Source organism: Cyprinus carpio, chromosome A19, assembly GCF_018340385.1.
Source record: "Cyprinus carpio isolate SPL01 chromosome A19, ASM1834038v1, whole genome shotgun sequence".
Taxonomy (NCBI): domain Eukaryota; kingdom Metazoa; phylum Chordata; class Actinopteri; order Cypriniformes; family Cyprinidae; genus Cyprinus; species Cyprinus carpio.
This window is the reverse complement of record NC_056590.1, coordinates 9,704,148-9,848,099: the sequence shown is the minus strand read 5'-3', so window position 1 is coordinate 9,848,099 and position 143,952 is coordinate 9,704,148. Positions and strand designations below refer to the sequence as shown.

The following is a 143,952-nucleotide window of genomic DNA, read 5'->3' as shown; positions in this document are numbered from 1 at the left end:
GTCATGAGTAGACTGTAAATGAGATGTGGTTTGTCTGGGATCAGTGGAGTAGACAGCTGATCCATTTGAACTTGTATCGGCCTGTTTGGAAATACACTTAACATGCACAGAACATCACAATCACAGTCTGTTCTTTCCCTTATTACAGGAAAAACTCTCCTCAACAACATATCCCAAAAATACACCCCAGATGAAGCCAGCAGAGCTGACACAAGCATCAAAGATGGAGTGAGTTGCTTTCCTGGGCAAATGTAGATCACACAAATAGCCAAGAACAGAAAGGCAAACATAGGTGTCAGGCGGGGGCATTGTTATTCTGTCGAAGGAGAACACGGTGTTAGTTTGGTCCAACCCTTTGGTTTTCCCGCATTTAGGCATTAATTCTGCAAGACCACTAATCTGAAGGGTGATTTCCTGTTATTTGCCATGCTGTGCTCCAGCAAATTTGGAACAGTTTCATGGTTTGGTGCTACAGGCATGACACTTAATATGTACCACAGATTTCATGTGTTGACCACAGAGTTCTTGATAGATAGATAGATAGATAGATACAGATAGATAGACAGACAGCCAGACAGACAGACAGACAGATAGATAAACAGATAGATAGATAGCCTATCCTGCCCTGCACCACCCCTACAGGCACTGGCTCTTCATTGACCCTATATACCAGGCTTCTGTATTGGTACGTGCCCAATGCCTGAAGACAGGATGATTTCTTGTGTGTCTGAATTTGTAGGGATTAATCTATAGTTGTGATGAGGGCAAGGCTGTGCACTCGGAGATGCAGGTCTTGGCAATAATGCTGTTGTGATTACACCAGGCACATTACAGAACCAAAAAAAAAAAAAAAAAAAAAACACTGTTCGCTGCACTTATGTAAGGTGTAGTTCCAAAGACTTGACCCTTTGCTCTCTCTTCCCATTCAGATCATAAGAACTGATAAAAAAATTTTTGGCTTTCCAATATAACACTTAATTTGGGCTCACTAGCATATCAAATCACAAGCAATGTATGTTTCTATGAAAACAAGAAAAAATATTTGATTTAACCTGATTTTGGAAAATACTGTTCATTGTTATGTATAGGGCCCTGAAAATTGGCACACCTACTTAAAGGGAAAGTTCACCCAAAATTAAATTTTTAGGTGAATTATCTCTTTAAATTTTCTTTCTGTTGCTGATTGTAAATTTATCATTAAAAATAAATTTTCCTATTGAGAAAATAAATACAGATTTTACTTCCGGAGCATGACTGTTGCATTCTATATAAGTGATGTGGTTTGTGTTGCATGATGACATAATCAAGTAGCGACTTCACAGTGTTTTAAAATCAATTAAAATTCCATAACACAATTAGTTCAACGAGCTAGGCTATTAATCAACATGCCAGGCTATATTGATGATGGTCATGCTATCTGACACATCTTGTGTTGTTTTTTTAAAAATGATGAGTTTTCACATGGTTGAACAGACATAACATACTCTGAGTAAACTATGAAGTGTTTCTCAAATGAGTTTTCCATTACACTGGAAACTACCAGCACTCGCCCGGGCTTTTGTGTGGTTTCTCAGCTTGTCAAAAGAAACACTTTTCATCTGACACATCCTTATAGTTAATGGCATTCCAGAGTCAGTTAAAGGTGTGCTGGGATGGCTGTTATGGGCTTGTTTGGATCACATTCCATCAGTTCTCCACCTTTTATTTGAAGTCAGACTGTGTTTGTTTTATTACTTGCATCTTTGGCATTCCAGTAACTATTTTGTTGTTATCATTACAGTAACGGTGTTCTGGGCTTCATTCAGCATGGCTCTTATCTGCACCACTGCAGAGCCCGGTTAGTGGTTCCTGTTATTGCGGTTTCATGTCACGGAGGCCGATCCGTGCACCCACCTTGGCTGTGCAATGATCCACCGGCTTTTTCACCATCAAACAATTCAGATTGTGTGCAGTGCCGCAGTGAAGAATTTCGATTGTTTGTTATTACAATGCCAGGCCATGCTAGGCCCAGCGTGCGTTGTTTTGACGTTCAAGAACAATTGGCGTTTGCAATAGAAGGAGACCCTGTCCTCCCCGTGCACACTGCGCTGGTCTTCCTGAATTGCTGGAAAGCTAGAACCGGGTCCAATGTGTTTTTCCTGTAAGTGGAGAGTTTATATTGTGTTGAGAGGCAAGACAATATGGCCCATATGCTGTTGATATTAATAGTGGAGGGTTTGATTAAAAACGAATCTGTTTGGTTTAGAAGAATATGTGACATAACAAGTTAATTGTTTTTAAATGGGTGGTTTCCGATGCGGTTTTGTTTGAGGAATTTTGTTTTTAACCTAGAAATTCACAACAATGCACAAAACATTTTGTGGAGTGGATTGGGTGAATTGAACAAAACATGTCCTGGTTATGTTTCATCCTAAAAGAAATATAATCTTGTGTATAAAAAATTAGACCATTTTGGGACCATTAAGATGATAATTAAGCAGTTATTTCCTAAATTCACCTTCTCATGTAATGTAATGAATTAGTTAAATAATTTAACATCTCATCACAATAATGTAAACAAAATTGTTGATATTATGTTAATGCCAGTTGATGACGTTATAAATTGCTATCTACTTATACATCATGGTTGTATTACAGATTTTTTAAACGAAAAAAAAAAGACATTAAGACAATAATTAAGCAGGTATTTAACACATTTTTAATACTACTGTAATGCAATAAATTAATTAATTAAATGAATGAAAAAAATAAAATAAATACAACTCAGTACAATACAAATTATGTAAATTTATGCAATGAATTTTATACATCATGATTTTATTTGTTGTGATACCTTTAATTAATGCTAGTTTAAATGGATTTGTTTTTTATTGTAACAGTGAAAAATCAGCTAGAATAAAATTGAAGATAATTAAAATAAACAAGAATAAAAAAAGCTAACTTAAATAGACACGATTACAAACTAGATTTTAGAGAGAAAATTTGCTTAATTGTTATGAAAATGTGAATAATTGCAATGTCACAAACCAAATAATAATGCTAATAATGCCAGTAACATTTAAAGGTCATTTAAAGAGTCAAAAGAACAAAACAGGAAGTTGCCCCCTTGTTTTAGTCGGAGGGTCACAAGTGTTGGGAATTTTTCTTTTGTGAATCCTGTGACTGCTCTCAGGTCAGGAATTTGGCATACCTTCATCGGTCGAGACATGATGAACACTATCCTGCTGATGTTGTTTCTCTCAGAGGGCTGAACAGACTAAATAAGGGTCCCTCGGTCGAGCCTGCAGCCTTTGCTAATGTCACCCACATTACTGGGTCAGGTTTCAGGTCAGCGCAGTAAAGCAGGTTTCTTTCCCTTATTTCAAATGAAGGTAATCTGAACAAATGATTATCAGAGTGGTTCTGGATCAGGACATTTGCTTGTTGATTTAAAAACGGTGTGCATTCTTGAGACAAGGATGCGTCTTATCTTCTGCAACACGCACAAACTAATGATAAGCTCACATTTGTTTAAACTTGTGAAATATTTTGCTTTACTTGGTATGGAAAACTTTATAGCTTACTGAGTTTGGTCTTCCTGGTCCCCTTCTTGAAGATTTTTCTTATTAATATCTATCTATCTATCTATCTATCTATCTATCTATCTATCTATCTATCTATCTATCTATCTATCTATCTATCTATCTATCCAGTCTATCTATCTATTATCTATTTGACAAACCAGAGAGTGACTGAAATGAAATAACAGTACCTGGTACCTCAGCAGGCAGTGAACAGGAGTGATGTTAACAACACACACACACAAAAAAAAAAAACACACACACATATATATATAATATTTATATTTAGTATTTAACATTTCCCTTTTTTAAAATATTTTCCTTTTTAATTAATTGTATTATTTTATTTTAAATACATTTCATTGATTGATTATAGAAACATTTTTGGTTTCCTGTTTAGTGATTTATTAATATAGTGAACTATTGACTTTTATTTAATATTATATTATAGAATTATTTTTAGTTCACTTTTGTACAATAATCAAAGGAAACAGAACTAGTTTACAGGCACTGATTTAAATAACACTTCTCGTCTGGATTGTTCATGTGAACACAGCCCCTATAATTAAACCTTGGCCACTGACATTTAACAAGCCCTTTCTTATTTCTGGCTCCTTATCAAGTCTCATTGTTGCAGGAGATGCACTGTACGATATTAATGCATTTGAATGTTTCCTATCATTGTGTGAGGGACTCCATTTGTTGAAGCAACTGCAGTAGTTTCAAGGACACCAGAAGGAAATATGGCTCATTTGAGTTTGTCAGTAATGAGTGATTGTGAATTCATTGCACTCACTCACACTCTGCAGTGTTTTTTTTTTTTTTTTTTTTTTTTTTTTTTTTTGTAATAATTAAGAATCATTTGAATGGTTAATTTACCCAAAATGGACATTTTGTCATCATTTACTACTGTAGAATTATATTATTTTTTATTGTTATATTTATTATTTTTTGTTTATTTTTTTTGTTAAATTAAAAACAACTTCATGGTTACTGCGCTTGCAACTGTAAAATAATATTAATAATAATAAAATAAAATAAAAAAATTTATATATAAAAATTGTTAATAAAAAAGTGTGTTCGTACATGTTAAATTTCATGAAAAATGTCAAAATAAAATGTTGAGAATTAAATCATTAAATTCCAAGTATAAGCTGCTGAAAACACCAGATCATGAGCTGCTGTTGTATTAAAGAAGACAGAGCTGAGCTTCACACTAAACATACAACACAAATATTTATTAAATTAAATCTCTTTCTTTACAATATGACAATCACAATTTTTGTCATATTTGAAGCTTGACTGCATCTTTCTTCATTTGCTTTTGTTATATGGAAAAAGCAGAGTGTTCCACAGAAGAAATAAGGTCATACAGGTCTGGAATGACAAGAGGGCAGGTAAATGATGACAGAACTTTCATTTTTGCATGAATGATACCTTTAATGAACGACTTTGAGTTCGTTTTGGAAGGCTATCTAAACAACAGGCTTGAGGCTAAATCTCAGTGTCTCTCTCTAGTCCACGGACTGATGTCAGTATGTTTATGTGTAGATGTTGTCACTCATGTTCAATAGATTTGACCTCCGACCTCTGAGAAGTACTTCCAGGTGGTGGCTTTCCAGCGTGGTTCTTCCTGTCAGGGCATTGAGACCCCCTGCGGTCAGCCAACACATCTCAATCTATAAATATCACATTACGCTCCTCGCCCAAATATCCTCTGTGATCCTTCATACGTCCCAGATTCCTCAAAGAAGTATACACAAACACCAGACATGAGCGCTTTGAGTGATGCACGCAATCGGTTACTCCAGAACAGAACAAGATGTGTAATGAGAGGATCTACTTGTGCTGTCGTTATGTGTTTAAAAAACTTTAATAAACTAGCAATTTGAGTGTTGCATAGTCTGTAATGCAGTATTTTTCTAAAATACATTATAAAATTGTATATTTTACCGTAAAAAATACAATTATATATATATATATATATATATATATATATGTGTATATATATACAGGTCCTTCTCAAAAAATTAGCATATTGTGAAAAAGTTCATTATTTTCCATAATGTAATGATAAAAATTAAACTTTCATATTAAACTATTTTAGATTCATTGCACACCAACTGAAATATTTCAGGTCTTTTATTGTTTTAATACTGATGATTTTGGCATACAGCTCATGAAAACCAAAAATTCCTATCTCAAAAATTATCATATTTCATCCGACCAATAAAAGAAAAGTGTTTTTAATACAAAAAAAGTCAACCTTTCAAATAATTATGTTCAGTTATGCACTCAATACTTGGTCGGGAATCCTTTTGCAGAAATGACTGCTTCAATGCGGCGTGGCATGGAGGCAATCAGCCTGTGGCACTGCTGAGGTGTTATGGAGGCCCAGGATGCTTCAATAGCAGCCTTAAGCTCATCCAGAGTGTTGGGTTCTTGCGTCTCTCAACTTTCTCTTCACAATATCCCACAGATTCTCTATGGGGTTCAGGTCAGGAGAGTTGGCAGGCCAATTGAGCACAGTAATACCATGGTCAGTAAAACCATTTAACCAGTGGTTTTGGCACTGTGAGCAGGTGCCAGGTCGTGCTGAAAAACAAAATCTTCATCTCCATAAAGCTTTTCAGCAGATGGAAGCATGAAGTGCTCCAAAATCTCCTGATAGCTAGCTGCATTGACCCTGCCCTTGATACTAAACACAGTGGACCAACACCAGCAGCTGACATGGCACCCCAGACCATCACTGACTGTGGGGTACTTGACACTGGACTTCAGGCATTTTGGCATTTCCTTCTCCCCAGTCTTCCTCCAGACTCTGGCACCTTTGATTTCGAGAATGACATACAAAATTTGCTTTCATCCGAAAAAAGTACTTTGGACCACTGAGTAAACAGTCCAGTGCTGCTTCTCTGTAGCCCAGGTCAGGCGCTTCTCCCGCTGTTTCTGGTTCAAAAGCACACGCCTGTGCACGGTGGCTCTGGATGTTTCTACTCCAGACTCAGTCCCACTGCTTCCGCAGGTCCCCCAAGGTCTGGAATCGGTCCTTCTCCACAATCTTCCTCAGGGGTGTCCGGTCACCTCTTCTTCTCGTTGTGCAGCGTTTTTTTGCCACACTTTTTTCCTTCCCACAGACTTCCCACTGAGGTGCCTTGATACAGCACTCTGGGAACAGCCTATTCGTTTCAGAAATTTCTTTCTGTGTCTTACCCTCTCGCTTGAGGGTGTCAATGATGGCCTTCTGGACAGCAGTCAGGTCGGCAGTCTTACCCATGATGCAGTTTTGAGGTAATGAACCAGTGCTGGGAGTTTTTAAAAGCCTCAGGAATCTTTTGCAGGTGTTTTAGAGTTAATAAGTTGATTCAGATGATTAGGTTAATAGCTCGTTTAGAGAACCTTTTTTCATGATATGCTAATTTTTTTAGATAGGAATTTTTGGGTTTTCATGAGCTGTATGCCAAAATCATCAGTATTAAAACAATAAAAGACCTGAAATATTTCAGTTGGTGTGCAATGAATCTAAAATATATGAAATTAATTTTTATCATTACATTATGGAAAATAATAGCGGAACTTTTTTCACAATATGCCTAATTTTTTGAGAAGGACCTGTGTATATATATATATATATATATATATATACATACATATATATAACATATACATACATGTATATACATGTATATACATATATTATCTATATATATATATATATATATATATATATATATATATATATATATGTGTGTTGTGTGTGTGTGTTTATATATAATATATATATATATATATATATATATATATATATATATCTATATATATATATATATATAATATATATGTTACATATGTATGTATATATATATATATATATATATATATATATATATTCTATATATATATATATATAATTGATTAATTCATAATATTTTTAAATCAGCAACAATTACAGTGATGCACTATTTTTATATTAATAAAAAATATAGAATAAAATATATGTAATATTTATTATTATACTTCTGTAAAAACAATAAAATGCATAATTTGTTTTATTTAAATCAGCATCAATTTAAATGAGTACAACAATTACAAGCATAAAATAATACTTAAAATAATAATAATAAAATAAAATAATAAAATAATGCATGATTTCTTTTCATTAAATCAGCATTAGTTTAACAAATATTAGCATGACAAAAAAATAATTTTCACAAACATTGATTTATTTATTTTTTATTTTAATTAATATAGTGATATTCGACCATACATCAGTGTTCTGGGAGAATTCTTGCAATTCTTGGATTTCATGTCTGAATTGATTGACTCTCTCTGTAGTTTGTTGCAAACCTTATGCTAATAATTTCCAAACTACAAACCATTTACTGTTTCGCATTAGATATTTGCACATTGCACTCATTTAAGATTGCATTGTAGCAGTATGATATCAGAAGCTTCACATGTGGCTCTGGAATGTGCTCTGATTCTCCTCCTCAGTGCCCCTGGAATGTTCCTGTGTGAACTGTGAGGTCACTGTGCATGAATGGAATGTTTCTCGCCTGAAAATTCTTTGCAGGTGCCCTTCGGCACCCAGACTGTACTTGTAACACTCCCCCCTCGCTCTCCACACTCTCACATTCCACACAAAATTTAAAAATAGAGCCTTTTGAGAAGCATGCTTTATTTTGTACACACATAGACCATTCCTTTCTTTTTCTTTCTTTCTTCCACTTCTAACAGCACAGTTTCTAATTACAGTCTGGTGTCACTGGAGAACATGAAGTTCCAAAAAGCATTATTCTCTAGGTCTAGATACTGAGTCTATAATGAAACATAAACAGCTTTATTAATCTCCAAAGAACTTCATAAACTGTAATTCGCACTATAACATTTCCAGGCCACATTTGCATCAAACTCAAACAAAAAGAACATATATTTTGCTTAAAATTAAGTTTTTATGCAAAATCTCATTCTTTGTTTGGATTTTGAAGTAATAGAACTTATCCTGTGTCATACGAGTTTTGTGTCAACAGCTTCTTAATGAGAAGAAGGTTCTTTTCTGAAACTAAAATGTTGCAAAGAACCACTGAGAAACCTTTATATTTGAGTGTTGTGTTCTCTCATCACCTCTCATTACTCGTTGATCTCTATTACTCCATCTCACCTCAGTGGTTTCCACACGTGTACTCTGCAGATTGTTTTTGATGGCTTCCATTCCATCTCTGTACATAGATTCCAAACTCAGAAATTTATGTTCCGACTCTGAACTTTACATTCCTAATTTAAGGAGAGTCATTTGTCATCCTGTCTTGATGTCATACCACACACTTACCAGACTAAAAATGTGTTAAAAATGTATTGGCATTGGTGTCAATCACCAAGAGCTTTTTCACGCACTTAAACTAGATGTGTGAAATACCTGTGAGGTCTTGATTATTAATTACTGACAGCACAGATTCATCTTGGGTGTTCCTGTTGGTCATGTGCAGTGCATGTCCTTATTAAAACCTTTATAATGACTGTATCTTTAGAAATCACAGCTGCACTCCTGATACAGAGGCTGTTCCAAACAGTAAAATGATTGGAGTGAGTGTGATTTTAAAAAGTAAGATGAATGCTGGTTCAGGAACAATATTCCAATAAACCAGGTTTGCACTACTGTGCAAAAGTACTTAGAAAGAAAACATTAAACCAATAAAAAATGACATTAAAGACATTTGTAAAGTTACAAAAGATTATAAAAATAATAAATGTTTCTTGAGCAGCAAATTATCATATTAGAGTGATTTCTGAAAGATCATGTGACACTAAAGACTGGAATAATGATGCTTAGAATCAAAGGAATAAATTAATTTTTAAAATATATTCAATGAAAAAAACAGTTATTTTAAATTGTAATAAAACTTCACAATATTACTGTTTTACTATGTTTTTTTTTCTCAAATAAATGCAGCCTTGATGAGCATAAAAAAATAAATACTCATTCTTTCTCTAGAACATGTAAAAGTTAACTTTAATTTGAACTTCTTTCTCACACATCAATTATGTTCACAGGAAACTCTTTTAAAAACTCTTTTTTTTTTAATTTACATGCTTTAAAAGAGTTGGTACAGTGAGAAGTTTTCCTAGCTGGCACTCTGGTGCTGTACAGGCCCAGCATGTCCCGTCCCTGTGGTGCTGATGGATGTATTTATTAGAGGTTAGTGGCGGTCAGTCAAACAGAGTGACATCAGCTCACACCCTCTGAGTCCGGAGGTCCCAGACGCCTGCCGTGTCGCTCTCTCATCCTCCCATCAGTCTGCGGATTAGCCGGCTAAAAGAGCCGCCTGTCAGCGTGTGTGTGTCTGTGTGTGAGCAGTTAAGTGTGTTTGGGGTTTCTCCCTGATATGTGTTAGCGTGCTCTCCGTGTATCAGGGGAGGCTACTTGGCATGAGATGAAGCTTGAGGCCCTCACTCAGAACTAACGCTGTTTCATATCAGCAAAAAGAGCAGTTTATTGGCATTAACAGCACATGACTCCTCTGGGGTTCGGAGTGTGACATAAAATGTCGTGCACTGCAGCCCAATACTCTCACGCCATCTGATACACACTAAATCCTTGGCTCATTTAGGATGGATGCTAACAGTGGCATGCCAACACTCAAGTGTCCTTTCGGTCGGTCCGATTTAAGTGCCCCCGTACCACAGTGGCTCTCGTACCGCAACTTCTCCCCTGCCCCTCTGGGGGTATGTGCACGCCACTGGATAAATAGACTACCATTCACAATTTCATAAGTATCTCTTGCTTATAAGGCTGCATAAATATTTTACTTCAAAAGATGTTAATTGATGGACTGTTTGGACTCTCATTCTAACGGCACCCATTCACTGTAGAGGAACCATTTGTGGGAAAGTAATGTAATGATAAATTTATTCAAAGCTGTTCTGATGCAGAAATCAACTCATCTAAATCTTGGATGACCTGAGGGTGAGTACATTTTCAGCAAATATTCATTTTTGGCTCAACTATTCTTTTAAACTGAAAAATAACTAATAACGAAACTAGTCAAAATATTACTCCACCCAAGAAATGAGGAAAATTATTTCATATTTTCTAAAGCATGCATTTGTTCCTTGGAAAGGAGCACTGTGTGTGCGGTTGGTTGTGCGTAGGTGGGTTAAGAAAAAAGCACACTGCATATAGTCTAGTATCGTATTAGAAAGAGATAAACCAGCATATGATTCAGTTGGAAAATGCAGATAAGGCTGTTTTTGACCATGATGACATTCACCCTTATTATCCAGTCAAATGGCTCAAGATTACAATGTTATGTGCAGATTTTCTGCATGATTCCACAGAATAAACAATCACTATACTTGGTGCTAAAGAATGTATGAAGGTTTCGTAATAAACACTTCTGAATAAAATTATAATCTGGGTCGTTTACAGTAAGCACTCCTCTGATAATACACATGATTTATCAGGTATGCGATTATTGCAGCCGGCAGCGAAAGTTTTCTATGGTTTCTACAAACAAAGGGTGTCAACACAGTGGTTGGCAACGCATGCCCACAGATGCTGTTCTGTGAAATGGCAGGTGAATTCAATAAAGCCACACCTTTGTGAAAAGAAAGAAACTGAATATGTGAGACTGATATATTCATTGTACAGTACATACACGCCTGAAAATATTTGCTTTTTGGAGGCAGCTAAGAATACCGCAGTGCTTATACAAGCTGAATTAATGTCTGGGAGGAATCTTTGTGCAGAAATTTAAATTGCAAAAGCCTTTAGTGGCAAAACAAGTGAGTCAGTGTTTTGGAAATGTTTAATGTGAGCTACTATGGTTTCATTTTGTATGTTATGACTGTCTATCTCAATAAATTAATAAAATAATAAATAGTTTTTTTTCATCTTGTGCCACACAGAGTTCACAGAGTTTCAGAGTACAAATTTGAGAAAAAAGTAATTATTAATAATAATAGAATATAATAAAATATCTAAGAAATTCATCTTAAAAACTAGGGTTTTTACTAAGGGTTTTAATATTAAGTAAATTGGCATATTAGAATGAATTCTGAAGGATCATGTGGCACTGAAGATTGAAGTACTGATGCTTAAAATTCAGCTTTGACATCACAGAATAAATTACATTTTAAAATATTTTCAATTAACAACAACTCTTTAAAATTTAAATAATATTTCACAATATTACCATTTTTATTTTTGATTGAATAAATGCAGCCTTGATGCTTTTTAGAGACTTATTTCAAAAACATAAAGAAATCTTACTGACCCCAAACTTTGTAAAAATTAAAAACAACAACTTGCTGTCAACTCTCCTTGTCCTGTCATTCCAAATTTATTTCAACTTCACACTCATTATTTGAAAGCGAGCCAAAAAAGTTGCACAAAAGCTTTGGACTTGCAATCATTTCTAACGGAAACATGCTGCTACTGCTTAATGAAAGGGAAAGAAAGAGACAAGAGAGGTAGGAAGTGAAGAACACGGGGCAGGTGAAGTGGAACAGCAGGTATGGAGCTGAACACCTTTGAAGCACAGCCGTAACTCAATCCTGAGGTTTTGACTGGAACATAAAGGCTGTCTATAGTCCATTCAGCACATGGAGTGAGTCCAGGCCCACCAGCAGATCCTCTTTAAACCACGGCGCCTCCTGAGAGTAACTTATCGCCTTTGCTCTACCACTGAAAGGATCCTCTCTTTGTTGTCTAGTCTTTCTTTTCCTCTCAGAGTAACACACATTTTTCTGGTTCATTGCTTTTCAAGGAAGCCGGGGTGAAAACGGCGCTTGGGCACAGACATGGTCGAGGGACGATGGAAGGCTTTGTTCAGTTAGGTTATTTTTCTTTTTTCTTTAGGCTCATCACCCTGATGACCTTTGGCATCATCATAAACTCAATCAAAGCTGGTGAAGGATTTTTAACCGGCTTCTGTTGAACTTCAAATCCCAGCTGATGACAGTAATTATGTTGAAATATATTATTGAAGGTGGTGAATGTGGCTTTGATGGCTGACAGACTGACTAAAGCCCTCTCTTGTGTCTTTGAATTCAACCCCTTTAAAGCAAAGCTGCTAAAAATATTGAAACTAACAACAAACTAAGAAAATTCTATATACATTTATTCATTTAGCAGATATTGAATTAACAGACAACTAATGAATTTAAAGGTTAAAATTTTTTTTCTGTCACTTATTTTTCTTTCTGAACATTCAATAAAGATATATATATATATATATATATATATATATATATATATATATATATATATATATATATATATATATATATATATATATGTATAGATGTAATATATTATTTTTAACATTTTTATTAAATTTTTTGCTCCAAGTAGAGTTTCTGTCTCTTATTTCTCTTCCTAAACCTCCAGTAAATTGAGGGATAAATATTTTTAGCATTTTATTTTTGCATTTTATTTAATATTTTATTAAAAGTATTTTATTAAAAATTATTTGTAAAAATAAAAAAAAAAAAAGTTAAAAACAGCTCTAAGTAATTTTTTCATGACCTTTTTTTTTTGCCCTGTGTACAGTAGATTATTCTTACATAAGCAAGTGGTTGGAAGAGTAGTAAAATGAGAGGGCTTGATGGCATAATTCATAAAATAAAGTCAGTTGTAGGGCAAGTTATAGTTATTTCAATTAAAGATGATAAAGAATTGTTCTTCGGAATGGCATGCACTAATAAATTGTGCATAATAAGACAATTTCATTTTGACATATTAAATATAGTGAATATAGTGTATAAAGTGTGATATTATATACACTATATACATTTCTGCTTTTGCAGTGTTTTTTGATTAAATGTGTGTATGTGTGTTTTAGTGGATCGTCATGTATAGAGATCGCACAACATTTTTTATTAAGAAGATTCTTTTAACAACAGATCAGACCACCAACAAACAACACCAGCAACCACCCTCCCCACTACTAACCAAATAATAACACCCCCCTCTCGCTCAGCCCTTCCGAAGCCCAGCATCCATCGCTCATGTGCGCCCATCCCTGCTCCTCAAAAGAGCCTCTGAAAGCTGTTTGTTTTGATACTTGCAGAATCTCTGCTCCTGACAAAAGGACACAAGAATTCTGACATGAAACATTCAGGCTAAAATAACAAACAAAGCACCTAGATAAACAGAAAGAATGAGGGCAGCATGTGTCATGCATCTATCTTTTCATCCCTCATTCATTGCAACCCATCGTTATCTCAACAATGTGCAAGATAATGAGGAAAAAAGGAATAGTTTACCTGAAAATGAAAATTCTGTCACCTCACCTTCATGTTGTTCCAAAACAATATGACTTTTTGCTGTGAAATGCAAAAGCTAAATTTTAAGAATGAGATTTTTCTGAGAAAAACTGGTGAGGGTGAGTAAATACTTCATTTTTTTGGTGAACTATCCCTTTATGTGCATAAACAGTCTGCTCGAGAATGCAAAAGTTATCTCCAATATACCTTGCCGTATCCAATGCACTCTTCCCCTGAAAGGGAAATTCTGCCCTGTCCTGTAGCGTGCAGATGGCTGAATTTCAGCCAGGTTTGTTGTGTTTTTGGCGGGTGATAAGCATGTGATACGGGCCAAACTGCAGTCTGCTTCAGATGCAGAGGTCTGAAAATGAGAGCGACACTTTTCAGACAGGATGCAGTTGTCACTTGAGCAAACAGAAGTGGACGGCACGATAAAACATGTTCATGCTGCCATGTCCCCTGCGTCCAGACTGGACCTTTTGGCCCTGTTAGTTTAGCACTGCATTCTAGTTTAATCTGAAAAGTGCTTCTGAGAGGAAAATATATGGAACAGAGATGATGTGTCATTAGTTTAGTTAGTAAGGTGCTAAAATGTGGTTTTTGGTCCAGGTTATTATTTTATTTATTTTATTTTTATGATTTTTATTATTTTAGTATTTTATTTAAGTCCTACTTCTTTTATAGTAAGCTGTATTTATGGCTAATCTAAACCACAATGTCTATGCAAGATTGTAATGCACTAGAAAAGAGTCTTTTGGATGTCACTACAGTTCTGCTCCTCTAAAGAAGCTGGAAGTATCTAGTCCTCTACATATGCATAGTATGAATGCTTATAAGATAAAACAAAGAATTTTATTTCATTTTGAGGAATTATACCGTAATTTGAATTGCAGACTATACATTCATTATACTGTTAATGTTTAAAAATATGTATTTGCACAGTTTCGTTTATATGTGCTATATGTGTTTTTTAAAAATGTTTTTGTGCTAATGTGTTGTTGTTGTTTATTAGGTAAGGACTATGAGTGTCTGTGGCTTTAAATGACCTCATAGATTCCTGGTACTTGACAAAATGCAAATACGTCAAGGTTATTAATTTGTGGCCTGGAATTCCAGTAGTGTAAGATGCCATGTACAGTCACCCCTCCTGTAAACTACTGTACTGCATTGTACAAATTCCTTTGACGAACATGATGATGGTGATTGAATTGAAAAAGGCCCTCAAACAATTGTGGCACAGATGCAAACAATTGTGGATGGCAGACGACAGGATGTTAGTGTAGACACTGCCAACATGCTTCCTCAAACAACACATGCATGCAGACACACGGACACTGACTGCCAAAAATGAGATGAAGAAAATTATTTTATTATTTAAGTTGTATTTTTTTAAACCACCTGTCTAATAAAAGGTTCGAATAAAAACTGTTTATTATTTTTATAATTAAGTTTATTTTGTTTAATTCTATTCTATTTTATTTTTAAACTGTTGGCATTTTACTCATACATTAGATTATTTCATTTAAATATTTATTTAATTCTATTCAAGTTTATTTGTATAGGGCTTTTTACGATACAAAGCATTGCAAAGAAACTTTACAGAAAATTAAGTTTCCACAATATTTAGTAGTAGCTTATCAGTGGTGACTGTCAGTTTATGTGCATATGGCAGAAATGTTCGGAAAAATCAATTTAAGACATACAGTAAACAAACAGACGATTAACACTATTAACAGCAATTATGCAATCAAACTTATAGCAAAATGTGGTAGTTCTATATGTTGTCTCTGGGTTAGCATCATCTGAGGTCCTCTGAGGGGCTGGCATCATCTCTTCTCAGGTGTTCTGGATCCAGACTGTAAATCCTAGAGAAACAAATAGAGACATAATTAGCGTAACTGCTGTTCCAGCTAAGTAATAATAATTCTTTAGCTTGGGTTTTATTTGATAATAATATCAAATAAAATATTTAACTAAACCATAATTTTAAACAATATTTTTATATTATTTTATGTTATTTATTTTGGTGCTGTTAGCATTTTACTTTTAAATAAGATTAAATTATTTAACTGAAATGTACATTTGATTTAACTAATTTAGAATTTGACCCTATCTAGCTGATAAAAATTATAATAAAACTGTATTTTTATTGTACTTTATTTATTTATTTATTTATTTATAATGGCGTTTTACCGTTTAATTAAATTATTTAATTTGAATATAAATTAAGTTTAATATTTAACTAAATGTTAATATAAATCCAACTGGATGATAAAAGATTCTAAAAATAAAATAAAATAAACACACCCATTGTACACTTAAATTATTTATTGTAATTGAAAAGTCAATTTATTCATTTAATTTTAATTTGGGCATTTTACCCTTAAAATAGATTAAAATATGTTATATTATTATTTAATATTAAATTAAAAATAAAATAAACTATTCAATTAATTATTTAATTTTATATTAAATATTTAACAAAATTATTATTTTAAACCACCTGACTGATAAAACATCATAGTGAATAAACATCTGAATGGCTGCAGGCATGTTATACAGTACCACAAAGAAAATCCCTCACACTGCCATAGCTTGCTAGAAATCTAATATTTATTGGCACAGCCATAAATATTTGGTCATTCAGCCTTCTTGAGGTATTTCACATTGTTAGTCGTGTAACAAAACTTTTGTTTTTTTCAATATTGGATTTCTTGCAAGTTGCAACAGGGTGCTCACATTTTCTACAACTATATTTTCTTTAAACCTTGTTTGTCTTATTCAAAACTTGAATGCACAGTGTGGTCAAGTTCTGTGGAGTGAATCATTGCTGTGTGGTGACCTCCGTGGCTCCAGCCACCCAGATTTCCATGGCAGAGCATGGGCACAGGCCACGGAGGTCTGCTTTGTATCCGGACGCAGGGAATTCCCACTGCTGACTGTCTGTATGGAGAGACAAAGACACCCACAGCTACAGCAACCACAAAAACACTCTGGGCATCCCCTTCTTAGGCCTGAAATCTGAAAGACAGAGACTGTATGGACAGATGGAATAGGTACGCTTGAAAACAACCACATCAAATCTGTGCATGTAATGTAAAGATAATGTTTCTTTTCAACATTATTAAGAGCAGATGTGCCTTTCTTGCAATACTAACAATAGTAAGTATTTGAATAGTGAATCACTATGTTTGTATTTGCTGCAAGCTTTACTGCAACAATTACCGTTGACATTCATTTTATTATATGGTACTCTGGACCTTGAATAATAACTACTTAACAAAATGTTAATTACGAAGCAAATATCCAACCATAAATGTTTGGGTTTTTTTATTTAGCAAAGACACATTACATGGATTAAAAGTAGCATTAAATTTAAAATGTTACAAAAAGATTTCTATTTCAAATAAATGATGTTCTTTTGTGCTTTCTATTTATCAAAGAATCCTAAGAAATAATAAATTATATATATATATATATATATATATATATATATATATATATATATATATATATATATATATATATATATATATATATATATAGATATATATTCTTATTATTTATTATTTTATTTTTATTTTATTTTTTTAATGAGAAGAAATATTAAGCTTTGCATCACTTGAATACATTACATTTTAAATTATATTTAGTTAGAAAACAGTCATTTTAAATTTTACAAATATTTCACAATTTTCCTGTTTTTGGTCAAATAAATGCAGCCTTGGTGAGCATTAAAGACTTTTTAAAAAACATACTAACCCCAAAATTTTGAACAGTAGTGAAATTCATAGACAGCTAAATTTCAAAAGCAGTTGGTTAGCTGATCATTTGAACTCATGAGGTTTAACATTGTGCTAATGAATGCCTTTGATTCAATAACAGGTGGGAACGGGAGTTATTTCTCCCTAAAAAAAAAGGGGGGGCATAACTGACAGACAGGTATTTTGTATGCTTTCCATCCTCTTGGCCCCTGCTTTGACCCGTTTCATGCCGTGAGGTGCATGTCTGACGGAGAGACGGATTCAGGGCAGTGACATCAGTATCTGTATGAAAACATCCCGGTGTGAGTCCAGACAGCCTGCTTTCCTTCACCACACAATATCAGACACACTTCACAGACCCGTTTGTTGTTAACTTTAGCTACAGTCTAACTAAAGTTAAAACAACGTCTTTATTCTAAAAAAAAAATAGTCAAATGGAATTTAAATGTCAAATTTGCATTGTCTTTATTTCTGTATTTCACAGGTTATTCTAATGGTTTAGTCAAATTCAAACATACAAATTAACTTATGATTCATTTTGCCTCTTTTTTTTGCTATTTTTGTGACCCATATCTTTTATAGTCTTGCAAAAAGTCTCAGTTTGATTTTTGTGTCAAGTTGCCAGACAAAATACCATTTCTTATAGTCTTCGAGTCATGTGGCAGTCACACTGACATTTTAAAACTATATTTAAGCACATCTTTTTTCTAGGATTGATGTTATGTCACTCTCCCCCTCATCGTTTGGGCAAAAGTCATTGTTGCATTTTAAATATTATGGAACAAGCTGCTGTGTTTGTTTTACGATCACATATAACTTTATTTTAGAGCCTGAGGTCATTCAAGGAGCCGATGGTTACCATAGTAATGAGTGATGTCATGTGTTCTTAACATTTCATTACATCTCTTTTCCAGTCAAGTGTTTAGTCTCCCAAACAAATTACCACAGTTTTAAAAAAAACAATATCTCTAAAAAAAAAAGATTAATAATATCATACTATGTTTTTAACATAAAAAAAAAAAAAAAAAAAAAAAACAAATAATAAAATAAAATATGCATTTTTCCAATGGATGCATGTCATTCAAAACAAATCAAATAAATCTCCTAATTATGATTTCCGAAGTCCTCAGTGCACTGGAACTACTTAGGAAATACTGAAGGCAGAATACAACAAAGCTGAAATTAGATATTAATAAATAAACATTAAAAACTTATTTAAAAAAAAAGGTTCAGTTTCAAAATGTAACATCCACTACTGAAGTCAGGGATCTTGTGTAAACATACTTGATTTTTATAAAGCAATCTATTGATCTCTATGGATGGAGGTCTATCAGAATTTTTTTTATTTTATTTTATTTTATTTTATTTTATTTTATTTTATTTTATTTTATTTTATTTTATTTTTATTTATTGTTTTTCTTTTTTATTTTATTTTATTTTATTTTATTTTATTTTATTTTATTGTGCATCTTACCCTTAAATTAGATCCAATTATTTATTTTAAATATTAATTAAATTAATTTAACTAAATTAGTATTATTTATTTAACCACCATTTTATTTATTTATTTATTTGGTGCTGTTAGCGTTTTACTAGATTAAATTATTTTATTTAAATATTAGTTTAATTGTTTAACTAAATTATAATTTTAAACCACCTGACTGATAAAAGATTCTAATAACGTATAAATGAACACTCTTTGCACCCCAGAATCGTTGCAGGTGAGTTGGACATATTACAAAGAAAATCCATCACACTAGCTTGCTAGAAATTTAATCTTTATTGGCACAGCAATATTTATTTTGCTCATGCAGCCTTCTTGAGGCATTTCATATTGTGTCAGTGTCTGAAGAAGTCACGTTTCTTTTTCAGTACTGGATTTCTTGCAAGCTGAAATATTCTACAACTATATTTTCATTTTACTTTGTTTTATTTTAACCTGAATTATGAATTATTTTTATTTTATTTTATTTTATTTTATTATTTATTTTTACAGAGACACCTGGTTATTTCATTTAATGGAGTTCTATCTGAATGGCATTCAGGCAGTTCACACATTAACTACTTATTGTATTTCTCAATAGCTCTTGCGGGGTTTCATATAAAAGCAGCTTTAAATGTTTTTTATTTTCACAAGGGTGCTCAGAATAGCTTGAAAACCCTCTAAATTGCCCCAATAAAAGCTGGTGTTTAGTGTTTTGACAAAAATCAGGTTGAGTGCATGAGAAGCCGAATGGGAAGAGGTTAAGTCATTAGGCCTTAATGTCACAAAAAGAGCAGGTGGCTTTCCCAGTGAACCTCTTCTAAAATACTGTGGAGAGATGAAATGATTGATGACCAGTACATTTCTGACTAAATCATTTCTGGTAACAGTGTGCATTTATTTGTGTTTTTATTCTGTCATTTCTGCCAGAACATTCTGTGGTGTGATGCTGATGTTTTGGTGTCATAAGATAATAGTGGTAAGATAATAGCTCTGTTCTTTCTGTCTGTCCTCTTATGTAGGATAGTTGAGCGCAACGGAAGTGAAGCCAGAGCAGCAGCTGCCTATATTGTGTCTGAAATGACATGTTTATGGGTTATGCTGACACTGAAACCCCATTCACAAAAACTGGCACCTCAGGATCTGAGATTGGCTCAGTGGTATGAATTTAAACCCACAGGCTCAAAAGTTTGGGGTCATGTTTTTTAAAGTCTGATATGCTCACCAAGGCCTCATTTTTAAACTATAAATACAGTAAAAACAGTAATATTGTATCTGCAAATATTAGTGCAGTTCAAAATAACTGTTTTATAATTTAATATATTTATATTTAAATATATATACATATTTTTTTTTTTTTTTTGTGGAAAAAGGTGACTTTTTTAGGATTCTTTGATGAATAGAAAGTTTAAAAGAACAGCATTTATTTAAAACAAAAATACAGCTTGACACTTCTCTCCGAAAACAGCCGAGCTCCTGGAGGCGTGCCGTGGGCGTGCCGTGGGCGGAGCTGAAGAGTCATGAGTATGCAAAGCTTTTGCAAGCTGTGACATTGATATACATAAACTTTGACTTTTGACTTTTTTTTTTTTTTTTAATAAAATATATTTCATATTACAGCAGATTTGAACTCAATAGCACAGCTCTTGCATTTTGGTTGGCATAAAATTACTTTTCCTGTCTACATTTCAACAGGAATTCACCAGAACAGTATCCTTCTAATGGAAGATAAGGTTTGGTGTAGGCATTACTTTTCATGACCAGACATTAACTACAGTACCTAAACAGAGATGGTTCAGCCAAAGGAGACATGTCCACTCACCTGGAAAAAAGGTAAAAGGTGTTGTCTGGCATGTGGCAGCAGGGGACCCTAGAGTACCCAGAGGCCTTTGTGTTACATGCCAGGATGCTTTGATGATACTTTGATGATGCAGCATGCTGGAATGCACTCGGAGCACTTTTCTATTTTCAGTATGTAGTTAACATGTGGGTTTTGCCTTCAGCTCCTATATATGGTTTTTTATCTTTTGGGTGGTTAAATGTCAAGTGCAAGGGAATACAGTATTGTCTAAAAGACTAGATGAGTTCATGACCGCAGTCCATTCGCACGCACCCGTTTTTTTGTATTGCAGAATATTACTCAAAACACTTGTGTGATGAATTCTGTTACAAGATGTTTTTAGTAATGAACTTGAGATACTTTTGTGAAATAAAGTCTTCAGGTTTATGCCAGTTTTTGTGAATTGAAAGGTATAGGTTTGTACCGGTTTTTCTTCAGAAATAATTTTGATATGATGATTTGGTGCTAAAGAAATGTGGTTTCACTTTATTTTACAATATGTGTAATCACCGTGTACTTACCTAGAAAAGTATGGGTAGTGTAAGGTAACTACATGGGTTAAGGCTAGTTTTAGGGGGAAGGTTCAGGGTTAGTACCTAGTCATTACCTAGTTATTGTAATTGCTATAATCAGTACATGGTACGTTTACGTGGAACATGACTGTAAAATAAAGTGAAACATTTATGAATGCTGAAAACAGTTCATATTTTAGTGGAAACTGCTTTTTCATGATTCTTCAATGAATAGTTAAAAAAGAGCAGCATATAGGCTTTGTGTGTGTGTGTGTATATATATATATATATATATATATATATATATATATATATATATATATATACACACACATGTCTTTACTGTCTTTACTCATCAGTTGTATGCCAGTTTTTGTCAACTGAAAGTTGTAGGTTTATGCTTGTTTTTCACGATATGCAAGTGAAATATGAAATGTTTTTTTCTGGTAAACTAGGCAGTGTAACTTTCATTTTCTGCTTTTGGGTAAAATTGCATGATGTTCTCATTATCTGGCACTGTCAACAGGCTCTGTAAGATGGGATCTGATCTGAAAATCAGTGCTGTTATGCATGTTATATCAAGTCTCCTTTGCACTATATGATTTTTATTTCTGTTCGGGATATAATGCTACTTACTAGTTAAGTGAATTAGTCATGTTGAATTATGCAAGAAGCTTGTAATGGAAATATGTAAGTCAAAATGACAACTTTACTATTTAGTTATTTGCTTAAAACACCCAATTTGTTCAATATCATGATTATTCCTTGATATGTATGATGTGATATTGTGTGGAAAGAGCCAGTCTCTTCATCTCTCAGTATCTTTTAGAGTTTTGCGAGAACCGCACATAGACAGTATTGTGTCAAAGTCTGCAAACTGCTCAGGCAAAAATGTTGTCAGTGCTTTTCTAAAATCTCGATAGAGAAAAATACATTATGTACTGTAAATAGTCAAAAGTCTAGCTTCTGAGACTACATCTAATTTATAGAAGCCCTCATGGCTTGAAATGTTCAAAACGTCTATTGTGCTAAATGTTGATATTAGAGAAGCATGGTAAGCAAAGTGCATATATCAGAGCTCATTAGACATTTGCAAATTGCGGTCTGTCAAAAAATAATTCTGAGTATGTTTTTGGGATCTTCCGTAATAGTTTCAGATGTTGTTTTGTTGCTGAAGGAGATGACCGGAGGCATAGAGGGTGTGTGTGTGTGTGTGTGTGTGTCTGAGTTGTGTTAACACAGAGAAAGTTGGATTAGTGTGAAACGACAGTGCACTGAACGAATCCTGGGGTGATTCTTGTAAATGGCCCTGTGAAATAAAAGCCCCGTTTCAAAATCTAAAGGCCAAAATAAATAAATATTAATACTGTTAAAAATGAATGCTGTTATTTTGAACTTTGTATTTATGGATGAATCCTAAAACAAAATTTTAAATATTTGTTTTCAACATTGATAAAAAAAAAAAAAAAAAAAGCAAATCAGCATATTATAATCATTACTGAAGGATCATGTGACACTAAAGACATGAGTAATTATGCTGAAAATTCAGCTTTGCATCGAAGAAATAAATTACATTTTTAAATATATTCAAATAGAAAACAATTATTTTAAATTGTAATGTTTCACAATATCACTGTTCTGATCAAACAAATGCAGCCTTGGTGAGCATAAAAACAGTTTTTATAATATCGGCTTGCAATAGTTTGACGTTAACATAGTTAAGCTAATGATGTGGCTTCTAATAGCTTAAAAGTACATATCAAATATAAATAAAATAATTATATTTTAATTATATATTTATTACTTTTCACTGCTGAATGAAGCTGTCATTTCTCTCACCTTCTCTGCCATCTCAAAATTATTTGCTCACTGAGTTTGTTTGCACTGCATTCTGGAAATGTCAAATTCATGAAGAATACATGGAGAGCTGCTTTAACATTTGACCCAAGCAGTGCATCAAGGCACAGTTTTCTTTTATTCCAAGTTAGCGTGCATATGCTGCATACAAAGGTTTTGCAACAGAGCCAATGTGTCATCACTCTCCACCAGGTGGATGGTCGACCGCAGATATATTAGTGAGACAACTCACCTGAATAAGTGGAATTCTGTAACTCATTTATTTATCAGGGAGGATCTCTGGCCCATCTAAAGAATAATTCAAATTTTTATGAGTGTAAAAGATAGCCTAAATCATTAAAAACACTGATCAGCACCCATTCAACAAGCCCTGATCCCATCAGTCAACTCTCATAACGAGCGCCTCATTTGCAGATGATGAGTGAAGGGTTTAAGCTGCATCAGCCTGCACTGTCTAACTCAAAATCACAGTCCCGGGATGCCCTTGGAATTAAGTCTGCATTTGCGTCAATGTTTTGTGTTATTATATGGCATAGTGTATGTGTATAAGGTGAATGCATTGTTTGCATCTGTGTGAAGGTAACTGAGGGCGGTGACCCTGGCAGCACGCAGAGACGTCAGAAGCCCGAGGCGTGTCCGCCCCTCCCTGAGTATCTTCCATTGTTTGCTCAATGCCTGTCAGTTCAAGGAGATTCCTTGTGCCATATTGGGCTATTATTTGTGCTCAAGCTCTATTCAAGCCCTAATGACTTAGGCCAGTCTTCCCGGCCCCTGGAGACCCGCATGCAAAAAGTGCACAGCTCAGGAGGACTTTTACAGGCAGATCCAAGAAAAGTGAAAAAAGTGAAAGTGACGTGACATTCAGCCAAGTATGGTGACCCATACTCAGAATTCGTGCTCTGCATTTAACCCATCCGAAGTGCACACACACAGAGCAGTGAACACACACACACACTGTGAACACACACCCGGAGCAGTGGGCAGCCATTTTATGCTGCGGCGCCCGGGGAGCAGTTGGGGGTTCGATGCCTTGCTCAAGGGCACCTAAGTCATGGTATTGAAGGTGGAGAGAGAACTGTACATGCACTCCCCCCACCCACAATTCCTGCCGGCCCGAGACTCGAACTCACAACCCTTCGATTGGGAGTCCGACTCTCTAACCATTAGGCCACGACTAATGGTATGTCTTTCTCTCACTTTCTTCCCTCATGTACACATATGGACAAAGACAGGCTAAAATTCACCAATCAAAAGGATCTATCAGAAATTCCCTGCCGGGTGTATTTTCTTAAGTGTCTTTTCTAAAGCTCCTGAAATACAAGAATGCAGTGTGAGTGGAGTCTTATCAATTCTTTAATAAAAAGTAAGGGATCTAATAAATGAATGGGTTTGTAAGTGTAATTTAAAAAGTTTAATTAATTGCATATTAGTGCATTTAACACTCCATAGAGGTTGTATATTATTTATATATACATTTTATAATACATTTTTAAATTATATACTAGTTTTTAATATAAGTATATAATAAATTATTTTTCGTTTTTTATTTATTAAATTTTTTTTTTTTTATTGAATTTTATGCATTTATTTGACAGGCTAGTAGTCAGAGCTGGAGTTCAGACCAAAACATCCAAGACGCAAATCTGCCAAGACCTCACAGCTAGATCCAGACAAAGACCTTTTGGTCCAAGGATGAAGTCAATGTCAATTATGTTTCACCTTATTTTTAATGCTTCCAGTTTTCCAGACATTTTTTTTTTTTTTCAAAGTTTGAAGAATTTAAAAAAGGCCAAATATTACAAAAACCATCATCTGCAGACTAAATAAATAAATAAATTCTAAGCAATATATATTATATATATAAAATTTTGCAAATTTTACAAACTATTTCAGCTTGTCTGTTTAATTGAAATTGAAAATTATTTCAAAGTAAATTAAAATTTGAATAGTTTAGGTCTAATCTTTTGCTTTACATACTTAGGGGTCATTTTCTGTTTTGGAGTTTAAGCATGGTTTACTGTCCCCTTAATATTACACTCACTGGTTTGGTTCATAACTGTCTACTGGATGAAGACTAGTTTGCCATATCCAGTTTGCGTCACCTTTCATCTCTCGTGCCCATTTCAGCACACACATAAACCATCTGATCTGTGTTCATTGAACACTTGCTTTCTGCACCTGGTTAAACTCTATTGTTGTTTGTAAGGCTTTCAGTGGAGTACATCTTTCCAGGTCTTTAAGTCCACATTTAAACTAATGCGCACATTTTTTCAGCTGTCTGATCCCTGTAATGTCTCTGAATGTTACCTGTTTTATTTGTTCCGCTCATGCATGATTGTTTATGTGTTTGAAAATGCTTGATTATGCTTTGTGAAGCATCCTTGGGCCCTTCAAAAAAAAAAAAAAAAAAAAAAAAAATATATATATATATATATATATATATATATATATATATATATATATATATATTAATAAAATGAAAAAAAAAACTACTGTTATTGAAAGTGTTTACTGTGTGTCTTTTATCACATTTACATCATTTTAAAATCAGCACAGAGACTGCTTACAAAAATATGGTGACATGGTTTGACCATGGTACTTTTATAGTATAAGTATCTCTCTCTCTCTCTATATATATATATATCTATATACACATTGCAGTTGGGGCACATGATTCTGTTCTATGAAATGTTAATATTGTTAGAGCAAACAAAATTATGCATTTCAGTGGGACATAAAATAAGCAGAAAAATTCACAAGCAACTGAAGTTGTTTAAATAATGCAAAATATTTATTATTACCTAACAAAGTTTACCACATTAATGGCAATAAAATGCTATCATTTCATAGAAATAACATTGAGAAAAATCTTATTAGCCAATATGGCTAAAGATAAATATTTAACATAAATGTGAAAAACAGCAATTCCATTGAAGCATTGACGCAGCTGCAGAGCTTCATTGTTTTACACTGAATAAAGTTAATGAGTCCAGTAAAAAGATCCAAGAAAGAGTCTTTGGCTTGTAGTGGCTTGATGTTCAGTGTCCTCTGATGAGCGACACATCTCTTTGGGTTTCTGGAGTCCATGATTCCACAGTTTCATTTAGTTACAGCAAATTCCGCATGTGCAACAAATATCTTCAATGCTAGTCTTTATTTGCAATCAGTTTAATTTAAACATCCCAATTGGCTTCTCCATCTAGTTATCCCATGCACCAAAAGGTCTAGATCAGAAACATTTAGTGTTGGTAGAGGTTAGTCTTTATAATTTGAGGTTTGGTTTGTTTCAGTCAACATCTTCCTTGGTTTTTCATCCCGTTGAGCTCCACAATGGCACACTGATACTGACTCACCTCTAAGGTGGAGCCCACATGACAAACAGCACAATCCAAGACGCTTGCATCTGTAGGTATTCCAACACACCTGATGACACCCCATAGCATGAAAACACAAGACGTGTGCGATAAATGAGCAGAGAGGAGCTCTAAGAGGCAGCGTTTTCAGACGTCCACGCTCTTGCCCTGTGGTGCTGCCTCACTCGCCATTTCTCCAGGAGAAGATGGATCCTCTTGATGGCCCTCACCTTGGAGAGGATGTCACCAATCTGTTTTGTGTTTTTCATCCTTTAGAAAAACAAAGCAATGAGGTCAATATCACAGCAAACACGGTAGAAACCTTGACCAAAATTACCTGACAAGTACTAGTTGTACAACTTAAATCAGATTCTCAGAGATATTGAGAATTAAGAGTTCAATATAGATGCAACAGCCAGAAATGTAAGATTTTATGGTACATCTTTAGTGGAGATTATTTATATGTTTATATGAATAAATATATATCTTGTGTATTTTTTGCATTCATGGTTTTAAAAACATTAAAAAAGTGCCCCCAAATTTGAGTTTAAGACTGATTTTCATTGTATCCATAAGCTGAACATTGAAAGTAAAACCCACTTTATACTCCAGTCTTCAAAAAACTGTTTTCTTTCAAAGTTAATGTACTTACAGTATATCTGTCATGAACATTAATGGCAGGTTTTTTCACAGCCACAAGAGATATCAATCTTACAGAGGCTTGTAATTAAAGCACCCAATTATTTCTTAAATGCATGTGAGAATGCGAATGTGCTGCTTTATTTTTTTAATCTATGTGGTTACACATCTTACCGTCTAATCTTTGTCTGTTTGTCTGCCAGCTTGTTTTTGCATTGCTTCTTGGCACAATCTTGGCCCTGGGCGGCATGGATTGCCTTGTCTGATGCTGCTTTATGCCTAAAAAAGAAAGTTCACATGAGACATGAGGAGTCAATTCCTGAACAAGTTTGATAAAAGTCCACAAATAGAACTGAAACCTGTTTCTGCAAGTTCATCAAGTCATGCAGTGACAGCAATTATGCCTGTGAATTATTACTGAGGTTCCCACACACAGCTAGTGCTCAGGAAACAAGTGTGTCCCAAATATTTCTTTTTTAACCAGTAAGTCCTGTGACCTTGAAATTGGTTTTAAGATTAAAACTATCTGGGTTTGAACTATGACGTTGTTCACATTATTAGCATTCAGTGTGTACTTACTGTAAGGAATTGTCCAGCTGACAAAATGAAGAGCATGTTTTGTCTTGACTATCTGCACATTTGCAGCGTGACTTGGACACAACAGGTTCTGTTACTGAGCGCTTCTTACGTGGAGCGTTTCCAAGTCCATATGACACTGTTCGCCTGGGGGGAAGAAAAAATAATTAGAAAACAATGTTAGTCATTCCATTATTTAATAATGATTTATATATATATATAGTGTACATATAAAGTCATTAAATATAATGTTTGTTATTACTTACTCTGGTGTGTTGACCCATATTATGTCCAGGTGGCAAAAATAGACACACTCTTTATCCATAAAACTTGCGCAGGAACATCTCTTAGTCCTGGTGTCGCACGAGATTGATGTGTCTTGTGCTGTGTCATGACCCAAAGATGCTGGAGCAACTAAAATCATAAAATTATGTTGAATTCATAAGGTTTTGCTACATAAAGAATTCTACCTACAAACACGCACTGTGATTTTTACACTCTTAAGTTGCAAAACTGTGTTTGATGGACTGGAAAAACTGGAATTTGTCACACTCAATTAAAAATGACAGTGATGCTCATCTTATAGATAAAAGAATATTAAAACTATATCTTGCATGTTTTTATAGGATCAGCAACTTTATAAAGCATTACACCTGCACTTTTAAGTTTGTATTTTGAAACGTTGTAGATTGTTTAATACTTATGTAAACTTTAAAAACTTTTAACAGTAATTTAGGAAACTAATTAAAAGGCACTGAAATAATCTTTAATACATTATATTGGATATAAATATACTTAAAATATGTACATACCCAAATCAAAAATTCCAGATGACAGCATGGACAACAATGGAAAAATAATCCTCAAATCCATTTTATTTAATCTTATGCAAGTCCTTGATGTGGCACAAATGGTGATAATCCAATAAACTCGCAAACAGCTAAAAGGGTTGAGTGTTGCACTATAAAGCTGCAGTCTTAATGCACTTGTGCATCTTTCTGTATTCTCGAGCACACCCCTGTACAGAAGCGCTTATATACGCGCGCTCTCCGCCTCCCGCGCGCTCGCTCACGCAAACACAATGCTCTTTGACAATAGTCACCGACAAGCAACGTGTGGAGCGAGATAAGAACTTTGTATTCCTGAGATTCCAACGGGATGAAGAAGCCGGGCGGCCGTTTGGTGCCAAGTTTTTTTTTTTTTTTTTTTTTTAAGGTGTCTTAAATGAAGACAGTATTCATACAGGGCAGTAGAGGGAGCGCGAGTACAGACCGCGCAGACTTGAAACTCCAAACGAGAATATTCCACAATTTCTGTCTATTATATGTTTATATAGTGTAGACCGGAGATAGTTATGTTTAACAGTCTTAGGCAAATAGAAAAGTTTTTTTTATATATATATATATATATATATATATATATATATATATATATATATATATATATATATATATAGAAGCGAAGAACTTTAAAGTTTTGTACGAAAAAACTATTTAACATATTCGTCCATATTGCCCAGAAAAGCTAATTGAAACAAAATCCTGCAACTGGAGCACTCAATGTGGGGTAAGTTGTCACAGATGAACCTGCTATTAAACAGAATAGGGTTTTCAGCACAGTTTAATGAAACAATTAATGAAACAGCACTTAAATTAAGAATAATTAATGAAACAGCACAGTTACACACACACACACACACACACACACACACACACACACACACACACAGTTTGTAATTGTAATTGTAATTGAAACTTATATCTTAACAGCTTCAGAGTTACAAGAGTAGCGTTAATTTAGAATCTCTGTGGTGTCTGTGAATTGCATACTGAAGTATATTGAGTGAAACTAACAGCAGTTTTGAAACTTTAGCCTTTCGCTCTTTCCCTAATGAATGGAAAATCCTGTTAATGGAAACTTGGGCCAGTTGACGCTCACAATTGGTTACCCTCCACCCGCTCCGAAAATGTATTAAATATTACAGTGCATAGATTCCGTACATAGGCCTACAACCTGTTCTTGCTTGTTCATTCTAGAGAATTAGGACAACAATAAACGCAATCTATTAAGATCAGGTGAATATGGATGCTGCATTAAGGACAATTATGGAAATATGCAGTTCTGTTCAGGCAAGGATGGTATGACTGCAGTAATATTTTTCAAATATTCTGACATCGCACTCATAAACAAGGCTAAGTCTCGCCTGTATATACAGGTCCTAACGAGACCTGAAAAGGGATTTATTTAGAATGAGGTGGAAAGTTTGAAAGTCATACACATCTACATTATGGACAAATCTAGGAATGTCGTTTCCATCGGATGCAGAATAGTTTCGTGTTCACTAATGATATTTAAGGTTCTCTCACTTTGATTAAATTCACCAGGTTTGGATGGACGGAATGTTCGGAGCTGTTTCCAGAGAGTCTCAACCACTCTCATGCTCTTCTGTGGGCTGGGTAACTAAGCAACATCCTCCCCCACCCCACCTTCTTACACGATGTGCCCTGTACTCCTCCACTCTGCGTGCAATAACACGGCCCGTCCAGTAGGTAGCGTTATTGAGTCATAGTCTTGGTGGACTGCAGAGGCAGGCAGCAAATACTCTCAATTGAATGAGTCATTCTGGAGATGTAATGAGAGCTTTTGCACCAAGCCTGTTGAGACAAGGACAGTGTAGCAGTCAATAAAACCTCTAAAGGAGCTGACTGGTGACGTCATTTGCTGGCCTCTCCAGGCTCCTCATTAGTGATTTGAACTGCTGAATAATTCTGGTGTCTTGGAGCGCCCTGGGAATAACCCTTTCTACAGGGTTGATTAAAGGAGAAAAAAAAAGAAGAAAAATCCCATAGCTAATTATACCACTTAAAAAAGGAGACTTCAGAGGCATTTCTGCACTTGTAAACAAGGTTTTACTGATACTGTTGATAGTATAGATACAGCAAACGTAAAGCCACCATTTTACTCATACCTATGGTCTTATGGAGTTCAAAATGGGCACCAGGTGGAATATAATAAATACTTGACCACAACATCTGTGCACAAGAACACTGCCCCCCAAAAGCCATAGAAATGTTTATATATCAGAACAACATTAATTTCCTCATCAATTTACGATAGACATAAAACTTTTCAAAAAGAAAATATTTAAAAATAAAACAAATTTCCTCCATTCTTCTTTTACTTCCATATGAACTTAACTTCCAAACAGGTGACTACTAGATTTATAAGATATTATATACAGGTTTCTAAACGAGAAACTCCAAAAGGCACAATTGTCTATACAACATGTACAAAAAGAAAAGAAAAACTGTCCGGTGCTGACAAAAAAAAAGTATAAAATAAAATAATTGGTCATCATTTATGATTGCACATACAATATGACTGTCAGAAAATGTGCTTTTAGAGAAGGCTTGCAGAGCTGCAAACCTCCTGAAGTGTTTTAGTTTTACAAAGTGACAAAGTTTTACAAAAAAAGGAGGAGAAAGAGGTGGAAAGAGAAAGAGAAATTCATAGGCAGAAAAGACAGAGCTTTTATTGGGATTCTCAGGTAGCTATGATAAGTCTACCCTCATCATCACTGGAGGCTTCATTGTAGTCATCAGTCACTGGTTGTCTAGAGACAGGTTGCTTTTTCACTTCACTAGCCGCACCTGCGGTTGCCTTGTGTGCAACATCGCAGCCTCTCTCATTACAGGATGAGGGGGAGGAGGGCGAAGGAGGTTGTGGTGTTGTGTTTGGTTTGTCCACCATGGCTGTAGTCTTCTTTACACCTCCTGTGTCTGTAGATATAGTGCTAGGGCTGTTTTGAGAGACCTGCTTTGGCTCTGTGGATGGCTTTGCATCACCTGGATTGGCTGTTGGAGGACTGTCTGAAGAAATAGGTGCTGGTGGTGATTCTGCAACCTGTGCTGGTGGAGGTACAGATGCTACACCCTCAGGGCTACGTGACTTATCCTGGGCTGCAGGACGTGGGCTGAGAGCTGAGAGGGGGCTAAGGGATGGTATAAGGGCTGGGAGGGCAATATTGAGGATCTGCAGGCCAGAGATTTGTGCTGGTGAAGCAGTGCTGCACTGAGGGGCAGGGCTAGCTGCCAACACTTGTACGCCTAGGGTGGCATTTAATGGCAGGCTCTGTTGAGGCACCAGCTGGGTGGAGTTGGCTAAACCCACCATGCTCAAGGTCTCCAAACCCACAGGCTGCAGGGCAGGCTGGGGAGCACCAAGTGTCTGAAGCCCTGCCACTTGGCCCAGAGGGAAACAAGGCAGTACACTACTGATTGGTTCCTGAACTACCAGCGGCTGAGTTGGAGAACCCTCTGGCCGGGGCGGGGTTTTGGATGCTGGGAGGGGGCTTCCGGTCTGCCTGTGGATCACGCTGAGTGCTGGGATGGTTAGCTGGACTGGCCCGGCCTGAATGGGTACAAATGTGGAGTAAGCAGCCAAACCGGCAGGAACAAGCTGGATGCCACCCACAGGTACCATGCTGTAAGGGGAACGAGGGGGCTGTTGGGAGTGCAATGGCAGGTGGCTGAAGAGATGAGTAGTGGCTTCCACTCTGGGCTCATGGATCAGATCTGCATTTGGAAAGTGCAAAGGTCCCTGAAGAGGGTCGGAAGAGGTCTGAGTACCACGGTCGACGTTGGCATTGCACTCACTTGCAGGCTGGGATATGGTGCTTGACGCTCCTTCCTGTTAAAGAAAAATGTTATGAATACTTTTATCAACACTGCCAAACAACACAAAAATAGCAGTCATTGACAACATTAAAATTCTATTCACCTTTTCATGCATTCAAAGCAGTTTTGCTGATGTGCCAGGCATGCGAGACTCAAGACATTGGAATGCATATGGGGTCGGGTACTGGTATGGTGTGAGGTGTACATGTAGAGAGGGAGAGATGCATGACGGGAAAGACAATGACTGCGAGGACACGGGTCTCACCTGGCTAAGTTTGCCACCCTTGCCTGGCACTGGGGGACTAGGGGTAACATCAAAGTCGGGGTAGTCGATGGACATCAGCCTGCAAGGTGACACTGGGCTCATCATGTGTACCGAGTCAGTATCAGAGGTGTGGGATTCTGAGGCAGGGGCAGGGTAGGATGTGAAAGAGGTGGGACTAGGGCCAGGGCTTGGGCAGGATGCAGAAATTGACATCTGTCTGACCAACGAAACTGGACTTGTCATAGCCACAGGCTCTGTGTCTGAGGTCTGGGAGTCTGAAGCTTGAGGAGGCTGAGTTTGGGGAGCTGGGGTTTGATTCAGGCTGATGGACATCTTAGCCAGCAGAGAGCTAGGAGCCATGTCAGCCTGGTTAGCAGGAAGATGCTGTGGGCTTGCAGAAACAGATGGTGTTGCAGAGAGGCCAGACTCCGCCTGGCTGTCCTCCTCATCTTCCTCTTCTCCATCGTTATCTTCGTCATCTGGGCCATCAGAGTCATCACCATCTGAGTCCTGTCTGTCAGAACTTTCTGCTCTTCCGTGATCACCTGGGGGAAAAACAACTTAATGAACAAAAAGAGCAGGAAGAATCGTATATTATAGCATAGCTAATTGTAGCTACTTTGAAGATCTACAAAGTTCTACTATTAAAATTTTCCTAAGAACTTTTCACAAACCCAGTGTGACCTAAATAATGTAACCCAAAGATGACAGATTTAAATTGAATCTTTAAATAGTGTTTGGTTTTTCAACAGCTTACACTTTACTAAGCTATAGCTTTTACATCTACTGAAAAGCAAAAAATAGATGGTCTAGAAACACCCATCACATTATATAGGGAAGACATTAACACCTCAGACCACAAATGCAGCCTGTGCTTGACAGCTTGTGTGGAACTGTGTGAGAGGAAAACAAATATGCTCTCAGTAACTGAGACCAGAGAAAGCTCACAGCTTCTCTCTCTTTTCTGCTAAAATTAGATGCAGCAATTTCCTCACATTAAACACTTGTATGCCGCCCACATGCACCAAGAGTTAACAAGGAAAAAGACTGCATTTAGAATCTCTAATTAGACTATGGTATTGCCATTGATCACCACTGCAACAGAAATATCCAGGGACAATCCACATTCAACATATGGTGCTATTATTAGTAAGCCTATTAATTGCAAGGTTGATTCTGTTGTTAAAAAATTTAATATGTAATGGTGTAAACAAAACTATAGTTTTTATGCTTTCTGAATTTGGTTGGTTATGCATTGGTCCTCATCAAATAAACTCCCCTATCCAGTGTCTGGTTAAGGTTGATATTTCCGAAAACACCTAAGAGACTTCTACCTGAGTCTTCTGGGTCCTGGTCCTCAATAAAACCCACAGCAACTCCCATTTCCATGCACTTCTTGCTGTGGGCTTTGGACTTCATGTGCTTGGTTAGGTTCCCTGTGTGGATAAAGGGAACAAAGAGGTCACTCAGGTGGGAGGCGGATGCAGGGCATGGGAGTTTACATAAGCATGACATATTCCTAAGCATTAGCTCTATGTATGGGTGAGTAACTGATAAAGAAGTTCTTAAAGGAACGTGGGCTGGTCTGACACTGTGTGCTGTTCTGCAGTGCAGCGTGGGAAGTTCAACTGTGATGAATCATACAGGCTTTTTTAAGAGGACAGGCACAGTCTTCAAAAAAAGCAGGTAAGAAAAAAACACTTTGTACAGAAATAATTTCCAACCTTCCCTAAGAATTATCTAAATTACCTAACTGTTCTCAAATCCTGACACATTTCATTTAGAAAATGAAACTGCATTTCATTTAAAAAAATGAAACAAATTAACATGTTTAAATTTGTCCTTATGCAAGTGTATGAGTTAGCCATTTATGATGGAAGACAAAAACCAGAGGTGCTTTTTAGATTCTTTTTTTTTTCTGGATTAAAATGTAATTTTTTTACCATCTTTTTTCCTCCTGTTTAAAATTTGTAACAATTCGTATAAATTCTGCTCATTATTTGTAACAGTCAAAAATAACTTTTCAATAATTATCAATTGAGTAAGAACATTTTTTTTTAGCATCACAGCTTTCAAATCACTGTTTGGGACTGAACCCACCTTTGGTCTTGAAAGAGAAGTTGCAGTGTGTACAATGAAATGGACGGATGTCCGAATGAGTACGGATGTGTTTCCGCAGCATGCTAGGTTTCTTGCAGCGGATTCCACATTCCTCACAGATGTATTTCCCTCTTCCACGCCCCCTAACGTACACATACTCCTCATTTGACTTGTAACTGAAAATATACCACAAATAGCACATCAAAACAAAATTCCCTGTTAAATAATTGGGAAGTGGGATAAGATAAATGTTAAGATTTACAAACCCTCCATCAAAGATCTTCACTCGTTGGGGTTCAGATTTGGAAGAGTCTCTGTCTGACTCTGTTTGATTAATTGGTTGAGTCTCTGGTTTTGTTTTTCCACTATTCTCAGTTGGCACAGATCTTTGCTGAATCAAAACCTGAAACAATACAAAATACAAGAAGAATTTGTCAATCATGCATGTACAATAACAAATGCATTAAAATGTAAAATAGCAAACAGTATGTTCAAGCTAACTGTTAAAGCAGCATCAGTCAAGTGAAAATGCTCATACTTTTGGCAAGATGTCCTTCAGCTTCCCAGAGTAGGTCAAGATGTCAGATTTCAAAGTTGTTGTTTTTGCTTGGGTGTAGTGTATTTTCTTGGATGTCTGTTTGGAGTCAAACAAGGACATGACCACTTTTGTGGGAAGCCCCAATGGATTGGGATTGTTGGGGTTTACTACCCATGCAGAGTAGGCAGAGATCCTCTGGTCTGCCTGTTGAATGTGGAGGGGTTTCCTTTTCATGAGAAAACACCAGGTGAAGGTTGTAGCTGTTTTCAGACTAGGGAAAGACAGGCGATGACTGTCTCTGGTGTTGACAACAGACACAGAAGAAGCTAACTTCACTTGTCCCTGAAATGTTGGAGGCCTCAGAGGAAATTTGGATTGAGGCCAACGCTGCTCCTCAGGTTTCTCTTGTGGCTTCAGAGTGGAATTCTCTGGCATGGCATAGCTTTGAACTCTGGGTGAATAACATGTAGCAGGTGTTGTGGTAGGTTTTCTGCTCTCCATCTCGTGTTCACTGATCTCAGTTGTTGTCTGAGATACTGGTCTCTGGGTGTTCTTGTCAGCTTCTGCCATCTCTGGCAATTGTTCTGGGGCATCAGTCTCAATTGGGCTGTCCACTGGCTCTGTGGTACAAACCTGTCTAACCAGCATTAACTTCCTCTGCCTGGTCATTTCTGACATCTTGGAGTTCAGGTAGTTTAGTGATCTACCATCAGTGAGACATGCAGCTCCGTGTTCATCTTTAGCCCGTTTCTGTGTCTTTTCCATAGCAATGTCCAGGCTGTTGGCAGGAGAGAGCATACGCTTGCTTGACGCAGTAGACTCTTGGGGGCATAAATTTGCAGATGCAAGTTTTTGTGTACAATGCAATGAACCAAGAGACAGGATGCTTTGCTCAGTGGTTTGGTTTTGGTCAGTAGACTTCATGTTGGCTTTCATCGGTATAGTAACAGACCCAGGTTGCCTATGAGCTTGAATTTCTGGTCCGATCTTTGAATCACTGTTCACAACATGTACCGTAGGGAAGCTGACCTTGGAAACCACAGAAGCAGGTGCTAGGGTGTGCTCATGGGTGATTAGAATCTGTGGTACAGGTGTAGATACTGGTGTTATATGAGATGCTGTATCAACTTGCAAACCAGCAGGCAGTACAATTTGGGGCTTATTGATTGCAGCCTGATAACCTGATTGTGATACATAGATATTTTGCATTCCATCATTTGACTGAGAGACTTTAATTTCATTAGCAATTGGTATAGTTATCACTGGCAAAGTGATCTGTGTGCCTTGTACACCTGCTAAATATGTCTGGCCTGTTTTTAATAGAGGGTAATTCATTTGGTATTTAGGTATAAAGCTCTTCTTATTTTTTTCATCAGAGCTCTTCTGAACGTCTGTCTGACCAGCCACCATTTGAACCAGTGGTTGCACACGGCATCCTACAACCCTTGAGGTCTGATGCCATGGATGTGGAAGACCATGAACTTGGGGTTGTTGGGTTTGGCATCCAAGGTTGATGCTTTGAACCACTTGCTCATTTTTCGGTAGCGGGGCCTCTCCAGAATGTAGAACAAAAGACTGAACAAGAGTAGATGTGTTCAGATTTATTGATCTAGGTTGGGACCCAGAGCATTCGTTAGTGAAGGGGACCCTTTGGATGGGAGGAGTCTGTTTAACTTGCAAATGAGGGTCTGGTGCAATCTTCAAGGACATTTGACGTACCAGAGGCCCCCTTCTTCGTTCAATGAGAGGCACCTGGGTAGTTGAAGGACTTTGTGTAATTTTTGGCATGGCGGTCTGAATTGGTGACAAAGGCCTGCTGGGTGACATGATGCTGCAATCAAAGGATTTGCTACGGTAGTCACAAGAAATTTCCAATGATGACTGAGTGGAGCTGATTTGTTCTGAGGTAGCGCGTCTCATCATCCCTGGCACTCCAAGAGTGTTGTTTGCTACAGGGATCCCTTGAGCTTCTGGTGGCTTCCCAACACTGTCAGACTTTGATGGGCTGTCAGATCTTGGTGGATCATCTCTGTCAAAAGAGGCTGAAATACTAGAGCACCTTGACAAGCTACTATCTCTACTGAGGCTACGAGAGAGACTAGACTCAAAGCTGGATTCACCCGAAGAGTGTTCCATTTGAGCAAGTCTTATGCGCTTTTTCTTTGGGGGGAGTTTTTCTGTTGGCAGTTTAGACAGGCTCTCACTCCTCTGAGGCCAGTTGAATGTTTCTGTTGGTTTCTCTGTTGATTCTACAACTGGAGTTTCATGATCTCTGTCTGGTTCCTCTGTTACTAAGATTTCAGGAACTTGAATGTTGTTCTGCCGCACAAGCCGTGATTGCTGTACAGGTGTGCCATCACTAGCAATGGTAAAGATTTGCTTACCATGATGTTCCATTCCTTGGCTTGCACATTTAGGTGTAGACATTCTGTCATGGTAACTTTGTGAAGATAAACTCACTGCAGCCTCTGCATGACATTTTACTGTGCTCTTTACCTCCTTTTCAACTGGAGATGACCTGTCAATGGACTCAGGTGTTTCAAAAGAATTTGGACGGCTGAGGGAGTTGGTATGTCGAATGACTGAAGTTCCACTTCCTTGTCTCTGGAGGTCTCCTCTCTCTTTATTTGGTGTGCTGATCTGAGCCTCTCTTATTGGAGATAGCCTTGACTCCTGTGGTTCTGAAGCTCTGCCAATGATTTGTATTTGTCCTAAAATAGCAGTGTTACTTAAGGACTGGGTATGTTGAGAATAAGGTTGCCCTATCAAACCTGTAGAGGTTTGGCAGGAGTCAAAACTTCTTGAACATGGAGGAGTGGTCTCAGTTGGAGACTGGTCATCGTCATCTCCAACACTTTTTATTTTCCTTCTTTTTCTTACTGTGAGTGGTTGCTCTACAATGCCGGTAATTACTGCATTTCTGTTTAAAAGCGGGTGCTGAATTCCACGTCCAAAAATTTCTGTCTCAATCTCTCTGGCATGCATAGGCTTGTTTTTTGGACCATGCAGTTCAGAACAATAAAACTTCTTGTGATTTTCAAAATTTTCCAGTTTTCTGTAACGGTTGCGACAAGTCTCACATTCGTACATTGTCCCTTTGTTTTGCTGGGGTTTTCGGATTCTTTCTGTTGCATGCTCAAAAGACTTACTTCTTGGTTCATGTGTAATACTTGGTCCATGATGACTCTCATCCATGGAATGAACAGAGATGAGAACGTGACCATCATTTGTGGACAAATCCTCAACTGCTATCTGTCTCACTAGTGTACGAGGATGTACAGCAGGATTGGGAGTAGAGGGTGCTGAAGAGAACACATCATCATTTAGTGAACTAATCTTGTCATCAAATGAATGACAGATCCTAAGTGGGTGAGGCTGAGGTGTTACATTGGGGAAGAGAGCTGACTGACCAGCTGTTGTAGGCATCGAATTACTTCTTGTAATTGGCAAACAGTCGATAGCTGGATACTGAGGTGGTACAGAAAGAAGGAATACTGGCTTGGATTTGTCTGTCGGAGTGAATGGAGATTTCGGTATATCTGAGTTGGAACTAGATCTTCCTACTGGTGGTTTTAAATCAAATTGAAAAGAGTCTTTAAATATGTAGGATTTAGGGGAGTCAATGCTACCCCTTCTGGAAAGGGAAGTCCGTCTGGGTTTGACACTGTCTAGTTGTTTGTCATCCACAACAGCCTCATTGTCTGAGATCAGCTTTGAGATACGCTCCTCAAGAGATAGAGCTTTGGTTTCTAATGGAGGACGCATTTGTCCTGAAGAAACTCGAGGCCTTTCGACAGGTGCTACATGCATGACAGTTGCCACAACTGAGGAAGGGGGAACTTGTAGGGCCTTTGTAATGTCATTTTCTGCTGGTGGAGTTATCTTAACAAAAGGACTTGATGGACTCATTGCTTGATCTGCACTCTCAGAACGTGAAAAGTAGCCAGAGTCCGTGCTTCCAAGACTCCGAGGACTTAGCAGACACTTGCCTTGTGACTGTTGAGAGTAATCAGTTGCTTGTTGCCTTTGTAGCTGGGCATGGCTGCCTCCTAGTTGTGATTTAGAATGCTGATCTTCATCTTCACTAACTGAATCTTGTAGAGGACTTGTGCAATCCACTTCTTTCAATGAGGACAGAACCATTACATTGGACCGTATGTTAGCTGTCTGGAAATCCCGTTGCCTCTGGGCTGTGGCATGATCAGATGCCAAATCTGTAACTCTTGGGCTGTCTGCACGCAGAGGTGAAACATTTACAGGGTGAACAACCACTTTAGGGAGAGCAGCAGTGACCTTTGGCTCACAACCTCTCTGAGTTACCAGTGGTTTCAGAGTTTCAAACACCAGCAAATGCTCTGATTCTCCTTGGCTTCCTGGTACCATGCCTGCACTCAGATGACTGCTCTCAGACAATGCTGTTAGGCTGCTTTGTGAAGAATCCGGGTCTAAGTCAGCTGCACTACCTTCCTCATCACTGTCTCCGCTTTCCTCCAGATCAGAATGTGTGGCCAGGCCTTTGTCCGATTCTTGAGAGAGGGATCCACTTCTGGAGTCTTTTACCAAACCCAGTTTGATGGCATGTGCATGAGACTTCTTATGCTTGTATAAGTTGCTCTTTGTCTTAAATGAAAAACCACATGTTACACATGGGTAAGGTCTCTCTCCTGTGTGGGACCGTATGTGTTTTAGAAGCACACTTGGTTTAGCACAAGCCCTTTTACAGTATTCACAGACATACTTCCCTTGTTTTTTTGTTTTTTGATCTTTTGCAGAGATGTCAGATACCTGGCTTGCACTGAAGTTGACCACATTTGTCATCTGAACAGGGTTGAAACCTGGTGTGACAGGGACTTGAATTGAGTTGGGTACTGTGGCTGACAAAGACTGGCATGTTTGAACAACAGGGGGCTGGCTCTGAGGGAAGCCACCTGATCCAAATGGAACAGGTGCGTGTGACAATGTAAGTGAAGGACCCACACTATAGCTTTTCTGAAATCCTGGTTTGTCCTGCTGACGATTTCCTGACATTTTCACATACTGTTGTGTTGTGTGTTGCCCTGGAGATGCCACACTGCTGTAGAACTGTTTGGCTGCGTTGAATGGTGGCACAAATGAGGGTTGTGACTGGACATTGAAATTTACAGCAGGCATAGTAACGGCATAGTCTGAATAAGTGACAGGAATGGAAACTGATTTTCCAAGATGACCTATTGAACTGATGTTCTTTCTTTCTGTCAGTGTATTGAAATCTGGCTCCATAGCCTTGAGCAGTACCTCAAGGGGAGCACTTGTTTGAGAGGGAGATGCGTTTTTGTTGCTGCCGTTGCCACAGCAGCTTTCTGCCTGTACAGGCCCTGCAGCACAAAGTTCCTCTGCAGCACTTTTGTTACTGAGAGCCTGTGACTCTAAGGTTGATGACTCCTTGTGCTCCACTTTTACTGCTCTAGATGCAGATGCATCCTGTGGTGAATCTTCAGCATCTTGAGGTTCAGGCAATCCATGCAAAGGACTGCTTGAAAAAGAAGAGGAGGGTGTGGCTTCCTTGGATGAAGAAGAGATGTTTGGAGAAATGGATTTCTTGGTCTGTGATTGCTTTTTGACAGGAGATTTGGGTATTTTCTTTAGCTGGTTTTGAGCAACAACTTTTTTCCTCTTCAGTCCTTTGATGCTTTCAAAGTTTCTGCCAGTACTTTCATTTATGTCTGTAGGGGGGAAAAGAAAGAAAAATTGTAATGAATAATCCAAAAAACTTTCAACATTATGTCCAATACCTTTTGTGATTTTTTTTTTTCAGATCAATATCAATAAAGTATTACATAAAACTAATTAAATACAATCATTTTTATGACCAACCACAAGATTACTCAGAAAAAAAAAAATCCCTAGTGTTACACAATTGATCAAAAAGATTTTTAAAGATTAAATACAGATTTTTGAATAATGTTTAAACTGAATTAAATTACAGGCAGTTTTTGAATTTAAAAGACTTAGAATAAACCATGTCCTTGATTACATTATTCTTACCATTTTTATTATAACAAGACTTAACTGAAACAACTGACAACTGGCGTCTGAGCAATTAATTATTGACATTACAGTAATTACATGATGTTTCATTTTTGACAGTGCAATTCAGTGTGTAGTGCACAATAACACAGAATGTATATCTCAGACATAAAGCACAGAAAAAGCCTAAAAACCTAAAAATGAAACAAATCTCTATTAGTGTGCTCGACTACAGATTGTAGTCAATGTTTATGTAATCTTTCAACACAAATTGCCCATGCATTTCCCTAACAATCTTCAAAACAAACATGTCTGTTATTTTCTGCTTTCATTTCCTCCCCCTTTAGCAGAAAACCTTTCATCATGCAAAGTCCATAAGCAAAACAAAATCCAACCATAGATTGCACTTTCTACAACACCTAAACATCAAAATTAACAGCACAAATGACCCAAAATTCAGACAAAAAGATAATTCAGACAAGTCAACAACAGCAAAAATCTTGCTAATACCAGACAAACCAAAACATACCTAAGTAACGAGTTTTGATGAATTGTAGTGTGGACGAAGCACTTCAATTTACAATCAAAATAAAATAATCCTCTTCTTAGCAAACCCAGTTCACTATAAGCTGCACCAGTGCTTCTGACAGCAAGCACATAGACAAGACTGTTGGAATCTAGAAGATCTCCTGAGCTGCTACTGAGGCCCACGCATCATTATGTACAAAACCCACTCTCTGTTTCTCAACCCTCTGTCACCATCCCTCTCTCGCTCTCTCTCTCTCCAAACCCTCCCTAACTTGCTCTCCTACATCTCATTCAATACTGCAATTGTGTTAGTTAAGATGAGCCTTACCTTGTTCTATTCTTTTACAAGCTCTTAGTCAATTGGCAGAGAAAAACAATAAGAAATCATTTGCGTGTAGGTGTTTATGTGGATGAATAAGTTTGTGTGAATTAATTAAATCTGTCCCTGGATTAAATGCGGTCCAGATATTATGAGCAGTAAGAACTGAGCACCTAAGTCAACATCTGGCAGAAAACAAATGGCTCTTAATTTGGAAAAGGAAACATGGCAAAGTGCATACACAACTGAATCTTGTTCACAATTACTCATCGTTGGGCAGAATTTACCGCATTTGCCTTGTTTGGACTCCCTGTGGTCTTAAAGTTATACTGAAGGCTCTTTGTGTGCCTGATGCCAAGTAGTTACAAAACACGTAACCAAGCCTGAACATCTGTGGCAACCCTGCACTTATTAGGGTTTCCCTTTTTTACTTTGCTTGGCATGGTAGGTGGAGAGAAGTGGTTAGAATTAGAACTAAAAAGTCATAATTTCCTGGATGCCTTAGGAATTCCCCAGAAATTTAAAAAACCTGTTAGGGTTTCACCAATACGTCAATCTAAATTGATTCTCTTTGTAACCTTAGTAAGTCAGTAATCAACAGACAAACTTCCTTACATTTCTAGAGAATGTAGAAAGAGGATGTGATGACATCCACAAGATCTGAGCTAATTAACTGCCTTTAATGGATTCAGGATTAACATGGAGATGGGCTGGTGACATCACTGCCTGCTGTATTTTGAGAAGTTGTTTACACGTTTCTTTAACCCGTTGCATTCTGATGTAATCTATCCCAACATGAGCACTAAGCAAAATAGAGCCAGAATAAACTGAACATATGCAAAATGAATCCTTCATGCCACCATTGTAAATTAATATGGTCATACTATTGTATTATGGAATCAAAGGATTACATTTATTTACATTGTAGGCGCTTCAAACAATTCCACAGCAGTACCATAGTGCCATGTTCTCATATAAACAAATGCTGTAACAGCTTATTCAGAGGTTTTCTTTGCTTTTAAATAATCTATAACACGTTCCCATTCTGTTCCAATTCTAACCTATTATGCAACATCTTTGTTGTTTTTCCATGTATGAAATGTGGCTTCTAAATGGCTGCTCCTGCATTTTTTTGATTAAACCAAAGATGTACAGTGTGGCAGTTAATTCACAAAGTGCAGCAGAAGTAAATGTGGTAGCCACAGGTGAAGGCCAACAGAGGTGCTGAAACCCCCAGGACATCCAATGCACCTTCGAAAGCAGCACACCTTGACAGACCAGAGAACCTGGTAACAGATACAGTCCAGTACAAGCAAATGCCATTTGCTTTGGGAAGCTGAATGAAGGTATGTTTGAAACAATATCTCAGAATTTGCCCTGGATTCAACACAGAAAATCTTCTGCCTTGCAATGTGATTGCTGTAATGAACAGAACGATTCAACTGCTGCACAAAGAAACCCATCTATTCCCCTTTAAAGCCACAGGCGTTCTCGTACCTCTCTGGGATGAAGAAGGAGGAGGAGAGAGAAGCTTCCTGTTGATGCTGCATTTGAAAGGAACAGTTACAGAAACGTTGTTTTATTTATGATGAATCATACCTTTGTGTGCACCTTTGGGGTCTTTGAGCTCCTTCTGTGCCTCCTCTATTTTATCTGAAACAGAAAAAGAAAGATATTTTCATTTGAGCCAAATCCAATAGTAAATAATAGCATTAAGTATAAATGATGGCACAATTCTATGACAGAGTGATGTAGCATTTCAAAATACAGCTTTAAAAACAGAGAACATCAAAGTGTGTCAAATATGAAAGAAGAAATTTGTTAATCAATATTTTATCAATGCTAGAGATATTGGTTACCATATCTACCAATATATTAAAACTTAAATTTACAACAGTAAAACTGTAATATAATATAATATAATTATAGTAATGGCCTGCAAAAGACACGGGACCGATCTTCCCCACAACTCAAAGGTACAGCAGGCATTTCAAATTTCTTATCATCGGCTCTGTGTGTGTAGGAGAGATATGCACACTGAGAATATACAATATTAGAATGCAATTAATTATTATTATATAAGAGCAGCCAGGATTGTGTGTGTTTGTATGTACTGTATGCATGTACATGTGTGCTAAAATATGGGGAATGAGAAGCAATCATCTTCTTTCACTACCTTAAGTCACACACAAGTACACATCCACCCACTGCATACACAAATACAAAAAAAGCATTGAAAAGCAGAAGAGATTGGTGTGGTGTGTTTCAACCACAAAACCCCATTACTAGGCATGAGCAAACACTAGTTTGCTTTAAAAACAATGCCTCACTGTGAAGCGAGAACCAAAGCAATTTTGGAAAGAGTCCTCTCTTGCTGTTTGGAAAAATGCTGTGGCCTTTAAGAGACTACCGGACACTTTAACGGGAAAGACTCTCTTCACTGCAAGCAAAACAGGGTGGAGTTGTGAGGGGGTGCCCAGTGACTGAGGTCACAGCGTGTTTTGTCACGATGAGTGGGCTGAAGGCACACCCCTGATTAACTCTCCCACCCCTTTTTTTCTCTCTGCAAACTTAATTTGTTATATAACCCAATAAATTTATACATAACCCAATTTTTGCAAAAATTCCCTTCAACCCACATCCAGCATCACTCACCACTTGAGCCCTGGTGAAAACAAACTGATTTTTGTCCAAGTAATGCAAAAACAACTCTGAATTTCCAAGGTCAGCATGATCGGTGTGTCCATGAGAACCTGAACTTGCTCCATATCTCTGGAGGGCTCATCTAAACCCTAAGAATGGAAACTCCTCTCATTCCCACTCTATTCTCTTCCATTGCATCACATCACTCCTCACTCATTCTCTTACCACTTCACTGCCTCAAGCAGCACTGCATCTCATTCATCACTAATTATAACACCGTCACATTCTGCACCATCATCTGGGGGATTTCTAGATGCTGAGTCACCACAGATGTTTAAGGGCTTGAACCGCTTGGTCTAACCACACATCCAGATTTACCGGTCCTACCCTCAGTCGTTTAGAGCAAACGATCATATGTGCGCCAGTAAATGAGGGTTCATATAACAATGTTACTTAATGAACCACAGATAGGATCTCTTCCGTCCAACCCTATCCAAGAATTCCTTGGATGAGATGGTGTTCGAGAACTCCACCAGAGATGGAAGAGCTCAAACCTGTGAATCAGAAATCAGAATATTCTGGTTGAGGCAAAAGAGAGTGGTTCCAGGTGTTGCTACCATAACTGTGGACTAAGTAGCCTCAAACACAAGAGCATTGTTGAGTTCTTTTGCATACAGTAGGAAAATTATTACCAAAGATAATTACACTTGATTTCAACTTCTACAAACCAGGAAAATTTTCCAGTGACAAGTAATTTGTCTGTTCACAATAAAAAAAGCAAATGTTGCAAGACACATCACGATCTCAGCCAATAAGAATGTTTGTGGTGTTTAATATAAAGCAAAGTGGAGTGAGATTTTGGACCAATGAGATTCCACTGTGGGCAGGGCTACACAACACAATACCAAAATTGATACCAAGCAGTGAACAAAATTACAGCCTGATGACCTGACAGGAAAGGAACCTCATGACAAAATTAAGAGTGAAAGAAGAACAGAAACACTTCAGAAAGTTGCTAGTCATGAACCCAATGCAAATAATCTCCTCTAGAGATTTTCCCTTCCTCTTTTCCACTCTGATAATGTTCTTAGCATATCATAGCATATCTGTAGATGTGGTGGATCTACTGTAGTGTTTTGTGAGGAACTCCCTGGACTGTAGACCAATTGAAATTAAATGAAATGACATCCAACTATTACTGAATGGCATGACGGCCAAACCACAGTATATGGGCAACAGTTGGTAAACTTTCAGTTCTTCTCCAGATCTTTTTCTCTTCATCCATCATTCTCTCCCACACACCTTCTTTCCCCCAACACACAAGATTTTCCTTCCAAACCACACCAACTCCAAACCTCAGATTCAGTGGAACACTTAGTGAGAAGATTTGGAAAACAGAGCTGCTGCACAAGGGTGGCAAATGAGGACAATAAAACAGGCTGAAATTTCTCCTGGTTAATGCAGCCATGAAAACAAGGAATTCTGAAACGGCTTTCTTCCTTGAAGAAATGCATATTGGTCATCTTGATTGGTCCGGGAGACTTCATTAGATGTTAGTGTATGTGCACTAACAACATAGAGGCTAATGGAAATATAATGTGATCAAGCTCTGGTTTTAATGGCCGTGGCAGCACGAGCAGCATGTGGGTATAAATATCAGTACATGAGTGGGTAGCGCTTTTTCACATAAACAAATTTAAATGGGAGCTGGACTGAGTGTACCTGTCCTAAAGAGCAGGGTCATTAGAAAAAATAGTCTCAGCCACAGACTGTTCATAGGCCTTCTGATGCATAATGCAACAAAAATGGCAAGAGCTGGCAAAATCCGCTAGTCCCAATTTGATTGGGTGGAAAGAGAAAGAAGACAACTTTTGTTCAATACTAATTATAAAAATATATATAAGCTATAAATATGTAACAAACAGGATACACAGGACTCAAGAAAAAGAAAATGTAAACTTGTAAACTCAACAGTTTACAACATCCAGCTCTTCAGTGTGTAACATGTAAATCATTAGAGGCCGCAATATAACAATGCTCTCAGTTTTCCACACCACGTGTTTTGACAAATAACAGAGTAGGTGTCAAAAGGATAAAGTAATTTGCCTGATAGTGTAGGACATGTCATGGCATACAGAGGTTGAGTGCCTGTAAACCAGCCTGTCTCACACACTAACACATACTAAAAAAAAAAAAAAAAACAGCCCACAATCTAATACTAGGGAATCTAATTTAGGGAACAGTGGATCACTAAATCAGAGTGAAATGTCCAAACACTCGATAGAATTTGTATGTCTACCCCAGATCTGATTAAATCAGACATCTATGCTTTATATCAATCTGTGGGAATCATGACTAAAGCATCTTATGCTACCTATATGTCTCCTGTCATGCATGCAGTAACACACCACCACATCCACAAAAACACAGAAAGAACAAAAGAGCCACGCTGTTCAGGAGGAAATATCTGCAAGAATGTAGTGAACTTAGCACTTCCTTTGCACGTCTTTTATCTTGCCAGTTTGCACACACATAAATACTTCTTCTTTAGAAACTAATATAAAAGCATGCAAGTACTCGACGCACACACTTCTTTGGAATTCACTCCAGGATTCCCCCGAATCCAGCAATCCCATCCTGTTACACTGGGAGAAATGGAGACAAAAACATCAGATGATTGCTCAAGGGTTTCCACACACAACCTAACTTGGATCAATTTTGAGATGTACACCCTTGAATTTTGCAGCGGGACTTAAATAACATCCGCCTTGAACATTTATGAGTTATTTGTCATATCAAAACTACTTGTTTCAAAACTGCACTCGGAAAAGCCTTTTGATTACATGCACAGTGACCTCTTGCTCTTTTGCAACATTTAAGGGTCATATCACATTTTTTTATGTTTTTTTTTTTTTTTTTTTTTTTTTAGCAAGGATGCATTAAATTGATCAAAAGTGACAGCAAGTAAATATATATTATGTTAACAAACATTTCTATTTCAAATAAATCCCCTTCTTTGAGCAATTCATCATTTTATTTACATTTTAAAATATACTAAAATAGAATACAGGTATTTTAAATTGCCATACTATTTCACAATATTACTGTTTTTACTGTATTTTTATTTAAATAAGAGTAGCCTTGGTGAGCATAAAAATACTAAAAAAAAAAAAAAAAAATTTGCATAACCATTCTCACATTTTACTAACTACTTCTTTTATTTTTTTGTATCACCTTACCATGACTGTTTGGGCCAAGTTTCTAAACACTGAACTGTAAATGTTCAATCAAATTTTGTACTGGTGAGAGAGTTTTGTGTTCTGAGAAAAGACCATCACAAGAATTCACAGGGTTTCCAAGATTTCCTTACTTTCAGGAACTCAGATGAGCCTGAAGCCACCAATCAGCACACAGGAGACAAACAAGGGAGGAGCTTACCAGAAGTAGAGTCAGTAACCATCCCCTCCTCATTACTGTCAGACCCCCCCCCACACACCAACACAAACAAATACACACACACACACCTCACTGCAGGACTACAGCATCTCAAGACTGCATTGCACAACACTCTGTCTTCATTAGCTGCATCATCACTTGCTGTCCAAACTTCCTCTTATCTTTCTCTTGAAATGAGTAATCTCTCCTTCTCTAATTCCCTGACTCCCCTGTTGAGAGTCGAGATAAGACAAGCATGAGCGCAAGACATATAACATCCAGTTCTGCAGTGCTCCGAATAGTTTCATCTTCACAAAATCCTCAAATGGCACAAGCAAAGATCCTTAAAACTGGAAGAGTTCTGAGGAGGCTCCAAACACCCCCTTCAGGACTTGTCCTTCTACTGTAGGTGTTTCTTGTCTGAGAACAGCAGTACTTTTAGGAATGTCTATAGAGTTTGTGTTAGATGTTTCTAGAGTAAGCGGCAGAGAATGGCACATTACTGATAAGGCGCACTACTGTGAGCCCGCGGCCTCTCTTAATAATGCATGAAAATAAAGAAACGGCTGGAATCACAAAGAATGAGAGCAACTTGAAGAGAAACTCTTTTAAATGCAGAGCCACACATGAGCTTCCTACATTTTCTCAATAAATACTAAAAAAAAACCCCTCATAAATCAATGAATATTCACAAATGGTGGAGCTGGAAAAGGCTGAATAGAAGTTGAGCTTACCACAAATTTTTTTTACTTTGAAGTCTTGGGACAAGGACGGTTTAAAATCATGTACAATACCATAAGTTTGGGTCAGTAATAGAGATGTGAGGGAATGGAAATTTTCACACTATTATATAGACTTGCAACAAAACCGGTATTACCGGTAACACATGGGAGGCGGGGCTTTGGACACTTTCACTTTCTAATAGAGCATCTGCACCTATGTCATGGTTTGGTCAGTTACCCGGATGCGCCCATATTGAAGATACCCGGATGTAAACAACAGCATGGATTGCGCAGTTAATGTACTACTGAAGATGTTGTTCTACTAATTTAAGATGCACTCTCTTAGAAATAAAGGTAAAAAAAGCTGTCACTGGGGTGATACCTTTTCAAAAGGTACACTTTTGTTCCTATTAGGTTCTAATATGTACACTTTTGGTACCTTTAAGGTACCAAAATGGTCCCTTTAGGAACAAACATGTACCTTTTGAAAAGGTACCACCCCAGTGACAGCGTTTGTACCTTTATTTCTAAACCACGGAAAACCACAGAAAAAACTGCTTAATTATATAGAGAAGGACTTAGTAAGCAGGAAAGGGTGCGATATTTTGACAAACTTAAGTTAATAGTGGTAAAGATCCATACTAGTTCAGAAATAAGTGTGATAATGCACTTTTACAGACACAAAATAAGATTAATCTGCTCTCTTGAGATTTCACACCACACTCATGGTTCATGACCTCCACGTCCCACCTACACATGCAACACGCATCTGTCAATGATATCCTGTGCACATCTCCACTGAACACACTTGTGTGCATCAGATCACACATCTTACCCATCAAGAATGCATACAAATCAGTACCATTTTTTGTCAGCTCCTCTCTCACACACACACACACACACACACACACACACACGCGTGCGTGGCGTGACTGCCCCCGCAGGAAGTGGTGGGTGGATGCAACAGTAGACAGAGCTGATAGTGAAGTCTGCGTGGGCACGTTGGTGAAAAATTTATCCAGTGCAGATCTTCAGTACAAACATACACCTCCTAGACTACAGTTATGTTTATATCCCATAATGCAAACACACAGAAAGCGCATGAGATGATGAGCGCATCATATTCAACGACATCTTTTAATTTTCTAACGAAAATATGAATTGTGGTTGAACTGGCAATCTTGCTTTGGGAATGGTAGTTAGGCTGTTCCTTTTTGGTTGCTAGGTTGTGCTGGATGGTTGTCAGGGTGCTGCTATGCGTTTTCTCAGGTATTCTGGATTGTTGTTGGGGTGATTTTTAGAGGTCGACCGATGTATCGGTTTTGACGATTAATCGGCACCGATATTTGATTGCTGGAACAATCGGTTATCGGCAAAATCCATGCCGATAGTTTTCCGCATTTCGTCCTTTGCTGGAGCGGCTGATAGTTTCCCGGGTTGCGTCCGTTGCTGGAGCAGCTGAGAAGGCTCTTTTCATTATACAGTGCGAGAGCGGCCTCTAGTGGTTGAAATCACTGACAGCACGTGCTGTTTGTTTAGACATGTGACGCTGCACGCTGAACAGAGCGAGAAGCTTCAGACAAAAAATCCTGCCGCGCCTCAGAGTGCCATTCACATAGTTTTCCATTAAATTACATTATATTTGCCACGAATCATTGTTAATGTATATTGAGCATTTTCATCGAAACGTTTGTCTTTCTGTGGCTCTAATAAAGTATGTATGCTTCATTTATAGAGCTATAATATAGATCGCTCTTTCCGTTTGCTCCGTTTTTTAAACACTGAACTTCAAACATATCTTTGACTCATTGTTCATTCTTGAAGTAAACTTGTGTCCATTTGGTGAATAAATAAACAGTTTTAGACCGCTGCTCGAGTTGAAAGCAACGCGTCCAGATGTGTGTGATACCGGTGAGTTCTCCTAGATTCAGCGCTGCTCTTTTATTTTGATTAGATAATCACTTGAGTGTTCAATAACAGAACCAGTTAAAGTGTGAGAGTATACATTGTGCTGGTATAATTGTAGGGCCTATGTTTTCCGCGATGCAGAAAACGAGCACGGAATCGTGGAATCCATTCATGAAAACGAAATTCACAGTTTAGCGCGCGTGACGCTCACTGTGATTTCAGCGTCTGCTGTCTCACTAAATGAGGACAAAAACACATGAAGAACATCTCCAGAACTGCTCTCTCTGAGAGTCACTTCATGAGCATTTGACCGTTTGATTTGAGCAAAAGCATCATATCACATGCACAGAAGATATCCACGGCAACCCGTCAAAATAAAAATCCGGTTTTGAAGTCTATTTTTCAGTAGAATGTACATAGCCTACTACTACTACTAAAATGAAACAAACATTATTTTTTAAGGAATAATCACACAACATTTCTTCCATGTTTTAATTTTAATAGTAATCCCCTTTGTCTGCCAAAAAAAAAAAAAAAAAAAGTTTGCTTAATTTTCAGTAATTAAAAGATAAATAAAATTAATGTTTTATGCCTCGATTTGATAACAATAAAAATGTACATACAGAATTTTTGAGGGGGAAAAAATCATTAGGCTTCTTAAAAAAAAAAAAATAATAAAGTTGTTTTATGCATTCAAATAATTAGACATGCTAAAACAGAATTTAGTGACAATAAAAAAAATATGGTGAGAAAAAAATAAAACATTTCATAGGGTCCTAATCATGTAATTTTTGTTAAACTTTCATTAAATTGATTTGAAAATGTATAAGTTTCATGATTTTAATTAATTAGACTTGCTTTATGATTAATAAACTTTGATTTAACTATTAAAAAGGAGTGGAGAAAAATTAAAATGAAAAAAAAAAGAATCCAGAAAAATTAAATAACGGAATTTGGAAATAAATAAAATGGAATTTAGGAAAAAAATTGCTACGTGATTGCTAGGTTGTGCTGGATGGTTGTCTGGGTGCTGCTATCTAGTTTCTCAGGTATTCTGGATTGTTGTTGGGGTGATGTTATATCTAGGTGGTTGTCAGAGTGTTGCTGTGGTTGCTCAGGTGTGCTGGATTGTTGTCAGGGTGATGTTATATCTAAGGTGTTCTGGATGGTTGTCAGGGTGTTGCTATACAGTTGATAGTGATTTCTAGATGGTTAATAATGGATAAATCTCTATTTTGTTAAGAGGGCAGTCAAGTTACTCCTGTGGTTCATGCTGAGATTTTTCACACTGACTCCCTTCATAAATTACCCTGCGTCTTTCAATGAATGTTCCCGCTGGAACCAGCTGGGTGGGAGATTCATCTGCATGGTGTCTCTCTCTCACACACACCTCATTCACAGCTTTAATTATTCATCAATGCCTGATCTACCGGAGACTCCCACTTGTTGTGTTAAATAATTAATGAACACTAATGCTAAACAGACTAACAAAGATAATCCACATGGTAGATGTGTTCACCTGCACTCGGAAGTGGGAGTCACTTGTACACACAGACACACACCAGTAATTAAACTCGCTCTGTTGCACTGTGGATTCGCTCAAGAGCGAATGAGGATAAACAAAAATTTACTGCATGTCTCATACTGATGCTGCAATGTTTGTAGCAGTTCTTGCTAAAGACATCACACCACTGGAAACGGGAAGGTTCAGTGGTCGAATATGAGCCTTTGCGCAAAATAGCATGCTCCTGTTTTTACCTCCCATAAAGAGGAAATGAAACAAACCCAGTGCATTACAGCCTGACACCAGATAACTGTACTAAAATAAAGAGTAGACGAACAACATTGTACTTCAAGAAATTAAATGGGAAAAAAGACAGAATTGATAAAAATAGTATTGGCCACTCCATAATACAAACCATGCTGAATTCAAACATTACCAACAAGCATTTCTGAAAATGAGAAATATTCATCTGGGAAACAGATTTTTTTTTTTTTTTGTAGTAGTTTTCTAATTTGGCTGAAAACATTTCATAGACATTTCACAGACGTTTCATATTTACATAAAACAGTGGCATATGATCTCAAAGTTATTAATGCAAACTTACAGTGATCAAGATCAATTACTGTGTCTCAGACAGAGAATTTAAGAGGACATATATCAATTTACTATAAAAAGGCTGCTAATAAATGGGAAACCTGTGACTTTTTTCACATTTCAGATGTGAAAGTTAAAGCTCAAGACTATTAAAATCAGCTTAAAACAGGGAAACCGGAGTGTGAACTGACAATGACATGAATCTTTCCTGACTCTAAAATTAGGCCATTTACCATCAAGTCAATATTTCACCATTTTTCACATATGTGCAACCCAGATGAGAAAAGCAACAGTTTACAATTTAACCAGTCATATCTTACTGATATATTAATATATTTTTTATTAATAATTTATTTTGATAAACATATATATATATATATATATATATATATATATATATATATATGGGTTTTTTTCTTTTTTTCAAATGATTGAATATTTTCAGATTCCAGTGTTTATATTTTAGTTAGGTCTTATTTTAAATATCATCCCCTTTTTTTATTTATTATATTCATCAAATTATAAACAAATTGGATAATCAGTCTCAAAAATATGATATTCACCCAAACACACCAAAAGTAAAACCAACTTCGGTCCAGTATTACAAAATTAATATCAATAATCTTTTTTGCCGTTTTAATAGTATTCAAGAGAAATAATCTGCAGAAACAAAAATGCCTACAAATAAATATGGTTTGTAATTTAGAACATAATTAAAACAGAATCAGTATATTTTCGGAATTAAAAATTAAAGATTGGCAAACCTGTTTTCTTTGGCCACAGATGACGTTTGAATCTGTGACACTTCTCTGAAGGGAGTTTTCATTTCCTCATTGTGTCTGGATAATAAATCCCATCCAGAGTGATCTGGAACAGCGTGCAGCAGCGCGTGTGCGTGTGCGTGTGTGTTTGTGTCTGTGGCTGTTCCTTTACAGCCGTCTGTCTAACTGACAGCAGAATAGCTGCTCCCTGTCACCTCCCATAACATCAGTTTCTCTTATTGCACTTTGGCACTTAACACTGGACAACGCATGCAAACACACACACACAGCCATGTGTTCATTCAGTAAAGACAACACGGTACTCACTCTTTCTGTCTCTCTTGACCAGGGTTATTATAGTTAACTAAAACTAAAACCATAAAAACATTTTCAATACTTAATAAATTTTAACTGAAACTAAATAAAATATATAAACCCTAAATGTATTTATTTCAACTGGTTTCCAAGGCAGCATTTCTTATTTTTATTTAGTTTAACTTGATTCACTATAATAACTAAAATTAAAACAAATCTATAAAAACTATGTAGACGTATACAATTTTTAAAAAATACAACAAACAAACAAATTACTCAACAATAACTAAACTGAAATGAAAAAAAAAAAATTAAACTAATACAAATTATTTTTAAAACTATAACAGTATCTTGATGACAAAAATAACACTGCTCGTGACTTGTGTTTTTGTACATTTTTATAAATATAAGAATCATAAAAATAAGCATCAATCTACTGACTAAACGGTCAAATTATTATAATAAGGCAATAAAAGAAAATATAACTATTAATAAATAAATGTAATTTTAATAAATTATTACTTTTACATTACAGTAAGTAAATGAAAATAATTGTGCAAAATTGCAACCAAAAAAAGGGGGTTCATTTTCTTTATGCAAAATATAATTTCTGAAATGTCTAGGTTGAAATATGACCTATATATATTCTTGACAAATTTTTTGAGATTCACCCAACAAGCATGTAACAAGTGTGTGTGTGTGTGTGTGTGTGTGTGTGTGTGTGTGTGTGTGTGTGTGTTTGTCTTCTTCCTCTAAGAAGAGTCCTGCTTACCCAGCAACCACACCCTTTAGTCCACAAAATAGGAGGCACTTGTGTAAATGTGACCGTGCACCGCAGACATTCAAACACACACACACACACACACACACACACACACACACACACACACACACCAGTGGAGTCACGTGGTGTCCCTGTGGAGTGGACGGGGAATCCCTGTCAGGGCAGGTTGAGCCGTTCCTGACCAAACAAACAGATGATGTCATCATTAGCAGGAGCTCAGCGTGGGCGATCCTGTTCTATCCTGCCCCACACAATCCCTCCTTTATGAGAGTCTCTCTTTGACTCTTGCTTTCTTTTTCTCTTAGGCAGGTTTAACCCTGTAAGCACCGGGCCGATCCCACCATGGGGACTTCAACAAACGTGATTCCACAGGATAAACATCAAGGGTGAATCTCACAAAAACAAGTCCAGGTCACATTTCAACCCAAAATTGAAATAAAAAATAATAATAATAATAAATAAAAAATAAAATAAAATAAAATAAATGTTTTGCATAAAAATTTAAGCAACAGACAAATAAAAAAATAAAAAAAATAAATAAAAACTACAAGTTTAGGGTTAATATTAGGGTTTGGTTTGTGGTTAGTTGCATGAAATTATGCACAATTGACTGTTATTACTATAGTAAGCATAATAATGTATAATTAACAATGAAACTGTAAAATAAACTGTTACCAAATTAGATTTTTTTCTTTTTGTATTTTTAATTTTATGACAACTGAGCACATAATTCAATGGCACTTTATCATAAGGTCCAATTAATTAATGTTAGTTATGCAAAATAAAATTTTTACAGTATTTATCAATCTTTGTTAATTTTAGTTAATAAAAAACAACTTTTCATTGTTAGTTTGTGTCAGCTCAAGTCCGTTAAATAATATTAACAGACAAAACTTTTGATTGTAATAATGTATTAGTAAATGTTGAACTTAACATTTATTAGGAAAAATAAATGCTTTATTAAGTATTTTTCATTGTTAGCTCATGTTAACTAATGTAGTTATCTAATGTTTTACAAAATTTTAAAAAAGAAAATGTATTACTGTAATGAATCCAAATATTTTACATTTGAGTTTTTGTAACTACCATTATGGTTGTTTTCATTAGAATTTCTTTAATGCTGTAATACAATGATTTTTGTTTTTAGAGTTATTTTATATTTAAAGCAGCATAATGTAACATAAAATAATATACAACACATTTAAGTAATGAGAATTTGGGGAGGAAATGTGCTTAAATGTCATGAAAATAATGCAACAAAATAAAATAGGCTTCATGAGGTTTCATGAGATTCACGCATAAAAAGTTTGATTTAAAAAAAAAAAAAAGGAAAAGGGAAAACCACTTTGGTCGACACCGCCTCTCCTCTTCACGAAGTCCTTCCTGACCACTTTTCCGATATTCTGCACTGGAAAGCACAGCAAAAACTCCATGACGCTTGGCAAAGGAAATTAGTGTCACTTCCAATTAGTGCTCAGTTAGGAACGGATACAGCCTAATCCGAGATCTAAATAGTCAGGATAACAAGATTGCCGTTTGTAATTTGTTTTTGGAAAAAAGAAGCTCTCAACCCAAATTGTTCTGGAAACATTTTTGCATTCGTGAACACCCTAAAAAATTGTTTCCAATCTGTAGACTCTTCCACAAATCCTACAAAGAATGATTTATTCTCTATTTCTAGAAAAGCTTATGTAGCTATGTTTCCTTCACTCTCTTTTTATGCACATTTTAAAGTAAACGAGTGATGGAACATCAAATTTAAAAATAATAATAATAATTAATTCGCAAAAAAGCTTGAGGTGGTTTTTGACTTTTACATGGAAAAACACATTTACTGAATAAATTCACTGACCAAATTCCTCCATGCACATCAACATGCACATCAATAAAGTAATTATGGTCATTCTTAAATGCCTGAAAAAAATCCCAAAAAAAATTCTCTGTAAATGAATCCCTCATATGGTCATTCTTAAATGCCTGAACAAAGTCTGTCATCAAAGTATTTCTGTAAAAATGCCTCCCAGAACTGTCTTACACGGTCGAGTTCCCAAACAGCAGGCATCCCCCGCCATTAACAATGACTGCATTTATTGTGTTCCGTCCACTAGCTCCAAGGCGCAAGTAATTTATTATATATGAAAATTATTATATTCAATGACTTCTCCTACTTTCTAGTGATACTTGGTTCTGGTTTATCATGAAGTGGTGATTTTGTTCTCTCTGACTCATTGGATGGAAACTTTGCTTTATTCGCAAATGTTTTATGCTATATTCCAGTTTTGCACGCAAGTTAAATTCGCAACTTTGGATGGAAACGCAGCTAGTGTTCTGATGATTTAAAGAACCCAGAAACCAAAACTCTGACCTCTATAAGAACCTATAATACAAGATCTGTTTAATCTACAATCCATATAGCATAGTCTGTTATTTTTAAGAGTGCACACATGTATTAAACACACACTCAAACCTCAACAGCTCACAATTGCTAACACATACTCATTTAGGCTACAAGTGAATACATGTGAAAACAAACAAACATGTCGGAAATCCCCATGTTCAACTTTTATAAGTTGCTAATACTTTTATACTGGGGGAATTCTGGCAGCTTAGCCAAAGCCCCTCATTGGTTAGTAAAAAATACTGTTAAACGGTCATTGAGACGACTGTTACAGACATGGTAAACCAAAACCCAAATCGTCACTAAAGCAAACCTTTGATAAGGGCAGACCTTGATAATGTATAATAAGTTGTATGTTTAAAGATGTAATGAGCAAAAGAGTCTACATTCTCTATGGGATTCCTCTATGGGAAGTCTATGTGATTGAAAATCATAAGGCTATTTAATGAATATACTTGTGCTTTAACATACCTGATTACACACATTTTGAAAATAAATCTCTCTCTCTTTATGCCTCAGACTGAATCCAGCTTTGCAATAATAGTCTCTTTGCATATGAATCTGAATCCGATCTGAATGTGACAAAAGGACAGTTTGAATAATAAGAAAGAGAAAAGGCCTCACACTGGAGGCAGAAATCTCTCTTCCATCACCGTTTCCTTTCAGAGGTGCTCTGTGAGAGAATTGCAGCGTTCGTGTCGAATGCAGCTGTCATCGCAACTGTATCACACCAACACAAAAGCACATTCACTCCCATCCTTTATGCCACTCAGATTTTTTTCATCCCTATTTCCAGTGAAGCAAAAGAATCCAGCTCTCATCAAAAATTAATATTACCGTATGAAAAGAAGAAAAGGGCAATGCATTCTTTAGAACATCTTGTAGAGGGACTGTTTAACGCAATGAAGACTGGCTTTCACTGGAGATCCTTTTCAGATAATTTTTTTTAAATTTATTTTTATATTTTGCTACTTTATAATTTGCAAAAACAGCAGAATGGGATACAGCCTGGATTCGACCCTGTGTCGCCCATATAAACACCACAGATCTGGAGAATTTTTCAGTTAACTGTAACAAATTAGTCATAACTCCAACAAAGGATTCAGACTTCAAAATGTAAAAAATTACCAAAAAATAAAACAAAATAATAATTTTATTCAGCAAGGATGCATTAATTAAATTGTTTAGAAGTGATGGTAAAGACATAACATTAAAGATTTCTATTCCAAATAAATGCTGATCTTTAATTTGAACTTTCTATTCATTAAAGAATTGTGTAAAAATTATCAGGGTTTCCACAAAAATATTAAGCAGCACGACTTAATAATTAAAATGTTTCTTGAGTACCAATTTAGCATATTAGAATGATTTCTGAAGGATTATGTGACACTGAAGACTGAAAATTTATATTTGCATCACAGAAATAAATAAATACAATTTTAAATACATTAAAATAGAAAACAGGTATTTTAATGTCTATTGACATTGTTTTTACTGTATTTTGATCAAACAAATGCAGCCTTGGAGACCACAAGAGACTTTGAAAAACATTTAAAAACTGTATATTATATTAAAAGTGTACAAAAATGCACTCAAGTATATTATGCAAAACAGGTTACATTATGAAAACTGTTTCAGTACAAGATTGTTGTCACATGACTTCTTTACGTTTAACAAGGTCTTCTGACAAATCACATGTCTCTGGCCTTATGCAAAAGCATTAAATTAACAGAACGTCTCATGTCAGTCTCCACATCCCCCTTCTCGAAACACATTCATCTCTCTATGCAGCGCCCGTCGACAACTACAGCATGTACTAGTTACTGCTACTGTGAAAGAGAGTATGTGATTTCCCCTGCTAAATGGATTTAGCCAAGTCAACAGCAATGGAATTTTGACGAGGCAGTGCGAGAGTGCTAAAATGGCAGGAAACGCTGCGTGTTTCAGGGCAGCCGAGGAGATTCGCATGAGCCATGTTTAGAGAAAACATGCTAATCCCTCCGAGCTCATTAGGACGGGGGTGTTTAGCATTCATTCACGGAATTCTCTCACTGATTTAGCGCTGCTGGGTTACCTGGATCACACATGTTATGAAATTCCTAAGTGTAACTGTAAGAAACAGAACAGAAGGAATTACCATGGTCCACAGAAAACACAAAATTTCCTACAAGGCTTTAATTAACAATAATTTCCTTGGTGATTAACTTTGAAATTTACTACAGTTTCAGAATGAAATTATTTTCAAATGCAGCTTAAACCAGCTACATCCAGCTTAAACCAGATAAGACCATCTGACCAGCATAGGCTGGTTTTAGGGCTGGTTTGGTTTTTTGTTGTCCTCTCCTTTGTTTTTGTTTTTTTTTTTTTTTTTTTTCTCATCAGGGAGGGACAGAATAAGAGAAAAATAACTAAATGGTAAAACATACACTACAAGTCAAAAATTTTGAATAATCATGACATTTTTATGTTTATGAAAGAGATTTCTTATGCTCACCCAGGCTGAATTTATTTGATGAAAAATACATTTTGCAATATTACTATAAATCAAAATAACTTATCTATTTGAATATATTTTAAAATGTAATTTAATCCTGTGATGCAAAGCTGAATTTTCAGCAGCCATTACTCCAGTCTTCAGTGTCACATGATCTACATGATGAAAGAAATAACATGTTTTAGTGCAGTGTGACCAGTGGTTTCTATGGCATTGCTGTGTGGTTGCTAAGGTGTTCTGGTTGGCTGGCTGAAGTCTCAGTGATATTCTATGATATTGTGGTCTCTAGATATGACTCAGGTTCCTCCTCCAATGCAAGTCTATTGGGATGTTGTTGTTTTATCATCTGCCAGGTGAAAAATTACATTCATATGCTTAGTAAAATAACATCACATCTAAACAAGACATCATTTCAGGAAGCATTCATGTGTGGAGCAAACCCTGCAGAGCTACATAGCAAAGTTTATTAAACCCAAGTATGAGTAATAGTACAATTCATGTTATGATGTGAATGGTACAGAACACTAATCATCTGTCATCATGTGTGAGAAAGAGAGTCTCAGGAGACAGGTGTTACTCTGCCCCTCTGGGCTCTTCCTGTCTGTTTATGAATAGCTGAGAGTTCCTCCGGCTGGTTCATCTGAAGTATACACTTCCTGTCTTCACACAGACTGACCTGAGAACAGCACACGCTATCGCATCAGCCAGAAAATCCCCAAGCCTTCAACACCTTCATACTGACCTGGGATCAGCTTTCTGTGGTTCTCACCTGATAAAAACATGCCAACAGCTGTTCTCTTAAGTCACAATCATTTTGATTCTGAAGTATGAACATGTTTTGTGGTCGGGCTGAATTGAAAAACCACAACACATTGGTCACGTACACACTGCAGCTAAATTCAGTTGTCAGTTCACCTTTTAGAGCTTAATCCTGTTCTGTATGCACAGTTCAGTAATTTAAAGGAGTGACAACCACACTGTACAACCGAATTAACTCCTGAAAAATTTACAAAGATTGTATGTAGTGTGAACAGAACCGAACTGGACTACTAGTTGTTAATGACGCATTTAAACATATGAGAGCTGTTTCTCTTTTTCATACACGGTGCAATAAATTACAGAGAACAAGGTACATCTTGACTCATTAGTGTTGACAGATTTTACAATAAAAATAAAAACAGCAAATAAGAACAAGCCTATAATAAACTCAAATTCAAATGCTTTATCTTGGAAATAAGCCTCATACCAAAATATCACAATCTGCACTTGCTTACTTTATTAACTCCATAAACTGGATAGCTTAGAGCCGAGCCCAAGCAACAAACCCAAAGATGCTTAATATGCATCGCTTATAATAAGTGGACATGGCAAGACTTCAGAAGCATGCTCTGTGAAGCAGCCTTCCAAACAAAAACAAAACATGTCTCTGTTGACGGTGGTTTAGTTAAAATCACTAAACATAAGTCTTTGGACACTGTAATATTATTTTGAACAAATATAGCAGACAACAAATGCACGAGACACCAGAACATTGCTATGGTTACCATGGTGTCAATCATTGCAATTTCGAGAGTGAGTTTTGCTCCATACACACACAAAATTATCATTTAGGTGATTCACCCCCATTTTTAAATGCAGTTGTCACTCCTGAAACTTTATAGTGTGTATGTGGCTATTGTGATTTTGTTCTTCTTAACTGATGCAAGGAAGATTCTGCAAGTTCCAACACGATATTCTGGAGGACAACTTAAAAATTAGAAGTCATAACAAAAGTTTTTTTTTTTTTTTCTTACAGTAAAATGAGATCATCTTGTCCCTTGCATCATCAAGACTGTTGACTGCACAATTCAACCTGAACCAAATCTAATGTTGAAACTCCTAATAAAGTCACCAGCAAACTAACATTTTACACACTTTACTAAACAAATCCCATTTGTACTCTTACATGGCACTTAGCAAGTGTTAATTTTAGCCTGTGGTTATAGAGAACTGTCAGAAACTCCTCCTCTTTCATATTGCAAGGAGTTGTGGGTAATATTAGACAAGAACATCATGCACCAGTGCATATTTTTTTAAATCCACCGGCAACATTCAGTAATCTATTCAGGATCTATCTGAATTACAATGCAGCCAATACACAAAATCTGTGGCACTGTATTACAGGGAAATATTGGGAGAATATGATTTGATTTCTGATGGCTCTTTTGGAGCAGCATGTGTGTGAGTGTGTGTATGTCAGGCTGCCTGGCGCTTTGGCTCGGAGTGTCAGCCAAAGCAGCATGATAAGTTACAGACTGTCAGAACAGCCATGTGTGTGTGTGTGTGTTTGCGAGTTGCTTTCTGTGTTTTCCCGTTCCGATCAGAGCCTGGCTGGAAGCAGCATTATGTAATCTAACATGGTGAGATGAACGAAACGGAAAGTGTACAAATAACAATTATCCATTTCTCCCTCCATCTTTACCTCTTATGTTATGCACCTCAATTTCAAATAGTTTTTCTCTCCTCTATTCCACCACACCTCACTATTTTTTATATAAGTATAACACACACAATTTTTTATCACTATAAATAGGTAAAATAAATTATAGAGAGAGAGAGAATCTTTTTTTATTTTTAAAATATATGTAATACACATATTTATTTATTTACATATCATAATTATAAAATAAATAATAAATATTATTATTTACTATTTGTAACTAATTTGATGATTATAATATATATAAAACATTATAAATATATAATATATATACGACTAATATATAACTATGTATAATAATTTAAAATATATATAATGTATAATAAATACAGAAAATACACAATTTAAAATTATTTAAAAATATAAACAAAATAAATTTTATACTATATAAATTATTATATATAATGAATTTCATAATTATAAAATATATCTTACTGCATTGAATAAGCTTACTATTATTATTAGTTGAGCTCTGACACAGCTTACCCCATCTATAGGGACAATATTGTTTGAAAAACTGCCATAAAAAAGATCAATCATATTGAGATATAGTGACACAACACTAGCCGATGGGGACATTTCCATTAGCTGACCCAATACTGTCTTACTCTAGCCTTGGGACAGCTGGTCATCCTTACTGTTGAGCCCTGCTCAAACAAACATTACTTTGCTAACTTGATTCATGCTCAGAGCTCCCTGTATTTCTCTCTGTCCAATTCATCAATATGATGAAGGTCTCACAGCTTCAGCTGCAGCCCATCAAATGCAAATTTTAAACTTGCAGTCCCATAAACAAACTCTCTTCCTCAAACAAACACACACGTGGTTGCATGAAACGTCCTGTGACTGTGTTAACAATACTCTTGCCTGCTAATGGGGGTCATTTGTCTTTCTGGTGTTAATGTAAACCAGAACTCTCAAGCCAGATCTGTACTGTGTGTTTATAGCACTATGTCCATCTCTGACTGTGTTACGTAACCAATGTGGGCTCATCCATTCTGGGCTGATCCTCTCCACCCAACCCATCAGTCACTGAGCCCTCAGGGTGGAGGAGGGGAAACATCCACCTGTGACCCTGCAGAACCTCAATCATGAATGCTAAAGGTTAGCATGCATATCTGATAACAAAATGGTCAAATAAATTACCATTAAAACAAAAATTAAGAGCGTGTATAATGTTTTTTCAATGTTCAGTGTTAAAGTAGGCCACCTTATTAATACTATTAACCAGATTAACTAAGACCAGACAGGAGAGATTCATGCCTAGCTGCACTAATCAACCATAAGATTACCTACAGTAATCCTGACATTCCGACTGACATGCACAAGAAAAAAGGAACAAAATAATAAAAAAAAGTGGTCATAAAAAGAAAAATGACAAATAACAAACAAATAATAAAAAATAAAAATCTATAAAAATAAAACAGGTCAAATCAAACTCTTAAAAGAACTCAAAACTCAAAAGAGACTAAATGTGCAACTACCAAAAATACAAATGAAACCTGAACAATTAGGTAACATTTTAATTAATTAATAATAAACAAATATCATGTAACAGTAAAAAAATACTATTGCATTTCTGGCAAATTGGGTATCAACTATCAATACAAAAATACAAATGTAAGTTGATCTATCAAACAACAAATAAATTACCAGAACAACTGCAAGGCTGACCAACTGTACAAAATGCTCATAAAATAAATATTAAGCTGACCAAATCATGTAATACTCCAAAAACACAAGCATTAGGTTGAACTGTAAACCTGACTAATTAGGCAACATTAAAAAAAAATAATAATAAAATAAAATAAAAAATTTTGAACTGGCCTAGTCATGCAACAATTAAAAAAGGGCAGCAATCAGACAATACAAACATTATGCTGACCTATTAAATAAATTAATTAATTGGTTAATTAAATATTCAAAGCTGTCCAATTGTGCAACGCTTTCAAAAAATGCAAATATAAATCTGACCAATCAAGCAACACTCCAAAAAAGCTGACCAATTGTGTAATAGTTTTTTAAAAATCTGGCAGATTATTTTTGCCAATTTCACACATTCAACATTTTTTATTTTTTAAATTAACAACTAGAAACAATTAAGCAACAATTAGAAAATAAAAAATTTAAGCTGACCTATCAAGAAATATTTAAAACAAACAAACATACAAAAAATGTATACAAATGCAAAAAGATGACCAATTGGCCAGCCTGTTAATAAAATGCAAATATAAAGTGGACCAATTATGCAATATTCCAAAAAGCACAAGCTTTAAGCTGGTCAACTGTGCATCACTGTCAAATGTACTAAAGTACATCTGGGCAATCATAAAAGACAAATGAACAGCTAATTATGCAACATTTAAAAATGAATCTACCCTACAAGACCAGACAGGAGGTCAACATATGATCACACACCTCCACATCGAGTACCTGAGCAGTGCTGATATACAGATGGCAGGGCTGCTTCAGTTTTTTTGTCTTCCAGTGAAAGTGTCTCTATCAGGACGAGCCGGATTTCCCTGAATTGCAGAGGAACGCCGCTGGGGAACACCTGGACCTCCCTTCAGAGTGTGTCCTCTCTCTTAAACACACACACACACACACCGCTTAACCATCTCCAACCACAACACAGCGGACAAACCTTGCCTAGAAACTCTCTCTTTCTGTTTCTTTCGCTTTCGTCTGAAAAGCCAGCTGGTCGTTGATAGCTCACTCACTCACTCAAAGCTACTGTTTAACAACCGTCCCTTGTTCCCTCCTTCCCTCAATCTGTGTCTCCTCCTTCTGCGCTATTTTTTTGCCAGCTACTTTTTTCAGTGTTTTTAATCCCTGCGCTAAATCAGGGAAACCCTGACTACCACTGCGCTGACTCCCTCTCTCAGCGAATGAGAGAGAGAGAGACACAAAGCAGGACGAAAGGTCTATAAAAAGCTGGCTGCCTAATTCCTTCGGGTGAACGCTTCAAGCCACGCACACAGCGGTGGAAGCCGAGAGCTTGTCAGCATCAGATTAGCTTCTAACCCACTTGCTGAGAGTCACCGCCCACGTTACCGCCACACATTCCTATTAATACACGACTCGAGCTCGAGCCCACACACTCCACACGGCACAGCCGCCCACTCAAAAAAAACAACAAAAAAAAACAAACATGCTCAGAGACGTGCACAGATGCACACACAAAACACTCCAATCTGCCAGGCCAATTACAGAAATTAGCCAATATTTTGAGATTTATGGTCAGATTTTCACTACAACAGACAGTAAATAACAGGTTAATCAGTAGGTATTTTAAAATGTACGTTACCACATTTGGATATTATTTTGAGGATGATTATTCAGTTGTCATTCGATGCCAGTAATCAATGCAATATTTTAATATTATCAGCCAGTTTGAAATGCACATTAACATTAATATAATAGTCCAACAGTTTTAGAATGTCAAAATCAGCTAATTACCAAATAATTGTGTTTTTTCTAAGAATTGCATCAAGATTTATGCTACATTACGGTATTAAAATGTCTTAATATTTTAAGATTATCTACAAAATAACAGATTAATCTGCAGATATTTCAGTCTGTCTGATTTCAGTAATCACAAAATTGACGACACATTTGAATGTTTGTTTATTTAATGTAATCTATATTAAGATGTCTATAATCTTGCATCGCTTTTAACATCAAATTTACATTATGACATTTGAAATGATCATCATTGGCTGTTAAATAACAATAACAATTTACAGAATATCATTCTTATTTACAGAACATCACAAAATTTAATTAAAAAGTAATCAGATGATAATCTTGGATTTATATTAACATTTAAGATACATTATGATATTTTGATTATAATATTGAAATGTCATGGGCTGATAACCTATTAAATGAACAATATTTTGAGATTACGGACATCAGCCAATTATTTGCTATCCAGCCATTATCAGTAACCACAAAATGTTGAGCTATACATTAAGATTTACATTACGGCATTTGAAATTGTCAACACGCAATTGTCAATAAGCATAAGGGCACTGTGTACATCTAGGAAAAGAGAAACTCATATTGTCAACTACAACTCTTAAGCATCACAACACACAAGAACACACACACACACAAGTGCCTCTATACAGGCCATGTAAAATGACTAAAAGTGGGGGAAAAAAACAAAACAAAAAAAACAAAAACATGGCCAGTCATAATCATGACATGTTCCTCTCATCTGCTGTGGTAAAATACACCTACACATATATAGAAATAGAGGACTGAGGTCCCACACCTGTGTGCTAGATACTTACACACCGGAAAGTGTGCAAACACACACAAACACACACTTACCCACACAGCTGTCTGAGAATCTCTGGTTAATAGCTGCTAGATCTGCATGTTATGGGTGGATGAGTTCTGTTCTCAAATAGAGTTAGACTAACAAACACTTACACACCTCGGGCGCAGTTTTGTCAAAGCCCAGCGGTTCTCACGCTCAGAGCACACAAAAACACACACACACACACACGCTTTCACAGCCTATATTCTATAAACAGCCTCATAAACGCTAAAAACCCTAAAACACTGACTGAAAGCTAGAAATAAACAAAAACTAAAAAAAGGCTAGGTGGGAATAACACCCTATCAGACTACTTTTGTGTTTTCAGTATGCAAGTATGCATTATGCAGCTCTTCAGAATGCATTTTGTACAATATATCTACTGAATCCACAAAGCAATACACTAGACCTGCCCTTCAATTTCCAGATGTTCCAGTTAGCCATAAACAATATAAACTAATTTTTACTCATTATGTGATCAGACATTTTTACACAAAATTTTTTTTTATTTATTTGTCAGATGATAACTGAAGGGCTAAATTAAACATGCAAAATAATGAGGTTGTGTGACTAATGTTTGAAAATTTATCAATGCATAATGCTTCATTCAATTTGAAGTTTCAAAGAAGTCTTTTTTTGCTCACCAAGGCTACATTTAATTAAAAAATACAGTAAAACTATTCTATTTTAATATATTGTAAAATGTAATTTATTACTGTGACACAAAGCTGAATTTTCAGCACCATTATTCCAGTCTTCAGTGTCACATGGTCCCGAAAATCATTCTAATTTGCTGATTTGCTGCTCAAGAAAAAGTTGAAAACAGTGTGCTGCTAATACTTTTGAGCAAACCGTGAAACATTTCCTTCAGTATTCTTTATTTGAAATAAAAAAGGTCACATTATATAGGTCTTTTGAGTCACTTATAAATAATTTAATGCAATCCTCCTAAATAAAATAATTAATTTCTTTAAAAAAATAACCAACCCCAAATTTTTTAATGGTAGTGTATAAAAACAGCATGAAGTGTACAATATATAGTGTGCAGTGGTATTTCATTGCAAACACAGCCTTTATTTCATTCTGTCAGTCGTTCACAGATCTGTCTGGGTGCCGCCCATTTGTTGTCCCAACAGGAAATGTGTGCTTTCCAAGTAATTTGTTTGTAATTTGTGGCTCTATGAAGAGGAGGGAAGACTCAGAGGATATTCACAGGAATGCTCGAACTCCCCCTCTCCCCCCATTTGCAGAATTCCCATGGCAACAGCTGCTGAAGGAACAGCCCCCATTACGCAACAGGAGGAGCTCAGCCAGAGGGCAAATGAACCGCAACCACATCTCCTGCTTCACATCAATCCACCTCTTCCCCATTCATCTCTCTCTGCCAATCATTTCCTTCATCTACCTTTAATTTTTTTTTCATACAGCCATTCATCCCAGCTCACTCTGTCCATACGTTCACTGCAGAATGGTTTAACCCTTTCCTGCTCATAATCTATCGGTCCCCATTCATCTAGTTGGTATGTTCACATTTTCACGTGCCTCTTTAGCTCTCGTTCAATAATCAATCTCAGCTCCTTCTGTGAGTGTGAGTTAATCCCAAACACGCCCTGATGGTCATTTCTCTGCAGAAATCAATACTGAGCATTATTATATTTCATTACCTCTTCGATTTAAAACATCCGTGCCTCTCAAATCATTTAGTTCACTCCCGTTTCATCATAATAAAACAGAAATCTAATTATGATGACATCATAAACGTTCAATAGATTTTTCTCTCTTTTCTGGGTTAAAAAGGAATATCAGAGTTCCTACACCTTGAACAACACTGTATCTATTGAAATTATTTATTATTCAGAAACTATCAAGTCTCACCCAGAGTTGAAATTATTATTTTAACATTTTTTTTTTATTCAAATTAAGCTGAAATTAAATAGTAATTGCTAAATGTGACTATAAGGTATGAAGACATTAAAGATTTGATAAACATTAGCATCACGATTTTCTTCAAAGCTCAAAGAAAGCTTTTGAAACAAAGTGTTTTGTGTAAAGTGCTACAAAAATAAATTTGACTTGAATTTTGACTTAAATATTAGATGAAAAAATAAGAAATGTTAGAGTTAACTGAAAAAAGTTAAAGAAGTTAAAAAAAGAAATAAATAACTAAAACTAAAAAAACAAACCAAACAATAAATCATAATAGTAATAATTTAAAAAGAACTAAGAACTAATGGACAACCCCCCCCCCCCCCCAAAAAAAAAAAAAAAAATTATTATTATTTGTAATAAAATAGTCATAATAATATAAATAATAAAATAATATTAACCAGTTACATCAGCACCCACTTTTCATTATCCAATCAAATTCCAAAGTGCAAAATGAAGCCCCACCTTACGTTTTTTCCCTCTGAACATTCAGATTCACTCAGATGCTAAATGCACTGTAAATGCAGTTTCATTTTCAAATGTATTGTGGGCATGCAGTATACAGTGTATGTCTGCCTACACTATCAATAGTAACAGTGAACAGCACGAGTTTCCCACAGCGCCACTGTTCTGAATGATGCTTCAAATGCACGATCTGTAGACCAACATCCATCGTCTCCGCTGACGCCGTTTGATTGGACGAGATCTGGCTGGCAGCCTCACATCATCCACAAGGTGCTTCACTTTCATAATAATGTGCTGAATCTCATTTACATGTAAAGCACTTCACTTGTCTGAAAAGCACTTCACGAATGCAATTATTCATTCAGTGCTCATTTGTATAGTGGTTTGCCTTTCTGAGCTCTAACTCTAATTGTTCTGTGATTTCTCCTGCCTGAACCATCAGGTGGATCTAAAATGACCTAAAATCAGGTGTTAACGTGCTGCAAGCAACCAGCAAAACTACAACAACAAAAACAACGATGCAAGCATTTGTACAAGACAAGTGTGAATGAAAATGTACACTATCATTTACTAGCTTGCCACATAAAATGCAAAACCTCCATTTGAGAATTTCCTCAAAGGTAAAAAAATTAAGAAATATTCATATATCATAAGTAATCAAATATTTTTACAAAAGAATGGCAAGTAGCACAGTCAATAAAATGTGAAATTTTGAAGTAGAAGGATGGAAACTGTGTTTATTAAATAGTATAATTAGTGTTATATGATTTTCATTAAAAGCTAGGGCTGCACAATTAATCTAATTTCTAATCACGATTACAATAACGTAATCATTCATAGCGGCAATTAATCGTTCAAAGTCCACTTATGTTATTTTGTACACTTAAGATGGGTTTCTTTCTTTCCACAAGTTATCTTAAGGGTTTTTCCCTTGTTTTAATTGTAGTTTTAGTATAACATTATAATACCAGGCATATTGTTCTTTTTTATTTAAAGAAGAAACCAATCCAATGTATAGTTCACATTTGAGGCATAATACTATAGAAAAGCAATAAAAGTTTTTCAGTTAGAGTGTTTTCACCTTGTTTACTTGCATCTAAAAATATGGCATGCGTTTGCTTCAAACAATGGTATAAACATCATTCAATGTAAATTTTAATAATCGTAATTAATAATTGCAATTACAGTTTCAAGGGAATAATCGACAGTTATGATTTTTGTCATAATCATTCAGCCCTATTAAAAGTCATTTTAATATAATATAAAAGTTGGAGAGAGCTGGAGGTTTCTAAATCAGTTATTTGTAAGTGGTATTGTGTCATTTTTCTAAGACAATCTGAGCTGAAAATAACAGAAAACTCACTTGGCTTTAAAAGGACAAGGACAAAACCAAGGCTGAAGAGAGAGAGAGAGAGAGAGAGAGAGAGAGAGAGAGAGAGGAGGTGTCCTGCTGGTGGACAGATTGTGGCTAGGGTCAAAACTCACTCTGGCTCTCTTCCACTGAGGGTGTGAATCAGTTTTAAAGGGGAACAGTCATATTTTACACACTTACACCTGTACATGCACACAAGCATTTCCTTTAAGGGACAGACTGCAACATGAGGTCAAAGGGCAAGAGAAAGTGTGTGACAGCAACAAAAGGTAATCTCTGAAACTGTTCCTGACCATCTTAGAGATTTTATCCACATGTCTGAGGTGCATTCCAGCTTGATATCTTAATCATACAATATTTTTGCATATATATATATATATATATGTATATATATATGTATATGTATATGTATATGTATATGTCTAGGTATAGATATATATATATGTATATGTATATATATCTACATATATATATATGGTATATATATATGTTATCTTATATATTATATATATATGTATATATCCTATATATAGTATGTATATATATATATATATCATATATATGTATATATATATATAGTGTATATATCTATATATATATATATATATATATATATATATATATCATATATATAGATATATATATATATAGTATATATATATTATATATAATATATATATATATGCTATATATATATATATATATATAGATGTATATATATATATATATATACGTATATATATACACACACACACACACTTTAACTATTTTTTCTTTTTGAAATCTGTTGGATTTTTTTAAGAACATAAAAGTACTACCATTCAAAACCTTCAAAGAAGTTTCTTATGAGAACCAAGGCTCACTTATGCTCAAAAAAAAAAAAAAATGATTAAAAAATTCGATTAAAAAAAAATACAATAAAACAGTAGTATTTTGCAAACTTAAAATTTAAAATAACTGTTTTTTTGTTTATTTGTTTTTTAAATACATTTCAATATAATTTATTCCTTTCATGGATGTGGTGCACAAGAAACCTTTCTTATTTTCAATGTTGAAAAGAGCTGCATAATATTTTTGTGGAAACTGTAATACATTTTATTCAGGATTTTTTGATGAATAGAGATTTAAAAAGAACAGCATTTATTTAAAATAGATATCTTTTCTGACACTATAAATGTCTTTATTGTCTATTTTGATCAATTTAATGCATCCTTGATTAATAAAAATATATTTTTTAATCTTGCTGATCCCAAATTATTTTTAAATTATTTATTTATAAATTACTTATTTCTCATTTTCAAACATCAAACTCACAAAAAACCTCCAAAAAAAATCCTCCAAAATAATCTTCAACCAACTGCATGAGTCTCTGTACTGTCTGTTATGATGGTGACCTCAGAAAAGACACGAGGGATTGGAGATAGGTGAATGGAAGAGGAAAGCGGTTGGATTCCCCATCAGAAGTGGAGGAATTTCCAGAACGGACCGGGTGAATCTGGCATTGTTCTGGAGAAATCTGCTTTTGTGTGCCTCTGAAAACACACAACACACACAAGAGAGAACACAGCGCAGGCAGCAAATTTTTCTGGCTGTGAGATCCAAGTACACACAAATCCTTAAAGGAATAGTTCACCCACTATATAAAAATCTCCCAAAAACACTATTGTACAGCATTGGCTATCGAAATATAGCATACAAGTCTTTCATGGTGCTTTTTTTAATCACTTTTGGAGCTTGATAGCATCCATTTATTAGTTGCTATGGCTGAATTTATTCTATTATTACATCCTTCTCTCTATTACATCTTTTTCCCCCTCTTTTCCTTTCTGTATGCTTTTTCCTTTTTTATCAAACTACCATTCTCTCTCCCTCATTCTGTATGAAAGTCAATCAGGTTACCGGACTCCCGCTGGGTCCTTGGGCTCCTGTTCAGGGCTGCCTCTCTATCAAACTACCATTCTTTCTCTCTCAATCCTTTCTTCTCCTCTATCGCCATCCTCCCATTCCTTTTGGGGTCTCTCCCACAGACAATCCATCGTTCACCCAGTCAATCCTCCTTCCTTAAAAAAAAGGGGAAAAAAAGCTCTCTTTCACTCCCTGCTTCCTCCCGCAGTCAGACACAGGAACGGCACCTGCACACACAGACTCATGCTGCTCCTGTTGCCCTAGCAACAGCTAGATTGAGCTTCGCTTTGCCAGTGTCGTCTCGTGCGCGCACACACACACACACACACACAGGCAAACCCACGCAAAAACATCCTTATAAGGGTTTCCGGTGGTCTGCAATTAGGGTTTGATAGCCTTTCTAAAACAGTCAGCCCAGTAATTTAATGCAATTTAACGTTAATGTAATAAAGGTCTTGACAATTTAAAAAAAAGATGCATTACCATTGGGATACATAGACATGCTCTAGAGTGTGAACTTGACCTTCAGCCTCCAAGTCCTGCTCACAAAAGTATTTCCCGGTGGTGTTTCAGAAGGGGAGTTGTTAAACTAAATCTAAAACTATTCAAATTAATTTTCATCAAATGAAAGCTGAAATTAAAATAAAATATAAAAATTATGTAAAGGGAAAATAAAACCATTATTATAAATATGTAATGCATAAATATTAAATAGAAACTCAAACAGAAATGAGAATTGTTGTCTCGGCAAAAGAAATAAAATAAGTTTAAACTTAAGTACAAAAAGTTGACAGTAAAATATGAAATTTTAACTCTAAACTACGGTAAAAGTGCTAGTGTAAAAGCCTGTTAATTAGTTAAAGGGCAAGTTTACTATATACATATATATATATATATATATATATATATATACATATATATATTATATATATATATATATATATATATATATATATATATATATATGTGAAAAACATGACATTTTTAATTAACTTTACAGTAAAATACTCTTAAATGTACTTTGGAAGTAAAACAAACGGTCATATTATTTACAGGAAAAAACTGTAAACCAGCAATCCAATGAATTATATTCAATGTACTTTAAAATAATTATGTTTCTTTTTAGTTGCTATGAATTGTGTACATTTACATCTTAGGTTGTTTAATTAATGTGTATTGCATAATTTTAGTGTCATGTCTGTTACCATGATGGTGTTTTGACTTTATTTGCAGGACACTAATAATGTTGCTACCATATTTTTTTTTATGTTAAAGTAGTAGCAACCACAGCTGCAACATGATCTAATCAATTCTGCCCTCGTTTTTTTCTGGTTTAACACAGTTTTTACTCAGAAATAAAACCAGATTATGGAAGCAGAATGGGTCACAAATGCAGTTTTATGACTTAACAGAAGCCCTCAAGATTTAAACGCACCCAAAACTGCTGTTCAGCTTAGAAAGAACAAACGCTGCAGGGTTACACAGTTAAGACCAGCAAGAATGTTCGCTGGATCTGGGATACATTTCTGGGATTTACTTGTGGGATTTAATTAATCTGTGCCATTCAACAAACTTAAAAGCTACATTGTAAAATTTAACAAGTTTGGGGTTTTTTCATTCACAAGCAGTGATTGTTGTAACCACAAGAAACAAAACACACTGGAATATTCTGTCCACTAGTGTGATGTAGTGTTTGAACTGCAATGCGTTTAAACGGAGGCACAAAAAGAGCATTACAGCATGCTGACAGACACGCCGGCAATGAGCATGTGGTGCATGGATTGTGTGAAAACAGAGAGAGAGACACAAAAACACACTTTTTCGACACTATCTTAATCCGTCACGCCAAACAGAGCTGTTTTGACCATAATACCTGAAGGCCTAAACTCCTATATACAGACGTATCTGGGCGTATCCTCTGTAAACGTGCATGTAAATATACAATCTCTTCTAAACATTAACCCAACATGCAGTGCTCACACAGAAATACCTCTGGCAATCAGCTCTGAGGGGAAAATAAGGCAACACGCAGGCCTGAAGTCTGAGAACACACACTCGCACAATCTTTTCAGCTTATAGCAGGTGGGTGGCGTCAGTCCAGCATTAGTCACTTTAGTCCGATACACAGTCAGAGCTTGACAGACATTCAGAATGAAAGTCTGAATGGTGTTCAGGCATGGTGAGTGGGTGGAACGCACGAAAAAAAAAAAAAAATATGCAAGAACAAACAATAGCCAAAAAGACCTTGTGTGCAGTAAGAGGGAAGCATTTAGCAGCAATTTTACCCCTACTGTAAACCAAACCATATGATACAATTCAATTTTATGCATTACATCAAAAATAAAAACATAACAAAAAAAAAACAAAAAATTAAGAGTCATTTTCACCTATACCATGGTAACCATAGTTTCCAACCAATCACTGATACTTACAGTTACTGTTGCTACTAAAAGGCAAAAGCGAAGATAATGGAGGCTGATATCAAGTTACTGCAGCCTTTTTTTGTTGTACATTTTAGCAAAAACTACTGTTACCATGGCACATTTTTGTAAGGGTTTCTTGTATAAGCAATCACAAACTGAAACATGACACCGTGCTTTTGTAACAGATTTGCATCAGTTTGTCAGTCAGTCAATTATTTATGTTGTCATGGATTTAAAATACTTTTTACATGACCAAACAAACATCACACACAATCCCGATTAACACACCGTCCCCCTAAATAGTATGTGAGAATCAGAATTAGTGCAGGACAAATAACAGTCTCATTCACAGTGATTTTGTGTGCAAATTGTAAAATCATTAACCATCCTTTTTATGAACAGTTACAATGTTTTTAAAATGTTACAAAAGATTTCCGTTTCAAATCATTGCTGTTCTTCTTTCTATTCTATACTAAGAAATTGTTCTTGAACAGCACATCATATTAGAATGGTTTCTGAAGGGTCATGAATGATCATGAATGATGCTGAAAATTCAGCTTTGCATTACAGGAATAAATTACATTTTACAATATATTCAAATAATAAACAGTTATTTTAAATTGTAATAATAGTTCTTACTAGACTAGTAGTAATAACACTTTTTTTCAGTTTTTACTGCATTTTTGACCAAACAAATACAGCCTTGGTGAGCATAAGATATAATTTTTTTTTTTTTTTTAAAAACATACCAAACAAAAAATACTAAAAAATAGTGTAAATTGTCACATGAAATGCCTCTATCCACTGTAAGTATTAGGCAGAAATCAGGATTAATGTATTACAAATTTTTAATGTAACAATTTACATAATGCACTAATACAAACTATTTGCACAAAATCCTGCTCATTATTCACAAATGAGACCCATAGTATGTTATGCCAGCGTATGATTTTCACCGTCACCTGTGCAATATGTACTTTTACTGTGTGATTGAGATTCTTATAATTAAAAAAATTATAAGCAAGTGTGCAACATCTCATTGATTAAATTGGAGGGAAACTAAATTTAGACAAGTATAACTCCAGCAAAGTTTCTGACCAATGAGCCTAAAGTGATGGCCTGCATTTGATGCCAGGAAAAGCCCATGGTGGGCAAACAAAGAAACATCCTGTTTGACTGCAAACCAAAATGTGCTGGATTTTCGGCCAGTAAAAATATAATTTTGTAACAGCTAAGCTGTTAAATTTATTGCTTAATTGGAAAGAGTCAGTGTTTCCATGGATGGGGGGAAAAGACTTATTCCTTGAAGGAAAAAAAAGCAGAATTATGTCTTTCCCCTCATATGCACATGTTCTGAAGTTTTTGTTCTCTCACACACTCTTTAATTTCTCTGTAAGGTTTGCAGGGAGCCAAACAGACATGGCCAAACCTGTTGCTGCGCATCTGTTTTAGTTACTGTTGCTAAAACGGAGGGTGATCCCAGCCGCAGGGAACACAGAGCGCGAGAAAGAGAGAGAGAAAACAGCATGGGTTTCACTTACTCAAACTGTACAGTGAAGTGCGGAAATACTGGTTTGCCCTCATAAGCATGACACAACAGGTAAAAATCAAGCCATCTGAAGCCACAACAAAACTCCATCACAGCGTCTCTATTGAGATGATCTAAAATGGTTACCAGAGTTCATCTACATCATCAGGGTCTGAACTTAATTTAATTTACATCTTTACAAAACTAGTACATCTTTACAAAACCCGTTTCTGCCATAAAATATAAATAAAAGCGTTTATCTCACAATTCTCACTTTTTTCTTGCAACTGTGAGATAGAAACTCATCATCGCAATTCTGGGAAAAACAGTCCGAATTATGAGATATTTGCAGAAATGCAAGAAAAAATAAAAAAAAAAAACATACTGGTCAAAAAAAAAAAAATGTAAAGTTTAAAAAAAAAAAAAATGTTATAAGATTGTAAACTGCACATAAGCCAAAATCTTAGCAGTTAAAAAAAAGAAAAAAAGGGGGAAAAACCCTTTTCTGGTCAAAAAAAAATAAATGTAAAGATGTTGATTTCATATCCTGTTCACAAATAACTTGCAATACCAGCACAAAATCTTAGTCCTCAACGGTTAGAGAACAGCAACTAAACATCAGCTGCCGCTGCAGCTTGTAACGTTTGAAAATGCTAAAAAAGAACAGAGATGCAGGAAGCAGAAGAAAAAAACTCCGGTCTTCATGTCTGTCTCTGGGATAAGACAGAGTAGGATTAAAGCCCTACTTTGAGTTCAAGACCCCTTCTTAACCCCAAGCCTGACCTCTTGACCTCTGATGCTTAGGGGGAGACAGAAGTGTCAGACCGCTACAGCACTGAAACAAATGTGCGCCCTGGGTAACGCATGAGAAAAACAACACTCAGCATTCAGACTGCCTCTCAATCACTTCATCTCCTCATCTAAACCGAAATGTACAACTAATGTGAATTACACGATAAATATTCATCATACTGAGGCTCATTCAACAGGTCACAATATGAGAATGTTTGTTTTTTTCTCTCTCTCTCTTTTGAAACAACACATTCATTGTACTATGAAAACATACTGTAACTTTTAGAACTCAAAATTTCCTCCCAAGTCTGAAACTGCAAATCTTGGGGTCAGCAAGACTTTTTTTTAAGTGAACACTTGCACTGAACTGATCAAAGATTAGACTGTAACAACATTTATAATGTTACAAAATATTTCTATTTCAAATAAATGCTGATCTTTTGAAGCAACAACTACTGATAATAATAATAATTCAACACTGATAATAATAATAATAATAATAATAATAATAATAATAATAATAAGAAGAAGAAGAAGAAGAAGAAGAAAGAAGAAGAAGGAAGAAGAAGAGAAGAGAAGAAGAAGAAGAAGAAGAAGAAGAAGAAGAAGAAGAAGAAGAAGAAGAAGAAGAAGAGAAGAAGAAGGAAGAAGAGAAGAAGAAGAAGAAGAAGAAGAAGAAGAAGAAGAAGAAGAAGAAGAAGAAGAAGAAGAAGAAATGTTTCTAAGAAATCATCTTGAAGAATCTGAAGGAGACTCAAGACTGGAGTAATGACTGCTGAAATTTCAGCATTGCAGAATAAATAACAGCTTAAAAGATCTTTAAACAGAATTACTTAATATTTTTACAATATTACTCTTTTTACTGCATTTTGATCAAATAACTGCAGCCTTGGTGAGCATAAGAGAGACTTCTTTCAAAAACATGAGAAAACATTTTTAATTTGGTAAGAAGACATGCAGAAACTACCATGAAATCCCTTTTACCAAATAAATTCTTATATGCGTGTTAAAAAAAAAAGTAATGTGACTTTGCCTCAACAAGTCATGTGGCTGAACAATTTTCTCAGAGAAATGTCATCTAATATCATCACATTGCATCTTAAATCCCACAATGGCAACAGCTTTTTGTGCCAATTTTCTGCAAACTATTTTATTCTTTTGAACAGAATGGGAATGCTACTTGCAAATTTGATCCTAGAACAAATAATTAATAATAAATTACTATACAATAATTAATACTAAATTACTTTTAAAATGTCATTCTCCCAACTAGACAATTACAATGAACCTGCCAGCAAACCTTTACACAAGTGTAGCAGATTGCTGTTAATCATTTCACATGTAAAGAGGGTGTTTAAATGCATCAACAAAAGCAGCCTGTACATGTGGATCTAAGAGGAAAAAAAGCTTTTTTTAGTTTGAGGCCACCTGAAATGTCAAACCCAAAATCGTATACTGCACGTCTATAGATATATAGACTCCTACAGTGAGTTTGTTTTTGACATCAAACTTGGCGCAGCCATGCAAGAGGACACTGAATCACCCCCCACCTCATAAACCATGAGAAACCCTCGACAGCACTACTACGCGTGTCTCACTCCTCTGCATTATTCCTAAAGGAGGTTAATCTCATCCTGCGCCAACAGAGAAGTCAGACTGAATTGAGACAGAAACAGTGGCATCTGCCACAAAAACAATTTAAAGTGACAACTCTGAATCTATGGACCTGTCCATCATGGCTGTGAGGAGCCCAATGCATGTGACACCTAAGATTATCAGCGCTGGGCCTGGGTTACACAGGTACACCACACACACACCTGGACACTGCAGAGGTCAGCGAACAAACCCGGGAGTTGATTATTAACTGGTTCGCCGGGTCACACAGTCAAAATGGGCATTCTGGGTGAAACATTTACCAATGCTGCTTCAAAGGGACGTTCCAGATTACGAAAGCAGCGGCTGAGCGATTGCTGAGTGTGTGCTGCACTAAAAAAGGGCTTTTCCATTTTAGCATTCTGCGGTCATATACCACCAACACAAGCTCCTATAGTCTGCAAGCCGCACCACCTGTGCGTGGGTGAAGTGTGTTAGACCAAAAGCAGGTTGATTCAATGTCTCGGACAGAGAACATGTTTTAATGGGCGCTTTAGAAATGGGAAATAAAGGAAGGCCCAGGAGAAACATCCTGCATTGGCATGCTGCAATTTTCCCACCTAAGGTTACTGTGCCAACAACAACACACTAAAATGTTATGAGGATGGTTAAAGGCAACGAGGTCCAACATTCAACTTACTCCCACATTTCTAAAGAGCGTACCGTACGGTCATTAGGCATGCAAATAAACAACTAATGTTTTCTGCAGAAAACCATAACATGTTTAAAGGAAGCAGACACCAGGACGTGACTAATTTACATTGTTTTGGTAACCACAGTTTTGTTTTGTTTTCCTAGGCAATCCTAACAAAAAGATTTGCGCACATACAAATTGGACTTCCATTGGACTTCCATGAAATGTAAAAAAAATAAATTAAAAAAATTTTTTTTTTAAAACCAAGCATGGTAAACAGTAAGGACAGTAAATTTATAATATTAAGCAGATTTGTATTTCAAATAAATGCTGTTATTTATAAAACTTTATATTCAAAGAATTCTGAAAAAAAGAGAATATATTAGTTTCTACAAGAATATCATGTTTTCAGTATTATTAATAATAGGAAAACAGCAAAAAGAAACAATTAATGAAGGATCATGTGACATTGAAGACTGGAGTAATGATGCTGAAAATTCAGCTTTGCAACACAGGAATAAATTACATTTTAAAATCTATTCAAATAGAAAACAGTTATTTTAAATTGCAATAATATTTCACATTATTTCTCTTTTTACAGTATTTATGACCCCAAAGATTTAAACAGTATATGTATATAAAGTCATGCACTCAGAAAAAAAACAAACCTTAATAGCTAAATTAACAATAAACTGACTATGGAATTTCATGACTTTCCACCAAAAACGCTTTTTTCCAGCCTTTCAACACCTCGTACTTCTTTCACAGTACGTTTACTAGCGGAAAACTCACTACTGTACAAATTTTCAAGAGCTCTGACCCTTCCATTATATTTAACAATTCACTCATGAAAAGGAACAGCATTCTAACACAAAAAAGGCTGCTTTTAACCTTTATAAATTACATTTTTAAAGCAATCATTGACCCAAAAATGAAAACTCAAGCCAATCCAAACCCGCACATTGTCTTTTTTTTTCCCCCACAACATACAATAGGGAATTTTTGAAGAATCATCACATAGCTTTTCACTACACAACAACAGTTCATAGTGACCTGATAAGCTTCAAACAAAATGCACAAAAAAAACACCATAAAGCAGTCTAAATAACTAGTATGGTATATTTCAAGTATTCTGCAGTAAGGCAGCCCTTTGTGAGGAAATAATTCACTAATAGAGAGTCAAAAAATGGACTTGTTCTGGGGCTAAAAACTTTGGCTGACGTGAAGTGTTGTTTAAAAAAGACCTTTGTGAAGTTTTGTTCCACTGTAGGCAGAAAGACATATGGGTTTGGAACAACTTAAGGCTGATTAAACAAATAGGTTAACTATTCCTTTAGCTAGGAACTAGTAGGAAGGTTAAAAAAAGCAGCATAAAAATATGTGACATGCTTGTAAGCTGTTTTGTAGCACATATGTTTGGCCCCAACACTGTCCCTCAATGGTTTATAACTTTGTAAATAGAAAAACTGGTGACATAAGGATCGAAAACGACGTAATGTGAGCAGCAGCACAAGCGACTGTGTGCTTGGAGACCAGCTGTTTCAGAACAGTGAACATACTGAGTCCAATGGGGGGGAAGAGGTTCCTTACTTCTTGCCAGTTTACCCGCAAACTGCGTCACTGAAGCATTCCTGCTCTGCTCTGAAGTCACGAGATGCACATGCACAAAAACAAAACACAAACTGACATGTTGGCTGAGTCTGCGCCTAGCAATGATTTCAACAAGCTACCTAACAGTAAACACAGCCTGGAAACACGGCAGCCTCAAAGAACAATGAAAGCATTATGCTTTTATGCTTTGACCGTCTGACTCGATTTTGACATGCTTTAGAATGAGTGTGTTCTGCTGATAGACAGAGGTCACCTCTGTATCCATGCCACCAATAACACAGCCGCCCAGCACAAAGGAGGGAATCCTCTAGTTCCTTGTTCTGGTTTTTTCTTTCTCTTTGTTCATTCAAAACATTGCTGTATAGCCATTTTCATTCGCACAGCCCAATGACACACTATATGCAAGAATAAGTCCAAAAATAAACAATACTTTTAATGTAACTTTTATTGCATTTCAACATTAAAGCTCTAGTTCTAATTACACTTTGATTCTATACAAAAATATTAAGTTTTAGTATCATAAACGACAGGGAGCTTTTGAACATGAAATGGCATGAATTGTGGCTGGACTTTGAGGTGGGGACTTTCTTGTTAAAAAGTAAATGTCTGTGATTCCACAGAAACGTCATGCATGGAAGCGCAATTTGAGCATGTACCGACATGCGCGGTGCATTTCCTTGTCACAGAAACATTTAAAGCAACCATGGCTTTGAGAAATACGTAACTAAAACGTATTAATAAGTTAATAATAAAGTATTTGATTATCTCCAAAAGTTCTTGGTGTCTTGTTATTAACACATTGTAAAAAAGGTTTGTAATTTTTACAGAAAAATAAGTGAAAGTAAAAACTTGAAATAGTATCAAATGCATGAATTAGTAAAAACTATGAATTACTGAATAATTTCTGGTGAAAGACGTATACGTTCCCAAAAGTTTCCACGTGACACATCCCAAATGATTGTATTTAATATAAACAATTTTTTTTTTATCTTTTTTGTTTTGTTTATGTTATCAGTAATTACATGAGGGTGTTTTGTGTTACATTTTCTGTTATTTAGTTCATGTTTATTGCATTAGTTTCATGTGTGTTACCCTGATGGTTGTCGTTGTGTGTATAAACCTGTGCACCATTTAAAAAACATGTCACTTAGGATGTTAAAAAGATCAATCATTTTTACAAGACTAAAGTGTTACTAATATAATCTAGAGCTTTAATGTTAATATTTAATGACACCCTCATAAATTTCTACAGTCATGAACTTGCATTTAATCAAGAAAGATTCATCATGGTCATATCTGTGTTTTTTTTTATAAAAGCAAAAATAAGACTCAAAAATGGTTGTGTTTGTGTGTGTGTGTGTGTGTGTGTGTGTGTGTGTGTGTGTGTGTGTGTGTGTGTGTGTGTGTGTGTGTGTGTGTGTGTGTGTGTGTGTGTTTTCCCCCTCTCTTCACTTAATAATACTAATATTGTAAAAAGTCATAGCCGTCTCTGGTGGATGCTGTTCTGTAATCAAACTAAATTATTCATTTTGTTTGGCCAAGCTCAAAGCAATAACTCTCCAAACACTCCAAAAACTAGGTTGATACACTCTGCTACAGCGAGTATATTTTTAATTCTTTAAAAAAATGACATGCATTAAAATGCAAAGATACTAGCTTAATTCTATTCATAATTCTAACATAAAATACTGCTAGCTGTAATTAAACAGATGTTGTCTACATGCTAGTGTACTCTTAAACATTGACTAAAAGTAGTACTATAAGCAGATATATCTCAAACAGAAAATGTCAATAAATATTGCTCCACAAAAACAACTTCACTCCCTCAAACACCACCTGCAAGAAACTACTTCCTGTTTCAACAGGAAATACATCAACACGGAAAAAGAAAACTGTGCTACTCAATTGATTTCACAAAGTCGTCAAAATATGATTATTAGAAACACTTTTTTGAAAGACACATAGAACTGAAACCATAAAGTTCCACTCACCCAAATCTCTTAATGACTAACTAATTTGTGGTAAATAAATATGAGTAATTTCACACTGAACGAAAATATACAAAAATAGCCCAAGCCACATAAACAAATGTACTAGTTTGACTGGAAAAACTACTTTTCTATTAACTAGCCAAATATTTCCTTTCTACGAACATTTTCAAAAACTTCAAAGACATTTGAACCACACCGAGACCTCCTGACACCTGTGAAAGGATAAAGCATGAACCAACATAAACACCCTAAGCAAATAGTATTCTGGTCCAACGGAAGACAACACTTACCTTTCAGGTTTTTAGGGTTGTTTTGCTTTGTACGTGGCATTTTCAGGGTTTTTCCGCTGGCTCAGTGACACATCATACGGAAAGATGCTGGATGGAATGCGGCCAATCACAGGGAGGAAAGACAGTCTCCTATTCCACACAGGAAAGACACCCTCTGCACATCTGGGACAGATGAGAAACAAATAAAATGAAGCAAAAGCAAAACAGGCCACAAACATGCTCTTGCTGTTAGAAACAATAAAAGCGTGGCTTCCTCTTTCTCTAGCTCCAGCTACTGTGACAAAAATCACTAGTGTTGTCAGTAAGAACTGATGTCTTAGGTGGACTGACACAGATACATAAGTGTGAACAGTAATCAGATTCCTGATCTTAATTGTCTGTTGCTGTTGCACTTCTACACACACCTGCGTTTATCTGACATCAAACACAGAGAAATGAAACTGTCATCTCTGCCGTACGGGGAATTTTAAAAGATCTATTCACGTCTCCATCACAAGCAAAATTTCAGAATAATTTCATTAGACATATTTTAAATATTATATATACAGCCATTAAACACATTTAGCCATACAGCACAATAAAAAAGATCCCACAAAATGTTTTAAATTAACTATAAAAAATACATTAATTTGCTTAATAGTAGCTACAATGATATATAGTATCTAAAAAATTTATTGTATATTTTAATAGAAAATGAATCCCCCTAAACATTAAAACACACATTTCAGATTTAAAAAGAATACATACATTTATAGGCTGTATAAATGTAGATTAATAGCCAATTAATCAGCCTGGCTGAATATATCCTCTCACAATAATGTTGACAGGTTATTTATGATGAATATCACCAGGCTTCAAAATATTTTAAAACAGCAGCTCTCAAAATGGCAAAATGCATTTCTCAGCTCTGCAGGAACAGATGCAAATTCACCCCCATGTTCTACAGAATATGCTCTTTGTTTCAGTGTTTAGGAGGTTTTTGTTTCTATTTGTTCCTTAGCTCCATTGCAGCATGAAGCAAACATCTGACATGCCTCATCCATGCACTGCCGCATGAATCCCGTCACGGCATGTGCCAGATTCCACGCGAATGTTCCGTCCCACAACATTACATAATGCTTACTACGACTGTGTATGATTTCCCTCCATGTGCAGCTCTACGGCAATGACATCACCTCCCTGAGGATTCGAGCAAACACACACTCACACACACAGCGCATGCACCAGGTTTCACACACACTTCTAGAATAGTGTTTCGCACTCCTGGTCCAGGAAGCCCCCGCCACTGCACATTTTGGATTATCTGATGCATCCATATCAGAACATGGAGCCTTTAATAATTAGGATTGAGAAATACTGGCCTAGGACAATCGGTGCATTTTAAAAAATAAAATAAAATAAAAAATCCCCCTGCATAACTTTATTGATGAATATTGTGTTATTTCATAATTGAAATGTTACAGTGTTACTGCAGAATTTGAGTATTGTGTTATTTCAGGATTGAATTGTTACAATGATATGGCAGAATTTAAATTATCTAATTTCAGAATTGAAATGTTACAGTTTACTGCATAATTTGAATATTGTGTTACTTCAGAATTGAAATGTTGCAGTGTTGCTGCAGAATTTGATTACTGCATCATTTAAGACATGGAATGTTACTGCAGAATTTGAATATTGTGTTACTTCAGAATTGGAATGCTGCAGTGTTGATGCAGAATTTGATTACTGCATCATTTAAGACATGGAATGTTACTACAGAATTTGAATATTACATTATTTCAGAATTGTAATGTTGCAATGTCACTGCGGAATTTGAATATATTATTGCAGAACTGTAATGTCATAATTACTGCAGAATTTGAATATGACATTTCTTAACTAAAATCTTACAGTTACTGCAGAATTTGAGTATTGTGTTATTTCAGAATTTAATTGTTACAATTTACTGCAGAATTTGAATATGTCATTTCAGAATTGTAATGCTGCAGTGTAGCTGCAGGATTTGAATACTACTACATTTCAGAATTGTAATGTTCAATATTACTGCAGAATTTCAATACTGTGTTATGTCAGAATTGATGCAACTGGTCTCGCAACGCCAAGGTCAGAGGTTTGACTGCCTAGGGACGCACATACTAATAAAATTCATACCTCGCCATGCATCTGCCAAATCCATAAATGCAAAATGTTAAAAGAATCTGTAAATCAGGCTATTAGGAAACACCCTGAAAACAGTTTAACGGAGCCAACAGAAACTGCTGCACATGAGACACACACGTAGCCTACTTGGCATGGATGCAATGGCAAAAAAGACGGCACTAAACAGGGGTTGCTCCCGTGAGGCAGACCGTGCCAATGACAAACTGACATGCTTACAGCCTATAAGACCCGCATGCGATGAGTCACCATGTGTCCAAGCCGGACACAAATCCACCACCCTTTATAATAAATGCCACTACGTTTACAAGCCACAGTTCGGTGCTAAATCCAGGTGCGCACAGGATGAATGGCGCATTACTGCCTTTAAGAAACACATGAAGAGGGCGGAGCCGGGGAAAACCCCTCTGCAACAGGACATGAACAAGAACACTTCCCTAATTCGACAACAAAATGCTCTTTAAACCAGACGAAGACGTGCAAAGCGCATCCGAAACGCGTTCATTTGCATCCCATGGCCAAGGGAAGGTGTTTTGGCGCTTACCTGCCGTTGCGGTCGGTGCTTCGGAGACTCTCTCCAGCAGCGTTGCGGGCTTGATAAACATTTACACCCCGCGTATTAGGATTCTGGAGACGTGCGCTCTCGGGCGAGATACAAAACACGGGCCGGCTCGATACAGACCGACCGACACCAGGCAAAACCAGCGTAAAACTCACACAAACATGCTCACAAGTTTAAACAACCAATAAAATCTTTTTGCAAATATTGTGTTCCAAAACAACAGCTCCTGGAGATGCGTTTACGCACTGGACCGTGCGTCCACACGCTTATTATGTCGCGTGAATTTCTTAACTTTCGGTACTTACAGGTGCAGCCTGAACTGTTGTCAAGGGTTTCAACGGTCAGAGGTCTGTTTTTTCCTCTCTCTCGCTCTATCTTCTCTCACTTTCTATTGCAGGAAACCGACAGGCCCACTGACGTCAACGGGGGTCCCGTCTCCGCCTCCCAAACGAAGCAAACGCGTTCAGGGAGTGTCCTGACGGCCGATGGAGCACATGAATAAAACGTGTTAAGCAGCATCCGAAAGACTAATATTGTAAACTTTCCTCATAAACACAGTACTGATGCGAAATGAATGCGCTTTTACTGAGCGACACTTGCAAAAGCGCATTTAAGAGTCATTTGTTAAGCGTCGCTTCTCGCGGGAGACCTCAGATAGGCCCCATGTGCGCATAGTTCAGGACTGACGGTGTTCCCGGAGGTTCCTTGTTTGTTAGGTCACGTTGTGCCCCTCAACCATCGCTGGGCTTTCCCGCACAGATCCAGGCAAACAATGGAGAATGCAGCACAGAGTGTGATTGCGGTGTAATTATATGCAAAATCATATCGGAAATGTAAACTCTTCGACTGTAATGTTTGACAGTCGTATAAAACTGAAAGCACTGCGTATGCTCGTTTTAGTACTGATGTTTCTAAGAAAAAAAAATGTGCACTTAAGTTACAACCAGTGATAAGTTTTTGGATTTTTGTGCATTTAAAATGAATAAAACTAGATGTATCCACCTTTAGGTTTTCTTTGATTGCTTTAGTAGTTCGTTGCGTTTTGTTGCAGTACGAAGGTATGAGGAAGGAGGAGCTTAGGGGGAAATCAACTTTGTTTTGTCAGTTTGAACAGACAATCAGTTTAAGCGTTTTGGAAAACCTTGAAGTAATGTTTAATGTATTTCATGATGTTGATATCTAAGAATGAAATATATTTTCTTTCTTCCTTTTAATATTAATTTTATACATTATATAGTAAGTTTTTTTTTTTAAAAAGTAAGGTAACAAGTATTCTAAAAGTAATCTAAATAGTCAGAATACATTATATAAAACGAGTAACCTATGTTACTAATCACAATATTTATCATAATCAATAACAGACTACAATTTGTAGGTAATCTACCCAGAACTTGCGGTTTATACAACCAATGACAAATCAGGATATTCAATGCGATAAAAGGAAAAATCTTATAAAACTACAAATGTTATTTTATATTTATGTTGGTTTGCTTAAAAAAAAAAAAAAAAACATTTCAACAAATATTTTTATTTAATTACATTAGTGTAATATTTTCTCATTTACATCCTGAGTATATATGTGAGAAAATATATGACACTAAAATCATTGAATCAGATATGCATGTGCAGCATATATAAATCTGGGGTCACATGATCAGTGTTAATAATTTGATTAATGACCTAAAATTAGTGCACAATCTGCTGCATGTTTTCTTTAGATTTTGCAAAATTACTTAAACTTCCTGTTTATTCCCAGGTCTTGATTCCCGGATTTTCAGTGTGCAATAATCCCACTGTATGTGTTTGCTTGTTTAGGCATTTAAATTTAGAAAACAGAGAGAAGCAGAGAGGAGGAGAACACATATATATCTAGTGTGATAATGTTCGCCTTCTATTCTTCATCATCCAGCATATGTCAGCTTTATATATAGCTCTTTTCACAAGACAGATTGTTTCAGAGCAGCTTTACAGAAAATACATTATGGCCTACAGTGGTGATAAACATAAGAATCCTATTTCAAAGGGAAAAAATTGTATTTCAAATGGAAGAAGAAATGTTTGCTTTTCAGTCTGTCATATCTGGTTGTCATCGATGACCCCTGTTCAGAGCGAGTGACAATCACAGCCCATGGCAAACCAGCTAATCAATATCGTTCCAAAACACAACACATTCAAATACCAATCAGAATCTAATTAAAACCAGCCTTTATCACATTAATGGTGCTTAAAAACTAAAGCTGATTTATTGATGGATGTTTTGCTGTAAGTTCTCGCAGTAAGTGATGTCATTATTTTCTTTGAATACATAAACAATTGCCTCATGTTGCAGGAGGCGATTCACTAAATGCTGACCTCATGAGTCAGATGTGTGTGCAGAACCACAGGACACCACATATCTGCCGAAAAACCACACTAAGCCAACCTGAGACATCACAAGATAGCACAAATAATGCTGCTTGGCTATTTTTAACCCACATCCAAAGCGTCTCGCAGTATGTCCACGGGTGTTTGTGTTCACAAATGACACATTGCTTAATGAGAAAGGTCAGAGTATTTCAGTCCTGGGAATATAAATAGCTTTTTAATGAAGGTGGAAGAGGTGACTATCCTTTCTATCCTTCCTCCAGCAACAAGCCCACATGCACGCATACATACGTGTGCTGGTGACGAAGAATAGGGGCGAACAACATCACGCTAGATATTTGTTCTCGCCCTCTCTGCCTTTCTCTCTATGTTCTATATTTAAATGCCCAAACAAGCACACACATACTGTAGGATCATTGGCAAACTGAAAATCAGGGCATTTTTTTTAATCTAGACCTGGGGATAAACAGAAAGTTTTAGGATTTTGCAAAATGTAAATGCATCTAGGTCACTGATCAAATTTGTAGCACTCATCAAGTGACTCCAGATTTTCCAGCTTCCATTTAAGCACAAGATGTCGTTCGGGTAAATCTCAAATTATGCTGAAGATCTTGATCATCCAGTTTTGTTGTAACACTTAATGTCTGTTAGTCTTGTTTGTTAATAAGTCTTGTTTTCAGAGAAAATTATTCAAATTAAGCAAGTTTAAGCTTAACACAAGAAAGAGAAAATAATTCAAAGATTTTTCTTACCTCACTGGCAAATATTTTGACTTGTTTTAAGCACAATCACTAAATATTGATATATTTTTTCAGAACACAAGATTTAATATCTTAAGTCATTTTGATTCTCATGTTATCTTGGCTCAGAAAAGTTTAGATATATGTACTGAAAAACAAGACAAAAACAAAGAAAATTCTAAATGTTAGGAATTTTATTTGTGTCAGCTCCAGCGCTGCTGTCAAATGCTCAAACAATTTGAAAATCATATATTTTTTTAATTCAATATTTCACTTAAATTGTCATGTCAGTAATGTTATTTGTATTAAAAAATACATTCAATCAGAAAAAATGAGTTTCTAAGACTTTCGGACCCAACTGCACATTTTTAATTTCAGTTGGTGCATAGAACAAACCCCCCACGAGCTGTTGTCGCAGAGCAGGAGCATGTCATATCACATGTACTCTTGAGGTCCCTGTGCAGAACACCCGTCTGAGTTTGAGGGGGTGATGATGTTCCATTCAGAGATGCCTCTGTGACAGCCAGCCGCCTGCACACTCTCCATATTCTGACACGGTGACTCACTCGCTTTCAACCACCACCGATTACAAAATGGCATCCTGCATTTTATGCCTCTGCTGTTTCTTTCAAAGTTTGCTTGAAAATGTTTAACAAGGTTACAAACTTTTGTTAAATAATTTGAGCCATATTAGTTAGCTAAGCTGGCTAGAATTTGTTGTTTTAGTCTTATGTTTAATTCATGCTCCTGGTTGTATTGTGAATGATTCACCAGTGCAAATTGTTCCATAAAAAAATGCAATGCAATAACTTGCTCTGCCTCTGTATACTTTAACTTTAATTTTCAGTTAATGTCACCTATAGGCCATGCAAAGTTATTAACCAATACCAAGCTATTAAAGGGATAATCTAAAATTGAAAATTCATGATTCATCATTTACTCATCCTCATGTAAAACCTGTATGACTTCATTTCTTGGAAGAAAAAATAAGATATTTTGAAGAATCTTGGTAATCAAATGGTTTTGGTTCCCATTGACTTCCATAGTATTTTTGTCCATATAATGGAAGTGAATCATAACTTATACTCTTTGGTTGAACCCAAATATATGTATGTTTATATATATATGTTTAAGAATCATGGTAACCAAATGGTTTCATTTTTCTATTGACTTCCATTGTATTTTTTTTGTCCATAATATGGACGTCGATGGGACACAAAACCATTTGGTTACCAATTTTCTTCAAAATATCTTCTATTGTGTTCCACAGAAGAAAGAAACTCATACAGGTTTCAGAAGAGAGTAAATAATGACAGATTATTATTCTTGTTATTATTTTGGGTGGACTTTCCCTTTAAATCACTGTTTTATCAGCTTTGTTCTTGTTGGTTCTCAAAAAATCTACTGAATAAAATCTATATAAAATGGTTATTTTCAAAATTGTTGTTGTTGCCATTTCATAAAAACCCACTAAGTGCTGCGTGTCACATTAATGATGGTAAAATCACTGTAATACACAACCTCCTGTCACATCAACATATGGATATCTGTAATTGCATGTAATTCTAGCTAGAGTTTGTCTACATTCAATGAATGAGGGGTGCTGCATCATCTCATGAGCCATCCGAGGGACGTGTGCGCTGCTGCTTTCATGACATGCAGTCTGATCCTAAGTGCATTCTGGAGTCTGTACAGACGTCCTTTGGGAGCCGTGCCACATCAAAAATAATAAGCTATTTGCATACTCTAGCTAGCACTTCATCCACAGAAATCAGTGTGATCTTACACGCCGCTGAAGCCCTCAAATACTCACTGAACATATTATAGTATGTCGGCTTTGGACCTCCTTTACATTCACTCTCTAATCTCTAATTAGAGGCTATTTCAAGATAAACAAATTAGCTGTTAGCATGTGAGGCCAGCAGGGCTGTATATCGTTCATATATGTTGAAACATCTATTTACTACAAGGTGTTTTTACTTATATCATTTTTTAATTTCCAATTCACTGAAACATTTATGCATGCAAGACTCCATTGTACTGCCTTTTTGTAACCAAGGCATGCCTTTTGTAACTTAAATGGAAAAAAAAACTTGCTGAAGAATTAAAATAATTAATAATAGAAGAAGTAAATAATGATGCTACTACTACTACTACTAATCTCCAAAATACCAGAACAATGAACCTCAACATGTCTTCTTTGTTTTTAAACTTTTCAAAATCATATAAAATAACACTTACACCACCCAGTTTCATCTAATGATCTTTCAGCTAATAATTCATTCAATAATTCAGGAATTGTGTTGCATTAGCAACTAAATTATACAAGAAACAAGATCAGCATAGACATAAAATAATTTAAAATACCTCTTTATTCCCCTAACATCTAGTTATTTAATCATGTGATTCATCTTCTTTTTTCTGTGTGCCTGATCTCTGGAAAATTCTTAACCTCGTAATGGCCTTTTCACACTTGAATTTCTCAAAGCAGGTTATTTTTAATCCTGGGTTATCTTGTTCCAAGGGATAGTCCACAAAATAAAAAAAATATATTCCATCATTTACTCACCCTCACGTCATTTCAATCCTGCATGACTGTCTTTCTTCTGTGGAACTTGAAAGAAGATATTTTTAAGAATGTTGGTAACCAAATATTTTCCAGTGATGTCTATTGTCATTTTGTGTCCAAACATTGAAAGTCATTAGGAAACGAAACAAAAATATTTTCTTTGGTCATCCACAGGGCAAAGAAAGTAAATATATCTTCTGCATCAGAAAGCAAGTCATAAAGATTTGAAAAGATATCAAAGAATGTAAATGACGAGTTTTCAATTTTGGGAAAACCTTTAACCAGGGTTTAAAATGACCTTAACTTAATATAGGCCTAATAGTTATCACACAATACCAGTAAACATCTATCTATCTATCTATCTATCTATCTATCTATCTATCCATCCATCTATCTATCTATCTATCTATCTATCTATCTATCTATCTATCTATCTATCTATCTATCTATCTATCTATCTATCTATCTATCTATCTATCTATCTATCTATCCATCCATCCATCCATCCATTCATCCATTTATTTTAAATCTTCCTTTTGAAACCTTCCTTTTAAACTTTTCCCACTGTTTCACTCATTCTTTTAAACTTATTTCAGTGTCACTCTTTTTATTCCTTCACATTTTCCTTCGATCAATCATTCTCACATTTTTCTTTTGCCTTGCTTTCTCACATTCTTTCCTTCTTAAACTGCCAAAAAATACATTTTAAAAATAGCAAGAAACAGTTTGCAGAGAAACTTTAAGCAAAAGTGGGTTCTCTGAAAATGCTTTTCCCTTTAAATCAGGATCAATTATATCGGAACCTGGCTATCGTTTATCATTGTGCTATCAGCACTGAAACCATGTCAGTTTTCATATGCAGCCCATTTTTAAAACTCTGTTTTTAAATGGTCAGTCAGCCCTGATAACACAATCTGTAGGCAAGTGTTTAACTATCCTACGGGCTCTGCAGCGGAGCTTTATGTAATGTGGATATGATGTGATGTGCTGTAATGGTTTTAAGTGGTTGAGGGAGGGGGAAGCCCAGTCTCTCATCACTGCACTCACTTCTTTGTTTACACACCAAAATATGATGTTACATAACCGAGGCTGTTGCCATGGCAACTGCTGGACTCCCATGCCACACCCCTCCTTCTCCTGCTTTAAATTTCCCTCCGCCCCATGCCACGTTCAAACAAAAGGGTCGACACTCAGTTGCCCTGCATCTAAGAGATTTGAGCTCAATTTCAGGCTCTGGATATTTTGTTATCCGTACTTCCATAATGTGTGTTTTTTAGAGTGATTGTGCACCGTGATATTGTACACTGTAAAATAAAATTATATATATATAATTGTTTTTTTCCAAAGTTGTAAATAATTATTGGAGTATGTTTTACAAGATAACACAATTTCAGTTTTTCTCCTTGAAAATTTCACTTTAATTCAGTATGTTACTGTTTGTGAAATTCACTAGCAATTTCTGATTGAAAATTATTTTCAGTGTATGATTAACATATTCATGCTATCATATTGACGCCAATGTACTTAAAAGAAAACAATGCTATTTACCTATATTTATTAATATTATTTAAATTAAGAATTGATCATTTAATTCATATTTATTTACACAGCATGTACTACTTGATTTTTAGTTATTTATTTTTTTCTTAAATTTCACTATCAAAAGGTGGTGCTCTTTGCTGTACTGTTGCACATTTGAAATATAAAACTTTGTTTTACTACTGTATCATGGTACTGTAAAAAAAAAAAAGGCATTAATATGGTAGATGTCCAAAATAAATCATTAAATAAAATACTGTGGTACTTTATTTGTAAGGAATTAAATTCAAATAAATTCAAATTCAAAAACAAATCACAAACTGGCTTCTTTTCTCTTAACGTTATTTCTCAAGTTATTAATAGCAAAAGAAAGGTCATAAATAAATAAAAGGCTTCTATTGGCAACCAAGACCACAATATTGCCATTATATTCCTGCATTTAAAATCTGCTTACAGTTCAGTACTGTGAAATTTATTCATGCAAACATGCCTGTGGGATCAACAAACACTTCTGTATTTTGGAAAACCTCAGAGTATCCCAAACAGACCTAATAAGAAAGGAATGGCCGTTCTCTGCACAGTACACACACACACACACACACTAGTGATATCAATAGCAACATTGCAAATTTTTTTATGAGCTTGTGGCTGTGTGATCCTCGTTTTATTACTGCACCATGGTCATTTATTTTCCGGTTCTCTTCACTTTTCTGTCTTCTCGTGTTTGGGGTCCTTCCTCATCTGTCTTCACTCTGTGATCTGACCTAAAGCAAAAGTGCTAAGTGCTTTTTCAGACAGCAGAATTTCCTCCGTACTTCATTCTTCTGGCATTTGACCTCTGTTCCCGGCCATCTGCTAGACTGTTGCATTACGTGTGATTTCAATCCGGACATCAGTGCAGGTGTTCCTAATGCATGCTGCTTCCCGTATGGACGCAATCAATTAAGTTCCATTTAATCTGCCTCTCTTGATTTATTTCTTTACCTTTAAAAAAAAACAGTCTTGATTCATCTCACTTCACCTTTACGGAAATCGTTCCGGGGTTTTTCATGTTATTGAATGGACTTGTTTTATAGTGTGTTTGTGGAGAGGAAGCCCACAGGTGGCTCTGCCAATATGATTCAGGCAATGGCTCAGTCATGTTTGCAGTTCATAATTGTTAAGGTTAGAGATATTTCCTGTATGTGATGAGAGACTATTTAAAATGCACTCACATTTGGCTTTAAAATAAAGGCATTATTAAAACCACTAGTATTTTTTGATGGATATGTTTAAAATTATAAAATGATGCAAAACATATTCTGTCTTCATAAAGGAACTCAAATCCTACCATTGCCCCTCGATCACAAAACTCATGTTTTGTCACTGCTTCCAATATGAAATGGGTAAAATATTTCAATGCAAGCATTTCAGTCAAATACATTTTTGTGCAATATATCAAACCTTTAACCAGCGAGAAAAAAAAAAAATCAACCCACAGAAACAGTTTAAAAGTAGCCCGATTCCACAGGAAAACCACGGACTTGGCAACCGTGAGTGGCACTATAAGCGAGTTTGTGGTCTCCAAATCAGATGAATGTGACTGTGGCCATATTTTACATTTGTGTTTTCATATTTAGCAGATACTTTTACACAGAGAGACTATATATACATATATATATATATATATAAATGCTTAAAATATTGGGGGAAAAAAGAGGTCAAGGAACAATGTCAGAAAACCTTCATTAATTCATATTCTGCCCATGAAGGCCTTATCATTATTTTTGTAAAGGTAATAAAAGCTGCTCTACAGTTGAAAGTGGAAGTGGAGTGGAAGAAAAATTTAATAAGACTTTTAAACACAAAATGGACTAAATCTGTTGTCACTGTAGAAGTACTTAGGATCTGCGTTCCTATGGCTACTAATGAAAATGACGATCCAACATGACAGACTGAAAAATTTTAGCCTAAATGCCCTGGCACATAAATCTCACCAAACCAGAGGAGAAAATGTTATTCTTTTCCATTTTTAACTGACTAGAATGTCATTAGAAGAAAACTTGAGAAAATATTGAGAGTGTGTTTTATTTGCAGCCAATGAAGCATTAAAATGTTTCTTTATGATTCCAAATCACTGCCATGACTTTTTCATATGTCCTTTTTAAGACCATTCAGATACAACATTTAAACGATGTTGTCCTTACCAAATACAGAACGGTCTAAAAAATTTCCAGAAGAACCAGCAGGCAGATTGTTGGTAGGGGTGACGTCTCAATGGAACGTATAAATAAAGACCTGTACAGATAACTCAGAGAGTGAGGAAAATATCCGCCTGAGCTTTTCCACTCACTCCCAAATTAATATAAATCAAATCACTCCACATTACAGTTTGATTCAGGTTTGTGGTTTGCAAAATTCCAGCCACAATCAAATGAATTATTCCTCTATGGACAGCATCTGAGGCCTGCTGTTGGCTTGTACCTCAGTTTGTAAAAACATGCAAAAGCATGTTTATAGTAAAGCACTTAAACGAATCATTCACCCAAAAACGAGAATTTGCTTAAAATGCACACACCCTCAGGTAATTCAAGATGCCGAATTTGTAGACAAAGTTGTTTTGTACTTCGGAACAGATTTGGAGAAATGTAGCATTACATCACTTGATCACCAAAGGATGCAGTGAATGGGTGCCGGCGGAATGAGGGTCCAAACAACTGATAAAAACATCACATTAATCAATGCATGTAATCCACAAGATGAATGTTTGTAATAAACAATTCATCATTAAGGACTAATGCATTCTAGAAGGGTTTATTTGCAAAATATGTTATGCTATGTCTATAGTAATGTTTATTCCAGTGAAATGTCTTGCCCCACAGTAAATCCACTGCAACTGCATTACTGTAAATGAAACTGTCGTTTGTTTTACAAACTGAAAGTGGAGTTGAAATGATTATTGGCAGCATGCCTTTGATGCTGATGATAAAACCCACAGCATGTCTTTAAGTGCAATTCAAGTCTCTCTTAAGCAAAACTTCCTTAATATTGCTTCAATTCAAAGAAACCCTTTAAGCAATCAGTTTAGCTTTTACTAATTGTATTCCTTAAAATCACGTGAACAGATCTGGAACTGTGCTGAAACCCTGGCAACAAGAAGAAGAGAACATTACCCGTCCTCAGCTTTAGAAGGTGAATCCCATTGCTCAGGGGATCATACATCAGCTGATTTATGGTCTAATAATCCTCCTCTAGCTCCACAGCTCAAGGGACCAGAGCGCTGCCACATACCTGCAGAAAGGGCATCATCTCTGGGTAACTGTCTGTGAAACGCCCCCACTGAAAGCACAACACCAATCGATAAAGGTGCTTGACTGCTGAGCAAGAGAGTTCTGGAGTCTTGAAAGCTAATGGGAGAGAGAAGAAAGGAAATTACATTTAAAGCATTGGCTTCCTTATATCAGTTTCAAACATCTTGAAAGCATTGTCATTAGATAATATTCATTTTAGTGAAATTTGGGTCAGTAATGTGTAAAATATTTATATATTTATTAGTATCTTATAACTGATTCTTATAACTGATCTCAAATTCTTATAGAAACTTTCGCCTTGCCATCAAACAGTCATAAAATTGAAATTGTATGATTATTTGGGTAATTTGGTTTTGATCTGAAAAGAACAATCTTCTCCATATAATATCACATAATGTCATGAAATTATATATAAAAAGCTGTCCATATGAATTGTGCACAATATTTCAAGTTTTTTGAAGTCATGTGCACGTTTTGTGTGAGAAACCCAAATATAAGTCACTGCTCACATCTTCTTTTATTGCTCTGAGATTCAACTGTTGTTGTTCGGAAAAGATGTGAAGATTACACGTGTTCAATAATAAAAAAATAATAATAATAAACAAAAATAACAGCAATTTATGTTTGAAACAAAATGAGGGTGAGTGTATTATGACAGAATTGTCTAAGTTTGTTGTTGTTGCGAAACAACTGGCTCACTTGTCTTCTTATGTTTGCTGGTCTCCAGTCTGTGTTCTGGTGCCTCCTGTGGGTTGTAGGCAGAAAACGTTTGTTTTTATCCCACAAACCTAAAGGGTCTGCCTGTATAATGAGTCACATGAGATTACAGCCCTGTTTTAGATACTTGCATCATGTACATTATTGATCTCTAAGGTCTGTCTTTAAAGCAAAACAGTACAATATCTAGTGAATAGCTTGAGCTATTGAGCTTCTTTTTCATCCAAAGCACAAGGACAGTCACTTATTTGCTCACTCCTTACAATCCAATGCTAGGAGGTTTTCTATATTTATACTATTTAATATTTCATTTCTATTTTTATGTCAACTTTATGCAACTGTGTTTGATTACTATTATTAAATGAATTTACTAATGCAGTAGTTCTCAGCTGGTAGGTCACCACTTCAAAATGGGTCTTTTATTTAAAAAATAAAATGCTAAATGCCTTTATTGAAATGCTATTAATGATATAATTGTGCACACTGAGGACAGAAAAATGAATATGCTTATACATTACAGTAGAAGGAAAAAAACATCCAGTATTGTTGTTGTTGTCTCCAAACCAACCAAATAATTGCACAATTATTGGCTTTCACTGAAATTAGTTGATGCCCAATGTAAAATGTGCATCTTGAAGTAAAGCCGTGCAAAATCTATTGTAGCTGAAATAAATCATCTGCTAATTCTGGAAAGTTTGCTTGCAGTGTTACAGAACTTGATTCTCTTTTGTTGATCACTGATGAGACACATGATTCATTCTTTACTGATAACCAGTATAGCAGACAAGACCTGGCAAAGAAATGAAAAGGAAGGTGTAATAACGGGTTTTCACTTGATTTAATTCAGTGTTGATGAATTAAACATGGCGATGGCTGCCTCCCACTCTTGGAGTTAGGTAATACCAGTGGCGCGTGGAGTGCGTGTATGTGTGTGTATTTTTACCCAGACTAGGGAGGGTATGTGGTGATGACTCACACCCTTTCACTTTGTTTTTACCCCCCTTGATTCACTTTGTTTTTACCCCCCTTGATACAATAAAGAATTTAGCCTGGAAGAAATGTTGGTGAAAGCATCTCCACGTAGCGTATTTATTTTTAGTCAAGAGATTCCTTTTAATGTTTTCATCTTGTTCCTTTATTATGCGTATGATGCTTTTTCAATAACTCTGATTGCTACAAAAGCAAAAGTTCTAGAGATAGAACTCTAGAGAGGTGTGGGCAATTACACACACATACACACACACACAAAAAAAGTGTAGGCTACATGTGCGCTGTGCAAATTAGTTTCCAGCGTGACTGTGGCAGTGTCGGCCAGTTACTGGCTGCCGCATGTAGCCCGATTGATTCGGGTTGGATTTGGACAAAGGCATTCAGGCAGAGTGCAGGAGATGGAAGCGGGCCGAGTGGAAAGTCTCTGATATTGTGACAAATCAGGACCTTCATCAAAAACTAAAATTTAATGGTTAAACCAAGTATCTTATTATAATGCATTATATAAAGTAAGCTCAAGTTTGGCTGAGCCATTTGCCTTATGTAATCTCGGTTATCCTGACCATTCTTCTTTAAGAAAAACTGCTAATCATGGCTTTCCAAGGGCTAGGCATGGGAAAGGTCAGTGGAACTACTTGGAATGTCTTGGATAAAAACAGCACCACGCGAAGAGTGGCAGGGCGATGCCAAAACATTGCTGATGGCTCATTAGCACTGCCTGAATGGCTCATCAAAATGTCAGGCCTGGGTCAGACCGGAAGGTGAGATCCACAAGCTGATGTCTGGGGAGGTCTGATAGAGCTGCAGCCATTGTAAAAGTTTGGGGACCTGCATTTGCACACCACTGCTGAGGCTGACACATGCTTGGCATTTCACATTCTCACAGAGAACCAGAAAGGTTGCATAACTGTTGGAGAGAATCTGAGAAAAGTCAGGGCTGACTGCTGTTTTAGGAATTGATAAGAACGTGGAGTTCAAGAACTGATAATGTGCTCATGAACAGAATATTTTTTTTTTTTTTCACAAAATGTTCTGCCAAGAAAATAAATAACAATAAATGCTCACATTTCACACAATCACACCATCAGTAACAATAATAACAATAAATGAGAAATATTTCTCATTTTCATATAGTTTAAATTTATGTATTAAAATAACTAAAACAAAAACTATATAGGTATATTGAAATAAAATATATAGGCATATTATAATATGGGAATCTTAGTGTTGCTAGCACCATGACCTACTGTTTTAGCTACAGCAATCCAGAATGCAAACATATCCCATGCCCAAGTCATTTATTGCAATTCTGTCAAAAAAAAAAAAAAAAAAAAATTGTAAGGGTGCACAGTAAATTTATGCTACCTTGTAAGATGCTAGCTCTGGACAAATTTGCATGTATACCAGAAGCCACTGCAATCAGTCAAAACTTGGCTTGCCCTACAAGTAGGCCCAACCTCTTTGTATTCATATGATTATCCAACATTTTCCTTTTTAATTAAAAAAAATACGGTTTCAATAACAGAGGGATCCAAACATAGAAAGCACTCAAAGTGAGAGCCACTGACGCCCCCTTGTGGTTATTTTTGGATAAATAAACCAGGTTTATTATAGTTAATTGCAACTAAAACTTTAAAAATAATTATTTGAATTAAAATATACATTAACCAAAAAATAAATAAAACATATTTCAGCTAGTTGCCATTCTCATTTTCATTTACAAACTAAATTTAATAAAAACTATGTAGACATATAAAAAAAGTATAAAAATGTCAAAAACAAAACAAAATGCCTAAAAATGTAACTATAATTAAATGAAAAATGGAACTCATTTAAAAAAAGAAATAATTAAAAATGTTATTAAAAAATGTAATATTAATTTTAGTTTTTTTAGTTTTAATCACAGTTATATTAAAATAACCCCTAGCCACACTTCAAATGATTAATGTCGGAATTTCATGTAGCCACATCTAAACATTAAAATCATCAGCCTTTTCTGAAAAGAGACATTTCTGATATATCTGAGTCTAATAAAATCCTTAATGTCAAGGACCAGCCTTGGATTTTTTAGAACAAAGAACAAATAAGCAGGTAGAAGTCAGAGGGAGTGATTTTTATTTTAGTAGCCTCTTCCTCAGTGACACGTGTCTCCAGTTCTCCTCTCAGGGGTCGGTGGCTGGCGCCGGGACAGCAGGTGACAGTTGGCCTGTCATTGCACGCGACCTCCCGCTGTTGTCCCGACAGAGCCCTCCACCGTTCACTCCCTCAAGGAGCTGAACAAAGGACAGGCACCTTGTTCGGCGCCTGCCGAGGGGTGAGGATATCCCATTGTTTGCATTTGGCTGCAAAGTCCAGCGAAAGCACGCTATGAAACAATGGAGCTGAAGACCGAGTCCATTTTCGAGGCCCTGCTAAAAATAGTGTGATTCACTGACCATCATAAATCCTCACTGCATTTCTGGGATTGGGAAGGGCAGAAGTCAGACACTTCTGTGGACTCTGGAGGTCTGCAGACGCTTGCTTCCAGACCTGCTGGAGTGCATCATGGAGCTCAAAGCTTCCAGGGAGGAATTTATCATTGAAGATTGGTTTAAAGGTTGAGGGGTCAGGTTAGCTTGCAGACATTGTTTCCTCATTTTTTCCCCCTCCAAGTTCAAGAATGCAGGAAGGTCTATAGTCTGGATGCCTTCTAGACACGAGAGCACGTCTTACCAATAAAAAAAAGGCCAATCTGAAAGTTCATAAATTAGATTTATGGAGTAAAACAACAGTACTTGGAAGTCAGAAATAAAACCCATAGCTTGATTTACAATCACATAAATTATTTTATAGTTTAGGATTTAAGATAAAAAAAGGAACATTTTGAAGAACTACAGAAAGAGTTAATAGTGGCAGTCAAGCTATTAAAGACAAATCTAAAAGGTCTAATTGTTTTTTTGTTTTTTTTTAATAAATCATCAATAATTTAAAATCATTTAAATTAGTTAAAAAAATTATGAAACTTTGAAGTTAATAATAAAACTAATAAATAAAAATGGTGTATCATCAGATTTATTTCACTGTATCTAACTCAACACAACTGTGAATCAAACTGCTTTTTTTCATTAAATCAAAAAATTCAACATTAAACAAATTAATTCTGAAAATTAATAAATAAAAATAAAACCGAATATATGTATAAAAAATAAATATATGTAACTACAGTATATACATTATATATATATATATATATACATTTATTTCTCTATTTATATTTCATGTGGAATATAAGTAGAGAACTAAATATTTCAGAAACAACCACTGGCCATCCTTCAAAGTGACTGAGCAATGTTCCTAATAATATCTTGTAGGATTTAATCTGAATAAATGCTGTTTTTGGAGACAGTTGACTTCATTTGACCAAAACAAGTCAGCTTTATATTTATTACATTGAAAAAAAATTAAGAGAAATCACTTGCCTTGTTTATTATCTAGTTTCATAGATGTTTTATTTTTAAAGTGAAATGCTATCACTTAAAACCAAAAAGCTGAACTGGTCTAAACTGGATAAAGTGAAATGTCCTCTGTGCCCTATCAACACTGTACGTGTGACAAACCAGAACATGCTGCTTCAGCAGTAAGACGCGTTCCAGGGAAAGTCACTTCTTGTTTTTGTTTTGATATGAAATCATTGACTGTACTGTTGCCCCTTGATAATGAATCTGTTTTTCTGACACACTGTTCAATTCTTTAAATTCCAGAAGGGTTGAAGGAAACGTATTTTCTTAAGTGGATCACATTACAGCAGTTTCCTGCTGTGTTCCCAACATTTCCAGGTCAAACACATTCACAATAAAGATGGACTACTAGTTCAGCTGAAGAGATAGGAATTCGATCACAAACTACAGGGACAAAACAGGATATTGAAGACAAGGTGGTTTCCTATGTCACTGAATGATAATATGTGTGACAAATGAACTTACAATCAACTTCATTTGACCACAAAAACACAAAGCAGCACATAAACACATTCATAAGAGAGAAACATCTCAAAAGAGCTACTAATACTGTTACTTTTATTAGTTTTCTTTTTAAATGTACTATTTGGCATTATGTAGATGTCGATAAGTTTGTTTCTTCATCAGAGCAGATTTGGAGAATCCTCTGCAGTGAATGGGTGCCGTCAGAATGAGAGTCCAAACAGCTGATGAAACATCACAATAATCCACAAGTAATCCACATGACTCCAGTCTATATATTAATGTCTTATGAAGCGAAAAGTTGTGTGTTTGTTACACTAAACAAATCCCTCAAGACGTTTTAACTTCAGACTGTTTCTTTCCTGCGAAATCCGTAATCCATAACAACGCATCCTTCGGTGAAGAATTCCATCCCCTATTGTCCTTTCACATCAAAATCCACCGATATATTTGTTTAGAACACTTTTTGCTCTGTACATATTTCTCTCCTGATTCAGACAAGAGAAAGCAATATTATGGATAGAGGAATTATGGATTTTAGCCGGAAACAATGGTTTAAAGTTTAAAACATCTAATGATGGATTTGTTTAAGAAACATGCAGCTTTTTGCTTCACAAGATGTTAATTGATGGACTGGAGTCATGTGGATTACTTGTAGATCATTGTGATGTTTTTATCAGCTGTTTGGACTCTCATTCTGACGGCACCCATTCACTGCAAAAGATCCATTGGTGAGCAAGTGATGTGATGCTAAATTTCTCCAAATCTGTTCAGATGAAGGAACAAACTCATTTACTCATCTTGAAATAATTTTCAGTTTTGGTTGAACTATTCCTAAGAAGCACATGAGATATTCACAGATGAAACGCAACTGAAAACTCCATGCATTTCTCAGGGCATAAGAAATGCATGGATAACAAAATGCACAATAACAAAACGGGAACTTTGACTCTCGGACCAGCTGATTAAATTCCTCTGTTGTGACTCTATTGTACCATCTTGTTGAACTTCCGCAGCTACAGTATGCTGTTATGTGCACTGTGCTCACTTAAAAAGCTCCTCAGAGGTCTAAGCAGTCAAATGGAGTTGAGGCTTCAACACAGGAAACTTTGCCTTGGGCCAGTTCTGGTGGATATTCATTTTTGTGGCTTTGATGTGCATATGCAGACAAAATAGGGGGCGACTTGGCAGACAGATAACACAATTGTTGGGCATTTCACGTTTTGTTCCATATTTGAGTTTGTCCGGAAAGCACATTATACTCGATTTCTCCTGCTCTCTCTCCCATTCAAACGCAAACACATGCAACACGGGCACAGAAAAGTGTTGTCAGCGCTGCTCTGACAATTTTATCAGTAAAATAGTTCAATAATTTAAAAGCTACATGTCATAACCGATGTAATATGGCGCTGTTATTGATGCAGATGAACTTAACAGATTCATGTTATAAGAGACGCTGCTGCCATAATAAATGTAATAAATATACTAAAATTAATTCTGATGAAGTGAAGCAGTTCAGTCTAATAAAATTTTGACCATTTTAGTATTTGTGTTTTTTTCTGCGTACGTGTTTTTTGTTTGGCAGTATTCCATTTGCTGCCTTAAAAGGTAGTTGCTTATTTGGACAGCAAAGGAGTTCATTGGTTTTGGAACAGAGCCAGTGTAGTGTCATGTGGCACAACCTCACTTCCTATATTCTCTGGCAGCCATCGTACATCCGTCTGTGTGCCTGTTTTAAAGGATTTCTACCATTTTTAGTGTTTAGATTGAAACAGTGGCTCTGAAAATAGTAGCTTGGCGCCCTCTGAGTGTCTGCAGGAGGGTGTTTCCGTGTCGGCAGGTGGTACGGGTTGGGAGCACTGCATCTGCACGTCCACTACAGCGCCTTATGGTTGGTACACTGCGGAAATATGTCTGAGAGAGATGAAAGGCCTCTGTAGAGACTAAATGACCCATGCAATGAACTCACTTCTTGCTGCTTTATATATCTGTAACCAGTGACTTATAAAAAGTAAACGAGTCAGTCTGACCTCTGTTGTGATTTCTGAGTGGTTATACAATTCATGACATTGTACTATTCACCCTGCATTCAGCAAAAAAGGAGCCAAAAAGATAAAATGGCTAGACTATATTAAAACCAAACTATGTCCAGACACTGAGTCAAGGTTTGATGACAGTCAGTCAAAACAGACCAAAATACATTTATTCATAAGAATTTCCTAATGAAACTGGATTTTTTCTTTTTTTTTCAATTTTAATCATTTAATAATAAAACCAACATTATAAAATCGACTAAATTACACTTTATAAGTACATTTTATATGTAAATAAAAATATATTATAAATGATACACACATTGAATGGTTTGGGGTCAGTAAGATGTTTCTATTAATCATAAAATCCTTTAAAAAAAATACCATAACTCTTTTCAATGTTGATAATAAAAAGAAATGTTTCCTGAGCAGCAAATCATATTGTAAGAATGATTTCTGAAGGATCATGTGATACTGAAGACTGGACTAATGATGCTGAAAATTTAGCTTTGACATCACAGGAATTAATTACACACAAACACACACACACACACACACACACACACACAAAAATTCAAAGAGAAAACGGTTACATTAACATTGTCACGATAATACTGTTTAATGGCATTTTTATCAAATAAATGCAGCCCTGGTAAGCATAAGAATTTTTCAAGAGCATTGTACAATTTTACTAACCCCAAACTTGTAATATAATTTAGAATAAACATATATTTTTATACATTTCATATAATATACATAGTTTTGAAAAAGTTTTCATCAGTAAGTGACAACCACAAGGCAACTTTTACTGCAAAACATTTTTATTTCAACTGAATGCAGAGTGTTTTACAGAGGAGCATTTATACATAATTAGAGGTGCTGTTTGCTCATACAAAATTAAAAAAAGAACATATCATACACTATCTACACATGCCACTTCTTGCGGAGCGGCATTTAACAAGGATTGTCAGAAATCCATTTGCACACTTTAAAGTCCGAGAGGAGTTGCATTTTTGCATGCAATCACTGAGGTGCAGACACATGACAGGCATATGTTTGAATGTTGTACGTTAAAAGGGGAAACTAACCTAGTGTCTGTCTTGGATGTGTTGTATCATGTCCCTCAATGTACTGCAATATTCTCCATCTCAAGTATTTCCAAGGCCTAAAATATTATCATCCGTTCATGGCACATCTTCAAATCAAAATAAGACTTTTTTTCAGAAACATATGTCTTATGGATACCAACTGACCAATCAGCAGCTCTGAATATGACTGGGTCGTAAAGGACACCCACTTTATAGTCCAGCTGCTAAACTGGTTTTATGGCCCTCAAAACTGTGCAAAACAACAAAAAGCAAAGCTTTCTATTACTTTAACATCATGGGGCAGAGTTATATGAACCCATAATGTTCAAGGCAGCTATAAAAGTATTTTAAAACAATTCTGATCATTCAAACTTTATCAAAACACAAGTATAAATCAAACCTTTTTTGGAGAAAACACCCCATCACAAATCAGTAAAGGTGTTTCAATACACTCAAACACATCTACATACACAGACAGCACACTTCAACACATCTACAGCTTCACTCATAACACAGGCTCCTAAAGCTTGTGTTTTAGACACCCATCATGCTATTCATGTTAAACACAATTGATATGTTAAATATGCCACTACATTACCCAAATATCTTTCCTTTTTTCCTTACAATTTCAAACAACTGTATGTACGTTTTTACCTTGAAACTATCTGTTTCAAAATCATTCTGATGGTACTCTGGCTTTTAATAAGGCAGGGGTGTCAAACTCTTGGAGGGTTTACTTCCAACCCTGCACCAACGTGCATAGCATGTAGTTTTCAAATAAGCCTGAAGGACCTGATTAGCTGGATCAGGTGTGTTTAATTAGGGTTGGAGCTAAACTATCCAGGGGTGTGGCCCTCCAGGAACTGAGTTTGACACCCCTGTTCTCACTACTGTGTGTGTGCACTTGGATGGGTTAAATGCAGAGCACCAATTCCGAGTATGGGTTACCATACTTGGCAAATGTCACGACTTTCACTTCACTTTCACTTCTAATAAGGAGAATGGCTTCTGTTTCTTTTGCCCGCTCCCCACAAATTTCTGTTCCGGAAGCAAGTTTGGTGAGCGGGTACGAAATTCCGCGAAGCAATAAATATCCACGTGTACAGCTATCCGCTGTAATTACGTCAGTGAATTCCACTCTATTAACTGTAGGGGGCTCCAAAGTCGCAAAAATACATAAGACTACATACAGTTGCTTTAACGTTTTGTCATTCTCTACAAACGTGGACTGAATAAATAATAAACACAGTCATAATAAATTCAACTGATATACTCAAACCCAAAACATTTTGTCTAAACATCTGTATGACTGTGTTCAGAATGGAATACTGGCCTATTGCCTACTTCTGTTCTTTTCTGAAACAAATAGACAAAATTAAAAATAATAATATTTTATGCTTAAAACAAGTACAAATAACTGTCAATGGAATAAGAAAATCAAACATAACTTGTTTTCACTTTGAATTTGAAAGTTTTTTTTTTTTTACTCCATTGGCAGATTTTTTTCTTGTTTTAAACTTAAACTCACTCAAATTTTATACATTGTTCTGAAAACAAGAATTAATATCTTACGTATCTTAATTTAAGAATATTTAGAGGTGTTCTGCAAAACAAGTCAAAATACTAAATAATAAAAAAATAATCTGCAGTTTACTGCAAAAATAGTAAATAGCATGTCATTCTGAACTGCTTAAGTAAAACTATGTAGTACTGAATAGTTTAGTAATGAATTTCCAAATGAATCAATTAAAAGGCAAGTACATCATATCAATAGGTTTAATCAACAAAAAAGTGACTCTTTTCTGACTCGGAGAATCCCTCATGAATTATGGATCAAGTCAACACATTAGACCTGTATAATTCTACACATACAATCAGTTTCCTTTGAGAGTAGGATATGTTTTACACTCATTCACAGTACACTGACGCCCTCTGCAGTGCTAGTCTGGTAATAAAAGTGAACTTTTAGTTGCATAAGGTTAGAAGTAAACAGCCATTACATCCAGTGCCCTTATCAATGCCTTAACTCATTAATAACGTCTGAAAGTCTTTCACAGTATCAACAAATGGGAAATCTACATTTTCAGGAGTAGTTCAGACTTCATGAATCAGTGCTGAGATATTCTGACAAGCAAAAACATAATATAAAAAAATCATAAACAGAGGTTGCTTTACATAAAAATCATATTCAATTAAAACATTCCTAAAGCTGAAGAGAAAAGGAATACTTTGGTTTAAAAAAACATTATGTCAATGACAACAGAACAATAAAGTAAAAGGAATCAATTCCCATGATCATGTGTGTTTTAGTGGCTTCATACATCACTTGTTTCACACAATAGTGTTTTAAACTAACAATCAGACATTATTCACTTGGACACAACAGCCACACATAAATGAACTGTTTATAAACAAACAAACATTAGGAATATGCTCTTTTGCAATGCCCAATACAGAAATAAACAGGTGGAGTTTGGCATCAGACTTGAAGAGGTTGAATAGCTATTAAAAAATTAAACACTGAAAAGCCCATTTTGAGTTTTAGAAATGTTTCACATGCTATGAAAAAAAGTTAATTATTATGAAGCTTTAATTATGAAATGATTATGAAATATTTTAACAATAATTCATAATTTGCACCCATTTTTTCCATCCACCAGGTTTTACTCTGTAATTTAATACCAGTTTGTTCAAATCCCTTTATTAATACCAGTAACAACAGTAATTTTTGCCTTGGTAACTGATTATTTTGTATATTTATGAATACCTTCATGATGCATTATTTATATAAAGCTTCATAGAAAGTGCTACTAAACAATTTAAAAAAAAAATTATTCTTTGCAAACATTTACATTCAAATGTAAATCAATTTTACAACAAATTAAATGGTCTTCAACTATCAGGCTATTATTAGCATTAAAACATCAAAATTCATGGTGTTCATAAAAACGAAACAGAAAAACAAGGAAAGTTTTGTCAATAATAAAGCCAGTGGCAGCAGTGAGGTATCATAGAACACCGCAGTCATCACATTCCACACTGTCCACCATTCAAAACCTTTTCCATTTAAACGAACTGTTCACCCAGAAATGAAAATGTACTCACCCTCACTCCATCCTAGATTTAGAAGAGTTTGTTTTCTCGTCTGAACAGATTTGGAGAAATTTACCCTTATATCACTTGCTCACCAATAGTTCCTCTGCAGTGAATGGGTGCCGTCAGAATTAGAGTCCAAACAGCTGATAAAAACATCACGATAATCTACAAGAAATCCACACCACTCCAGTCCATCTATTAGTCTTGTGAATTGAAAAGCTATGTATTTGTGAGAAACAAATCCATCATTAAGGCGTTTTTAAACTTGAATGGTTAAAGAGTCTGACTTGTAACCCAAAGGTCGCAGGACTGAGTTCTGGTACCGGCAGGGATTGTAGGTGGGGGGAGTGAATGTACAGCGCTCTCTTCCACCTTTAATACCACAACTGAGGTGAGACCCTTGAGCAAGACACCAGACCCCCAAATGCTACCCGGGTGGCGCATCAAAAATGCCTGCCAATTGCTCTGGGTGTGTGTGTGTGTGTGTGTGTGTGTTCACTACTCACTGTGCACTTGGATGGGTTAAATGCAAAGCACAAATTCCGAGTATGGGACACCATGCTTGGCTACACGTCACATCACTTTACAATCACTTTACAATCCATAGTAACGATTTTTCTGGTGAAGAAGTCCATCCTCTGTTGTCCTCTCACATCAAAATCCACAGACATATTTGTTTAGAGCTGTTTTCGCTCATAAACTGTGCTTGATCTGTGCATATTTCTCTCCTGATTTAGACAAGATGACTTTTTCACTAGAAAGAAAAGAAAATTATGGATAGAGGACTCCTATTGTAACCAGAAGTAACAGTCTGAAGTTAAAAATGGATTGCAAACATGCAGCTTTTCATTTTATAAGATGTTAATTGATGGAATGGAGTCATGTGGAATACTTTTGGATTATTGTGATGTTTTTATCAGGGCTTTTATTCTGACGGCACCTATTCACTGCAGAGGATCCATTGGTGAGAAATTGATGTAATGCTAAATTTCTCCAAATCTGATGAAACGAATTTATCTACATCTTGGAAGGCCTGAGAAGTGAGTTTGAGCTAATTTTCATTTTTTAGGTGAACTATTACTTTAAAATTTTAACATCAGTACACTCGCTCCTATTCCTTACAGAACTGAAGTTCATACTGTTTGGTGAAGTCCATCAGGAAAAGGGAAACTTATGGAAGGCATAATTACCAGTGCAATTTCACACATCTGTTGGCAAAGACGCACGAGTGACAATTTTCATTATGGCATCAGAGTGCACATCCACACAAGAGCTTTTAAGCACGATACATTTCTCATGTTTAACTGGTAATGCCAGAGGAGAAAATCACCCATTGATTTACTCTCTCAAACTGATTAGGACAAGTCCAGGATGAAAGTGTCTGTCTTGTCTTTTAAGGCCTAAGGTTTAAGTCCCCATAATCGAGCAGGGAGAGTATTGCCACAGTAATTCTGGATAAAATGGATTATACATGAAGATGTTAAATACCGAAGTATTTATACAAGGACAAGATAAGATTTGAATGTGTCCATGATATAATAGCAGATGATGGATTACTTTACATCTTGACACAGAACAAGACGTTGTAGGCCATACAGTGACTTTCTGAATACTTGTTTTCTTCACTTTAAAACTAACAATTGATTAAATAGCAGAGTTAAAATTCATACTGATGTTCCATTACATGTTTCCATATTGTTATAAGGCATTTTTCCATTATGAATGAATTTATATTGGTTACAAGAGACCAGATTACATCTAAACTTCCTTGAATTAAAGACCATATTGCATCCCAGTGTAACTTTCTAAAGATCTTACACCTTTTAGACAGTTTTCAAAATGCAGCAAGTGCAAAGTGGAAGAAGAAAACTGGATGTAGTAATACTGTTGGACCAGAGTGAAAATCCATATTAATACAAACATGAATGCTTCAGGCCATTCAGCTGAGCAGAATTAGAAAAAAGTTTGAGAACAGACAGACATACCGACAGTCAAATTATTAGAGAATGTTTTTGGTGCATCCATCTCGGTGTTACAGCACAGCTACAGCTCCAAAACCACCCAGTTTACATAAAGCTGAAACGATCCATGTGCAAAAACAAAACATGTTTAACAAAGATGAACAGACATCCCAAGATTCATCCAATCCTGCACTGAGGCAGTTGGCACGTAGATTGAGTTTCAGTCATTGGCTTATAATGCTGTTTTTGCTTCTTGAAATGTTAAATTCTCCAAGACTGCCATTCCAGAAGGTTTCATATAATGGTCCATTGGCCATTAGTGACTCCTAAAGCTCATCGTTTTGTACCGCAAACCAAACCTCTGTGGTTTGACCCCACTCACCTCTACCCTGGCTCTTCTGCCAGCTGATTGGCTGTTGGGTGAGTCAGTCAATGATGCTTTTAGTCCATTTAGAGGGTGGCCAAAATCCGTGAGAATGAGATGATGACGGTGAAAGCGGTCTGGCCCACTCCAAACACCAGAGCTTCAAGAGGAGCCATGTCCTTCCCTGCCACACGGTACACAGCTGCTACTGCCGCACCTGAGATAGAAGAAATCAACAGCCCAAAAAATAACTAGATAGTAAAGACTGTAGACCAACATTGATGTTAGCTTGAGAAAGTCTAGTCTGAAAGTTTAAAAGGGTTTAACAAACTGTAACTGTGAAGCCTGAAATAGTTTAAAGCTTAAAGTTTAAAATATAAATAGATATCTGCTGTTATGCGGTTGGTAGGGTATTCTGGGTGGTTACTAAGGTGTTGTTATGCAGTTGCTAGGCTATTTTGAGTGGTTGTTGGGGTGTTACTTTGCTGTGAGGTTACTAGGGTGCTGCTATTCTGTTGGTAGGGTATTCTGGGTGGTTGCTAGTTTTTTGCTAGGGTGTTGATATGCAGTTGCTATGCAGTTTCTAGGGTGTTCTAAGTGGTTGCTATGCTATGCCATATATAATTTGCAAAGTTTTGTAAATCTGAAATGTCAAAAACTATAAAATGAATATATAATATACATAATATATCAGCTTTAAAGCCTTAAGAGCTTAAAGTCCACTTTTATTTGTAAGTACAGTTTGAATTTCTCTCTGAAGTTCTATTAAGTTACCAAATGTTTTCCATTGAATTTATACCGAAAAGATTTTGTAATATGTTTGTAAATATTGACTCTCAGACTAATGCAAAATTCAGCCAAGCATCTTAAAAAGATCAGTAGCAGATACCAGATTCGAAAAAAACATGTCATGATCTAACGTCTCGTGACTTTTTTACCTTCTCTCTGACCTTTACAATTAAGCAGGCAACTAGCTGAATACTGGAAACAGGAGTTGATACATAAATGTAGGCGGTCATATGTTAATAAACTCATGGTTGTTTAAAAAAATTTCTAAATAGACTGGGGAGAGATCTACATAAAATTTCAAACCTTTATTTCACATTTGCAAGAAAATTAAATATGATCAATTTAAAGCAAATATTCAAAGAGTGAAAGTGCTTTCAGGGTCCTGTTTGGGTGTAAGAGTCTTACTAATAGAAAATAAAAGATTTACGCAAAAGATCTCAGACTGGATAACACTTTAGCCTGACTCAGTCATTTATGTTCTCTAAGCAGATTTTTATTAAATGTTTGAGTGACATGATTCAGTGTGTTTGTCTAAAAGTCTGTTGTAGGTCAATCTACATATAAGCCACTGTGTGTGCCAGGCAATGTGTGTGTGTAATGTGGCTCTCAGTAAATGTCTCTCTCTCTATCTTTGTCTCTCTTTGCAAAATCCATATTAAAAATAAAGCAGACCTCTGGGAACAGGCCCTACAGTGTACAGCTATATACAGTATACAGTGGGTATAGAAAAGATTCACCCCCTTTAAAATCATCAAATTTTGTTGCTTTGTAGCCTGAAATGAAGATGGACACAGTTTTTGTTTTGTCCAGCTGCAAAGCAACTATATGCGATTCATTTAAAGGGGGTTGATTCTTTTCTATACCCACTGTAAATGGAGCCAAACTCCTTTTGTGCCTGACTGGAGAACAGCTTCTTCATTGACACCATGCCCAACTACACAATGTCCTTATAACATTCATGACATATTACATTATAGTGATGGACTGAAATTTTGGCATCCAAAAATATTTGTCCAAAGTTCAGTTCTGGAGGGCTGAAAACACTGACCAAACCTGAAGTTTAATTAATGCTATAAATTAAAATTAAAATAATAAATGTAATTTTTGACACATCTCATCTTTTCCTTTTCACTACTGGTTACAGCACAAAATAAACATGAATGAACATCAGAAGGTATGCTGAAAGAAACAATACAACTTATTGAAATCTATAATTGCCCAATCAGTGTTTCAACCACAGAAAGATGTCAAAAATACATTATATTTACCCCAGGAAAGCCAATTAATATCTATAAACTGGAATAAATCTGTCATAAAAAAAAAGTTTTTAATACAGCCACTGTTTAAATGTTTGTATTTTAACAATATATCATTAAAAAGATGCATCTTATGTGTATTTAAAATTTTTATATACAACTAAGTTTTATTTGAGTGCTAATTATTAAATAAATTTCATTTTCCATTTTCAGCAAAATTAAAACTTTAATTTTGGTGCATAACTTACTAATTATACACTAGTATAATTACTAATTATAATGCATTTTAATTGTCACAAAAAATCACTCGTATAAAAACTTATTTACAAGATTTTCACTTAAATAGTCTAAACTCCTTGGCAACTGCCTAGCAGTCTCTCAGAACACACTAGCATCATGCACGAGCAAACATCACTCACTTTTATTTCAGAAAATGTAAAAATCTAGTTGGAAAATAAATATTTCCTAGCCTAATTGTGCCAGCAGAAAAAGTGTTTTCAGAATTGAGAAAAAAATTTGATTGAAGATTATGGACACAAAACTGTGCATTAATAAATCATGCACAAAATGACCAGGGACATTTAATAATATCAATGTCATATTGCGTTTAAGAACATGCACACTTATTAAGTGAACTTAAAATCATCCTGTCCACAATGGTTGATAAGGAAAGCTGAAGTGTGTGAATACTGACTGGTGATGACCGCGTCGGTGAGAGAAGCCAGGAACCCCACGCTGATGAGCACCACTGTGATGAGCCGTCCTCTCTTATGACGCTGCAGTGTCACACACATCAGCAGACCCACGGCACTGTGAACGAACAGAGACGAGAATAGACACCACAGGAACACCCAGTACCACATTTCTGCAGAGACAAATCACACAGACACAGATACAGAGACAACAAAACGGTTAGAAAGTTAGCTGGTTGCCAAAAATGCAAATCAGCAGCATTTCTTTTAGGAAGCTTATGCATAAATGTCAACTGCTTGTTTAATTCAGCAAGTGGTAGGCAGTCTGTGAGATTTTTTTTTTTTTTCTTTTGCATTTTACTGTAATATTGTGTAAAACTGTTACTGATGATTCACACTGGAAATGGATGGTGAAGCACAGTAAACACTGTGACATAGAAAATGTCATTCAGAACCAAAATTGTGGAAATCATTCATAGCTATGAATTTATGTCACTGTCAAATCAAATTATAACAAAATAAAAACACATTCACTTTCTTGCATGTTCTTATTTCTTTAAAAAAAAAAATGAGTGAAGAGGAATTGTTTTGTGAAGAACCTCTGTTAAAGGAACACTTACAAACCAGAGTTCAAAATTAGGTAGACAGTTCATATATTCATTTATTAAAATTAACAGACTGCAGCCTTTTTTATTATAAGGTCATATTAATCTGTCATTTGTCTGAATTACTTTTCAAGTGCCTTTTAACCTCAAAATATGAAAAGCCATTGTTATTTTGATTGTTGTGATGTAATTTTCACCACAGTCAGGAATTTTTCCACTAATATACTGTATGTAGCACAACTGTTTTCAACATCAATAATAAGAAATTCTCAATAATAAGAATGATTTCTGAAGGATCATGTGACACCGGAGACTGGAGTAATGGTGATGAAATTCAGCTTTATATCACAGGAATTAAAATATATTACAACAGCATACAGTTGTTTTAATTTGTAATAATATTTATTACTGGTTTTACTGTAATTATAATAATGAAGCCTTGGTAAGCATAAAAGAGATTCAAAAAAATTAAAACATCTTACTGACCCCAATGTTTCGAACAGTAGCAATGAAGCAATGAAAAATCAAGGTAAATGTCATCTGTGAACAATGTGTCATTTTCAATCAAGCTGTAATTTTGTCCAGTTATTGAAAAAGCATGAAAATATATGTCATTGTGTACATTTATGACACACAGATGCTGGGAATGAAATAAACCATAGCAAGACAAAAGAATAAGTCAGTCCAAAAATGTAATTTCCACCTCATAATTCTATTAAACAATTTCACATGTGGTGCACATGATACGTGTTGGCTAAAATTGACAGAATTCTGTATGGATATGAACTCTTGGAACAAATAAAAGAAAATAAATGAAAACTGTATTAAAATCAGCATGACCAAATATACCCATATTTAAAGAAATACTCCTGAGAATCTCGAGTCAGAACACATCGTAACAGAGCAGAACATACCGTACTTATAACAGTGAAGCTCAATAAATACTCTCCCACTGTCTCCAACATCGCTTTCTCATAAACTCTCTCTTCTACTTTCATTTACTCTCTCTCTTTCACACTCCAACATGAGCTAGGAGACTGTTATTATTTAAGTGTCTTGTCCACACAGCTCTGAGGGGAGTAAATGAGCAGTTTGGCTCCACTGATAAACCCAGAGAGAGAATAAGTCTGCTCTGTAGCCTTCCAGAAGATCCCAAGACATGGACGAGCATTGTAGCTCAACAACGAAACTGATTATCAAACTGCTGTTGTAATGAACTCTAGGAAATGCAGCTCCACATAAATGAGAAATGCTTGAGAAACCACACACTCAGGCAGAAATACTGTAATTTAACATGTCAAAGCGAAAGCGTCAAATAACGAACTGCATATTTGCACATGCAACGCTGGATAGTGCTGATTAGAGCTTTTGTTTACCATGAAGCATGAAGAGACATTATGCCATTAAAACCTTAGGAAGTGTACATTTGTAAATTCAACACATGTACACACAAATATAAAAAGTAAAATTGTGAAATATTATTAAAAATTTAAATGATTGTTTTCTATTTCACTATATTTCAAAATGTAATTTATTCCTGTGATGCAAAGCTGAATTTTCAGCAGCCATTACTCCAGTTTTCAGTGTCACAGTGTTGCCTTCAGAAATCATTCTAAAATGCTGATTTGCTGATATTATGTATTATTATCAAAGTTGAAAACAGTTTTTAAGTCAATAAAAAAAGATTATCGGAGGACAGAAAATACTATTTCAACCTTTCTACTTCAAAATTTCATTTTAAATAAATTTATTTCACAACTATTTGTGAAATTTACAAAGAATTTCTGAGTAAAAAAAAGTTGGCCAATCTCTTAATGAAAAAAGTTCAGAGTGAAAAAGTTTCACAATTTATAAGAAATGTTTCTTGAGCAGCAAATCAGCATATTACAATGATTTCTGATGAATCATGTGACACTGAAGACTGGAGTAGTGGCTGCTGAAAATTCAGAGTTTCATTACAGGAATAAATTACATTTTAAAATATACTGAAAAAGAAAACAGTCATTTTATGTTGTAATAATATTTGGCTGTTTTTACAGTAATTTTGATCAAATAAAAGCATCTTAATCAGCATAGGAGCATCACCTATATGTGATGACACCTATGGCTCAGTTATCCAAACTAAACACTAACACACAAACACAATGTATTGATTAAGCTATTAGCTGCCACTAACATGAAAAGTGAGACGTAATATCCAGACAGAGAGGCATTTGTGCTGGAAGTCTGTAAACCGTACATCCACATGCACACACACACATAGCAATATAAACAGACTAACAATGGCAACACAGAGAGTTGTCCATCAAACTGTGTTATCAGTAAACCGAGGCAGACGGACACAAAAGCCTCAGAGCCATGCTGTGCCAGGAATGAGGTGGCACTGCCTACTGCCTCAATGAAACAAAAAGCACAGATAACACAAATACTGGACAACAGACACTCGAGCACTGAGATGCAGGAAGAGAGACACGTTAGGACAAATGAACTGGGAGAGAGAGACTGAGAAAGACTTTAGCACAGAGGAGTAAACTGAAGCACAGAGATCCTGGAACAAGATGAAAAGCATTCCTTCAATGTACTACTGACCTACATTACTAGGTACTATAGAGAGACACTAAGTCATTATTTGAACACTCACACAGACTCATATTTTAACTATTAAAGGATAGAAGGTAAGGAAAAAGCGCTCTTCACTACTCACATAGTGTATGATTGCAGGGGGAAAAAGAAGATTTTTATTAAACACTGATGAAGCACCATATTTTGGATGAAAATAAATCATAAACATGATTTGTTTTGCTTAAAAATCTATCATCTAAATGACAGATGCACCCAGCACTGATACAAATGCTTCAGGTAAAGTAATACATTTTTTGCCATTGTTGCCGTTGTTAGTCTGTTTATATTGATGTGTGTGTGTGTGTGTGTGTGTGCATGTGGATGTACGGTTTACAGACTTCCAGCACAAATGCCTCTCTGTCTGGATGTTACGTCTCACTTTTCATGTGAGTTTGTGCAAAACAATCAATTCAGCAAAGTTTATACTATTTTCTGTTTATTTTTGATCATCTTTTGATCATAAGCACCTTATAGAAAATGAGTGTGGTGAACTGAAGAGCAGCACCACCAACATGGAGCTGGGAATCTGAAGGGTCTGGAGTGATTCTGGATGAAGGAATGGTCTCTGATCTCTTGTCAGGTGTTCTCTAACCTCATCAGGCATTATAGCAGAAAATGTAGAGCTGTTAAACTGGCAAATGGAGGTTTAAAAAATAATTCAATAAAAGGGTGCCGTTAATTGTGGTCAATGTGTATTAGAGGAAAACATTTATTTCATAATCATATTTCCCCCCATTTTAAATTCTTATGATCCAATGAAAGGTTAGATTTTTGTGAATTTTTCAAATAAAAGATCAAAAGGATTAACAATGCAGATTAATTTTCACAGCCTCCTTTGATCATATTTACCAAGGGTGCCGATATTTTTGGCCATGACTGTATATAGTAATGTTGTTGGTTCTCACTTGCTACATAAATCTAAAACATTTTAAAAAACAATAAATATTAGATCATATTAGCAAATAATTGTGCTTTCGATTGCATCAAGGATCAGCCAAGTGGACAAGCTAAATTTCATTCATTCAAATTGTTTACAGTTCTATAACAACATCATCAGGCTATATTTTGGAGTCATATTGTTGCAAAAAAAAAAAAGGGATGGGTTCAATGTAAAGCATCGGGCATGTGAAAGGCCCTTTTAAACACCCTGGGTGCTGGTTGTGTCAACAAAGCAATTTCCGAGGTGACAAAAAAAAACCTTTTGTCAGGCTGTCAACAGTCACAGTGAGAAACAAAGTTCTTCAGAATCAGCATATAATGATGTACAGCACATACAAGCATTCCAATTTAACAAACATACAAATAAACAAACCCACCATCATCAAGTACTGTCTAACTCTGTGGTGAACCACAATAAACATGACCGAATTTAAAGGGGTCTTATTATGCTTTTTCACTTTTTCAACTTTAGTTAGTCTGTAATGTTGCTGTTTGAGCATAAAAAAGATCTGCAAAGTTACAAAGCTCAAAGTCCACTTCAAAAGGAGATATTTTATTTAACAGAAATCACTTTTCAGAAACTACAATGAACGACTCGTTTGGACTACAACTCATATTTTCCGGGATTTGTGATCTCACAAATATCAATGGGAGGAGACCTGGTTGAGCTGCACTAGAGAAGGCACAGAGTTTTATCACTATGTCAGAGACACGCTAGCTTTCCCAAGGCAGACGAACTTAGAGTGGTTACAATCATCCAGGTTTAAATCGCACTCAAATTAATTTGATTTTGATGCAATATTTACACTGAAGCTGGCAGGCAGCTATGGTAAGGGCCATGACATTTCCCGACCAAGCGCCGAGTGCTGCCAATCACAACACACACTGGCCCTGCTAACCAATCACAGCACATTTTAGATTTCAGAAGGCGGGCCTTCATTTGATACAGGAACTATTCGAGCCGTTCATGCCAGACTGGGGAGAGAGGTGTTGTAATAATGTAAAATATGTAGAAAATAATGTGTTTTTCGAACAACCTAGTGTGAGAGCCTGTTCTAGTACACACCCAAAAGAAAATCAAGACTTTGTAAAAGAGCATAATAGGACCCCTTTAAAAAAAACCGAGATGCTAATTAAGATCACCAAATGAGAAGTAGCATTGTCACAGATCTCTTCCAATAATATACTGCAGTTAAAGCTTTGTTTTCAAGACAGTGTAAAGTTTCTACCTCTGCAAAGGAAACTCGGCCACTGAATATTAAGATATCAGTGACTTATTATTATTAGCAGTGTCTGGCAGATGATAAAACACCAAAAAAAAAAAAAAAACACTGACTAGAGACCTTTAGCAACAACCCTTTTAAACACTCACAACCCCCTGTGATAGCAAGTCTTTCACAGGAAAGCACAACTCAAATTTTCTTAAATGTTAAAAGTAAAATACTTTTATTCAGCAAGGATAAGAGTTAAGAGATAAGAGTTACATTTTATCGAATGTGACAGTAAAAACAATTATAATATTACAAAATATTTATTTTTCAAATAAATGCTGCTCTTTAGAACTTTCTATTCATCAAATAACTCAGAAAATCATGGTTTAAAAAAAACAAAACAAAAAAACGAAGCAGCACAACTTTTTACAACACTGATAAAACTAAATGTTTGTTGAGCAGCAAATCATCATATCAAAATGATTTCTGAAGAATCATGTGACACCGAAGACTGGAGTAATGAAGCTGATAATTCAGCTTTGCATCACAGGAATAAATTACATTTTAGAATATATTCAATAATCTCACTTTTATAACCCAGACAAACCAAAGTTTCTTAGAATGCACTGTTCACCCAAAGGCAGAAACAACTGCTAAGCATGTAAACGTCTGTCTTCTCTCTAAACAGCAGAAGGAAATGAAATGACTAAACATACTTGTTCCACTGACCAAAACAGGAAACGCCATTAACGTTCCTCCCAAGTGGGAGTTTGTCATAATCTCTCTGCATTCTCTTTGAGTCTTTGTGCTTCTGCACCTGTGCTGTTCCTTCACATCATCACAAAGAGAGACGTCTACTGCATAAGAGCCATCTGAACACAGCTGTCTCTGTCAGCAGCAGGGGCTTTTGAGGTGGATGTTCTGATTGATGGTCTGTTCTGATGGGGGACTGAAGCCTCAGCTGATGTGCAACCTCATTTTATCATGTTCTCCTGCCAAAAATTAATATTCCATTGGTTTACTCACCTTTTATATCTTTCAAAACCATTATGAAGTTGCACAAATAAATGTGTGGTACCTTTTTGGAGCTTGACTGTCGTAGTCATTCTGAATGCTTTTATTTAGAGAAGCGTTACAAAGAACTTCTTAAAAATTTATTTTTGGATGAAACAAAAAATAGCATATCGCTTTGGAATGGCAATGAGGGTGAGTAACGGTTAGTTTTTTTTTTTGTTGTTTTTTTACGACAGTCCTCACATGCTACCCGTCCTACAAATTGCATCATGTGTTGCGTCATGCCAGATGTCCATGATATTGCATAAATTATAATCTGGCTAAATCTCGGAAATGAAAGGGTGTGTCATGTGCCTCACATACCGAAAAATTGACCTACACTTGTTCCCTACAACTGCTTCATGCTGACTTCCAGTAACATCTGCTTACTTGTGGTCTGGCTTTTATATTATATTACATTGTTCACTACAGTAATTTTTTCCAGTGTTTCAGTGCTTCACTTTGATGCAGGACCCAGATTTTACATTATGTGACCTAACTCAATACCAGAATATATGTAAATGCTATAGTGAACTGCATTAGACCAGCAAAATTACCACCAGCATCAAATATGTCATACTAAACGTATAGTAGTGCTATTGTGGTTGTGTCCAAACCATGGTATTTTACCATAGCTCTATGTACAAAAAAACATATTACCGTTGTACTTTTTTGTTGTTTGTATTACAGTATTTTCTTACAGTAACAACAATAGTTGCTCATGCACTTGACTGTGAACTGCACTGCACTAGTGCACTAATGCATGCAGCCAGTCTGATGTGAACCTTTGAAAAGCACCATGGCACTCATTAATCTTAAATTAATCTAAAACCATCAGTCATTGCACTGTTTTTGGCGGTTCTCAGCTTGTGTAGTGGAGTAATCGTTAGTAATTACTGTCACCATATTGGTCTCCACATGATACCATGCTCGTGGGCTTTTTTTGTGCAGCATTATACAGTCTTTTGCCATGTAGATTGTGTGCTTACTCTGTGTTAGTCTGGCTGTTAGTCAACATCATTACTGTGTGAAAACATCTTTTCCGTGTCAAGGGTGTAACCTGCTATGTAAAAACTGCATAACATTTCGCACAAAGTATAGTTCATTTCCTTTTTAAGGGTCCAGATAAGGTAGCTACACCCATAATTGTATGAACAACTACAGCAATAATGTTTTCTTTTCTTTTAATGTCTTGGAATTTTTTGTGCATGTATGAAATGGATGTTATTAAACAACTGATTGATTTGTTAGTCTTGGATACCTCTCTCTAACAAATAGTATAACACACACACACACACACAAATAAATGCTCACCCTCTATATAACATATAGTATAACATATATGTGCATTTATGTATATATACTGTATATTATCTCTCTCTTTTTACACAACTGCTAAGCATTAAAAATGAATTTCTATAAAAAAAAGTGTTACAAGTCTTTTTGTTATACCAATAATAATTTTGCATATACTGTATATATGTGTGTGTGTGTGTGTGTGTGTGTGTGTGTGTATATATATATATATATATATATATATATATATATACACACACACACACACATATACACACACACACACACACATATATATATATATATATGGTATTCACTGAAATACTTTGATACAAATCTTGATTCTGAATGATTTCCATATAAATGTTATTTACAAAAACTGCCACCCTTACAAAACATCCTTACTGCAGTACCATAATATTACCATGTTTTATGAATATGTTCTAATGTAGAATCCTGTTTCCTTTTTCACATTTACCATGTAATACTATGCATTTTTTTTAAATACTGTGATATTAACAATGCAATAAATGAATATGATAATCATTCAGTATTATAATAGGCTATATATTAAAGGGTTAGTTCGGCCAAAAATGAAAATTAGCCTGTGTTTTACTCACCTGGGATTCGTCTGAAAGAAGAAAGTCAAATACACTTAGGATGCTTTGAGGGTATGTAAAACAGGCTAATTTTCATTTTTGGGTAAACTAACCCTTTAAAGTACCATGGTATTACCATCTGTGCTACGCAAGGGATGTAGTTTGCTGGCAATACACACTTAAAATATAACGGCATAGATATTAAGTAATGCACACAATACTACACCTTAATACCAAATGATTACTATATTAATGTAGCCTACCATGTTATTTACAAAAACTTCACCCTTACAAAAAGTACTTTGGAATATAGCCATGTCTTATGAACATGTTCCAAAGTAAAATCATGTTTTTACCAATACTAAATCTTTTACAATGCTATGATGTTAGTAACACAACAGATGAATATGGTAATCAGCATCATAGTAGGCTATATCAAAGTATCATGGTATTGTTATCATGTAAGGCGCACGCTTAAAATATAATATAAGAGGTATTAAGTAATAAATGCAATGCTAAACATTATACATTATTGATTTGGCATGTAAGCACACAGTTAGTGTGATGTGAAGTGTGACCTTGTTGAGATAGGATGCGCGCAGCTGCTCGTGCGTCTGCCGGTACAATAGACTGGCCGGTGTGGAGAGGCGTGTGCGCGCGACTGGATGAGACACAAGAACCCGTTTCACCGGATTTTTTCCTAATGTGAACGTACCTGTGAAGTGCTGTAAGGTCGGTACCGTGCCCTGGACCCACAGGCTCAGCACTTGCTGCACCGATAGATTAATGGAATAATCCTTATTCATGTTCGCGCTGGGCGGCTGGATAGCGGCCCTCTTGCTCAGATATCTGACCGAGGATGGGGGACACATGGAGCCTCCTCACCGGTGCCGCTGCTCGCTGGAGGAGGATGGCGGAGCGGCGGTCCGTCTGATCAGCTGCTGCTCAGGGGCCATGATGGGTACGGCTGACACACACACACATACACTCACACACTCTCACTCACTCACACACATACTCACGCACGCGCGCGCACACACACACACACCAGCGTTTCTTCATGGCTCTTAAAGGCGCAGCGCTCTTAAAGGGAGGTGAACGTCACTTTCACACTAAGACCAGATACATTAGTTTATGAATGAATAAGCCTAATATAAATTGAATTTATTTTGCATTGAATTTAGAATTGGGGGGGGGGGGGGGGCAATTATAAATTCAATTTAAGTAACATGCAATAGGTTGTTAAAATTATATATAAAATATCAATTTTGATATTTAAATCTAATTTACATATTTAATATTAAATAAATACTACTACTAATAATAATAACAATAATTAGGTTACAAAATTATTAAATAATTTAATAATACTAATACATATATTGTTATTAATATTATTGATAATAATAATGCATTGCTTGTACACAGTTTAAGTTAAACAGTTTAAATATTTAAAAATAAATTAAATATTTATTATTATTACATTATTAATAATAAAAATTATTAAATATTATTTATTATTATTAAATAATTTCATAATATTACAAATAAAACGATAATTTTTCTTGTTATTAATATTACTGATAATAATAATGTTTAGATTATGCATGGTTTAAATTAATTTGTATATTTAAATATCGATTAAATTTTAATATTAAATAATAATAATTATTATTATTTTTTATTATTATTATTAAATCATACATACCAAATAAAATTTAACCACAGAATACTATTTAAATTGATGATCATCATAAAGTGGATTTATCACGTTCACTGTTGAAACGGCACTATAATATTTTCTACTAGAATTGTCTCCTCTTGCTGTCGCTCTGCTGAGTGAGATATGGTGTTGCTGTTTTGGAAAATTTCTGCGAAATCAGATCCAAAACAGATCCATTTTAGGGCAGGGGTCTGACAGTGTTTAAATTTAAATGCTGTCTATGAAGCGTACACATTAAGTAATATTAATGTCTGAGCATTTCCTAAAGAAACTGAAGAAGCTTTCCTAAGCTCCTTTCACTTTGTGGAAGAGATTATAGGCTTAAATATGTTCCCCATAACTACATAATATTACATGTACCAAAGCACTGAAATATATCAAGCCAAAATGTGCCGATCAGAAAAGATGCAACCGCATAAAAAAAAAAAAAAACATAGTGATTCATCTGTAATACTGAACATAAATGTCAAAAGAGGCACCCTTTGATTTTTTTTTTTTTTTTTGAAAAACAGGGACAATGAAGTCCATTCCCAGAACAGGTTTACTGGAGCCTGGGAAAAAAAACAGGGTATAAACTAATAGGATTTTCAATGGGACAGTGACATAAGCAGAGCAGCTTCTGTTCCTCAAACCCACACCCTGATCATTTTTCCACTATTTATCGGCCTGACATTTGAGCCTACACTTGTTGTATTACCTTACAAACCCAAACCTCTCAGCTTCTGCTTTCTCATTGTAAACGCTCCATTCAAATAATGGCCATATCGCAAGTCACGTGAGGAGATGACACCAAACCGAAGGACTGGATGAAATAGTTTGAAGGCAAACACCTGACACTGAGCCTTTTGTGAAGAAATCCAGCTCCTCTAAAGGGCCGAAGGGCGTGTTTCCAAAGGCAGAAGGAATCTTTCAGCTCAAGGGGCATTGTGGGACTGCATGCACACAAACCTATTAATTCAGGCATCACGGAGTAACAAGTATCAATCATTCAGTTTTGTGCAGATGAAGAACAAAACAAGTGCTTTGAAGCTAAATAAAATGCAAATTATAAATTATTTATATAATGTATTAAGTGTTCATCTTTAATGGCTCAGAAAGTCATTTGGTCGTGGTCAGGTTAGGGGTACAAATTACCATAACAAACAAACAAACATTTGATTTGCATATCACAAACACACCTCTTCCGTGTGGTTCATTCATCCTTGAATTTAACGAGGTTGATGAAGGACAAAATAAATAAACAACCATCATACTTTCTGTCTTTGGCACAATGAAATTTGCCTATGGAAAATTCCATGTAGTAAAATAACTTGTTCTTCTTCACAGTATCCAGCAGATGGCGCTGTGGACTTACATTGACCCATTAGTTTACCAGTGTCCAACAGCTCTGTTATATCAAAGTACGTTTACAGGTAGACATGAACTATCGTAGGTCATATGATAAAATACAAAGAAACAAAAAATAATAAAATGACTACACATATAGTCATTTTAAATATGAACAAACACCTTCATGAGATTATATATATATCACTGTTTCACTGTTTTTTCACAGTTGGAAAAAAGATCACCTCATTTTGTCAGTATTTTGTTGAACCAAGTTTTGCTTTAATTACACCCTTTAGTCTGTTGGGTTATGTCTCTACTAGCTTTGCAATATATACCCACTCTTCTTTGCAGAACTGCTCAAGTTCAGTCGTGACTGCATGTGGTTTTTCTTGAGGAGTGGCTTTTTTCTTGCAACCCTCCCATACAAGCCACATTTGTGGAGAATTTGTGATATTGTTGTCACATGCACACAATGACACTGTTTTGTTCTTCTTGTTAAATTCATGGACACAGTTTTTGTTAAATGAAACAAAAACTGTGTCCATCTTCATTTCAGACTGCAAAGCAACAAAATGTGATTATTTCAAGGGGGAGGGGGGCAGATTCTTTTCTATACCCACTGTGTGTGTGGTGTGTGTGTGGGTGTGTGTGTGTGTGTGTGTGGTGTGTGTGTGGTGTGTGGGGTATTATATACATATTATATATATATATATATATATATATATATATATATATATTATATATATCTATATATATATTTAGATATTTTTATATTATATATATAGATAGTGCTGGCAAATGGATTAATCGTGATTAATCGCATCCAAAATAAAAGATTTTGTTTTACATATGTATGTGTGCTGTGTATATTAATTACGTATTTGTAAATACACACACATGCATGTACGTATTTATATATGCATAATAAATGTACACAGAACACACACATATATTATGCAAACAAAAACTTTTATTTTGAATGTGATTAATCAGGAATAATAGTTTGACACCACTAATATATATATATATATATATATATATATATATATATATATATATATATTATGTGTGCCTGGTGTGTGTGTTGTGTGGTGTGTGTGGGTGGTGTGTGTGTTTTATGTATTTTTACAAATAATATTTTATCCATCCATATAGAAAATTTTTTGATATTTGTGTGGTGTTCTTTTACTTTTTATTTATTTTATTTTTTTACTTTATGGATCCTCACATTGTCTGTTTCTTGATCTCTTCAGGTGACTCACATTGTGTGAAGCTCATCTGAATATCATAGCTGTCAGAGTGACCCGATTCACTGAAATGATCAAGTTCCAGCATGACTCACAACCACAGACCCCACTGAATAAACGCAACATGACACTAGGCCTATTCATCACCCAAAATTTCCCCTTTCATTTCATTTTTTTTTTTTTTTCATTGTCATACTCCATAATCACAAACATAAGTTCAAAGAGCTTCAGAAAACTTTCAAGTTATAGTTGTAATTTTTAAGATTAAAAAAAAAATGTTAATTATGTTTGAAAACAATATTTAAATGATATTTAATTATGTTAATTATGAACATATAAATTAGTTGAAATGCTAAAAACATGCAAAAAAGTTTTTAAATTATTTATTAACAGTTTTGAAATTTCTGGAATCACAAAATTAATTGTGGTTAATATATATATATATATATATATATATATATATATTATCAATATATATATATATATATATATATATATATATAATAGTTATTATATATCTATATATATATATCAACACTCTTGGAAAACAAGCTACTAAGTAGAATATGTTAACGCTATGAATGAAGACAAAAGCATGTAATTGTTGTAACTTACAATTGTAGTATAAAATAATAATAAAAAAAGAATAAAGAATATTCAATAATTATAATAATGAAATGTGCCACATGCTTCACTCTAAAATGTGCAGTGCATTAGTTATTTAATTAAATTGCACCCTTTAATAATTGCTAAGCTAAATTGTGATTATTGTACAGCCCCATTTATTATTATTATTTTTATTTTACAGTCAATATAATCAAGTCAAGGAATTCAATAAAATTAGCTTTTCTCAGCTCACAGGGAAATAGTGTATATAGACTATAGGAGTCACTAATGCTGAAAACTACTGCTCTAGTTTATGGTGCTTTTGTGTTTTTAGTTTGAATTCAACATATTATTCAAAATCACCTGTTTCTATGCAAGTGAGACTTCAAAGCAATCACTCTCTCTGCCAAAAAAGAGAAGGGAACGATTCAAAGTTCATTCAGAAAAGTTCAAACAGAAAAAGGCTTGCTTTGTTACTCACTGATAGGCAGTGTTCACATGTGAGTCTCTCCTGAGGTAGTTTAACAAATAACAGGCTGAAAAAGCTACTGATGTGGGACTTTAAAGCTTTAACCTTGTTTGAGCTGTTCGCTAATCAGTTGTAAGATCATTCCAGATGAAATTGGTTGTAGTATAGACACCTGTGGGAGACCTGCCCATACCTGCCTGAGACTAAAACACAGCCCTAAGGCTACGGAAACCAAACCCTCTGACTTTTTATGGATTACTCATTTACACTTAAACCTGCTCTTAATGAAGGGAATTTCTCTTCTGATATTACAAGACATGTCAAATCACACACTTAATGGAATGCATCCTTTATATCCCATTTTTCCATGGAACTTGTTGTACATTCAAGAAATCACTGCTTATAAAATAAATAAATAAATCAAATTTTACTGACCCCAAACTGCCTTAATTATAGTTCGCTGTTATGGAATCTTGTAATTACACACATCATAAAGACAGGCAAATGACTACAGTGTCTTTGTTAGCCTGTGTTTCTTCAACAAAGATCTGTCCAGTTGACAAAGGGTCTGTGGCATCAGACAGACCCTCCTGTCAATCAAAATCAGCTTCCATGGGAACCGGTGGTCTAGAATCTGCTCCAGGCAACCTAGACTTAAAAAGGAGGAGTAACTCTGCCATTTTTCCTGGTTTCCGAGAATATCACATTAATTAGAATGACACATAGCATTTCAGCAATGCCTATCATATTCTTGTCACAACGTGAAGGTGTAAGTCCTCTTGGCTTTGGTGAACAGCCCCTGAGGAGGTGGATTTTCAAACGTAGAATTCCCCTCATTCAGTCAGACATGACTAAGATCCATTCACGGTATGTCATCATCATGGAATGATTCAGACATCCAGTTTTAATTTTAAATCACAATTATGTTGGAATTTATAAGTTTTGTCAACTTCTCAAAAATTGCATAGTTCTCATAATAGCCGGACGGTAAGACATTATCTGCATGTATGACGTCAATCTTAAAGACCTGTACTAAACATCAAACCTCAATCTGAGACGCTTCTGCCTTTGATGCATTTGCCAACACAATTAAACGACTAAATTAAGACATCTACTGTAATTGCAGCTGAAACATACAATTAAAACTTTCACTAGTTTTAAGGTGGTTGCTAGGGTGTTGTGTGTGGTTGTTTGGGAATTACTAGCTGGTTGCTAGGGTGTTTTAGGTGGTTACTAGGCTGTTGGTGGTTGCTAGACATTCTGAGTGTTTGTTATTGAATTGATATATAATTAGTATTGTACTCCGACTGGTTAAGGCTTTGCTAGGTGGTTGCTAGGGTGTTTTGAGTTGTTACTAGGCTGTTGGTGGTTGCTAGATGTTCTGAGTGTTTGTTATTGCATTGCTATGCAATTAGTATTGTGCTCTGATGGGTTAAGGCATTGCTAGGTTGTTGCTAGGGTGTTGTGTGTGGTTGCTTGGGAATTACTGTCTGGTTGCTATGGTTTTGGGGATTGTTACTAGGCTGATGGTGGTTGCTAGACGTTCTGAATGTTTGTTATTGCATTGCTATGCAATTAGTATTGTGCTCCGATTGGTTAAGGCATTGTTAGGTTGTTAAGGGTTGTTACTAGGCTGTTTTTGGTTGCCAGATGTTCTCAGTGTTTGTTTGTGTGTTTCTATGCAATTAGTATTGTGCTCTGATTGGTTGTTAAGGCATTGCTAGCTGATTGCTAGGGTGTTTTGGGTTGTTACTAGGCTGTTAGTGGTTGCTAAATGTTCTCAATGTTTGTGCTTTTCTATGCAATTAGTGTTGTGCTCTGATTGGTTGTAAAGGCATTGCTAGCTGGTTGCTAGGGTGTTTTGGGTTGTTACTAGGCTCTTGGTGGTTTCTTGGTGGTTGCTTGATGTTCTGAGTGTTCATCATTGCATTCTAATGCAATTAGTATTGTGCTCCAATTGGTTAAGGCATTACTAGGTATTTGCTAGGGTGTTGTGTGTGGTTGCTATGTAACTCATAGCTGGTTGTTACTATGTAACTCATTTTGGGTTGTTACTCGGCTGTTGGTGGTTGCTAGATGTTCTGAGTGTTCATTATTGAGTTGCAATGCAATTATTATTGTGCTCCGATTGGTTAATGCATTGTTTGGTGGCTGCTATAGGGTCTTTTGGGTTGTTACTAGGCTGTTTGAGTGGTTTTTAACACATTGTGGATGCTGAGGTGTTTTAAGTGGTTTTTAGCACATTCCTATTAAGTTGCTAAGATGTTTTGGGTGTTTTTTAGCATGTCACTATAAGATTGTTAAGGCATTCTGAGTGGTTGTTAGCAAATTGCTATGTGGTTGCTGAGGTGTTTTGAGTGGTTGTTGGAACATTCCTTGGTGAGTGCTAAGTTGTTCTGAGTGAATGTTAACATGTCGCTATGTGTTTCATAAGGTGTTCCCAATAGTATTTAGCATGTTGCTATACAGTTGCTAGGGTATTTTTTCTCCGCTAGGCAAAGTTGCTTAAAAAAGTAACACATCTCTCCTTAACAAGTCACATAATTTATAATTTTTTTGGCATAAACTGTGTAAAATGAGTCACATATAAAATATTAATCCTTAGGGTTTGGGGTTTGTTCAAATCACTAACCATAAGTCTGAGCGGTAATAGTGAAGCTTGACTTAGCAAACACAGACAGTGTTCAGATGGAGGTTCTCCAATCAGCAGCTGTGATGATCATGCAGGAACACGGCTGTCTGACATACTGTCAGCTCAGGTTCCTTTCATCTCAGCTCAGATAAAGAGTGAAGAACTACAAAGGCAGGTTTCAAAGACATTAGTGCAAACAAAGTTCATCTGATTCTGTCGACTGGAGGGTGAAATTGGGGTGTATTCTTTTCATATAGAAGAACAGAACATCTTCGTTCTTAGAATGAGGTCAGATGTCCTGCCAGAATCACACATCAGCAGGCGATTTAATGTGATTGTTTCAAGGGTATCACGTGTTCTGGCTTCATGAGATCTGAACAAGGTTGTGCTGAAATTTAACAATCCACAGAGGGGTTGAGCCACAAAAGAGGCTGTGAAATTAAAAGCAAATAACTTAATAATTTCCTCTTTGAGGTATCACATGGTGTCAGTGGTAATCCTGAGTGCAGAAGGGATTTTACATGCTGTGTGTTTGTGGTAATTACTCGCCAGATCTAAAGGGCCTTTCGCACCGTTTTAGGTTCCAGAACTAAATGTACAATACTTAAGTACTGGGACGATTTTGCGCAAACTGTTTCTCAGTACCACTTAAAGGGTTGCATTCACACCAAAAGTGTGTACTAGGATTTGACGTTAGCCGGTCGACAGCGACGTCATTTGTGCGTGGCTTTCAACAACGTTAACAAAGAAGAACAACGTTAACAACAGGAGGATGGAGGATGCTGTAATCGGAGATGTGTTTTTGTTGTGTCTCGCGGGTTTCACAATAATGGACATGGAATGTCGATGTATACATAAAGCGACTGAAAGAACGGAAAGGAGGACTAAGAATCTCCAACCACAACTGGCAGTGCCAAAAATTCCACAAACTCCAGAACCTCAAAATCTATATAAACTTGTGAAATAAGTTGACACAATGTTTACAGTATGTTACACAGCGTTTTAAATCCTGGCGGGTGAGGGCGTTTTCAAACACGTCTGGCCAATCAATGTCTACTTACGTCACGGGTAGTACCAGTTGTGCTGGTTAGACCCTGCTCCGGAGTAGGAGCTAATTTGGTTTTCGAAAAAGTCCGGTACTAAAATCGCACCCAGTTCCTGCGGTGCGAAAACACCCAAAAGTGGGTAGTTCCACAATTAGTTCTGGTACTATGAAAAGGTTCCTGCGGTGCAAAAGGCCCTTAAGACACAAGCTCAATGGTACTAGTTGTGGTGGTTCAGGCACTGTGATGATTTCACGAATGCTGTGGGTTTGATCCCAGATCATACTTCTCTTGTGATCTTAAACAAAACACTTAACTTAAGAAGAAGTTCCACTTTACTGGCGTTTCTCACATGGGTCTGCCACAAGAATAAAAAAAAAAAAGATAAATAATCAAACCGCAAAGAAATGACACTCATACTGAGATCACATTGAAGTTCATGACAGAATGATCTGCTCATGATGAGTCACGGCCATGCTATGCTCACACATATTTATGGATTTTTGTTTTGCACTGTATTGCATCATGGCCTAAAGTAATGGAACAATACAGCTTCTAGGGAAATTATTACAAAAATGGAACAGAGCAATCACTCTAAAACTTTCTGATTAATTATAGAATAATTGTGGAACAGTGGTTAGTATTAGTCTCAAATACAACAATAAATCTTGCATGGCAAAAGCTCACTTAAAATTGAAGCCTGTGAACTTATTGGTTGGTGTTTTGCAACATCCAGGAGTCAGAGTACACAAGAAATATTCACATTTACAAGAAACCAAGCTGCGACAATTAGCATCTCTGAGGAAGAGCTAATAACTGGGTTAATCATTAAAGACACTGAATCTTTGGAAGATACTGAGGAGTTTGAAGAAACTATTATCAAATAACAGTCCTTCAGTGCACCAGTCACGTATGATTTTCAAGCACCTACTGATTATTCTACAGTACATCAGAAATTGTTGCAAACCCAGTGATGTCTGAAGCCTCAGAGCTTTTTTTTTTGTTTTTTGTTTTTTTAGTGAGCAAGTACCTTATCCAGACTTATCAAATACAATATAAAATACAATAAAATAGAATGAAAAATACAATATAAAATAAAATAAATTGTTTGGAGTCAGACATTTTTTATACATATTTTTTAAGTCTTTTTGCAAATCAAATCTGTTTATATGATTTAAAAAAAACACATTAAAATGGTAATATTATAAAATATTAATATCTTTAAATTACTGTTTTCTGTTATATTTTAAAATGTATTTTATTCCTGTGATGGAAAAGCTTGAAAGTGTCACCAGTCAGTGTCACATGATCCTTCAGAAATCATCCTAATATGGTCAAGAAAAAAATATATCAATGTTGAAAACAGTTGTGCTTCTTAATATTTTTGTGTAAACCATGATACATTTTCTTCAGGATTCTTTGATGAATAGAAAGCCTCAGATGGACCTTAGATGTCTGTTCACTGAATCAAACATCACAAACCTGCTGTTTTAGTCAAGCAGAGCTTCTCAGACAGTGTAAAAAGGTGTAACACGTTTCTGCACAACAACAAGGTCAAGGTTTCATTCAACATTCAACACGACAAGGTTTCTACACAAACAAGGTCAGTCGGGATGCTGCTGTCTGGATTTCCTTATCAGCCCGTGTCTCTCACCCCTGCTGTGCTTATGGCTTGATGACTTCCTCACAACTCTCTCCACCAGACAATAACCAGTCTAGAGCTTCTATCTGGCAGATTCTTATCACCACAAAGGACAAACCCGAACACTTCCTGTAAATAAACCCCGGCAGAAGAGACAATCCCTCAGTCTGTGCCAAGCGCAGCCTACCTGTGTAGAGTAGCATGACCTGAAGTGTTTGTGAGACTCATTATCTTGTTTTTCTAGATCACTATACGTTTGAATTACAGCAGCATGTTGTCACGTTAAGTAAACATGTCTGCTCACACTCGTGTGTGGGTTTCCCCCAGAAAACAAACACACAATGACAGGACACCTGTGAAAACACTTCGGCCTATTGAACATATTCAGTCACAAAGACATAACTAACTCTAACCTGTCTTATCTACAAATGACTAAGCTGATTTTCTATGATAGCTGATATGGGCATTTATTTGATGGGAACAAATACATTTTCAGTCTTTTCCTCATAAAACTATCATATGGCTTCTGATGACTTGAAATATTTTATGGACTACTTTCATGGTTTATATATTTCTATAAAAAGCCTAAATTACATATAAAAGAGTTATGTTTCCACTAAAGAAAAATGACTTTGAATTGAATTAATCATAATGCAGGGCTATTCCAGCTCATTTTGAGGTTGCTTAAACTGGATTATTAGACTTTGAAGTGCTGCTCTTCTGTTTAGTAAATTTGCCTCAGAAGTTTATGTGAATTATTCCTTTATACAGAGCACAGCCATAAATATCAAGTTCGTTTATTGCATCTATGAAATGCAACTCTGTTTTAGAAATATTACTGTTCGGATAAACTATAAGCCATGATACACCCACAGCCTGCTTGCTGACTCTTTGAAACCGTCATTATTGGATATAAAGCTCAATCTGCTTTGAGCTTGTATCATTTTCTGATCTATAGACACACCTCCTGGATACCTGGATACTGTACACAATGCTTCTATTCATGCATGATGAATACAGAGATGCCCCTTTTTTCACATCCAATACAATGGTCAAACAATAGCACTGATTTTTTGAGATGGTAGTTTTGTTATTTGGTTTACTGAGGAGTTCTGAGTATTTATTGTGTTGCTATAGTATTCATAAATACACTAGGGTGTTCTGGGTGGCCAAATCCTTCAGTGCAATTGAGATCTAATGCACAAACAATTAATATCAAACACAAAAATATATATCATTTTATATTTTGTAATTGCAATTAAAAATGTGAATTAAATAATAAATGTGATTTTTTTTTTTTATGTGAATTAAAATGATAAACATACACTACTGTTTAAATGCTTGGGGTCAGTGATATTAAAGGATTTTATAATATTATATTTTATACATTTTATTCATGAATGATGCATTAAATTGATCAAAACTGACAGTAAAGACATTTATAATGTTAAAAAGATTTCTATGTTAAATAAAGGCTGTTTGTTTGAACTTTATTCATCAAAGAATCCTGATGAAAATGTATCACGGTTTTCATAAAAATATGTAGCACAACTGTTTTCAACATTTATAATAATAAGAAATATTTATTGAGGAGCAAATCAGCATATTAGAATGATTTCTGAAGGATCATGTGAAACTGAAGACTGATTGTAATAATATTTCATAATATTAATGTTTTTAATGTATTTTTATAGAACAGCCTTGGTGAGCATAAGAGACTTTTAAAAACATAAATCTTAAGTAATTAATTTATTTAATTTCAAACTTTCAACCGTTGGGGTGTAATTATTCATTATATATTCTATATATATATATATAATAAATATAATATATATATATATATATATATATATATATATATATATATATATATATATATATATAATATTATTATTCCAAAACCTTCGACTGATATTGTGTATTATATAACTGCAACTTTTTCATCTCAGTATTCATATAATATATATATATAGTTAAATATACAGTGTGTGTTTGTGCATATATATATATATATATTATATATATATATATATACTTTTAAAGTTGTATAACAGTATATAACTAATTAATAAAATAAATTAGTTGAAATCTCATTCTTGTGAGTGTGTGTGTCTGTTTGTGTGTTTGTTTGTGCCAGTCTTTCTCTGTTTATTTCTGCAGTGAAAAAAAAAAAACAAAGGTCATTTGGCTAGTCAACATCTTGTCTAGAGCTAATGTAACAATCCATCTGTGCCTCATGCTAAATGTCCCAGTAAACACAATTATTCCATGCCTGAGAAAAACAAGGCTCAGTCTGGGTGCTCACACTGACGTCACTGGCTAGAAAAAGCACTCCAGTATCTGCATGGCTGCAAATTACAGGCTGCAGCAACCAACACTCAAGCTGGCAGGGTCTAAAGCCTCCTAAATGAAGCTCTTTTGTGGCAGGGCTTGGCATGACAGATGAGGGCAAGATTCCTCTTTTCCCTTTGTGCTCCAGAAGTGCGAGCCAGGAATGAAACCTTTTGCAAGGCGTCCAGCATAGAGGTGCACAGAAGCATGCTATGTTAGTGCACAACAGTCATGCTAGAGTCTCGATATATGTCACAGCAGGCATCTCAAACAATCCGTATCTGATGTCAGCTCCCTTTGAAGTCGTCTTTAAAATAAGAATGATTTTCTTTAATGAGACGTGTCCTAATGTAGACTGTGCCGCTGTTTCATTTTGTGTGAAGACTGGGAATGATTTTCTGTTATTCTTCTGTGTATAGCGCTTTTCACAATGTGTTTCTGGTTTCACCACGGAATAAAAAAACATTTAATCAGAAGTCTTAGTTCACATCTCACAAATTTGACTTTTTTTTCTCAGAATTATGATTCACATATCATGATTCATTCTTTTTATAAGTTATAAACTCGCAATTTAAATCTCACAATTCTGACATTTTTCTCTCAGAATTTTGAGTTCACATCTCTCAGTTGTACTGAATAAAACAGTTTAAATGGTAATTGCAACTTTTCTCACAATTTGGACATTTCATTTCAGGACTGTAGGTTATATCTTTTCCCCCTAAGAATTCTGTTTTTCTGTTTCCCCACAATAAAAAAATATAAAAAAGGTAATAGCAACTTATGTTCCTTTTTTTTCTTGCTATTGCGGGTTTATATCTCACAATTCTGACCTTTCTTCTGCAGAATTGAAAGTTAATAGTTTTTTCCTCAGAATTCTGAGTTCACATCCCACAGTTCTGACCTTTTTCTGTTTTTCTGTTTCCGTCACAGAATAAATGTTTAAATCTGCATATAAATTTGCACTTCCCTTTTTTTATTATTCCTTGGCTGAAACAAGCTTCCATAGTAACAAAAACAGTCTGTTTAACTGTGAATGTCAAAAAGGTTGGAAATGATTCTGGTCAATGGGCCTGCAGTGGCAAACTGAGCTGGAAAAATCCTCTCACAAACTCCCTTCACAAATCCCAATCCACTCAACCGCATTCATAGTCATCTCAAATGTCCCGCCTCAAAACCCCTAATTCTAAAAATCCATTAATAAAAAAAACCCAAATATGTCTCTTAAAATAACCTCACAGTCTCACATCTTCAGCAGGAGGGCATCCCAGGGGTCCGGAGTCAAGGTTCTGTCGAATTCTCTCTCTGACTCTGTTTGTCCTTGTGGTGTTCGATTGCATCCTGAAGAATAAGGATAAAAAGCACAGTGCAGAGCTGCAAAGATAACTGGAAGAACCGATACTTCACATGATCTACAAATAAATAATTAAAATTTATTCATTTAACAGACACTTTTATTTAATGTCAATTATGTGTCAAGTGATTGAAGGCATGCTCCATAAAGTTTTATGCCTGTGCTGTGGCTCCAAAAGTATTGATCAAGAGTGACAGTAAATATTATATTTCAAATAAATGCTGTTCTTTCTATTCATTGAAAAAGTCACAGTTTCCACAAAAATATTAATCAGGAAAAACAACAAAACAATTATTTTAAATTGTAATAATATTTCACAATATTACTCTTTTTGTTGTATTTTTAATCAAATGAATGCAGCCTCGGAGAGTATTCTTTCAAAAACTTAAAAAAATAAAATAAACCTTTGAATAGCAGTGCAACATAATGATGTGCATGCATTTTTGTTTTGTGATCAAATGTTTTCCAAGTACAAAAAGTTTTGGACTTAGGATTTGGAAAGCAAAATCACGTTTCCAAATCCCAATCCAAAGGTTTTTGCACTTGTGATCAGATCATCTAAGATGGATGTTCACGTGTAAAAGAGGATTCATCAGCAAAGCCTCAAATGTACAGTGCTGGAACACTGAAATAGAACAGCGCTGTGTGTGTTGGAAAAAGTCATGGTGCGCGCTTTGGAACAGTAGTTCTCATTCTGAGCTGATTGATTTAACAGTGGTCCTCAGCTCTGAGCTCCAAAATGCTGCTCCGCATATAAAGAAAGATCCGCTGCTAGATTTAAACTGAAGTAGCTCAAAGCAATAGTTCACCAAAAATGCACTTCTATCATTATTTACTCACCATCATATATTTTGCATGAAGTCCAAGCTGCTCTTTACTACAGAACGAAAGTGAATGGGTGCTATTAATCTGCAAAAAAAGAAAAACACAATAAAATTAGTCCATACAGTCCATATTCATTAAAGTTTGGGGTCAATTAGATTATTATTATTATTATTATTATTATTATTATTGAAAGAAATGACCTTTTATTTAGAAAGAATGCATTAAACTGATAAAAGTGACAGTAAAGGTATTTACAAAAGTTACAAAAGAATTCTACTTTAAATAAATACTGTTCTTTGGAACTTTCTACTTGTCAAATAATCCTGAAAGATCAGTTTCCACACACAAAAAAAAAAAAAGTTTTTAACATGATACTAATGAGAAATGTTTCTTAAGCAGCAAATCAGCATATCAGAATGATTTCTGAAGGATCAAAGGATCAGGAGTAATGATGCTGAAAATTTAACTTTGCATCACAGGAATAAATTACATTTTAATCCATATTCAAAGAGAAAACAGTTCTTTTTAAAAGCGCCCTTCTTTCAAAAAGATGAAAAATATCTTACTGACCCCAAACTTTTGAACAATAGTACACTACAAGTCTTCTGAAGCCATACTATGTCCTTGTGTGAGAAATGGACAGAAAGTGAGGCTGCTATTTGTTGAAAAACATACCCTTTGTCACATCATTTACTATTACACACAACTAAACATAGTGCATGCCATAATGAACATCAAACATGGCACTGGTATGCAAGTGCACCTCAAAAGTTACATCAAAGGTGAGTATTTTTAGAGACTTTAAGAATAACACATTTTCATTCTTTTAAGTAGCTTCAGCATCAACTTCTAAATAAGTAACAAAGCTGTCAGCTATCAAACACTAAACTCATAAACTCTTGGGCATGTGCTTTGGACGGTGTGGTCCATTACTCACTGGCATCTAAAACGAGTCGAGCTGCCCAATGACTCAGCCCTGAAATATGAAGGCTTTTATCCGTCCCAGAGGATCACTTACACTCAACTATGTCTCATTTTTGAAGTTTTAGTATGTATTTAGTCATCCTGTAAAAAAAAGGAGTTAAACAACAGTGAATGTGATTAAAAGAGAGTTTTTGCCATGTCACTTTGGCTCGGTCAAAGAAACCAACAAGGTCATTCATCACCTTCAGACAAACATTTCAAGACAAATTACGCCAATCTATGGGAGAGGAACTAAAAGTATTATTTGTGGCCTTTTACAAGCCATCTTTGGATTTAGCTGTTCCGGAACAATCCATGTGGTGAGGAAGAGGAGGTCCAACGTGCAGTTCTTAAAGCAGAATCATCTGGACTTGGACTGTTTAGGTCTAACCAAACCCTTTTAAGTGGGGTTCTCTGATTGGTCCTCACCACTGCCAGAGGACCAAATGTGCTCTTTTCAAACGGCTGGAGAAAGTAAACACATCAGAACCAAATCCAAACCCATGTGTGGTTGTTGCCGCTAGACGAGAATCTGATTTAACTTTATTTGATGAGCTATTGCTTCACAGCTTGATAGATGAACTTCACCTGACAGAGACTGATGAGGTGGTTGTTTTATTGGTTTAACAGGAGGAGACAAAAGCAGAGACTTGAATGAAAAAAGATAATAAAAAAAAAAAAAAAAAAAAAAACTGAAAAAAAATCTAATGATTATCTAACAATAATTACACATGCTCATTAAGAGCACTGATTACACCATGTGACGCACACATGAACAAACATGCTCACACACAAACACACACACACACATACAAACACGCACATTCACCACGCCAGATGTTCATGTCAAATGCACAAGAAATTGTATTTTTTTGGTGAAACATCTGACTCTTCCAACTATTTCATATAAATAAAAATTCAGTATTCAGTATCAGCCAAAAACACTTTCATACTGACCAACACTGTACTGATAAACAAATAAAATAATATAATAAAAAAAACAGTAATATCAACTGTTAAAAAAAAATATTGGTGCATCCCTATTTTTTTATATAATTTATAAAAATACATTTTTATATTTTATTACTCTATTTAAACATATCATTTAAATATAAAAATTATATTTATTTTATCTTGTTTCTTGATTTTTTTATATTATTATTATTATTATTATTAATAAGAAGAAAATCTCAATAAAATTATAACTGAAAATAATATAAACACATATGACAAACTACATGCAAATATACAACACACACACACCCATAAACTCAATAATGAATGGATTAGACAGGATCAGGTGGTCTGTGTAATTAGTGTGAGATTAATTAGCATTTGTTAAGCAGCTTTGGCGGTTGGTGATTCTTTTCTCATTAATTTGAGCTTAAACTCATTCCAAAAACAAACAAAGCTAAATATTTGTGAAGCCATACTTCCACATTAATTCTACAACACAGTCTCCAGGTCATTCGGCACAATGGAACTGTGGAAACTCTTTCACAAAAGCAGCAGCTCCAGTGAGTCTTAGCCAGTGCTGGTTGTGCTTACAGGTCAAAAGCTTTAAATGCCTCACTGTAAGACGAAGAGGAAGAGAAACAGAAATTTACATTCCTGACAGTATTTCAATCCAGAAAACATACAGCGGGAGTAGTTTGGTTAATCTGTCTGGGATTGTAAAACAGTCGCACATTACTTACTGTATATGCACACATACATATACTGACTAACACACAAATCGCTGTCTAAATGCCTGTCACAATATACAATATACCCCCACACACACAAAAAAGACACATCTTTGTGGAGAAACAGTGGTTATATTTCACATGACATTAGCAGCTTTTGGGAGCTGCTGCTTGGAGATAAACTGCAGTTTTCAACTAAAAGAAAATGAAAAATTGTAGGACATCTGTGGCAGTTATTTAATTTTTCCATTCCGCTGATGGATGAAGATCTGGCACTTGCATTTTTCACATTTGGTAGCACCTGCAACGACATCATCATTTAGAACTTCACAGCGCAATAAATCATTCCAACGTGCCAGTAGGACTTTCCCTGGACGTCTGAAGATCACACAAAGCTTTCCAAGAAGATGTGGTGTCACTCATCCCATCTCTCCATTCATTCAGGATGGTCAAGAAGAAAATCCAGGCAGGAAAAAGACCTCTTGTCCATGTGAGTACTGCAGGGCAAGATGGAAGCCGGTATTCTGCACTGGAGTGTGAATTTCACAGAATGGCATCACATACACATCTAGACTCACTTTACGAAAGCCAAACCTGCCATTGAGCTCATTGGAAAGCTCACAGAGAGGCTCCTCATGCACACTAGAGCAACAAAAGCCTTATGAACCCTCACAAATCCAGCATAAAGTCCACATTGTAGAATACTCCTGTAAAAAAAAAACACACAAAAAACTACTCCTCCCTAACCCTCCAAAAAAACAAAACAACACAAAAAAAAAAAAAACACACACACACACACACCACAATCACAAAACAGCAAGCCATGTTTTCACAATTACTCACAGCTGTGATGTTGTGATGATCTCACGGTTTCTGTGCCCCAGCATAAATTTTAAAGATCTGGCTTTGTAGGTGAAAGTTTACAGCTTTAATCAAGATTCAACTTTGACTATCCAGCCATAATGCTAAGCAAGGTGCAAGCAGTCAGCAGGAAGTTAAAATGAACCCAGTTTACTTTCTTAATATGATGTGATTATGATAATTATACATTAATATAATTTTATAATATAATAAATATAATAATATTTTTTATTAAATATATTATATATCATATTATATATTTACTATAAAATTATATATATATTAAATTTAAATTTAAATTAAAAATTAAATTAAATTTATGCATTTAGCAGACGCTTTTATCCAAAGCGACTTACAGTGCATTCAGGCTATCAATTTTTACCTATCATATATATAATTTTTTTATATTTAATAATATATAATAATATAAAATATAATTTAAATAAATGGTTATAAATAATTTTGAAATTAAATTTTAAATGAAATTACAAATTAAATAATTGCCATGTCTGGAATTTCTCTTTATGAAATTGTAAAAATAATAACACAGTATAAATGCAATAAATTGTCATTGCTATCATTTAATCTTACAACTATGTTCAAAACAATTATTCAACACACTGAGAAATTCTTCCTTTCCCATCCACAAACTGATACTTATGAATTAATGACCTTTTTTTTGTTTTTTGAACCTATATTTATGCATAAATGTCTTCTCTTTAGGCAGTCTGAGAAATTCTTCCTTTTCCATCCACATCCTGATAGATTAGATTACAAAAACACCATTATCTCATGGTCAGTACTCTATTGTAAGATGATTTACAATGTAATACATAATAAAACATAAACTTCAATAAATAAAAATCATCAGTTTCACAGGAAGCCCCACCAAAAGGACATGGGGGTCACGAGTGCCACCACACAGCTGACAGGAAAATACTTCATTACATCAGTGACAGAGAGTGAAACATTGCTGGTGAAGTCACTCAAACATCACATGGAATGGGAATTTGATGGGGAAAATGAAAGAGATTTAATTTTACAAGACGCATTGCGGTTAAAGTTGGTCATGTTTTTTAGCTTAAGTTGTTAAGATATAATTGATTTTATTTTATCAGATATTTGTGGTGTTATGTAAGGATTTTAAAATGTTTCCCTCATCTGCAACATGAAGGTAAACTATATTTTCTGGCCTACATATCCAGAAAAAAAATCAATATAAACACACTTCCAAACACACACCAAACTTTTACACCATCTCATCCTATCATACAAGCATATCATACAATGTTATATATGTCTTTTTGTGTGTGTGTGTGTGTATGTGTGTGTGTGTGTGTGTGTGTCCAAATGTTAGCACACGATCAAGTTTTCACTTTTAAACTAATGGCATGAGCAGATGTCCTGGGTCTGTATAGACATTATTACACATGATGACCAAAATGCACTCCCACTCCAGACTACGTGCACAACACAACACACCTCTCATAACACATGTCAGCATTATTTATGAGGGTCCAAAAACTGCTGTAAGTAAACTGCACATGCTGCTCAAGCCACACATGCCATATTTACTACTGTAAATGATATTTACTTGACAGTTGGAATTCATATTGTACATTGCACAAACTATGAAAACTATTATTAGTGGAGAACAATAACAGAGAATGCAACCACTATTTATGGTTATGGAGTCGTGTGGATTACTTGTGGATTATTGTGATGTTTTTATCAGCTCTGACGGCACCCTTTCAATGCAGAGGAGCAAGTGATGAAGAAACAAACTCATCTAGATCTTAGATAACCTGACAGAGAGTACATTTTTGGTTGAACAATGGCACTGCCACATATGCTGACACATATTCAATTCAATTTGTTATTTTAGCATTTCAAAGACTTTTTAAAGGTGCTGTATGTAAGATTTTGACTCTACTAAAACATAAAAATACCATAATATGTTTGCATATATTTAAGAATAATGCTAAGTTAACATACTTGCTTATCTGAAAAACAATGCTACAGTCAGTTATTCTCCTTCGAAAATGTGAGTTCTGGGCCGGAATGTCGGTCTTTGTTTTGGTTTGTGAAACCCGCCCACTGCCAGTTTACCCAATTGTATTTCGGCACCCCGAGTTGCCAGTTGGTGGAAAACACAGCGTATTTAATTTCATTCATCATCAAGTGTGCTTGTTCCTGTTTAAGTCATCAATCTGGCAACCTGCGTGTGCATCGAGTATGAGGAGGAGGGGCCGGGTGAAAAAAAAAACCCTCTCCAATATTTTGAATTTGGACTGCAATACCTAGTTCCACCACTCGGTGTCAATCCTACATACAGCACCTTTAAATAGAATTAAATAGATTTCTTAAACTAATCAGTGCAACAAGTTTGTAGACAAAACTTTATTCTGTCAGGTGGCATGAGTTCTCCTGGTGTACCATAATTAAAACTGACAAACAGCACCTGGCATGGGCCACATTGTACGCTTGATTATCGGCAGGAAGTCTTGTAGTAAAGCACATTAGGGTGTTTCAACTTTCCTCCCTCCTATGCCTCCTCCTCTTTTTAATCCAAACTAAGCTGAACATAGCTGTTGAGAGTATTCAATGATTCACCACCTGTGTAAGTGTGTAGATAGAGGTTATATATTTAAAGGGCTTGAAAAAAAGTGGAGTTTTTCTGCTGGCAAGACTCAGTGGCTGTCAGTATCCAGAAGAGAGACATATTTGCGGTTTGGAGTTAAACAAAGTGGAGCACCCAGTGTCACTCAGATGTGAAATTCCAGCTGTCTATCAGCCTTGGGCTGCTGTTTTTGCAAGTAACTTCACATCTCACAGTAGAAATTAGTGGATTCACATATAGCCATTGTGCACTGTATGATATTACAGGCACTTTACACCTTGAATGCAAAAAAAAAACAAAAAAAAAAAAAAAACCTACTTGACATCTGACCTGACCTGTTTAGTTAAAACAAAACAATATCTATTTTCAGATATTATGCAATAAATGCAAGCTGAATACCTGTGGTGTCATGTTGCATTTAAGTCATTTTAAAGTAATTTTATTCGATTAAATTCAGTGGTTTTCAGTTCTCCATTCACTAATCTTTAACTAAAACATTAATACCTGTGGTGTCATGTTGCATTTAAGTCATTTTAAGGATTAAATTCAGTGGTTTTCAGTTCTCCATTCACTAATCTTTAACTGAACGATTATTTTATTCAGTTTGCAAGTTTTTTTCACCTAGCAACCACCCAAACACCCTAGAAACAACCTACTAACCACCCACAACACTCTAGCACCATGAAAAAAGTTTGGGGTTGGTAAGTATTTACATGTATTTGAAAGAAGTCTCTGTATTTATATGATAATTGTGAAATATTATTACATTTAAAATAACTTTTTTTATTTGAATATATTTTAAAATGTATTTTATTCATGTTCATTTTATTCAGAAATCATTCTAATACTACACTGATTTGCTCCTCATTTCTTATCAATGTTAAAAACAGTTGTG

At 35.6% G+C, this 143,952-nt stretch overlaps 3 protein-coding genes and 1 long non-coding RNA gene across 7 annotated transcripts; all 4 read right to left on the bottom strand.

The window, feature by feature from the left end:
* Positions 1–25,780: 25,780 nt before the first annotated feature.
* Positions 25,781–29,162, bottom strand: LOC109111994 (endothelin-1-like). Its single transcript, XM_042776295.1, has 5 exons — positions 28,663–29,162; positions 28,117–28,264; positions 27,854–27,997; positions 27,449–27,553; positions 25,781–26,905 (listed from the first exon to the last, which is right to left on the bottom strand). The coding sequence occupies exons 1-5, from the start codon at positions 28,721–28,723 to the stop codon at positions 26,767–26,769; spliced, it is 597 nt and encodes a 198-aa protein (XP_042632229.1). The 5' UTR covers positions 28,724–29,162; the 3' UTR covers positions 25,781–26,766.
* Positions 29,163–30,740: 1,578 nt separating this feature from the next.
* LOC109112409 (zinc finger protein 40-like) lies at positions 30,741–86,406 on the bottom strand. 4 transcript variants are annotated; one of them, XM_042776291.1, is made up of 9 exons: positions 86,264–86,406; positions 83,237–83,398; positions 43,882–43,935; positions 35,430–41,131; positions 35,158–35,294; positions 34,892–35,067; positions 34,126–34,227; positions 32,792–33,336; positions 30,741–32,539 (listed from the first exon to the last, which is right to left on the bottom strand). In XM_042776291.1, the coding sequence occupies exons 2-9, from the start codon at positions 83,274–83,276 to the stop codon at positions 31,394–31,396; spliced, it is 7,902 nt and encodes a 2,633-aa protein (XP_042632225.1). In that variant the 5' UTR covers positions 83,277–83,398; positions 86,264–86,406; the 3' UTR covers positions 30,741–31,393. The 4 variants fall into 4 exon arrangements, with proteins under 4 accessions (XP_042632225.1, XP_042632226.1, XP_042632227.1 ...); XM_042776292.1 differs by lacking the exon at positions 86,264–86,406 and adding an exon at positions 85,941–86,240; XM_042776293.1 differs by lacking the exon at positions 86,264–86,406 and adding an exon at positions 85,616–85,908.
* A 24,000-nt stretch (positions 86,407–110,406) lies between these two features.
* On the bottom strand, positions 110,407–122,772 carry LOC109111993 (transmembrane protein 170B-like). The gene is made up of 3 exons (XM_042776290.1): positions 122,446–122,772; positions 113,408–113,578; positions 110,407–110,885 (listed from the first exon to the last, which is right to left on the bottom strand). Exons 1-3 carry the CDS (start codon positions 122,600–122,602, stop codon positions 110,755–110,757), a joined length of 459 nt encoding a protein of 152 aa, XP_042632224.1. The 5' UTR covers positions 122,603–122,772; the 3' UTR covers positions 110,407–110,754.
* A 13,191-nt stretch (positions 122,773–135,963) lies between these two features.
* LOC122148869 lies at positions 135,964–138,436 on the bottom strand. Its single transcript, XR_006162680.1, has 4 exons — positions 138,095–138,436; positions 137,866–137,993; positions 136,944–137,012; positions 135,964–136,090 (listed from the first exon to the last, which is right to left on the bottom strand). It is a non-coding gene; the product is annotated as an uncharacterized LOC122148869 (long non-coding RNA).
* Between the last annotated feature and the right edge of the window lie 5,516 nt (positions 138,437–143,952).

Coding starts and splice junctions, on each gene's coding strand:
- LOC109111994 (XM_042776295.1), bottom strand. CDS start 28,723: ATGGATTTGAGGATTATTTTTCCATTGTTGTCCATGCTGTCATCTGGA. Junction 28,265..28,662: donor ATCTGGAATTTTTGATTTGG/GTATGTACATAT, acceptor TTATGATTTTAG/TTGCTCCAGCATCTTTGGGT. Junction 26,906..27,448: donor AAACAGACAAAGATTAGACG/GTAAGATGTGTA, acceptor GTTTTTCTAAAG/GATGAAAAACACAAAACAGA.
- LOC109111993 (XM_042776290.1), bottom strand. CDS start 122,602: ATGTGTCCCCCATCCTCGGTCAGATATCTGAGCAAGAGGGCCGCTATC. Junction 113,579..122,445: donor GACCTTACAGCACTTCACAG/GTACGTTCACAT, acceptor TTGTCTCTGCAG/AAATGTGGTACTGGGTGTTC. Junction 110,886..113,407: donor CACCGACGCGGTCATCACCA/GTCAGTATTCAC, acceptor CTTCTATCTCAG/GTGCGGCAGTAGCAGCTGTG.
- LOC109112409 (XM_042776291.1), bottom strand. CDS start 83,276: ATGCCACGTACAAAGCAAAACAACCCTAAAAACCTGAAAG. Junction 35,295..35,429: donor TGAAGGACATCTTGCCAAAA/GTATGAGCATTT, acceptor GTATTGTTTCAG/GTTTTGATTCAGCAAAGATC. Junction 35,068..35,157: donor GTGAAGATCTTTGATGGAGG/GTTTGTAAATCT, acceptor GTATATTTTCAG/TTACAAGTCAAATGAGGAGT.